Genomic DNA, 101771 nt, shown 5'->3' with positions numbered 1-101771 from the left:
GGTGGCCGCCTCCGACCAGGGGGACCGGGGGTGGCACAGCAAGGGCTGCTCCAGCTCAAGGCTGTGGGAGGGCTCCATGGGCCCAAGAAATTCCCCGCAACACGGGTGGGCAGGAAGCAGCAAGTGGGTCCCCCCCCAGCCCTCCCCTTCAGTGGAGGTATTTTAAAAAAACCATCCTGCTTGGGAGGATGTTGAGGCCGGAAAGATTTAGCATCTGCTCTCAGCCTGGGGTCTAACTTGAGAAGTGTAAGCAACATCAGTTTCCTGGGAGTAAAATTTAGCCCAGCAGTAACAACTGTTATGAGGCGCTCTGTTCTCTACGGAAATCAGCTTAGAATTGGGCTGTTTAATTTTTTTTCTTTTTTGCCTCTGCTGTTGATGTTTAATATCAGGAATCGTATTTACAGTTTGTGCTCCGTATGACATGTCAGCCAATTGTGTTTTACACAAATTGGCATCTCTTTCCATCAGAGTTAATTCTGCACTAATAGTAGCTCTATCATCCCGAATCTGCCAAGAACCTTTTCTTCATTTTGCAGGCGCTTCCTCTGTTTTCAGCGGCTTTATTTTCTCATCTGTTTTGCCACAGAATGTTTTATGTAGGATTACTTAAAAGAAACAAAAGGAATATTTTCACTCTTTTCCCCCATTTTAAAAAAGCCTCTTTTAATTTTCTCACTTGGAGATGGATCTCCTTCCAAAGAAGGGGAGATTTTGCCTCACGTTATTGCAGGGCCCGGAGCCGAGGCGTATTTCTTGCTCATTTGTTTATTTTCCCCAGGAAGTGGGACCCTTCCCATCTCTCAGACCGAGGGGGCACCCCAGAAACCAGGTGGGGCAGCAGGAACCGCCCCACAGCCACCCAAGGCGGGAAGAGCAGGAGAGCAGGTGGAGGGGGGAATCCAGGAGAGGCGGCCAGAGCCTGCCCTGACGGGGCCCTTCACCTACCCGTTCTTCCAACAGCCAGGCCAGGGCTGGAAAGCAGGGACTCCCAATCTCTGGTCCCTCTCTCTGGGCAGCCCAGCCGTGGGCAAGAGGGCTGAGGCCAGTAGGATCCCAGATGCTGCCCCCACCCATCGCTGGGCTCTCGCGGGAAGGAGGACTCCCAAACCCAAAAACCGGTCCTGCAGTCGGCAGAGTCAATCCTTTTCCTCTGGACTGGCCTGGCTGTCAGCGGCCGGCAGAGAGAAGAGAACGCCTGGGAATCCCTTGCAAACTGGCATGTAAGGAAAAAGAAAGAAAGAAAGAATGAATGAATGGGAGGAAAGGAAAGGAAAGGTAAAGTAAGGTACAGGGCAAGAGGGGTTTTCTTCTGGGTTTGGCAGGAGATGCTGCTGGAGAGGGAGGAAATCAGGTGGGATGTGGAGCACTGGTGGGTTTCAAACATTTTTACTACTGGGTCTCTGGGTGTGGCTTAGTGGGCATGGCAGAGGAAGGATACTGTAAAATCTCCAATCCCTCCCCACTCCAGGGGAAAGTTACTGTAAAATCCCCATTTCCTCCCGATCAGCTGGGACTCGGGAGGCAGAGAATAAATGGTGGCGGGACCAGTCAGAGGTGGTATTTACTGGTTCGCCAAACTACTCAAAATTTCCGCTACCGGTTCTCCAGAACTGGTCAGAACCTGCTGAAACCCACCTCTGATGTGGAGCTAGAGCCAGAAGGAAGGAGGAAGGACCGCAGGAGAGACCCACAAGGAAGGAAGGAAAGGGCAGCGTGGACCAGGTGCCACAGCACAGTCCTAGCGGTTCGGTCCAGGTGGCTGGACCAGAGGGTGCCAGTGGGGGGCGGCTGCTCACCTGCCTCAGGAGTGCTGAAGACAAGCCAGCGTGGGAGCAGCCAGGCACTTCGCTCTCAGAAGTAAAATCTAAGTCATTGAGTTAAATTTTGTTACTATACGGAGTAGTTATGCTTAGTCACTATAGATACACGCACAACTTACTCAGCATCATTCCTGGAAAGGCTCTTTGCATCGAGCTTGCACCATTCCATTAGGGAGCACTCCCCCCACCCCTTTGAGAGCCTAGGAACCCATGGTCAGCTCCCTCTTGCGTCCCTGGAACAGGGAATCCCAGCCAGACTGCATTTTCATGATTTCATCCGCAAGACACTCTGCCAATCATCGGAAGAATCCAGGTGAGGTAGCCACAGTGGCTGAGCTTGCCAGGCTGATGGACACAAAATCCACCTCCAGATCCTCAATGGACATCACTAGCAGGGCAATCGGGATTAGATCCAGGGCATTCCATGATCCCTAGGAAGGGCGGAATCCTCTCCCCCCACCCCCACAAGCCAGGATGGTCTCCTGTCATTCTCAGGCCGCCATTAATCAAACTCCAGCCCCCTGCGGGGGGGGGGACAGTCGCCCTGCTGCCTCTCGATCTCTGGGGACCCCATCTGCTTCCTCATTACGTTTCTCCAGGCCTCCCTCACCTCAGGGGCTCTGTCCCGATCAGCTGGTCTCCAGAGAAGGAACCGCCTTTGGGGCTGGAGCCCTGTGGAGAGCTAGGGCCAGGGGAAAGCAATTGCGCCATTGAGAGGGGCTGCCCCAGCGAGGCTTCTCATTTGACTTGGCTTTTGGGCTGGTCCCTCCAAATTGTGCTGTTGCCAGAGGGCAACATCGGTAAAGCTGAGAGTGATGGGCAGACTCCTTCCCAAGCCAAGAAGGGGACCAGGCCCCACAGCAGCCAGGGAGCCGCTCTGCTCTTATTTGGGAGATTTGCTGCGGAAGGGCTGCCTTGCAGGTGGGACTGGCAGGCATAACATAGTAACAGAGTTGGAAGGGACCTTGGAGGTCTTCTAGTCCAACCCCCTGCCCAGGCATTTCAGACAAATGGCTATCCAACACTTTCTTAAAAATTTCCAGTGTTGGAGCATTCACAACTTCTGCAGGCAAGTTGCTCCACTTATTGTTTCTATTACAAAGGGTTTCTATTACAAAGGAATGGACTTTTGTTCCAGATCAGGAAAACCTGGCCGATGGAATCAAATGGAGGACATGCAACAAGGTTAGAAAATATTGGGCTCCAGTGTAGATTTTGATGGAGAGTTTAAAAGTGATTGTACACATGAAACACCAGGCCTTTCTGGACCTTAATGACAAACCAATGTTTATGGAATTTTATGATAATGGCAGCGAAAATTTTATATATTCAAAGATGGAAGAGGCTCCAGTGACGTCACCGCTCCTGCTGGGTGCTCTAACAGGGCACTCCGCGTTAGAAGATTGTAAAAGTCAGTGAAACAGTATAAATCACTGTTCACTGACCTTAGCATACCCTTTGGGTAAAAGAGGGTTATGCAGAGCTGTGGAAAAGTGGTAGATATAGACAGGGGGTTTGCTCTTAAGAGCGAATTTTCCTGGATTTATAATCCCACCGAATTCCACTACCTCCAACTTCAAACGCGCTCCTGGTTTTTTTCAGGAAAAAGGAGTAGGAGAGTCGCTTCTGCTCAAAAGGACTTATTAAATTGATTGATTTTCTAAGCAGACGGAATTTCTGGCGTTCGATCTTTGATGTAGAATCAACACGGCAAGTACCGACTCCCTTTTTGAAACCTGAAACCTTTCTTTGTCTCTGATTAATTGACTTTTAAAATGGCGTCTGAAAGTGAAAGTAAATTTTTTTAGTACAACAAAGTAGCGTTATTTGTGGATTGTTACAAACGGAGTTCTCTTATACTGAATGGAGTAAAGGGAAGTTGTTAAGTTTAAATTCCTGATCTTTTTGAAGACAGAATGGCAGCTAAACCTTTAAAGCCTTCTGGAAGAAGGGGATCTGAACCAAGTCTTGAGGATATATTGAAAGAACAATTAAAACTTTCTGAAGATAGGCAAAAAGAGATGATGGAGAATTTTAATGCAAAAATAAGAGAAGATATTCTCATGGCAGTTCAAGGACTGAGTAAAAAAATTGAGGGATTGGAAGGAGAAATGCAACAGATCTCTCAGTCAAATAAGCATTTAGAAGATAAAATGCAAGGTGTTCAGAAAAAAGTGGATCAAAATGAAGATCAGGTTGTGATATTACAATATAAACTTATGGAAGGAGCTCTTAGAATTCGTGGTATGCAAGAACAGCGAGGAGAAGACTTAAGAAAAATTATATCAGAAGCATTGGCTGAATTTATTGAAGTGGAACCCCAAGAGGTAGCTTACCAAATTGATAAAATATATAGAGTTAATTCCTGGATCGCAAGACAGAGAAAGCTTCCTCGGGACATTGTGGTTTATTTTGTGAAAAGGACTATGAGAAATCAGATTTTGCAAGTTTCATATCAGACAACTTTAAAACTTGGAGAACAGGAGCTGAAGGTGTTGAAAGAGATTCCTTCCAAGATGTTAAGAGATAGGAAGGAATTTGTTTTTTTTACACAAGAACTACCCTTTTACCCCCACCCTCGGTCCTCCTCCCTGGACTGCTGGAACATCTCTCCCGCAGACGGCACTCTCTGGCCCAGCGGAACATCTATCTGGTGGCCGTTGGACAAGGTTAGGCCTTTTGATAACCACGGCCGCCATGCACGGTGCTGGAGGAGGGGTGAGCGACGTGAAGGAGGCGACGGTAGCACCATCTACTTCCCTGAGGGGATTCGGACTATGGAACAGAGCAGTCATGCTTTGGTCCGGGTTGGGTTAAGACGGTTTACGATCTTTTGTCTGTTAATCCACCAGGATAGCAATGGATTTTACATCTATCTAATGGATTTTACATCTATCCAGGACAGACTGCCTGTTTTCTTTTTCCATCTGATACCGGACCCCGGAAAAACATCTCAGTATAACATCTCAGCTGCTAAAGGGGACATAGTCAGCTGTCGACTGATTCCATGCGTTATTCGCCACATGAACTCTTGCGCCTGCAAGGTGCCCCCGCCTCGCAGGAATGGCCTGCCACACTACCTAGGGCCGGCCTCAATGACGGGTCTTGGGACCCACAGAGGTGGCATGCGTCAAGGAAGAGTCTTTGGGGATTTTTAAATAGGGAATTTTTAAAGGGGGGGAGGGTAAAGTCGGGTGTTGGGGGAAACCCGTCGGGGAGGGTATGTCCAGTCCCAGTGCACGCTCACGACATTATTACAGCCGGTCCGAAGACAGGGGGGGAGGGGTATGTGCAGAGCAGAGAGTATTATTCCATCTGTACGGTAAGTGGGAGAGGCAGATATGGCGGAGGCGGGGGGTCGTATCGTTCTTCGGGAGCACGTGTTCGATGTTTAAAAGCGATCATGTGCTCCGGCCCCTCAGTCCTCACTCGTTCCCTGGAAGGTCAAGACCCTCAGAGCTTGGGTCTTCGGCTGATGCTTTGCAATGCCCGGTCCGTGGTCAATAAGGCTCCCCTGATTTGTGATCTGATTCAGAGGGAGTCCGCGGACTTCATGGGCATTACGGAGACCTGGTTGGGCACAGAAGGGGGTGTACCCCTGGTTGAACTGTGCCCTCCGGGTTTCCGTGCATTCCATCAGCCGAGGGCCCAAGGTAGGGGTGGGGGGGTGGCGGTTGTGATTAAAGAAAGTCTAGGGCCGAGGGAGTCCACTGTTCCTCAGATAGCTGGCTGTGAATCCCTCCTTGTGAAGTGGGGCCACCGGAATCAGATGGGGCTGTTGATCACGTACCTGGCTCCTTGCTGCGTGACTACAGCCCTACCTGAGCTACTAGAGGTGCTTGCTGGCGTGGCGGTGGAGATTCCCAGACTTTTGGTCTTGGGGGATTTCAACCTGCCATCAGCCGGCTTGTCATCAACGGTGGTTCAGGAGTTCCAGGCCTCCATGATGGCCTTGGACCTGATTCAAGTAATTGATGGCCCTACACACATTGGGGAGGCGCTAGACCTGATTTTTATCTCTGGTCAGTGGGTTAATGATCTGGATTTAGGAGATATAGTTAAAGAGCCAGTGTCATGGTCAGATCATTTTCTTCTTCGCCTAGACTTTCGGACCGCCACCACCGCAGGGAGACGGAGCCAATGCGTTGGTTCCGTCCCAGGCGCCTGATGGACCCGGAGAGGTTCCGGACGGAGCTTGGGCGTTCCTGAGGATCTTACCCACGGCACGACTGAAGAACTGGTTGCGGCCTGGGAACGGGCGCGGCTGGGGCTTTGGACCGTGTCGTGCCTTTGCGACCTCTGACACGGCGTAGATCTCAATTGGCTCCTGGTTTTCCGAGGAGCGGAGAGAGATGAAACGCCGGAGAAGACGCCTAGAGAGTACTTGGAGGTCTAGCTGTTCCGAGGCTGATCGGACACTAGTGAGGTCCTTTTCTAGGACCTACCTAGTGGCAATGAGGGAGGCGAACGTTCCTACGTTTCCACCCTCATTGCATCGGCAGATAACCGCCCGGCCGCCCTGTTTCGGGTGACCCGTTCCCTCCTCCATCAAGAGGGACGGGATGACCCCTTACAGGGACGAGCTGAGGAGTTTAACGGTTATCTATACGATAAAATCGTTCAGCTTCGGGATAGTTTGGACCAAGATTGCGATGATCCAGCTGAGATGACAGAGACACGTCTTGTTGAGGTTATTTGGGATGAGTTTGAGTCTGTGGCTCCCGAGGACATGGACAGGTTGCTGGGGAGGTTACATGCAACTACATGTTTACTGGACCCGTGCCCTTCCTGGTTAGTGCTGGCTGCTCAGGAAGTGACACGAGGCTGGCTCCAGGGGATTATAAATGCTTCTTTGATGGAAGGGGTTTTCCCCGCCGCCTTGAAAGAGGCGGTGGTGAGACCTCTCCTCAAGAAGCCTTCCCTGGACCCAGCTATTTTGGGTAATTACCGTCCAGTCTCCAACCTTCGCTTTGTGGCGAAGGTTGTAGAGAGTGTGGTTGCATGGCAGCTCCCTCGGCACCTGGAGGAAACTGTCTATTTAGACCCGTTCCAGTCTGGCTTCCGACCCGGTTATAGCACGGAGACGGCTTTGGTCGCGTTTATTGCTGCCAGCATTAGAGGAACCACAAGAGCAAAGGGTGACAAGAGGAGCTCTTAAGCGTAAAGAAGAGCAACAGTCTCAAAGTAGAAGTCAGGACCCCAGTATGGAATTTGGCTGAGATGGCTAAAATCTCAGCTTTCTTAAAAGACAATACGCAGGAAAGATATTTAATTGAATGGAAAAAATGGATTGATTATATACAAAACAGATATCAGATTAAGAAATATCAGATTGCCTTTGAATAATTAGAAAGTTATTTTATTTAATGGGGAGGGGGTTGGGAGATGAAAAGCTTTGGATGAGGTTAATTGGATTGGAAGGGAAAATTTTATTCTATGTTTGGTTTATGTATAACAATACCTTGTGATTGACCCGGGAAGCCGGGGGGGGGGGGAAGGGAGGGGGGAAGGGGGGTTTTTTTGGGAGGGAGGGGGGAAAAAAGGGGGGGAAATGTCTTTGTTTTTTTAAAAACTTTTTCAATTAAAAAAAAAAAAAGATGGAAGGATTTACAAATAGCTACAATGGAAGAATGGAGGACTTGGAAGATCCTGGAATCTGGGGTGATCGGTGGATCTGGCGACATTCGCAGCACTGTGAACGGAAAGACTTTGACAAATTTTATTTCCGCCCGGAAACCATTTTGTTTCCTTTGCGAGAAACTGAAACTGAAAAGTTGATTTTGGGATTTGAGGATTAGAATAAAATGGAATTATGAAAATAAAGTAGACAAATGTTAATCTTAAAGAGTAAGAATTTGTTATATTTGTTTACTCATATCTGTACCAAAGAAATTCAGAAAAATTCATTCTTTTTCCATTCTTTTTTCTTTTTCTCTCTCTTTCTTTTGCTTTTACTTTTTCTTTCCCGAGCTTTTTCTTTTTTCATTTTTTTTATCTTTTAACATTAACATTTAGAATTTTTGTAAAAAACCAATAAACATATTTTAAATGTATGAATACAAAATCTATATATAAATATATATATAAAAATCTCTCTTTATAGAATAAATATAGATATAGATTAAAAAAACAAAAACCTGAAAGGAGAAAGCGGGGAGGCTCTCCTGCCCTGGTTGTGCTGAAGGAGAATTCGCATTGCCAAGAGCCGCTGGGCTCCAGGATGGCCGCCATCCATTCAACCCTAGTGGTTTTATTCTTTTTTTTGGTGACGTCATCCTCTTCTTCCGTTACTACAATTTACTAGAGTGTACCATGCAATCATAATCACCGTCTGGATTCTACTTTCACAAGCATTCAGAACAAAAGAACACCAGTTCATACATTCTGACATACGGTTTAGCCTTTCCTTTTAATAATTAAACCTCCACTTGAATGACTTCAGCGACTCCACAAAAACTCGGGCCACATTTCTTCCCACCTGTTCTGCCTGAGCCCTTTCTCTCACTTTTACACAGTCTTGCCGTTTTTTCTTTCCCTTAATTCATGCCCCTGACCACGGATTGCATTCCACATTGCACATCTGCTGGGCTGGTAGACAGATGCACTCGGGAACTCCGAGCTCTGTCTCCCATGAGAACAGGACTGGCCCTTTTGACAGCAGGGCTATCACTGACCCTTTAAACTGCCTTCAGAGGGCAGGGAGGGGCTGTGCCAGACCAAAGCTCAGGGGAGTCTGGCCTGGTAGGTCAAGGGGAATAAGAGGCAGTTGGGGAGCTCCAAAATCGGAGGCCAGGACGTTTCCCGAGCAGAGGAAGGGGGTCTGCCCACTTTTCATCTGACCCTCAGAGGAGAGAGGGAAAGGCCCAATGGGACTGAGGAAAGGCAGGGTGGAGGCCTTTCAGATGGGTCAAGGCACAGCAAGAGGGACTTGTGAAACCAGAAGAGTCCCATCCTGGAGAACCCAGAAAATGGTCCATAACAGCTTGTCAAGCAGAGCGATGATGGATGCCTAGACAAGAAGTCGACCAGGGCAGGACCTAGCAGCAAGGAGGGAGGGCGAGTCAGGAACAAGTTGCATCACTATGTTCTCCTCCATGGCCAAGATTCAGCCCCACTAGATGGACCAGACCAGGAAACTAACGCCAAAGGGAGGCTACAAGTGCTTGGGCTGAGATTAACTATAATAAGAGACACTCGAAGTCTGATTGTGCTGGACTCCTCCTCCTCCTCCTCCTCCTCGTAGTTCAATGAATTAGGGAGGTGTCTGCCTGAGCCATGTCTGCAGAGTATCACATTGTGAACTTGCAAAGGCTCCGGCCCCTTTTGCCTAGGCTTTGAAAAGACCCCCAGGATGGATTGGAAAAAACACTGATCATCAGAGGAGGGAGGTTGGCCAATTCTTGGCTTGGGAGACAATTTAAGATAAGTGAAGGACTTGCCTCTGGAAAGACCAAGAAACCAACTGGTCTGGCCAGGATTGGGTCTGGGCTTTGTGGCAGTGCATGTGAGAAGGATGCCAATGGACCATCACCAGCCAAGCCTGAGCCAACCAGATGCTGCAGCTCAAAAGGCCAATGCAATCTGGGGCTGCGCGGGGGATTGTGCTTCCTACATGCTGGTTGGGCTTGATGAGCCCCGAATCCGGTTCTGGGCACCCTTCTTTCAGGGGGCACAGAGAGGCTGGAGGGGTTCCCAGGAGAGCTGCCTGCAGGGTGAGGGAAAGCTGCTCTTGGAAAGAAACTCTGAGCCTCTGTGGCTCAGACTGGTAAGACAGTCTGTTATTAACACAGCTGCTTGCAATTACTGCAGGTTCTAGTCCCACCAGGCCCAAGGTTGACTCAGCCTTCCATCCTTTATAAGATAGGTAAAATGAGGACCCAGATTGTTGGGGGCAATAAGTTGACTTTGTATATAAATATACAAATAGAATGAAGACTATTGCTAACATAGTGTAAGCCGCCCTGAGTCTTCGGAGAAGGGCGGGATATAAATGCAAATTAAAAAAAACCTCAAGGAGCCGGGCAGGGTCAGTTTGTCAATGGGAAGAGTCTGGGGAGACCTTGCCACATTCTGTAGGTAACTCGGCTGCCAGGAGGAAGAGAAGGTGGCTCTCCTCTCTGCTGAAACTGGTCTGAAATTAAAATAAGGAGGTTCATGTGGAACCTTCGGAGGAGGAGGGCAGTGGAAGGGGTCAGGCCTGAAGCAGTTCTTCTTGTTGTTTCCTGCTCAGGGAGTTGCGCCAAACCTGACTCCATTTCTGTTCCCCTAAAGATGTGGCTGGTGTCTGTTTCAAGAACCCACAAGGGCTGCAGCCAGCCCCTCCCACAGGTCACAGCTGGCTCTGAGCTGTGGCAAGGCCTGGCAAGCCTTGCACAGCCAGGTGCTGGGTGGTTTCCACCTCTTGGAGACACACCAGTCAAGCCTGCTTTGCAGCACTTTCTCCATTCAGGGGTTTCCAGAGGCACATGGAAGCCTTGGCCCACCATAGCCTGCGACCCAAACCCTGGGGCACCTAGGTACTCTCCATGCTTTGGACAGGACAGCGGAGAGCAGCTGCTGCTGCTCCAGAGACCTCCTGGGTGTCTCCTGCCCACCTGCCCGTCCGTTTCTTCGGCCTAAACTCGCTCCTGGGCTGCTCTCTATTCCGCATTTCAGGTTCCACTTTGTGCCGGCTCCTAATCAGCGGGAAGAGGTGAGTCATGTCCCGTCCAGGCGTGCGGAGCGTTTGGTGGGGGGGATCGACCCGGCCATGGCCAGCCTGCCTTTGGAAGCCATGGGCCTGGGCTGAGCCATGTAGAAGTCCTCCACCGCCCGGCCAGACCAGTGCATAGGAGCCAAGCCGGGGAGGAAAGGTACTGCTACTGCCTGCCGCCGGAACAGCAGTATAGCCCACCCAGCTCAGTTCGAGGCTGTGCCACACGCCTCCTCCCCGCCGTCTGCCGCTCCAGTGCCTGGGGGGGAGGCTCCCGGTGGGTTGGAGGTTCTGCGGCAGAGGCCCTTCAACCCCCCCCCACTTGGCGTTGCCTTGCAACCTCCAAGCTGTGGCAGAGGCACCGGCCACAGTTGGCATTGGCACCGTAAGGGAGTGGTCGTGGGCAAGGCTCCCCAGGCACTATGTGCCCTCAATACCTCACTGGGCTGCAGAAACGGGGTGCCCAGAATATGAAACTATATTTCATAAAAATAAAACAAAGGATTTGGAGGGCATTATCCTACCTTCATATTTGCCCCCCCCCCCTTTGCCAAATCTGAGAATTTCAAGAAACCCAAAACTCAATTCTTAAAATTGGCTTAATGTGTTTTATTTTTAAAGCACCAGGGAAAAGCACCCTGGAAGTTCCAGCAGTGCCATTCTTGCTGTATCCTCACAGCTGGTAATTTCCTAAACATGTCCCCCCAAGACCCCCACCACAGAATCAGATAGGCTGGGCTTCAGGCAGATAAAGGCCCAGCAGAGGAAGGAAGGGAGGGAGGAATTTCTTATAGGTCCACAAAGGCATTGAAGTCCCTGGGGTTGGAGTAGATAACAGGATAACAGAAGGGACCTTGTAGGACATCTAGTCCAACCCCCCACCCAAGCAGGAGACTCTACACCATTTTTGACAGATGGCAGTCCAGCCTCCAGGGATGAAACTCCCACAATTTCTGAAGGCAACTTCTGTTTCATCGGTTGATTGCTCTCGCTGTCAGAAAATTTCTCCTTATTTCTAGGTTGAATCAATTGATCAGTTTCCATCCATTATTCCTTGTCTGGCCTTCAGGTGTTTTAGAAAATAGCTTGACCCCCTCCTCTCTCTGGCAGCCCCTCAAATATCGTAAGACTGCTATCATGTTTCCCCTGGTCCTTCTCTTCTCCTATCCTGTTTAGATGAAACCCTCTCCAAACCTTCCCCTAGCCTGAATGTGCCCTCCCCAGAGGTCTCTGCTGGGACCCCAGGCAGACAGCTTAAACAGCCCCACTACCCCGAAGAGCTGCCTCTCTGGGTCCCGAATTGGCCAGGTGTGCTTGAAGCTGTGAGCACAGGCCCAGGAGGGGCTCCCTGCCAGGTGCTGAAAGCCACCAGAGAACCACTAATTCTTCTGATGTAAGCAGAGGCCATAGATCAAGAGATGACAGCATTACAGGTTTGGAGAGGAAAAGCTGCTGGGGTGAGGGTGGGGGCTGCCTCTGGCAGAGGTGGCTGCTGCACAGACCAGCTCAGAAGGGTGGCAGGTGGAGAGAATGCAGGAATCCTCTGGGCTGTGTGGGACCCCTGCAGCATGCCAGGACATCTTGGGGTGGGCCAAGCCCTCCCCTTTGGCCGGCTGAGCCCCTTTAGGAAGGGACAAGCTGAAGAAGGGACTTCTGAGGGCGCCTCTCTTGCTGCAGCCTCTTTGCGGCTCCTGGAGCAAAGCCTTGGAGCCAGACACGTCTGGGTGATCTCACAGATACGCTCCACGAAACCTTCCTCCAGCTGCCTTTCAGGCCACAGGAACCCATCCTGCCCCCAGGTCCATCTCCCAGGAGCAGAAGCAGAGGCAAGCTGGGGTGCTGGCAGGTGCCTGGCACGTCTCCCTTTCTGAAGCTGCAAGACTGCAGCAGTAGCAGCACATTTTGCATAAAGTTCAATTAAATATTTGCTTTATAACTGCGCAACAAATTATTCATAAAGGCAGCAGAATCTAAGCACACATCTGCTCCACGGAGGCAGGAAATAGCTCGGTGCTCCCAGGGAATCGAAGGGCGCAGGGGAGTCCTTTGTGCAGGGTCCTTGGGGACCTGCTGCGGCCGGGCGTGGCCAGTGCCCACCAGGAATACCGCAACTCTTGCTGCTGCAACTGTTCTAAGCAATGCCAACCCTGGTTTGATGAGGATTACCACGCTTCTGCTGTGCCAGCCCCTGCCCATGGACAGAGTACTTTGTGGCCTAAGCCAAGCTTCCAGCCATCCCAGGGACCATCCAACCAAATCGTAGAGCAAGCCACCCTCAAAACACGCTTCTGGATGTGCACCTGTAGCTGCCCTCACTACCCCCTCCCCGCAAGCCTGTCAGCCTTCTGCTTTATGTCGAATGGGACCTTTTATCCACCCAGTGACCTCTCCTCTCCTCTGCCCTCTCTTTGTGGCCTTCTCCATCTGGGAGCCGTGGGCCTCCCCAGCAGGAAGGGAGAGAGGGGCAGAGGAGGAAATGGTTCGTGTCAGGCCTGCAGGCAAGAGGAAAGCAGCCTGAGAAAAGTTGGGGGAGGCTTCTGGCTGGGGAGGACAAAAGGCCAAAGAAACAGAAAGGGGGCAGAAAGAGGCCAGTAAGGGTCCCCCAGGAGACTGGGTAGCTGTTGCCAGGATGTGGCAGGGGGTGGGGGGCAAGAGCAAAGGGAACCTTCAGTGGAGGAAGAAAGGCAGGAAGAGACCCCCGGGAGAGAGACAACCCCTCAGGAATGGGGGTCGAATAAGGAAGAGCACACACCCACCCCCCCCCGCTCCCCAGCAGCAGCCGCAGGGCGACCCGAGAGCCGGGCTGCCCGTGGAAGCGACCCGGCCCGCGGACCGCCGTCCTCGCGAGGCCCGCAGGGGGCGCTGCGACACTGGAAGTGAGTTGACCTCTCGCCGATTTCCAACATCGCGCTACCCCTGCCGGGAGTGGAGCGAGCCGGGCCGCTCACACGTTACGCAGCTTAACTCCGCCGCCCGAGCCCCGCGTGGCTCGCCTGCCCGGCACCGCCCGCCTTCCACGCTGCCCGCCGCGCTCTCCCGACACGTGCCCTGCCCGAGACCCGGCGGCTAGCCCTGTCCTGGCAGAGAGCTACGGGCGAGCCTCCTCGGCGGCGCTCCCGAGCGTAAGGGGCGATTTGAGGTGTGGCCCTCCGGCGAAGCAGCCCCGCTCCCCGCCATCTGCACGGGAGCCGCGGCGGGCCGGCGCCGGGCGCTCGCCTTAGCTTCAGACGGGCGCACCCGAAGGGAACTCCGCCGGCGCCGGCCACCGCCCGAGGGAGACAAAGCGCCGCGGCTGGAAGGTCGCCGCGGCCGCCAGAGGGGGGTAGCGAGCGCCGGGAGTCCTCGGGGTGGGGGCCCTCCGCCAGCGGCGGCGGCGGCGGCGGCGGGGAAAGCCCGGTCTGGGCTCGCGCACGTGAGCAGGCGAGGAGGACCCTAGCCGCGCCGGCCCATCCCCGCAGCTGTCCGCTCGGGCTACGGAGCGCGCCCGCCGCCCGCCAGACTTCCCTCGCCAGGGCCGTGGGCGAAGCTGGGCTCCGCCGGCTGCTCACCGCTTCGGCCCGGTGCCCGGCGCGCTCTAGCCACGGCTCTCCTCGCGCCGGCTAGGGAGGGCGCGCCCGCTCGCCCAGGCGCCGCCGCTTCGCTCCCGGGGCTCGGTGGGAAGCTCTGAACCGCCGGGAGATGCGCCTTTCGGCTGCGGGAGCACCGCCGCCGCCGCCACCTCCGATCCAGGTAAGAAGCTTTGCAACGCGCCGGCCGGGAGAGGCGCACCCGCCCTGTCGGCCAGCCGAGGAGCCGCTCAACTTCGCAAACTTTGTCGCCGGCTTCCTCGCCGGGGCCGCCGCGGGCCGGTGGCTGCCCTGGGAGCGCCGGGTCGCCGCTGCGCTGCGCCGCGCCGGGAAGAGACGTCTCACCCGCCCAGGCGGAGTGCCAGCGAATTTCTGCTGGCCTCGCCTTGCACCCTCGTTTCGCCGGACGCCGCTAGGTCAGCCTTCGGCTTCGGGCGCTGGGAATTCGGGGCGGGTCCGAGTCTTGCCGGGGATGCTGGGCTCAAGCCGGCCCCCGCGCTGAAGCGCTTGGCGTGGGCGCCCAGGGCTGCGGAGCCCGGAACCTCGTGTAAAGGAAGTTCCTCTTTGGTCGAGGGGCGTCTCTTCTCAGCCTCCTCGCGGGAAAGCGAGCCCGGCTCCTGGACACGGCCAGTCCATGGGCGAAGTAGGTGTTAATTCTGCTGCGTGCCCAGGAGGCATCACTGCCAAGGTTCAAGAGGGCAGCGGGTGGCACCTCTGTTCTAGAGGGTCCCTTTGTTCCCTCCTTGCTGCCAACTGACCTCCAATCAGCTCAGCCTGTAGAGGCCAGCAGTGGTGGGGGGAACCCCTTTATCTTCTGGCCGTTCTTTGGGTCCTTAGCCCCCTCCAAATGCCTTTCTGGGGCATCTGAGCTGCACCTCTGTTGCCCTTGGTTGATGCTCCCAACACCTGGGGAAGGGGCTTGCGAGGTTCAATCCATGTATGCAGCTATGCAGTGCCCTCCTTTGCAGCTACTGGCTGGCGGGGGGGGGGGGGTGTCTGCTTGGCTCAAGGGAAAGGCAGTCTGAGTGGGGCAGGCTTCCTGGCTGAAGACTCTGCACCTGCCTACTCTGGCTGCAAGTGCCCCCTCCCCAGTCCTTTCTGTTCTTTGTGGAAAAATGGGGCGGGGGTGGGGTTTGTGTCTTTTTCTTCATTCTGCTGGCTGCAGTGGCCCAAAGAGCCCTCCTTGGGTCACAAAAGTCACAGTGGCTTCTCTTTTTTTAGCTGGTAGCAATGGTGGGGCAGGGCTTTAGCAGACAAGTTGTTGAGGGGGGCTTTCACATGGCAGATTTAGAGGCCCCAAAGGAAGAGGCTGACCAAGATTGCCCCAGAGAGAATCCATGTGAGCAAGTCTCCTGGCCTGCATTGCAGGGTTGGCATTGGCCCTGGGACTTCCGTCTCTGCCCTCTTGGTGATGGATAGCCAAAATTCACAAGGGGAGACCAGGAGTTCCCTTTACAAGCCCCCTTTCAGCCCTAGGATTTACAGGCCTTGGGGTGGGCTGAGGGTCCCTGAGCTGTGTAAGGACCTCAGAGCAGTAGGAGGCCTGTGAGCCAGCAGGGGATGGGAGGATGGCTGTGTGGACCAGGCTGCTCCTCCAGAAATGCCTCTTGGCTATTGGGAAGGCCAGGCCAGGGCGGCCCAGGAACCGGAAGCTCCTCTGGCTGCCGCTTGTCCCAGAGCATTGGTGCCTCTGGGAGTGTTTGGGCTCCCACCCCACCCCCGCCCCCGCGGAGTTTGTGCTGCAGCCCTGGAAGCTGAATGCATAGCTCATCTGCTGAGAAGCAGCAGTGCTGCCTTGGCTCATCTGGGCAGCAAGAGAGCTGCTGCCCCTCCTTTGGGGTGAGCAGGAGGACCAGGGAAGGGGTGGTGGGCTTCTCTGTGGTGGGCTTCTTTTGGTGGTGGGTAACGTTGATCACTGGAGTGTCTCAGTTTGGGCTCCTCTCTTTCTCACTGTGGATGTCTGGACTAGGGCTCTGGCTGCCCAGGATTAATTTTGGGGGAGCTCAGCTCTTGCCCTGTTTGAGGCAGCTGTTGGTGCCCTCCCACCTGGATAGAATCTGCCTGGGACTGTGTGTGCAGGTGTGTAAGCCGATCCTGTTTGCCAGGGAGATTTGCTGGGAAGCAGTGGCAAGGGGGAGTCTGTCTGAAGCAGCCAACCTTTGGGGGGGGGAGGGAGGAAGAGGGAGGAGGCCAGGCCAGGCTTGGGAGGGGGAAAATGAAGTCGTCTTCCCATCAAACCACCTGGCACCTTGAGGACCGAGACCGTGCAGGTGGAGCAGGCATGGTGCTGAACACTGGCACCATCTTGGCCTGCCACTTCTACCTGGGGCAAATCAGAGACACCATTCCTAGGCCTGGCAAGAGTCTGGCCTGCCTGCTGGCTGCAGGGTTTGCTCATGGCTCTGCCTTCCTTGCAAGGGGGGCTTAAGTGTCTCCCTGGCTGTTGACACTGCAGAGCCTTCTGGGAGCAGCACAGCTGACAAACAGAGTGGGGGCCCAAGATGGGCAGGGGGGCTCTGAGAAAACCTTGACGCCCAGACACAGGACTGGATTTCCAGTTCTGGGTGGCCAGGTGGAAGCGGGGTGCCAGTGTCAGGAATTGGGGAGGGGGTCCTTCTTATTCTCCACTGAGACAGGCATCTTCTCTCTGGGGCTTTGGTCTTCTGGCTTGCAGGAGACGGGGAGCCGCTCTGCTTTGTCTGCTCTGGGGGTCTCTTGACCTCTCATGCAACAGAGTTGCTGGCCTCTGAATGAACTTTTGAGAAGAGAAAAAGGCAGCGGAGCCAAAGACTCCCAGGCCTTCACTTCATGCTGCCAGTTTCACTCCCCCCACTCCCAAAGCAACGGGTTTGAGTGCCCAAGAACTGCTGTAAGAAGCACTCTCATTGGTGAAGAGGTGGTGTTGCTGTTGTTGTTGTGTATCACTTGAGGCATGGCTAGAGGGCTGTTCTGGTGCCCCTTCCTCACTTTAGACTTCTTTTTGGTGTCCTTTTGCCACCTTTATTTTTTTAAAAACCCACACACTTAATAAGGTGGTGTCCTTGGCAAACCTGGCCATAGCCATAAGTTCACTGATGATGATAGCAAGGAATGCTTTCACTTCTAACCGTTTGTGGAGGATTTATACATTCCTCAGTGAGGTGGATTTTTTTATATCATTTGACCTTTACTTAGTAACTGAACTTAGATAGTAAAGTTTGCTAGAAGTTTGAGAAAAGAATTTTCAAAAGTCTTCGGAAACAATTCTGTTCCAATAGTTAACAATCTCAAAAGCTCTAAAATGTGAAGGGGCAAGGATTATTATTTCTTTTTTTGAAATCCCTCTGATTATCCTTTGACATAGGTAAGCAAAGCCCACTAACTAACCTCTTTCTGGCCAGGGCGAATGGGAATAGACCAGCAAGGAACTCCCGTTCTAAAGCCTTTGCTCTTACGCTTCTCTCCACCAGTTGAACGAGAACCATTTGGCCAGTTTGTTAGGGAACTGACCCTAACCCTAATGCGTCAGGCTAGAACCAGGAGATGGTGAGTTCTAGTCCCACCTAGGCCAGAAAGCCAGCTGGATGACTTGGGGCCAGTCCCTCTCTCAGCTCTAGGAAGGAAGCAGTGGCAAACCACTCTGGAAATCTTGCCAAGAAAACAGCAGGGACTGAATGGAGCCTTTCTATAAATTGGCATTTTATTGGCTAATTTCATGTTTTCTGGAAGGGAAGATGATTTTAAGGCCACAGCAACCTCTGAATTCTTTCTGAACCTCTGGAAGCACCCGATCAGTTTTTGGGTTGGCTGGGTTTTTATGTCTGAAGTGCTGGATTAGATTGCGGTGGGTGGGTTATGAAATGAAACCCCTCCTTTCAAGCACCAGTTGGGTCCTTCACACAAACATTTCTCGTTGCTGGGACTTGAGCCTTCCTGGAGGGTGCAGGTAGAATGGGGGGGGGGCTGGCCAAAGAAAAAGTTCTGCAGATCTTTCCAGCTGGGTTCTGGCCCCCCTAGGACTGGCTGCTGAGCCTCCAACTATGGGGCTCTTTTAATCATGCTACACCGTTGTTCCAGGAACTCTATAGAAACTTTTGCTGCATCCAGTAATTAGGAGGCGTGGGTCATCAGAGCTTTTTCTATGGGCACCGATCCCCGGCCTTTCAGGCCATGGCATTTGCGTCCATGTGCCCCACTGGGTAGGGCTTTCCCTGTTTCTTTTGAGTCAAAGCAGCACTGCTGATTCCAGCCCAGATTCCAGGATACCCGGTGGGAATGTCTGCAGAGGTGTCCAGGAAGCCAAGCCCACCACCTGTGCAGAGCGCCTGGGCTGCTGCCTCCCGGCCTCCTCCTATGGAGAAGTCAACAAAAGGGGTCCAAAATGCCATTTCTGGAGGCACTCAGCTGGGCGGCTCCCAGGGGCCACAGAACCCAATGCCTGCTCTGCACAGGCATCCAAACTGAAGTCTCTTGGGGGATGGGCAACCACCCAGAATGGGTTTGCCTTTGCCCAGTTCCCCCTAACTGGGTCCCTCAAAGAGCTGCCTTACCTGGAACTGGACTGTGGACAGTCTTTGTCAAAGCGGAATAAGCTTCCTGAAATTTGAGAACTGAACAACTCGGGGAATCCACCTCCTATTTGTCCCTGGGCAGGAGCCATCACAGAGAGCAGAGGACTGAATAAGGAGTGTGGCTTAAGGCCCCCCCCCCATTGAATATAGGCTGCTCCAGAGACCTCTGGCCCTCCTGGGATTCAGAGATCAGAAGGGGCTGAAGGTTAATTGGGGGGGGAGAAATGGGCTTCCTTTGAGGCTATGGTGGATCCTGCCAGATGGGGGGGTGGGGTCAGACACCAGCTGTTAAGTCCCCCCCCTTCACTGAGCTGTGACCGGAGTTGGCTCCGTGCCCTCCCAGGTCTGCTGGGGACAGGCTGGGCCAGGGCGGAGGCCGGCAGCACCGGGAGTTGCCCCTCGGGGCTGGCCCTTTCGCGGCTGGACGGAGCGGGAGGGAAGAGGCAACCAGACGGCTTGCAGAGTAAAGACGAGCGGGGCTGATCCGGCGCCAGGGCCGAAGGGGAACGCGGAGCGGGAGGCCGTCCCGGACTCTTCGGGTAGGGCGGCGACGACCCGCCCCCCCCCCCCGCCTTTTGCCCCGGCCGGAATCCGGGGGCTCGTGGCCAGTTTGAGCCGGGCAGCTCTGCCGGGGAGGGCGACGTCTCCTCCCGCTGCGACCCCAAGTCCCCACACCCACGCCAGTGGGAGGCCCCGCGCCTCTTCCCCGAGATCGGGTCTCAGCCAAACCGCTCCCTCTCTGCAGCTGGCTGGCGCCGCTCCTTCGCCGCGGTGTGCGTGCCTGCTTTGAAGCCGCTCCGGAGCTTCTCCTGCCCCAGGGACTCCGCCGTGGCTCTCGAGGGCCCCCGGTAGGAAGGAAGCCCTTCTGGAGGCCAAGGGGCTGCTCGGTCTCCTCTCCTCCCCCCCTTTTTCTGCGTGCAGCCCCTCCCCCGGGCGCTCGGTCTTGGGGGAGCCTGCTCCAGATCAAGTGGGGCTGGAGAAATACCTGCTAATCCTGGGGCTGGAATCCTCCTTTGGTCCTGTCCTGTCCAATAATAACAACTAAATAAATAGGGCTTGGTCAGGAAACTCCTCCCCTGCCTCCCCCACAGGAAAGGCTGCTCCAGGGCTCTCTCCAGCATGCGCTCCCTTTGGGGGCCCGATCCCCTACCCCCTTCCCAGCAGTGCCTGGCTGCTGCCTTTCTCCTCTGGCTGGTTGTTGTAGGGCTTCAGTCTGTGGAACTGGCTGTACAATTAATGGGAGGCGACCGTCATTCATTCCGACTGCAGCACTCGGGGGAGCTGCCATTCTGGGGGGAGGAAGCGGAGGTTTTCTGCTGGGAACGAGTGTCACAGCACAGTGGACACAGAAATGAAAAGCTATTAATAATGATCCTGGAACTTCACTTCCATCAGCTGTTTATTTAAAGGTGCTCCGTATTCAAAGCCACCTGATTTATGTGGGCAATAACAGGCGTAGGCCTGGGATCACTTTTTTAAGCAAGGCTAATGGGGTGAAACCATCACACTGCGACAGCAGAGATCAAGCTGGGAAAATGATACTGGAGAGAGAAATAAGCGATTGCTCGCATTATCCGGGATCTGTGCTGGAGAAGGAGCTGCGTGCGCACGGGCAGGCGAGTGTACGGGCACCTCCGCTTGGCTGCTGGCAGCGTTTACGAGGGCTTTTATGCCCCTTCTGCCTCTTCTCTCCCAGCTGGATTTATTGGCTGTGAAAGGATATAAAAATTTGATTCTACTAGACAGCACGCTAAAAGCCTGTACTTCGCATCACGGGCGAGCAGGACTTTTCTATTGAGTGGGGAGGGGGAGGCTGTGGCTGCTCTGCACCAGAGGAAGGGGAGATCCTGGCTTGCTTGCCCGGTTGGTCGCATCATCAGCTTGCAGAGTCTATAAATGAGGCTTGACACCCAACCGGGGACTTGCCTGTTCAGCTCAATTTCTCTGCTCTGATTGAGCTGCACCCAAGAGGACCTCCATCTCCCTGGAGGGCCCACGGAGCCAGCCCTCCCTCCCGCCCCTACTTGCAAGGGCCTGGCTGGTTTTTCTGCTGCCCCAGCATTTCCTCTAGGGAGATCCACAGTGTCCCTTCCAGGGCACTGCTTGGCCTCAGGGCAGTGACCAGAATCCTAAAGGGCAAGGGCTGGATCCGGCTTGCGATCACTTCAGTGCTCTTATTGTACACTGTGTCACGTTAAGGATGTTGCGCGCTGCCCTGGTATCTGTGAGGACAAGGCGTGATTAACCATGCTTTAATGAAGGAGGAGGAAGGGAAAACCATGCAGCTGTCCTAATTTCTCGGGCTGACACCGCTCCCCCTCCCGCAATTTGCAATTGGGCCTTTTGTGTTTGACTTCCAAAGGCGCCTCTCTCCCTTGAATGGATGGCACGAGCCACGGCTGGAGGTCAGCATCCAGTTGTGGGTGACACGTTTCAGGAACCATCACCGAGTGCCTGTGCGTGAAGAGCAACCAGGTGCTGAGAGCACCGCAGAAGGTCCCTGGTGGGAAGGATGAAAAGGCAGTGGGTATTTTGCCCACAGAAGGAGGGGCCCAGGAGTCCTTTGGCTAAAAGGAAGGAGCCGCCAAAGGCTTCTCTGCTGTGGATGTAGGATTGGAGGTCCCCCCACCTCCAGTGGAAACTACATTGGAGTAGATTCCAGCCTGTCCTGGGGAAGGGGGCCCGAGGCCAAGGGCTGCCTGCCAGAGGACTGGCTGCCCGCAGGGAGCATGGCTGTGGCCTGAGGGCTTTGCAACAGCCAGAGCCTCACCTTGCCTGCAGGTCTCGTTCTTGAGCAGGGAGAGTCAAAGAAGCTTATGGAATTACTCTAAGCCACTTTGAAGCTCTGGAAGTGGGTGGCATTTAACTCTTCCCTAAGACAGTTTATATAAATAAGAAAATGGCTCACAATGCAGGAAAAACACACCTTCTCCCCCTCCTGCTCCTCTTGGAGGAAGGGAGAAGAACCAGAAGGAAGTCCCAAGGTGCCAGGATGGTGCAGAATTTGTAAGAGAGTCACTGGTGTCGGAGCCCCTTTGAATTCTGTGCAAATGCTGGAAAGCAGGCAGCCACGGTAGTCGGGCTCCTTCTGTAACTGCGCCAGTCAGCCTGACTTAATTGCACCACAGACTGAAACGGGGGGGGGGGGCAGAGGGGCTCTTCTTTATGACAGAATTGGGAAATGGGTGGTGACTCTGAAGTGGCCAAAGGGGCAGCAGGAAGCTCCAAGAGGCCTGAAAATGACAGCAGTTGAGTGAGCACCGGGAGGGCTCCAGGTATCCCAGTGGGGCTGAACCTGTTCACCTCCTTGCTGGCCAGGAAGGCAGATATAGGAAGGCCAGCAGGCTCTCATGGACTGACCAAGCTGCCTCAGCATCTGGCAGGCACTGCAGGGGGACAGGCCAAGAGAGCTGCAGGGAGTTTGGGTCCCTCAGTCCAATGGAGATTTCTCTCCTGAAGTGCAGGCAGGGGTCAAGGGGGTGGGGGCAGAAGCTCTGCATAGAGGCCCTGTCCTCTGGAAGCCTGAGGACAAGAGACCCGGGCAAGAGCACTCCGTGCATGCTCAGAAGTGGTATGCTTTGGAGGGGCTGCCCACAGCTCCCCCTTCCCTTTGCTGCCAGTCAGCTTCCCACCATTGGCCAGTCCCAGGATGGCAGAGGAAAGAGCAGCCAGCACTTGGGCAAAGCCAGGACTTGCCCAGCTGCCAAAATGTGTGGGTGGGAGGGGTCTGGTGGCTGAATTGGTCCCCTTATCTCTTGTTCTACCTGGTTTTTAATTCTTATTTAACAAAGTTTCCCTAAAAATAAAATCATTAAGAACGATTTCCTTAAGTATGAAAGCTCAGTCTGCAATTGGCAGTGCTCATGGCCTCCATTCTTCCAGAACCCTGCCAGGCAGGCAGAGGGGATCCCGGGCAGATGGGAGGGCAGTTGGTCTGGCCAAGTACCGGACGAAGCTCCCTGTCTGGGAGGGCTCCCTTGCCTGCCCAGCTCACCCAGAAGGGTCAAAGCTGAGGGCTGGCTCCTGAGGAGCCCAGAAGGTGAGGCGGGGTCAGCCCTGGCCCAATGGGGTTGATGGGGAAGCATCAGGTGCCCCCCCCCAGTGACCCATCTGAAACTCAGGGGTGAGGCCTCGTCTCCCGCCCACAGCTCTGCCCTGCTGGGAAAGGGTCCGGGAAGTTCCCAGGAGGTGAAATCCTGCAGAAGACCCTCTGCGGGCTACCTGAGGAGACCAGCCTCTGTATGATGGTGGAGGGGCCTGGTCCCTGCTGCATGGCTGCCTTTGTGGTGCTGGCGGGTGGGGGGTGGTCACATCTTGAGGCAGTGGGGAGCCAAAAGGGGGGAGGTTCTTGGAAGGGTTCATATGGGAAAGGCAGAGAGGCCTTTCAGGGTGTCCAGATGACCATCCTTCAAAGCAATCGTGCTAATGGCAGATTTCAAGTACCTGGACTTCAGCTGGGGCTCTGCCTGCCAAGAGACTGAAGACCGGCCAATTCTGGGCTTCCTTCACTGACAGCAGTTGGAGAAGAGGGTGTGGGGGGGCTGCTGCCCTGGACCTCACCTCACTAGCAAGAATGAGCCAGCCCAAGAGGCGAAGAGAGTTGCCACTTTGGGGGAAAGAGATTGGGTCATCTCTGAATCTGTGGGATCAGATTCAAACGGCAGAGAGATTTTGGTGGGAGGGGGAGACCAAGTGTGGCTGTGGTGCCCATCAACACCTTTATCGACCTTGTGAGCCTGGAGGGAGAGGCGGTTCCTAAACGGACAAAGGCCATTATCCTGAGTCCACTTTGCAGTTCTCCTCGACTCTGCTTTGGGTCATGCCCCATTGAGAATCCTGTAATCACCATAGTGGGCACCATAATTTAAAGAGGACAGTGACCCATTGGGGAAGGTCAAGGAGCTGAGCTGTTGGAACCCTCACTCCCCGCCTTGCTGGCAGGTCCAGGGAAGGAGAACCCATTCCCCCCCCCAAGGCCCCCTGTCCGGGGCTTCACCTTTTTCTAGCCATTTCATTTCCCATTTGGTACTGGAGGGGAGGGACTGGGGGCGTCTTCATAACCCACAGAGGGTCTCCAAACTCCTTCCTTTCTCAGCTCCTTTGTGGAGCTGACAGTGGGCTCTCTGTCCGTCTCTCTCTTCACGCCTGGTGCCCAGAACTGGTGGCAACCATTGAGGCCTGCGCCAACCATGGCAAATTAAACTGGGCTTCCTGTGGTGGCCACTTTCCTGGTGCAGTCTAAGCGACCCGCATCCGGCTGCCGGCTCTGTTGGCTCTCTAGCTTCAGCTTTGGGTCTCATCCTGGACTGGCGATGTTGGTTTGCTTTCCTACATGAGGAGCTTTGTGTCCCTTAATTTTATGATTCATTAGATGCTGCATGTTTTCTGAAATCCCGAGGAAGAAAGTTGGGCTTTCAGTAACTTTTCGGTCTCCCTCCTTCCTTGGCCCAGAGGTTAGGTCTATGCTGGACTCCAAGGCCAGCCCTTCCTTCCCAGGGTGGCTTTTCTTGGGGTGCAGCGGATTGTGGCTTGTTTGGCTCATGGAGGCTGGAAGGCTGTAGCCGGCTATGGGCCGAAGCTGTGGTTCCTCTGCCTTCTGGTCCTTCCTTGCTTCGGATTGCAGTCGGGGTGGGGGAGGCTGTGGGAAAGCAGAGCATGCAGGTGGGTGGGGGGAGGGAACTGTGCTCATGGTCCATCTTCCATTTAACCAGCCATATTGAGTGATAAATAATTCATATTTCTGCCAAACATTTGATTAAAAGAAGCCAATTCCTTCTATGTTTGTCAGGGGGCAGAAAATCCATTTGATGTTTTCATTTTAATCGCCCCTTTTTGCCTCTGAATGCTTAGCATCCTCGTGGTCAGCTTGCTTTCCCAGTGCCCCTGCAGCAGGTGCCACAACCTAGCCCTTGCCCTAGGGAGGGGGCAGAGGGTGGCATGTGGGCAGAAGGAAGTCTGGCAGGTAGGACAATGCAAGGGGTTGGCCGGCAGCCCCCAACCTTCAGCTTTGGGACCAGAAGGACTGTGAGGAGATCAGGTGCTTTGAGCAACACCCACCAGCTCCTCCAAGCTGGCTGTCCCCACGATCGGCGGAGGGGACCTGGTGTTGTGGTGGTGCGTCAGCAGCCTACGGAGCTGGCAATGGAGCTGGACAGATGTGTGGGTGCGCACGGCTGACTGTGTTCCCCAGGGCTGAACTGCCTGGCCTGGAGATGAACTTCCCTCCACCCAAACTGGGCAGTCTTTGTGCTTCCCACCCCTCCCCCCAGGAACATGGGGATTCTCGCCCCCTTCCTGGGAGGCTCTCCGGGTTGTGCCCAGGTGACATTTCCAGCATCTCCTCTTTCTTCTTCCATCCGTCTTGAAAGACCAATTAATGCCCTGCATCTGTGGAGCTGAAGCATGAAACTTCCCTGTTTGGCGAAGAATTATTGCGGAGCGAGACGGTTCTGGCTGTAAAAGCCCTCTTCCCCGAGGGAGACACCGAGATGTTCTTTGCAATTAAAATTTCTTTCAAACTCGGACCAAAGAAGATTGGAAAAAGAAATATTTTTAGTTGCAAAGACCTTTCCCAAACAGGGATGGTGTGAGAGTTTTAACAAACACCTTTGCCAGCCCTGAACAATCGGCCAAAGGTTGGTGGAAACCATAAACTGGATGGTCATTAAAATTTTGGGTTGGGGGAAGGGAACCCCTGCCCCTTGCAGGTGGGGCCGCTAGTATTGTGTGTGTGTGTGCAGGAGGTATCCTTTTCTGCTGTCCCCCCACCCCCTCAGCTTGGGTATCTTTCCAGCCCAACTGAGAAGAAAAGCTATGAAGATGCTCCCCCACCAGGAAAGTAATTCCGAAAAGCCAGAAAGGAAGATGGCGATTTACTTCAAGGGCAGAAAAGATTACACTTTTAATAAGTATAATGGCTTTCTGGTCCCTTTATCATTAAAGCTGGAGTGTGGCTGGGATTATCCGGGGGGGGACTTTTGCTTTTGGTGTTGCCTGTGAATCTGGGCTGAGGGGGTAGGCAGGGCAGGAGGGCAGAGCTGGCTTCCTAGAAACCCTCCCTCCATCTCCTGCCCTTCTGAGGCAAGGCGGCTGCCTGGCTGAGGGCAGGGTGTATCCCGAAGGGTTGCAAATGGCCAGCCTGGAGAGGAGCAGGCTGGATTTACCTGGGAGTCCCTTCTGGAGTGGGGGCTGCACCCATCTTCTCCTGGAGAGTCATCTGGAGGGAGTAGTGGGCTGCCTGTCAGACACAGCCACTTCAGCAAGGAGCAGACAGTGATCAGACGGGGGGAGGGGGGGGGCTGAAGCCACTTGTGGGAGCAGGAGCCCACCACCCCAGGCCCATGAATCAATCAGGATAGGGACAACTCAGGGGAGTGAGGGATTTGCCCGTCTTCCTGCAAGAGAGAGGAGGGGAACTGAGTGGGCAGCAGACATCCAACTGGCCAGGGGCTTGGAGGGCCCATGGATCCTCCGTTTCCCCAGGGGCTGCTCTGTTTGCAGGCTGCCCCCTTTGTAGCAGGGGAAACTGTATAGACACTGTCTCTCTCTGCCTCCCCCCTCCCCCCACCCCACCCCCCTGGAAAAGGAGAGTTAAGTGGAATTGGATCTGATTTAAAACTAGAAAAAAGCCAATTTTCTGCACTGGCAGAACCCAGAAGAGATGTTTGTTGGGGAATCCCACAGGCTGCTTGGCCTACCACAGGAAGAACTGCCCCGGACTGGCCCCCCCATGCCAGGTCCCAGTTAGATGCCTGGCAGGTTGCCTGATCCTGCGCCAAGGCCCTCCAAGACGTGCCCTGTCTGTGGGAGGATAGGGAGCTGCGAGCCCGTCAAGGAAGGGATCTCTCTCTAGGGAATTCTTCCGGAGGTGGGTGCCAGGGCCATGTGCTACTTGTAGCTTTTCCCAGCCCAGCTGAGTGGCATCCTGCGAGGGTGGTGTGTGTGTGTGCGCCCTTCTCAGGTAGGGACGACCTATGTTGCTCCTGCAGGGAGAGGGTTCTTCACTGCCAGTGTAGCTTTGGTCTCTGGCCTCCCGTTCCCCTCCTGCTGAACAGCCCCCCCCCATAGAGCCATACATGGCCAGGGAGGCATGTGCTGTACTGCGAAAGCTGCTGGCAGCCCCCCCCCCAATTGGTAAAATGAAATAAATATCGACACGGACGGGATGCTCTTCAATTTGTCCTGATCACTGGGCTGCGGTGAGTTCTGACAGGGCAGAATGTAAAACATAAGCTCAGGATGTAATTTCTACTGTCAACATGATGTACAGTACGGTTCTGCCAAACACACACTGACAAAGCGGGGCGGGGGGAGGCACGTGCCGTTGCCACCAAGCCCGGGGAAAAGTGGGGGCGTAAGGGGGTGGGCACTGGGTCCAGTCCTCCCAGCCCGGCCAAAGGAGACATGTGAGGCTGGGGGTGGGTGGAGGGCCCTTTCCCTCTTCAGGGAGGGAGGCGGCAGCAGCAGCACAAACAAAAGGCCATGCTGGTGGTGGGGGGAGATCCCCCAGGCAAGTTCTGGTTCCCACAGCAACCGTTGCCCAGGCCTGGCACGTGTAGGTGGGACATATTTGCTGTTGCTGTCTCTGGATGTGTGGTACGCGTGCATTTCTTGCATCCAGATGGGTCTTCCTGGACCCATCCCCGAATAAAGTGGCCCCACGGAGAGGCACTGGAGGTGATCTGCTGACTGCTGAGGAGTCCCCAACCTTCAGATAGGGCCCCCAGCTGTGGCTTTGTCCCTAGAAGGCAAATGCCTGCAAGCAGCCTCCGGCCCATCTGAGCCCCCTGAATTATGGTGAAATGGCACTACTGTCCACAACCTGCCCCCCAACCCAATCCCCGTCTCTGCCAGCCCTGGCCCCAAAGAGGCAAAAGTGCAGGCGGGCACCTTCTGGCCCCCAAAGAGCTACCTTCCAGAAAAGCCACCTTTCCTGCCAGGTAGCAGTCTGGGCAGCTGAACAGCCAGCCAGGCAACTCTCTCCCCACCCATGTAGAATGAGGTACCGCTTGCCTCAGCCTCAAGTGAATTCACCCCGCCCTGCCCAGCCCTATAATTGAGACCACATCTGAAGGCTTACACCTGATGCCTTCTGTGAAGGTGGCACGAAAAGCCACCTTGAAGCAGGGCCCAGTGGCCCTCCAGGACGCTTTTGAAGGGGGGGGAGATGCCTCCCCAGGTCAGAGGAGTGACCCTGGTGGCAGCCCTGCCCCTTATGTATTGAGATGTCTGTCCACTGTCTGGACTTCCATCCTGCCCACCAGGCACTAGTCCAGAGTCTCAGGCAGCTGCTTTCACATTTGGCTCCATGTGACTGGCCTAAAACGGGCCAAGGGGGGCGAGGGTGTAGTGGCTCAGCTTGTGTAGCATTGCCATTATCTTAAAGTGTGGCGTTTACTAAGCGGGGGTCAGGCCAGGCAGCGCAGCTCTGGTGTTCTCTGAGCCCAGGTCGAGGGCTTCGCACATCGTCGGAACGAGCCTCTCTCCCGCAGATGGAGAAGCCGCCCTGGGCAGAGAGCGGAGCTCCGAATTGGGGGCGGGGAAGGATCGCTCCTGGTTGGTTCTGGACCACAAACTAACTGCCAAGTTGGCTCTGGCTGAAGCTCTGCGTGCCTCAACTCGGGGAATTGGGGATCCCTGCTGTGAGTCTTCTTACACCTTGAGATGGGGGTCCCTTCGGTGGGTTCTGGGCGGAGAGCACAGGCGGGGGAGCAGTTTGGCTGTGGAAGTCTCCGGGTGCAGAATCAGTGCGGAGGTTGGGCTCAGGGGCGTAGAAGGGGAGAGAAAGAAAAAAGAGAGGGGAAAAGAGGTTTTTAAAAGCCGCGCTGTTTCTCGGAGGGAACCGACCTCCCGCCCAAGGAGCGAACCAGCCCTTTACCGGCTTCTTGAACGCTGCCGGGGAGCAGAGCAAGGGAAGAAATCTTCAAGGCCGGGCTGGGTCAGCCCTCTCGCCGTCTCTCCGGCTTTGAGAAGCAGCTGCTGCCAGCCCGGCCTTTCATCCCGGGAAGCGCCGACCGGGGCGACCCCGGCTTTCTTTGCCTACCCCGGTCCCCCTTGTAAGGTTCGCCCGACGGATTGGCGGCCTCGGCGCTCCTGCCCCGCCCCGCCCCGCCCCGCCCGTGGCTGCGCTGCTGCCGGGGTTGGCGGAGGGGATGCGGCTGGGCTGGAATGAGCCCGGGAAAGTGGGCTAAGACAGGCAGAAACCACGAAGAAGCGGTCAGAAACACTCCTGTTCTTGGGAGCCCCGGCGGCGCCCACCACGCACCGCGGAGGAACGGCAGGCTGGCGGCTCAGTGAGCTCATCGGGGCCCGTTGCTGAGGCTGAAGCGGCGGGAGGAGGGGGGGGGTTCGTAGGAGAGGAGACTGAAGACAGCGGAGGGTCCCAGGCTACTGTCCCGGTTCTGGGGCTTAGGTTGCCTGGAAAGCCCCGCCTGGACCTTGAGTGGGAATGGAAGCCCCTCCGAAGCCGCAGCTGGGAAGAGGCCCCCAACCCGCCTGCCTTATCCAGAAAAGAGGCGGAGAGGTGGGCCCAAAGTAGGCCGCTAGAGAAAGAACTGGCTGACCGCCGGCGGAGATGCAACAGTTGCACCAGAGTGCGGGGACTGGGTAGGGGGAGTGAGCCCCTCCCCAGGCAGGCAACCTGTGCAAAGGGGAGGGCGGAGCACCCTCGCGGGTGCCACCCACTTCCTGACCATCTCGGTGGGATCCGAGGGGCCTGAATTTGCCAGGCTGCCTTTCCAGAGGGTGAGGAACCATTTTTTTCCTTCCATAGTTCTCACGAAGCTTGGAAATTATCTTTAAGTATATACCAGAAAATGAAATAAATTTCTTTTATTGTATTTTTGTTTTAAGAAGGATTATTTTAAACTGCATAGAAACCTCCCTCTTGCATCCCTGGGCAACAACAGAACAGCTTCACTCTCTGGCACACAGGAGAGAAAGCTTTTCTCCTGGGCAAGGACACGGAAGGCCCCTCCCTTTGGAGGCTGCCACGGAACCTCTGACCTTGCAGGGTGGATGGGGGTGGCTCTCATGGTCCGCCCCTTCAGGAACAAGGCAACCGCTGCTGCTGCTGAACTCTGAAGCAGCCAGTGACCCTTTGCCGGGCACAGAAGCCAGGCTGGTCAGTTACTACCCCCCCCCGCACCCTCCACTTCTGGGTCTCTGGCAGAGCTCATCTAATTGCTGAGCCACCATGGTGCCCTGCCATCTCCCTCCCCACCACTCTCGGCCAGCTCTTAACTAGTGACAGAAGTTTATGGGCTATGACCCTATGAATGGTGGTGAGGGAGGAGGAGGAGGAGGAAGGCCGGGATGGCCCTAGGGAGGATCACTCCAGCCTTCTGCCTGGGTTAGAAAGCAGCATCTCCACAGCCTGCCTGGGGTGGGCAATGGAGCTCTAGCTGGGCATTTGGTGAGCAGCCGGCCAGAGCAGCTCCCAGCCCAGGAGCCCATGGGGAAACAGGGTGCCCTAAAAGACTCTTGGCTTGGCTAGCTCCCCAGCGATGGTTTGCTCTGTCTCTTCCAGGTGCCAGGAGGATGCTGTTGCCCACTGCCCTCTTGACCTGAGGAGGACGACGGCAGCTACTGCTGGGTGCGTAGGAGCCACCCAGCCAGTGGAAGCCATGGAGCCTCGGTGCCATCCCTGCCAGGAGCAGCTGTAGCCGGGCTGAGTCTGCTGGGTGTGCCAGGCCATTGCTCTGATGGGGCTTTGTGCCCACCAGCTGCCCGCAAGGAGCCAGCTGTGGCCGGAGCCAAGAGACTGGTGCGCACCTCCGCAGTCCCTTCAAGGCCACGCTGGGCCAGTTTGGGAGTAGCCGCCCGGGGGCCTGTTCCAGAGATCTTCTGACCCAGAGAAAGAAGGGGCTCCTCCTCTGCATCGGTCTGCCCCACTCGATGCCCACCTGCCTGCCCAGAAGAAGGAGGAGTGCCGGGCCTCGATGTGATTCTCCTGCTCATCACCCTGAGAAGTGAAGCTGCTCCAGACCATTGCTGGCCCTGCCTCCCATGGATGACTGACCCACCGCCCTGGCCGGTGGCTCCCCTTTGCCCTCCAAGGATGCCTGCAGGTTCCCTCCCTGCTGCCAGGACTCTGCAGTGATGATGCCCCATCGCCCCCCCGGAAGTGGGCTCCTGCTGCTGCTGCTGTGCCTTCTCATTGGCCCAGACCGTCCACCAGGGGCATCTGGGGGGCCCGGCCAGGGGGCACCTGGGGATGGCAGTCTGCCCAGCGCTGGGCGGGTGAAGCGTGGCTGGGTCTGGAACCAGTTCTTTGTGGTGGAGGAGTACACGGGCACAGAGCCACTGTACGTGGGGAAGGTAAAGGCCGCGGGGGAGAGGGAGAAAGCCTCTATCCTGGACTCAGATCCTCTGCAGTGGGGAGTGGAGAGGGGCCGGGGGGAAGGGGGCCCTGCAGCAGGGTAAGGCAGTTCTGCTCAAGGAAAGCTTCCCTGGGGGAGGATCTGGTCTTGGCAGCTTCCGGAGGTAGCTTAGCAACCACCTCATTTCCTACAGAACCCCAAAGTTGTCCATCCAGCAGTCTGGCCCTGCAGCCCCCAGAAACTGCCCATCTGCACAGAAAATGGGGGGCAGACAGCAGACCACAGGCCCCCCCTTCTGGCTGGACAGGAGTAGCCTTTCTCCTGATCAGAATGCCACCTGCTGGAGGGGGTCTCCTCCTCTGCCTCTCCCACAAACCGGCTCACCAAAAAGGCCCGATAACATTTTCATAAAATCTGGATATTCACGCTAATCCTTTTTCTGAGACGGAATTTCCCTGGAGGGCCCTGGAGGGTGAATGTGGATTTTTGTGTTTTTAAAATAGAATTATGGGGTCAGCGTGAGTTACAAAGTTGTGCTTGTTGGACAGATCTATTTTAGATAAAGAAGGGGATTAAAGGGGAAAAACAGATTTAATTAAGTTGCTACCATTTAAAAGGAATTGATGAACTTGGGTTTTATGAGTGGGAGCAAACACCAAAGTGCCTTTCATTAAGGGCAGCTTTTACATCTTTTCTTTTCTCTCTTCATCCCTGGATCGTTCTGTATTTGTGAATCTGTTTAATCATCTCTCCGAAAGCGCTCCTCTACTCAAATTTAATTTTGATTCAATTAGCAAGAGATAATTAATGGCCTGGCAGAATCCCAGGTAGCTAGCCCTTCCAGGGAGCAGCTCCTTTGCTTGGCTGGAGGGATCGGGCCCCGAGGGCAGCCCAGAGCAGAGGCGGCCTCTCTTCTCCAGCGGCTGCTGTGCCAATCTTTTCAAATTGTGGAGGGGGCCATGGGAGGTTGTTGGACGGTCAGAGCTGGCACGACCAGAGCCAGACCAGTTGGTGAAGGGCAGGTGAGCAGGGCCCTCCTTGGGGCAGCTGGTGGCAATGCCCAACTCTGCCATCCTGTCTAGTGAGGCCAGAACGAGGAGGGGGAGGAGGATACCCTTCCCCATTCACGTGGGGAAGGGAGGATGGAGGGGGGAGGGATTTCTAGCATTTGGGAGGAGCAGCATCCTGAAGAGCGCCTGCCACCACCAGAAATTCTGCCCAGAAGCAGCCTCCTAATAGCAGTGCAGATCGCGTGGGTTCAAACTGTTGCCATATTGAGCCCATCATAATAGTATTGGGACCAGCCACTATTGGTGGTTCCCGTGGAGGTTCCCTCAGGTGGTCTTCGTGTTCATGTAGGGGAAGGAGAAGCAGGTCCTCAACTTATGGCCACAATTAGGGCCAGAATTTTGGCCGCTAAACTACATGTTTGTTAAGCAAGACTTCACATAACCTAATCGCTTGGCAATTGCAATCCCAGCACTCTCCATTGGGGTCACTCTCTGAACATCGCAGGTTGTTAAATTAGTATTCCCACTCCCTCCAAGCCAAGTCATCGTGAGTTTGGTCCCTCCCAACCTGGAGCCTCAGGAAGATACGGGATTGGCTCCCCCCACTTTCCTGCCTCCCTCCACTTCAGCCCTTGCAGGACAGTGAACTGTACAGGGTGACCAAGAGGGCACATGTGGAGGGGGGGAGGGATCCAGAATTGAAATGGCATGGTGTGATTGCTAAGCACCCAAATTTTAATCACCTGACCCTGGAAGTGCTGCAGTGGCCATAACTTTGGTCATCCATCATAAGTCCATTTTTTAAACCACCATTGTAATTTCAAACTGTTGTTGAAAAAAATGGCCATCAGTCAAGGACCCCGTGTATTCAGGAAGGAGGACAACGAAGACCTTGGTTTGGTTTTTCAGGGCTTTCTATGTCAATAATGAAACCTGGAACCTGGCTGTGAAGAGAAGGGGCCAGATCAAGACAAGGCCCAGATCAAGACAAGGCCCAGCAAGAGGGTGCATTTCAGGACTAGAGCAGAACAGAATAGAATAACAGAGTTGGAAGAGCCCTTGGAGGTCTTCTAGTCCAACCCCCCTGCTCAGGCAGGAGACCCTCTACCACAAATAATAAAAGAGGCAATGAGCGCCCGTAAGTCTCTGTCTTGCCCTCCTTCAGTCTTGGCCCTTTTCCAACCCAGGGTTACATTTAGGCTCCAACTTAGGACATGCCCAGCCTTCCTGGAGAAGCCCTACTCCTCGTCATGTTGGGGCACATTATTGCCAAGGTCGATTTCCAGTGGATTCATGAAGAGTGTCGGGGAGAAGGAAGCTGGCAGATCTTGGGGAGGCCGTTGTGACATTTTGTGCTTCCCGGAAGTGTTTTGCCAAGCAGCCCAGCCCCATCTCTTGCAAGATCAGATGCTTCCCCTGGCCTGCTTTGCAGGGCCTCCAGTGATCTCTTGCACCAGCAGACCTGGGGGGTGGAAATTCTGTGCTGCCCAGCAGTTGCACCCAGGTCTCCCCCCCCCTGCAACTTCTGTGTGTGGAAGCAGCTGAGAGAGAAGGAAAGAGAGCTGCTTGCTATTTCTGCAGTGAGAAGTCTGTCCGTTAGGGCAGCTCTGCATTTCTTTGTAGAGGGCTACAGTCATTCCTTATGGCATCCCATAATATCACTGCCAGGTTGAAGCGGCTCAGTCATCCCGTGCTTCTCTCTGACTCTGATGTGACAGTGGCAGGTGCTGAACGTCCCTCCCCCAAGGCATCTCAGAAGGGTGCCTTCTCCAGTAATTGCTCCCCTGCAGGAGGGGCTCCATCAGGACCCCAAGGTGGCTCAGTTCCCTAAACTGGGCTTCAGCCTTGATGGACATCAGTTCTTTCCAAAGACTCCTGCAGCTGTGCCCTAACATCTGGCTCCCCAAAAGGCTACTTTGGCTGGATGGCCGTGAGGCCCTGGGTACAACGGGGCTTCTTGGGACTGGACATGTCACTGCTGGGATGGCTTTCCTCATTCCTGCATCCATCAGCCTTGGCCTGAATAGGCCAGAACTGGCAAAGGGTCAAGAGAACGTGTGGTAGTCCAGGTAGCTGTCAGAATCCTGTTCACATCGCTAGGCCTCAAAAATGGAAAATGAGATCCCACATAAGTGGACAAGTTAACATGCTGGACATGTTACGTGATTCTGTGTCAAAAGTGTGCAAGTCAGGCTGAATCCACATTATCTTTTGCCCGGAAGGGCTTTGTATATTTTTAGCATGATGTCACTTATCCTCAGAGATTTCCGGGAGAAAGGTTCCTGCTGGAGTGACATCCCTCTTCTCAGAAGTCCAACTGGCCGAGTGGATGGGTGGGTAAGGTATCTTCCGCAAAGAGTTAGTGGTAGCCTTGTAGCGTTGTTCTGCTCTGTTTTCCCTCCAAAGCTAACTGGGCTGCCAGGAGACGACACAAGCGTGGGCATTTGGACAAAGAGAAGTGCAGTGGGTACGTCTTTCCATGGCGCTAATCCTGCTGCTTCCACCTGAATTGTTGGGGCCAAAAATAGCCCTCTTGGAGCCCTCAGAATCCAGGATCGGGGCATCCTTGGTGGACATCATACTGCATGGTTCCAGAAAGTTGGAGTTAGAGCATTCCCAGTTGAGTGGCTTTCTGCCTACATTTGAAGGCCACCAGGGAGGAAGAGGGAAGACCCCCACTTGTCCTATCATCCTGAAATCAGTCTTCTTGTCTCCTTGATTTGAGTTCTACCTCTGTGGAAGCCCACCCAGAGAATTGCCCAATTCTGTGGAAGTTCCTTCCAGGGGCTGAAGAAAGCTCTCGGGCTTCATCCCTGTGCTAAAAGCATTCCCCATTCTTTCAACCTTTCTCTGCCAGGTTCTCTGCATCTTCACTGCCGGTGGATTCTGGGACCCTCCTTAAGGTGCAAATCCAGAACTGGACTTAAGAGCTCCAAATGAAGTCTAGGAGGAAGAAAGTGGAGCGTTTGTTTCTTATGACTCAGAGAGCTTACATGATGCCACCTCTCAAAATAGCCCCGCTAATCCCCTTCCCCTCCATCTTTCATTTTTTGTGGTTGAAACAGAAGATTCAGGATGGAGCTTGGTCCCTTCCCTTCGGAGGAAGTGCAGTCAATGAGGTCAGGTGATGGAACTGTGGGAGGCCCCTTGATTCCCCTCTGGACTCTCATTCCCCCCAGCCACCCTGGAGACATCTGACCAGTGAGCTGATCCAATATCTGCTCTAGCCAGAACCCCCACCTTTTCCCCAGGGCAAAAATCTTCCTGCTGTTCCGGGCAAACTTTTCTTGAAAGGCTCCAGGGTGGAAGACACGCGCGCACACCCACCATTCCAAAGGCTGGCTGCTCCACTCACACAGCCAGGACATTCATCCTGATTTGGAGTTTGGATCTCCTGCTGTAAGCGGCCTTTGGGCATTGCAGATAATAAATCCATCGCCCCTTCCTGGGACGGACTGTCACGTACTGGAAGACTGCTGGCTGCCATGTCTTCCCTCAGCTTTCTCTTCGTTAGGCCAAACTGCTCTTCCTAGGATTTAAACTCCAGGCTCCTGCCCCCCACCATCTTTGGCACTCTTCTCTGCACTCTCCCCAGTTCCTCAGCATCCATTTGTATTGCGGTGAACACAACTGGCCACAGTATTCCAGGTGTGGACTCATCAGTGCAGTAGATAGTAATACTATCGCCTCTCATATTGTTGTCACCATGCTGTTGTTGGCCCAGCCCAAGAGTGCATTAGCTCTTCTGCTCACATTTAATCTGCGTCGCCCAAATTCTTCTCACAAGGACTATTGCTGGGCCAAGTCGTCTGTCCTGGGCCTTTTGCATTGGTTTTTTTTCTAAGTGCAGATATTTCTCACCAATGAACATGTTGCTGCCTAAGGGTCAGGGTTAAAAGCCCCTCCAGGTCTTTTTGAACCTCCAGCACATCTTCTGGAATGCTAGCAAACACACACACACACAACCCGGCTTTGTGTGGTCCACAATTTTTCTTCAGTTCCCTCATCTCAGTCTTTGATGACGGCTACTGGGTCCAAGAAAGGAACCCCGAGGTGCCCTGCTACGTATCCCTCCTTCCATGTAGACCACTAAGGTCTGAATGTTGTCCCCAATCATTCAGTCAACTGCAAATCCATCTGGAAATGAGGCTATCCATCTGTCACTGTTCCGGTTTATCAGGAAGTCTCTAGTCTACTTTATCAAATGAAGTCTAAGCATGGGGCTTCGTTCCCTTAGTCCACCAATCAAGTCACATTGTCAAACAAGTTAATTTCATTTAAATTAATTTAAAGAAAACAGTAAGATTTGTCGGCACGACCTGTGCTGGTGGATCTGGAAATCACCTCGTCCCTTTCTAAATGCCTACAAACCAACTGCTTCATTATATTTTCTAGGATTTTCCTGGGTGTTGATGTCAAGCTGATTGGCCTTCTTTTGCTGTGTCTGCTTCCTCCCCCCGCCCTTCTTGGAATATGGGAGCAAGACTGTCTCTTTCTTCTCCCATCTTCTGTGCTTCTCTATGCAGAGTTCAGTCCCTTGCTCAGCAGTGATATCCAACTGTGTGTGTGTGTGTGTGCGATCCATCTAGTGCAGGAGAACGGAATCCATTCAAAGCCTCAATCGGCTTCATTCCTCATTCTGCAGGAAGAAGCTGCCGTCCACCTCACTGAGAAGCCAAGGGGCTACTTGGTGCAGGGGGTCTCGAGCAGTGGTGAAATCTATTTTTTTTTACTACCGATTCTGTGGGCGTGGCTTGGTGAGCGTGGTGTATCTTTATGGGTGTGGCTTGGTGGGAATGGCATGGGAAGGATACTGCAAAATCTCCATTCCCTCCCCACTCTGGGGCCAGCCAGAGGTAGGATTTGCCGGTTCTCTGAACTGTTTAAAATTTCTGCTACTGGTTCTCCAGAACCTGTCAGAACCTGCTGGATTTCACCCTGGTCTTGAGGGAATCCCACCTTGGGGACAAGGCAGCAGCGGCAATTCACTGCAATGGGTCAAAAGGGAAGAGGGGAACGGCTGTTTCGTGTGGGGCCCTGGTTGAAAGTCATTATATGCTTTCTGCTGCCAGGGGTGCTGGTCTCTGTGTGTGTTGGGCTGACCTTCCTCTTCAGATTCTAGCAGCGTGAAGTCCTATTTGACCAGCTGGGCAGCAGCGGACTTGGACTTTGGCTTTTTGGGCGACTGGTGGGTGGGTATTTGGGCTAAGGCAGCACTCACCCAGCTTAGGGGGCTTCTTTCCCCTCTCCACCAAGGTAGATAGAAACGTAAACTGTCCCTAACGAGACAGATAGAACAAGGGGCTCATGAAAGTGGCCGCTGGGCATAAATCCTGGCTTGCTGCAGCCGCTTCAGACTCCAGAATGGCTCTTGGGAGGAAGACGGAGTGCCCATAAACAGCCTCATATTTCATTAGCCAATTAATGGGAGACTCACAGTTTTGGCAACTTTGCTGATTCTCAGCAAAAATGGTGGGCAGAAAATGAGGGTGAAGCCTTTCCAGAAGCAAGTCCCACTAGTGACCCTCCCAATTAAGACCTCCCAGTTGGTTCAGGAGTTCAAAGGGAGTTAAGCTTTGCCTTTCTTTTCTTTCTGGCACACATACACACACAGAGACACAATGTGTGTTTGTCTGTGAGAGAGGGTGGGCAAGGAGACTATAGGAGTTGCAATCTGGGGCAGGAGGATGCTTGGGGTAGCCCTTGGGCAACAGTCCCTGGTGCTGGGGGCCAACATCAACAGAGCTCTGCCCTCTGAACCCCCCCGCCCCTTGCTTCCCCAGTGCAGAAACCCCAGGCCTGGAGGAAGCCCAGAGTTCAGGGTCTCTCTGCTCACCCTGAGAGGCACAGCCTGGGAGAAATTTTCTGGCCACCGAGGGAGGAGAAGCATCCACCCAGTACTGACTGGGTGGCATTGGGATGGGAAGACCCTAAGGATGGGCCTGGTTAGGATTAGGAGAGGATCTCATTTCCCGAACGATATTAGTGGGTTATACCACATTCAGAAGAGCATAATGGAGGGGTCTTGAGGACACATCCTGCCAGAAGAAACAGTAGCCAGGTTCAGGTCAGGGATAGCGACCAGGAGCTGCTCTCCATGGCCACAAAAACGAGGACTGGGAATAATTGAGACAAGTTGCTGCAGCCATTTGGAGTTAGCTTAACTGTCCTAATGGTGAGATACAGAAGGGTCTCCCTGGGGAAGTTGTGGGCTCTCTTGAAGAAGAGGCTGGACAGCCACCCGTCGCGCATGGCATGGCCGAGTTGAGTCTAGCACTTGATAAGTGCACTTACTTATATGCCGCTTCATAGTGGTTTACAGTCCTCTCTGAGCAGTTACCTAGGGATGCCTGTAGCCTTTTCCACCTCCACTTTCTGTGGCTCCAGGTGGAGAAGGCTTGAGGAAGGACCTTTCTTGGCCCTTTGAACTTTCTTGGCTGCCCTGGGAAGAAAAAGAGCTCTTTGGGGGTCGATGCCTACAAAGGTGCCCCCCCAGGGCAGAGGCAGAATGTCACCAAGCAGGATGTCCCCGCTCCTCACATGTGGTTCCTGAGGAGGGGGCAGCACTGAACCTGCAGTGAATAAACGTGAGCAACTGCAGCCCCCTCGGGATGGGCCTTGGGCTTGGCGAGAGTCCTCTGGGAATAAAAAAGAGGACCGCTGAAATGCTCGTCTGGCTGGGAGAAGCCGGGGGAGGCTCTACAGGCAGAAGGACGGGGGCAGCAGCCTGGAACACGGGAGGGAAGGGGGTCACAGCAAGCCAAAGCCGATTGAAAGACAGCCAGAGGAGAGAAGAGACAAGGAAGCAGCGTTGCAGAGAGGACAGGACGTGTTTCACCCGTAGAGGGGAGCGTGAAGGGCAGGATCCAAGCCCAGGATTGATAGAAAGAGGATCAGGGAATCCCTCCTTTACTCCAGCTTACATGTCCAGGGCCAGAGCAGAGGCCTCCTACAGCCCTGAAGGAACCAGCTGGCCCTTCTGCCTGACCTCTGACCAACAAGACTTCAGCTTGTTCCTTCAGGGCATAGGAGGCCTCTGAAGTGATAAAATGGCAGGAGAAGGGAGTAGGGATCTAGGCTGCTTCAGTCTGTCAGTGCCTTGAAAGCCACATGCCCATCATCTTCGTCTGAAGTCAGCAGGACAAATCTTGGCAGGTTAAACTTTTATTGTTTTTTAGGCAAACATCCTCCTTAGCAGATGGTGGAAAGGTTGTGAGTGCAGAATGTCTTGATTTCTGCAGCTTCAATCTAAATAGAGCTGGAAGGGACCTTGGAGGTCTTCTACTCCAACTCCCTGCTCAAGACTCTATGGCTGTCCAGTCTCTTCTTGAAAACCTTCAGTACTGGAACACTCACAACTTCTGGAGGCAAGCTGTTCCGCCGGTTACTTGTTCTTGCTGTCAGGAAATTTCTCCTTAATTCCAGGTTGCTTCTCTCCTTGATTAGTTTCCATCCGTTGCTTGTTGTCCTGCCTTCTGGTGCTTTGGAGAACAATTGGGCCCCCTAATCTTTGTGACAGTTGCTCAGATACTGAAAGACTGCTATCATGTCACCCATAGATCTTCTTTTCTCTAACTATACCCCTATCCTGCAACCGTCTTCCTATGTTTTTGTCTCCAGGCCTTTAATCATCTTAGTTGCTCTTCTCTGCACTTTTTCCAAAGTCTCAACATCTTTTTTTGTAATGTGGTGACGAAAACTGGATGCAGTATTCCAGGTGTGGCCTTACTGAGGTTTTATAGAACAGTACTTTACCTGATTTTAATCCTATACCTCTGTTTATACAACAAAGGATTGTATTAGCTTTTTTGGCTACTGCGGAATACTGCTGACTCATATTTAAGTGATTGTCCACTAGGACTTAAAGGTCCCTCTCACAGTTACTGCTTTTGAGCCAGATTTCATGTAATCTGTACTGGTAGATTTGGTTTTCCCTGCCTAAGTGTAAAACCTTACATTTCATTTTGTTGGATAAGGCCCATTGTTCAAGTCTTGGATGCTGAGTTAGTCTTCTGGGGTGTTGGCTATTCCTGCCAGCTTAATGTCATCTGCAAATTTGATGAGTTCCCCTTCTATCCCTCATCTGAGTATTAATGAAGATATAGAAGAGTCCTGGTCCTAAGAGGGAACTTTGTGATATCTCATTGCTTACTCTGCTCCGTGTAGATGTTGGTCCATTAACATTAACAGTTAGCAAACTATTTCGTGGCATTCAGATTACCAAGATAATAGTGTGGGCTGGATGTCATGAAAAGTAGAAACCCAGCAGCTGGCTCACAAACATCTGTCTTTACACAAAAGGAAAAAACAATCCAACCTATCAAAAACAGCACTACAAAAAACAGATTAGAAACACAAGTTAAAATAGGGAAGAAAATGGTAAGTGAACACCTGTCTACCCTAGACGAGTTCAAATCACCAGGACCGGATGGATTACACCCCAAGGTTCTGAAGGAACTGGCAGACATGATCTCAGAACCACTGAACTATATCTTTCAAAGATCCTGGAGCACAGGGGAGCTGCCAGAGGACTGGAAAAGAGCTGATGTAGTTCCCATCTTCAAAAAAGGAAAAAAAACAGACCCAGGAAACTACAGACCTATCAGCCTGACCTCAATACCAGGGAAGATTCTGGAAAAGATAATCAAGCAATGAATCACCAAACACCTAGAAGCAAACAAAGTAATAACCAAAAGCCAACATGGGTTTGTCAAAAACAGATCATGCCAGACTAATCTTATCGCATTCTTTGACAAAATGACAAAATTAGTAGACCAGAGGAATGCTGTCGATATAATTTACTTGGACTTCAGTAAAGCATTTGATAAAGTAGACCATAACCTACTACTAGATAAAGTAGAAAAATGTGGGTTAGACAGCACCACCACCAGATGGATTCGTAACTGGCTGACCAACCGCACTCAACGTGTAGTCCTCAACGGAACTACATCCACATGGAGGGAAGTATGCAGTGGAGTACCCCAAGGCTCTGTTTTAGGCCCAGTACTCTTCAACATCTTCATCAATGACTTGGACGAGGGGATAGATGGGGAACTCATCAAATTTGCAGGTGACACCAAGCTGGCAGGAATAGCCAACACTCCAGAAGATAGGCTCAAATTACAGAAAGATCTTGACAAACTTGAACATTGGGCGCTATCTAACAAAATGAAATTCAACAGTGAAAAAAGTAAGATTCTACATTTAGGCAAAAAAACCAAAATGCACCAGTACCGTATATGTGGTACCTTGCTCAATAGTAGTACCTGTGAGAGGGATCTTGGAGTCCTAGTGGATAACCATTTAGATATGAGCCAGCAGTGTGCAGCAGCTGCTAAAACAGAGGGATAAAATCAAGATCACATGAAGTGTTAGTGCCACTTTATAATGCCTTGGTAAGGCCACACTTGGAATATTGCATCCAGTTTTGGTCTCCACGATGTAAAAAAGATGTTGAGACTCTAGAAAGAGTGCAGAGAAGAGCAACAAAGATGATTAGAGGACTGGAGGCTAAAACATATGAAGAACGGTTGCAGGAACTGGGTATGTCTAGTTTAATAAAAAGAAGGACTAGGGGAGACATGATAGCTGTGTTCCAATATCTCAGGGGTTGCCACAAAGAAGAGGGAGTCGGGCTGTTCTCCAAAGCACCTGAGGGTAGAACAAGAAGCAATGGGTGGAAACTGATCAAAGAAAGAAGCAACTTAGAACTAAGGAGAAATTTCCTGACAGTTAGAACAATTAATAAGTGGAACGACTTGCCTGCAGAAGTTGTGAATGCTCCAACACTGGAAATTTTTAAGAAAATGTTGGATAACCATCTGACTGAGATGGTGTAGGGTTCCTGCCTAGGCAGGGGGTTGGACTAGAAGGCCTCCAAGGTCCCTTCCAACTCTGTTGTTATGTAATGTTAAAAAGTCCCTCCGATTTTGAGTGGGGCATACAAGAGTTCTTCCTGGCCCCCTGTTCTTCAGCATTTCATGAAGGACTTGGGTGCAGTGAAGCCAGCCCATACCGCATCTGTAGACGTTTGGGTGAGAGGACAGTAGTAAGATTCAAACCCTCCCAAGGTTTTATTTCCCTAAATAGGTTTGGGTTTAGGTAAAGAAATAGGTACAGATTAGATATAAATGGTTAGAGAAATGGACTCAACCAGTGGTGAAATCGGAACTGGTTTACTACCGGTTCGCTGGCTGTGCATGTGCGCTGCGTGCCAAACGTGTGCTGCGCACTCGCAGTACACAGCACACACCAAATGCGAGGTGTGCGTGCGCAGTGCACACCAAAAAGAGGCATGGGTTAATTAGAACACTGTGCGGGGGGGGGGTGATCAGCTGTGGCGCGCAATCTTTTTTTTTACTTTTAAAAGCATTTTTTTACAACCTATTATGCTGAATAGCTTGTAAAAATGCTTTTAAAAGTTAAAAAAGGCTCTGACAATTGCGCAGCTCAGCTGTGATGGTCAGAGCCTTTTTTTTACCTTTTAAAAGCATTTTTTACAACCTATTCCTACCATTTGGGTGGGGAAAGTGAGCGGGCCAGAAAGAAGCAGCAAGCGGGCAACCGGGTGATTGGGTGGGCATGGACGGGAGGGGGCAGGGATTTTTGCTACCGGTTCTCCAAACCATCCGCTGCCATCGCTACTGAATCGGCCGATCCGGTCTGAACGGGAGCATTTCACCCCTGGGCTGAACATTGCAAGAGGACATTTTACAGAGACAAATGCAATGCTTTTCCTTCAGGAATCAAATGCAGCTGTGGTTGGAGGTTGAAAAAATAATTGATCATATATTGAGTGTGAGTGAGAAGTGCTTTGTGGGGCAGAAATGATAAATCCTCTTTTAGGCTGAAATCCCAGAAGTTGAGTGGCCAAATCACAGGACATGATCTGCTCTGCATTGGCCAGAACGTCCCTCAGGTGTCGGCTCCTGTTCTGGATGCCATGAAAGCCACTCATAGAAATTGGAGCTGGGTCAGAGAAGGGCAGCCGGGGTGATCAGGGACCAGAAAATGCATCTCAACAAGCTCCAGAGTGCAAGACCCCAATCACAGGGTTCAGTTACAAAGCCCGGCTCCGGTTGGATTAGAGGGGAGGCTGGGCTGGCCTCTGGGACCCCTTCCAGCTCTAGGGCCTTAGGAACTTCCCACCCTTCTCGGGTCGTCTCTTGCCCCTGGCTGAGGTTTATAAACCACGCCATGGCCTGGTTTAGGGGCTTCCTCAGAGGCCACCCAGGGACCTGGGACCGGCAGTCTGATGCCTGGGGATTGCTTTGCAGGGTTAAGGTGGGCTGATGGTCCCCCTTGTCTAAAGGGAAAACCTAAATCCCATTTCTGCCAAAGGGGGTGATCTGGGATGGTTCCCCAGAGGTAGCCATCTGTTTATGCTTTGCTGCTGGGCCACGGGGACGGCCGCGTACTGAGCATCTCTAAGACAGCTCAGATGTCCCCTGGGAGCCTCTGGCAGCAAAGGCCTCCCTTTTCGATGAGGTGCCCTTCATGCAGAGCAGCCCTGCAGAGGCCTGGGGCCTCTTTCCTCCGTGTGGCCCCTCAGACATGTTTGGCAGGAGGGGAGCCCCAGGCAGGCCCCTTCCCACTGAATTAATGAACAGCAGCCCCTGGCAGGAGAAGGCTGGTGGGCCAGTGTGGAGCCTCCCAAATGGCTTGTTCTCTCAGCATAAATGCAATCAGGCACTGGGAAGCTTAGATTGGCCCTTGGAGGCCAGGAAGGAAGTGGCCTCTCAGGTGCCCCAGCAGGCCTCCCTAAGAAAGGGTGGACAGAGCGAGGGGCTTGCTCTCCGCCTTCAAGAGAAGGGAAGCCCCAAGAAGAAGCCCAGTTCTGCCTGAGCAAGAGACCAGAAGAGGGGGGTCCCCAGGGTCCTCAAGGTTTCCACTCCTGCCCTCTTTTAAGCATTAGGTGGCCCTTCCAACCAGGAAGCCCTGATGGCTGGGCCAATGATGCTAGGCGAGGTCTGAGATGGGTTGTGTGCCCCATCTTCTCCCAGGCTGTAAAGGGGGCAGGCACTGTGGTCAGTAGCCCCCACGGCCGGGCCCCAATCGTAACTGCACGCCCTGCACCTGACCTGCGCCTTTCTCCCCCAGATTCACTCTGATTCCGATGAGGGTGACGGCTCCATCAAGTACACCATCTCCGGGGAGGGTGCCGGCACTATCTTCCTGATCGATGAGCTGACGGGGGACATTCATGCCACGGAACGCCTCGATCGCGAGCGGAAAACTTTCTACACACTGCGGGCTCAGGCGCGGGACCGCCAGACTGACCAGCTGCTGGAGCCCGAGTCAGAATTTGTCATCAAGGTGCAGGACATCAACGACAGCGAGCCCCGGTTCCTGGGGGGGCCCTACATTGGGAGCGTGGCTGAGCTCTCCCCCATCGGTGAGTCCCAGAGGTGCCGGGCTGGCTCTGCAGCCTCCCCTCAAGTGCCAGAGCCACAGAAGACCCTGCCTGCCTGCCAGTCGGTCTCCCAGCGCTTGTCCTACCCTGTATGCTCTTTCATCTCTTCCTGCGAGGAGAGGGTCTCTGCATGAAGCTGGCTTCCTTGGGGGCCTCCCTAACCCAGCTGTAGTTCCTCCTCCAGCCTCTGCTGCTGCAGGCATGGCTGCCCCAGGCACAATTCCGGTCACTTCCTTTGCTTAGGAGATGGGACTAACCGGTGAGCCACCCCCCCCCCCGCCTGCCCACCCGATCCTGTGCTCTGCCCCCCCCCGGCTTGGATCTGGCATAGCCTTTGGCATCACCACTGCTCATCCTGACCCTACCACTGGGGGGTAGCCGGGCTGAACCTGGGTGTCTGGCGAGCATTAAAGCAGACCACTGACCAGCCTTGCAGTGTCCCCTCACTAGAAGCGGGAAGGTTTTGAAGCGGCCAAGGGGTTGGTCAGCTGGTCAGGCCCTCTGATCAGCTTGGGCAGCAGCCTTGTCTGGAGCATCAGCTGAGCCTCTTTCCAACTGGGCCCCAAACCTGAGGGGGAAGCTGAGCTCTCTAACAGCCGGTCCACGAGGGAGCTAAACCCTTGGGAGAGAGAGAGAGAGACACCCTCTCCCACCTGCACCCCAAACGAGGAGGACAGGTTGCTTGGGAGCCACAGGGAGGGGAGGGGGAGTGGCTGTGCAGGTCTGGAATGCCCAGTGGGCACCAGGCTCTCTTCAGCCCCTTTGCTTCCAGCTCAGCTGGCAAAGCACGTTGGGTTTCTAAGGCCTTGTGGCTACCTCAGATTAGTGCCCGCTTGAAGAGGAAACATTTTTTTAGAGCTGGAAGTGCAAAGAAGGGTTTAAGCCTGAACCCCCGAAGGGTAGGAAACGAAATGAGGCTCCAGGAAACAGCTCAATCGGGAAGTTTTTTTCTCCAGCCCCACAGCCCCCACCTACAGTTGCGTCTGTCTTGCAGGGGAAGGGTCTGAGTCCTCTGCAGCATCCGGGTGCAAAGGAAGGCAGGGGAGGGGGCTTGCAAAGGGGCGCAAGAGAAGAGGCCCTGGTCCTGCTCCCTCCCCCTCCCCCCAAATCCTCTCGGTTTCTTCAAAAGCACCCACCCGGTGCCCAGAGAAGCAGCCAGGGCCTCCTGTCTGACCGTCCGTAATTGCTGACAATTAGTCAATCAATCCATCTTACATGCCAGGGCTGCGCCAGGCTGACAGGTTCGATCTGCTCTGTGTCTTCCTGGGACTATTTATCCAGTGGCTCATATTGTTTTCTATAAAGAAACATTTAGTATCTTCTTCTTGTTGTTGTTCTGCTGCTGCCTCCTTGAGAAGGGACTGCTGGGCATCACTGGGTCCGAGGCTCCTGCCCCAGATGCAGATTCTTTCAGCACAGCCCCAGAGTTCCCCTGCCCCTTCTGGATGGGCACGCAGGCGGCGAAAGGCAGCCGTGGGCCCCTCTGGGACTCTGAGGGATGTGGGGGGGATTCAGGTGGTGTTGTTGGAGACTTTTGTCTTTGAAAAGGGCCCTGGGGGTTCCAGGAAGCAGCGGCTGTGCCAGCTGGGAGACGGTGGGCAGGGCAGGAGCGAGCACGCTTTGCCCAACAAAGGGGCTCCTGCGAAGGGAGCGGCTGCTATGCCCAGCGGCCTCTGAGCGACTCAGAAGCACCAAGCTGAGCTTGCAAGATTGGAGCTGGGTGGGTGGGTGGGCGGCTCTGGTCTTCCTGCTGGTTTCGTGCCTTTCTTTGTCTTGCTGACTGCAGCAGCAAAGTCTGTCCTTGTGAAGCCTCTTCCTTCAGCACCAGCAACCTGTTTTGAGAAAGTTACAGCCACAAGAGATGCCGCCACGTCTACGGATGGAAGGGCTTAGCAGCAGCACCCCTCACCCAGCAGGCAGCTAGATCCCCCCACCCCAGCATCTTCCTCTGCTTCCCATGTGTGCATCAGGCTGGGGAGGAGGGTCACCGGCCGGGTTAGGGCTGCTGCCGCTCCCCTTTGGAAAAACATCCCCAAGGTTTCCAGGGAGCAGAATCCGGTGTGCACAGAAGGAGCCCCGAATGGAGCAGAAGGTGGGGGGCCTTCTGCCTCACACAGTTGAACCCCCACTCAGGACAGGAATTCACTCAACCGTCCAACCACACTTGGATTAACTGTTCTTGCCAGCAGCTTCTCGGGCAGGGCGGGGGGAACAAGGGGCCAAATAACAGAGCAGTTGGCATAGATGAGACCCACGTTTCACCCCTGTTGCAGGTTTACCTCATGTTATGCACAGGTTTGAACAGTACAGAAGTTGTGTCTCCCCAGATTCTTCCCATTGGCAAGCTGACCCTGCCCGGTTCCTTGAGCCCCTCCCCAGGTGCGGCTTTTCCTTGCCCTCCTGGGAACCCGCTCCAGCTTCTCTTTGCCCCCTGAAAGTGGGATGCCCAGAACTGGACTCGGGGCTCTTATCCAGCACAATGGAAGCATGATCCCCTGTGCAGCCCCAGATTTCATTGGCCTTTTGAGCCGCAGCATCTCCTGGTTGGCTCAGGCTTGGCTGGTGGTCCATTGGAATCCCTTGATTGGAACCCTGGATACTTCTTACAAACATGCCATGAAGCCCGGGCCCAATCCTGGACAGACTAGTTGGTTTCTCGTACCCAGAGGCAAGAACTTCCCAAGGGATCCTGCCCTCTTTTAAGGGGATTTGGGGCTTCTGCTCTTGGTGGGCAGTTTGTCCTGTTCTTTTAATCCTGCCCTACTTTCCTTACTACAAATGCTCTCCCGGGGGCCAGGTCAGCCTCCTCTGCAGCCCCTTGTCTTGAGGCCCCTTCCCACTCCTCAACTTCCCTGCTCCCCATTTGTCAAAAGGGCAGGAGGTCAGATCACAGGGACAGCCTGCCCCACCAGCTGCTTTAAGATCAACAGCTTAATGGAGGTGGCCTGACGGGCCTTCATCCCTTCGCCCCCATTTCAAGGGGAACCTTCGCTGGAGGAGGCAGTGGGTTTGCATGTGGGGTGAGGGCCACAGCCAGGCCTTTCACCCGGCCTTCTTTGGCTTCCTGCAGGAACTTCGGTGCTGCAGGTCTTGGCCTCCGATGCAGATGACCCCACCTACGGGAGCAGTGCCCGGGTGGCCTACAGTGTCCTGGAGGGGGAACAGCACTTCACCGTGGACAGCAAGACTGGTAAGGGCCAGAGGGCCCCCTGGAGGAAAGGCAGGGAGGGCTTCGGACACCTGGCCAGAGCAGTCGGGACCCAGGCAGTGTGTGTGTGTGTGTGGTTCTGATCCCTGGCCAGCTGTGCAGCTAGGCCCCCTTAGGAGCAGACAGGCCGGTTCTGGTTCTGAGAATCCTCTGGAGCAGTTCCCCCCCACAACCTCTCTCATGGGGGGCTATGTGTGAGAGGAAGCGGGGCAGCCTCCCCCCTCCTCAGTTTTTCAGAGTTGGCTGCTTAGCATCAGGCCTTTGATTAAAGGTAACACTTTAAATTAAGGATTGCTTTATAAATGCTCTATTAATATTTAATGAATGAACAGTGGAAGCCGCTCCATCCTTTAATAACTCCTAATAAAGCTGCTGTAAAATCTGTCTGGGATGAATCCGAGCGGAGGAGGTCACCGCAAGCGGCTGGGATTCAAGGCCAGAGGGCTGCCCGGGCGGCAGAGGGGGGGAAGGTGAGAAGGGAAGTCCCCCCCCTCGGTCCCAACCCCATCAGCCCTCAGGGGAGCATCAGGCACCACCCCCACCAGGCCCCCCTCCCCCTAGTTCTGAAGGTGGAGGGTGGCGCCCCAGGCCAGAGAGGAGGCAGGGTCAGCTGAGGTGTGGGATGGGGGAGCTGGGGGGCGTTTTCTGTCTCCTAAGGAGAACAACCCAGGTGGGGACCAAGAACCAGATCACCCCTGGGTCACGTGGTGGCAGCTGTGGCCAGCAGGCATCTGTAAGCGGGACATGGGGCAGGCAGTGGGCTCTGGCCTTTGCCCTGCCCCAAAGGGCTGCAAGGGAGGAAGTGGGACTGGGGAAGACAGAGGAGCACATCCGCTGCCTGCTCCCCTTTGCCCCGGGGCTGTTCTCCTCTCCATCTGTGGCATTTCTTCTTCTGAGGGGCAAACACCCTGTGTAGCCCGGGGGGGGGGCTCTCAGCTGCCACTGCCCCACTGAAGGGGCTGGATGTAAAGAGTAAAGATGCCCACTGGATTTCCGCCAGTCTTCGGCAGGCCAGATATTCTGCCTTAACAACCTGTTGCCTTAACAACCTGTTGCCGTCTTTTGGGGAAGCATTTTTGCTTTCCCTTGAGAAACATTTGTTGGGAGCCGTTCTAAGGAGACCCAGGCCCCTCCAACCAGGCCCAGGTGGGAAATGCCGCTTTGGATGCAGAGCCAGAGAAGAGGGGAGGGGGCTGCCTTCACAGTGGGGTGAAATGCTCCCGGTTGAACCATCCAGGAGTGACCATGGGCGGAAGTTTGGCGATCTGGTAGCGATGGCAGAGCAAAGCTCCTCCCGCCCCCCCCCACCCGGGGGTCATTACTTCCTGGTTTTAACCGGGAAGTGATGTGTTTTTTAACCTTCTGCGCATGTGGCGTGTGCCCTTTTGAACCGGTTAAGGAAGGTAAGTAGATTTCACCCCTGGGCAGGGGCGGTTGAGAGAGCAGCCAGTGGTTCTTCTCCAGCAGAAAAGACTGGAGGGCAGGAGGCAGACAAACAGCTGAATGTGGCCGCTTGGCCAGCTTTATTTATTTATTTTTATTTATTTTATTTGTCACAACATTATATATAAGCATCATGAAATAACTATACATTATATAAGCATATATATAACCATAAGTATGTAATAACTATATGAAACTGTATACAATCAAAGGGAACATTACGACAGGAACGGTAGGCACGTTGGTGCTCTTATGCACGCCCCTTACAGACCTCTTTGGAATGGGGTGAGGCCAATAGTAGACAGTTTTTGGTTAAAGCTTTGGGGATTTTGGGAAGAGACCACAGAGTGAGGTAGTGCATTCCAGGCATTAACAACTCTGTTTCTGAAGCATATTTTCTGCAGTCAAGATTGGAGCGGTTCACATTAAGCTTAAATCTGTTGTGTGCTCGTGTATTGTTGTGATTGAAGCTGAAGTAGTCTTCAACAGGAAGGACATTGTAACAGATGATTCTATGAGTTAAGCTCAGGTCATGTCGAAGGCGGCAGAGTTCTAAATTTTATAAACCCAGGATTTCAAGTCTGGTGGCATAAGGTATTTTGTTGTAATCAGAGGAGTGGAGAACTCTTCTTGTAAAATATTTCTGGACACGCTCAATTGTATTAATGTCCGAAATGAGGTATGAGTTCCAGACAGGCGAGCTGTATTCAAGAATTGGTCTAGCAAATGTTTTATATGCTCTAGTTAGTAGTGTAGTGTTTCTGGAGAAGAAACTACGCAAGATTAGGTTTACAACTCTTAAAGCCTTTTTTGTGATGTAGTTGCAATGGGCTATGGCACTTAGATCATTTGATATGAAAACTCCAAGGTCTTTAACGGGGTGGGGGTCATCTATAAGGTAGTGTTCATCGAGCTTGTATTTAGTGTTCAGATTCTTTTTTCCAATGTGTAAGACAGAGCATTTGTTGGTTGAGATTTGGAATTGCCAAGATTTTGTCCATTCCGACACAAAGTCAAGGTCTTTTTGAACGGTAGCTGTATTGTTGGTAGTGTTAAATAGTTTAACATCGTCAGCGAAGAGAATACAATTGCTCATAATATGGTCACAGAGATCATTAATGTATAATATGAAAAGTGTTGGTCCAAGAACGCTGCCTTGGGGAACGCCACTATTGACAGGAACAGGATTTGATAGGGCGCTGCCTATTTTGACCACTTGTTGTCTGTTTGACAGGAACGCTGTTATCCAATTGTGGAGGGGTCTGGAGATGCCGTAGGATTTTAGTTTTAGGAGAAGTTTGTCGGCGTAGATCTCAACCGGCTCCTTGGTTCTCCGAGGAGCTGAGGGAGATGAAACGCCGGAGAAGACGCCTAGAGAGTTCTTGGAGATCCAGTCGTTCAGAGGCTGATCGGACACTAGTTAGGTCCTATAGTAGGACCTACCTAGTGGCTCTGAGGGAAGCGAGACGTTGCTACGTCTCCTCCCTCATAGCGTCGGCAGATAACCACCCGGCCGCCCTGTTTCGGGTGACCCGCTCTCTCCTTCAACAGGGAGAGCGGGATGACCCGTTGCAGGGACGTGCCGAGGAGTTTAATGGTTATCTATACGATAAAATCGTTCAGCTTCGGGATGGTCTGGATCAAAATTGGGTGGATCCAGGTGGGATGTCGGAGGGCTGTCTTGTTGAGACTGTTTGGGATGAGTTTGACCCTGTGGCTCCCGAGGATATGGACAGGTTGCTGGGGAGGTTGAACGCCACCACATGTTTACTGGACCCGTGCCCCTCCTGGTTGGTGCTGGCCACGCGGGAGGTGACACGAAGCTGGCTCCAGGGGATTACGAATGCTTCCTTGTTGGAGGGGATCTTTCCGGCCGCCTTGAAAGAGGTGGTGGTGAGACCTCTCCTCAAGAAGCCTTCCCTGGACCCAGCTGTATTAGGTAATTATCGTCCGGTCTCCAACCTTCGCTTCGCGGCGAAGGTTGTAGAGAGTGTGGTGGCATGTCAATTACCTCGGTACCTGGATGAAACTTATCTATCTGGACCCGTTCCAGTCCTGCTTCCGGCCTGGTTACAGCACTGAGACGGCTTTGGTCGCGTTGGTTGATGATCTCTGGAGGGCCAGGGACAGGGGTTATTCCTCTGCCTTAGTCTTATTAGACCTCTCAGCGGCTTTTGATACCATCGACCATGGTATCCTGCTGCACCGGTTGGAGGGATTGGGAGTGGGAGGCACCGTTTATCGGTGGTTCTCCTCCTATCTCTCCGATCGGTCGCAGACGGTGTTGACGGGAGGGCAGAGGTCGACCCCGAGGCGCCTCACTTGTGGGGTGCCGCAGGGGTCGATTCTCTCACCCCTCCTGTTCAACATCTATATGAAGCCTCTGGGTGAGATCATCAGTGGTTTCGGTGTGAGGTATCAACTCTACGCTGATGATACTCAGCTGTACTTTTCCACACCGGGCCACCCCAACGAAGCTATCGAAGTGCTGTCCCGGTGTTTGGAAGCCGTACGGGTCTGGATGGGGAGAAACAGGCTGAAGCTCAATCCCTCCAAGTCAGAGTGGCTGTGGATGCCGGCACCCCGGTACAGTCAGCTGCAGCCGCGGCTGACTGTTGGGGGCGAGTCATTGGCCCCAATGGAGAGGGTGCGCAACTTGGGCATGCTCCTGGATGGACGGCTGTCTTTCGAAGACCACTTGACGGCCGTCTCCAGGAGAGCTTTTTACCAGGTTCGCCTGGTTCGCCAGTTGCGCCCCTTTCTAGACCGGGATGCCCTATGCAAGGTCACTCATGCCCTTGTGACATCTCGCCTGTACTACTGCAATGCTCTCTACATGGGGCTCCCCTTGAAGAGCACCCGGAGGCTCCAGTTAGTCCAGAATGCGGCTGCGTGGGTGATAGAGGGAGCCCCTCGTGGCTCCCACGTGACACCTCTCCTGTGCAGACTGCACTGGCTACCTGTGGCCTTCCGGGTGCGCTTCAAGGTTTTGGTAATTATCTTTAAAGTGCTCCATGGCATTGGGCCGGGTTACTTACGGGACCGTCTGCTGCTACCGAATACCTCTCACCGACCCGTACGCTCTCACAGGGAGGGACTCCTCAGGGTGCCATCAGCCAGGCAGTGCCGGCTGGCGGCGCCCAGGGGAAGGGCCTTTTCTGTGGGGGCTCCCACCCTCTGGAACGAACTTCCCCCAGGACTTCGCCAACTTCCTGACCTTCGAACCTTTCGCCGCAAGCTTAAGACACATCTGTTCATTTGCGCAGGACTGGACTAAAATTTTTAAATTTTAAATTTGGTTTTAATCAGGTTTTATTATTTTATTGGGGTTTTAATATTCGGCCGTATTTAATAAGTATTTTAAATGGTGGTTTTAACTTGTATTTATTTATGTGTATATTTTACTTGGCTGTAAACCGCCCTGAGTCCCTTGGGAGATAGGGCAGTATAAAAATATGATAAATAAATAAATAAATAAATGTACCACAGAGTCAAAAGCTTTACAGAAGTCTCTGTAAATTGCATCTATTGCTTTGCCCTGATCAGTATTTGTAGTCCATATGTTTTTGCAGTGTAGAAGTTGTAAATTACAGGATAAATTTTTTCTGAAACCAAATTGTTTATTAGAGAGTAAGTTGTTTGTGTCTAGGTGGAGGGCAATGGATTGGTTGATTATTGATTCCATTACTTTGCAGGTGACGCAGCATAAAGAGATTGGTCTGTAATTTTCAACTAGGCTGGGGTCTCCTTTTTTGAAGACAGGGATGACCGTGGCTAGTGACCAAAGTTTGGGAAGGGAGCTGGTCGTGAAACTTCCCCCCAACCTGTCCCAGCCAGTCCTGAGAGCAGGACTCTGCCACCCCCAAATGGGCTAAGGCTCTGGGCTGGCTCTGGCTCTTCCCCTCCCAAGGCCTTCCCCAGACGTTGGACTTCCACGCCTGGATGGGAGGAAGCCTTTGGGTACAGCTGTGGAGAGCACTGGCCACTGGGAAAGGCCCCTGGGATCAGGAATTGCCAGGCTGGGAGTTTCTGCTGACTACTCCATGGATGGGAGACCAAGGGGAGTGTGCGGGGGCTGCTAGCTTGTTGGAGACCACTCTCTTCCTCCCCCGCTTTCTCAAGGGGAGGAGGGATAGCTGCTTCTCCTGGCTGGGTGGTCCTACCTGCAGGCTCCCCCTCTGTGTTTGTATGTGTGGGGAAACCTCTCCTTTCCTGGCCCAGCAGCCAAGCAGTGGGCTGTACCTGAGTGAGCAGGAGCCCCCCTGGGGCCCCCGAGGCCCCCCGTTCTGGTGCTGACAGCATCTCCCGCCATGCACCAGGCAGAGCCGTCCTGGCCCTGGAGCTCACGGTTTAATTGCCCGGATCGGCAGCTTAACTCGCAGAGCCATCGTGATCATTAATGCTGTAAAAGGAGCCATAAAATCTGGCACATTCATTTTTTGTAATATATGATAATGAGAGCTGTTTGCGTTTCCTTTTTGACTTTGACCTGGTTTCTCTGCTCCTGCACATCCAAGGAGGCCCAAGACAACCTCGGCTGCAGCCTTGGCTGCACGGTGCGCCTGTGGCCAGCAAAGGGGCAGCAACACCCTCGCACAAGTGCAGGAGGGGGAGGGGTGTCGGCTTGGGAGGGCAAAGGCAACAATCTGGGCAGTGCCCCTCCATCACCTGCCCTGCTTCCAGGGAAGTTCCTGTGATGGCCTGTGGGAAGAACCTGGGAAAAGAGAAGCTGTAAGGGAGGGTCGGAGAAGAGGCAGAGTAGCCCTCAGCTGCATAGTGAGAGGGACCACAGGCTCAGAAGAGAACCTCCCAAGGGCCTCTTGTGGCTCAACAGGCTAATGCAGCCTGTTATTAACACACAGCTGCCTGCAATTACAATTACTGCAGGTTCGAGTCCCACAAGGCCCAAGATTGACTCAGCCTTCCATCCTTTATAAGGTAGGTAAAATGAGGACCCAGATTGTTGGGGGGGGGCAATACAAGTTGACTTTGTATATAATATATAAATGGATGAGACTATTGCCTTAGACAATGTAAGCCGCCCTGAGTCTTCGGAGAAGGGTGGGATATAAATTCAAATTAAAAAAAAAAAGTTTCTTGGGCTGTAAAGGAGACGGGAGGATAATAATACTTTTAAATTGGCAAGATTCTGTTAACATAAAATAAGGTAGAATTCCCTCATCTGAAATCAGTCTTGGAAGTCTGAAAGTATGGCTCCCTCCCTATCTCCTTCACCACTCCAGAATTTAGGGAGGGACCCTCCCACCGTCCAGCTGCAGGCTATGCAGTCTCTTCCTTGGCTGCCTTTCTTGGCCCAGGCTCCCGGCCTTTCCCACATATCAATATCCTTCCTGACCAGGCCAAGTGGGGCGGAAAGCAGCACACCACACCCACCAGGGCGGGGGAGAAGAGCTGGTGGCGGAGGGCCAGCCAGCATGAACACCCGCGGTGGGTCAACTATGGCAGGGGCACCGGGGTGAAGTTGTTGTGGCCAGGCGGCCATGGCCAATTGTGCTAGACACTTTCTGAAGGGCCCCTGTAAGGAGCCACGCAAGCCCACGCAAGCCCATGCAAGTGGTGGGGGGCACTAGTGGCTCCTGTCCTCTTGAAAGGGAGGGAGGACCCTCTCTAGACAGCCTCCAACCCCCATCCCCCACCCTACACATTTGCAAGTTCCCAATTCACTATCATAAGTTGGAGGCAATTATCTAATGAGCAGACCAGGGGTGAAATGCTACCGGATCGGACCGGATCAGGCGAGTAGGTAGCGAAGACTGGGGCAGGTTCACTGAACTGGGAGCAATGGCTGGTTGGCCACGCCCCTGAACCAATCCGTGGCCCGCAGTCCTGCCATGCTTGCCTGCCTTCCACGCTGCCTTCCCAGCCTCCTGGTGGCCAGCTTGCGAAGGCAGGCAAGTGGAAGCCCCCGTGGAAGGCAGTCAAGAATGGCAGGGCTTCGGGGAAGGGAGTCAGCTGCCTCGCTCGTAAGCTGCCCCGCTTCCGCTTTACCACTCCATCTCTTCCTCCTCACCAGCAGCATCCACTCAGCCAATCTCCCTGCAAACTCGCCAGGCGCTTCCACACCTCCGCTTGCTTCCTTTTCTTCCCCCCCCACGACATTCCCACACCTGCGCAGCACCTGTTTTTGGAGTAAGGCAGCCGCGGGAATTGCCAACCCTTCGGCGGGCACTGGGAGCCCAGGAGGGGAAAGCCACACTTACGAGAAGGGGGACGGTCCTCTCTTCTTTATGGAGCTTTTGCCGGACTCTTCTCTTCTCTGCCCACTCTTAACGCTGTCAACGCTCTCTTTTCTCATCTCCCCAAGAACTGAACCTTTTTTCAGCTGACTTGGAGCTCCCAGGCAGCCCAGAGGTCTTCCAATGAGGTGGATCCGGGCTAATGCCATTGCGATCCTGACTGTAGCCTGGATCTTAGGCACTTTCTAGTAAGTGTGGCAGAACAGCAAGCCTCATTCGGCCGCATCCAGCCGGTTTCCCAGCAGAATCGGCGTCAGCGGCATTAAGAGTGGGCAGAGAAGAGAAGAGTCCGGCAAAGTCGAGCTCCATAAAGAAGAGAGGACCGTCCCCCTTCTCATAAGTGCGGCTTTCCCTTCCTGGGCTCCCGGTGCCCGCCAATGGGTTGGTGATTCCTGCGGCTGCCTTACTCCAAAAACAGATGCTGCGCAGGCGTGGGAAGGTCATGGGGGGGGGGAAGGAAAGGAACCATATGGAGGTGTGGAAGCGTCCGCCGAGTTTGTAGGAAGATTGGCCGAGTGGATGCTGCTGGTGAGAAGGAAGAGATGGAGTGGTAAAGCGGGGGGGGGGGGGCGGCAGTTTACTTCTTTCCCCGAAGCCCTGCCTTGCTTGACTGCCTTCCATGCTGACTTCCCAGTGGTCCTCCAGGCCCTTTGCACAGGTGGCAAAAAAAATTAGATTTCACCCCTGGTTCAGAGCACTTTGGTTTAAGTGTCAGGCCAGCCCAGATGCAAAGAGGGGTGGGGGTGCCCCCACCTCTGTCTGGCCCTGGAACACCCATGGGCCAGGTTGCTTCTGCTAGGTGTCTCCACATGGGAGAGGACACACCGGCTGCTCATCTCCGGCAGTCTCTTGTGTGGGTCACGTAACTTAAAAGTGGGGAAGCAGCTGCCTTCACCCGCTCGGTCCCTGGCTCACACAGCTCCGGGCAACACTCTTAGCTGCAGATGGAGGAGACCCCATGGCTGCTTCTGGGCCTTCCTCAGCCCAGGGACACTGCTGGGAATGGTCTGTGCTTGGGTCATCCCTCCCTCCCTTTCCTTTCTCCCTCCCTCCTTTGCTTCCTTCCCTTCCTCTTGCAAAACTCCAAGCAGTACCAGTTCTAGCAGAGGCTGCTCTCTCCCTTTTCCTCCTCCACATCTTACTTAATTTAAACTCTTCCGCCCACCGCCCACCCAGGAAGCAGGGGGCCTTGAGGCGGCTGAGATTCTTCTCAGCTGTGGCTGATGGGAAGGCGACCAGGCAAGCCCAGTTTCTGCAGGGCCTTGCTGGAAGTGCCTGTGGCCCACAGAATGGCTAGGGGTCCCGTTCTGCATTCCCCCCTCCGCCTCCAGGCCTCCCTTCTCCTTTAGAGGGAGCAGCCAGGACTGTCTGGCTCAGCGGCAGCTGCAGAAGACCGAGGGAGTGTCAAATGTGGCCATCTTTACTTCTGTGTATTTTATTTGTGCTTTATGTTGTGTGCGTTGTACAATTTTTATTTTTATTGTATTTAGAGTTGTTTTATTCCTGTCATGGATATTTTAGCCCATGTCTGCTCTATGCAAGGCACCAGGAGTATTCTTGCATTGCAATGGTGGGGAAATAAGTTTAATAAATAAGTGAACCAAGGAAAGGAAGGCACATCTGATGGTGCCCTGTGGCCAGGACAGGAGGAAACGCCAGGTGGGAGCGGGAGGCAGCCAAGCATCCTTAGCTGCAGGGCCTGCTGGGGTCCAGGTTGGGGGGCTTCCTGTGCCCTGGAGATCATCCTACCCACTTTGCCTGTCCTTCTCCTGGTCTGGGCCGGGGATGGGATTCTACTGGTTCGGACCGGTTCACAGGAACCGGTAGCTCCAATAATCAGCTGGGAGCGAACCGCTTTGCTCTGACAATCAGCTGAGCTCGCCCGCCCGCCCGCCCCTGCGCTTTACTTACCTTTATTTCCTTTGTTTGAAGCCCAGCTGATTGGCTCAGCAAGCGGATTGCCGCACCTCAGCTGTTTTATTCCTCGGGGCTACAATAGAACGTAAATTTTAAAGCTGAATTCAAACGCACCACGCCCGGAATTCCCATGTGGTGCCTGTGCACTCAGTGAACTGATTGTTACACTGGCTGAACCCTACCACTGGTTTGGGCCCCGTGGTCTCCCGGCCAGGCTCAGACAGAGGTGGCAAGGGTACCTTTTGGCCCCCTTGGGCAGAGCGTGGAAGCCCCGCTGGGCCTCTCTGGCCATGGCATCCATGCTGATGGCCCTTCCTGTGGCCTGAGGAAAAGGCAGCCCTTGGCCAGCTTCCCGTCCCCAGGCAGAGGCAGAGACCCCTCCAGCCTGGCCCTCTTTGGAAGGGGTGGGCTACAGCAAGGGAGGTTGGGGCCTTTGGAACCCTCTGGCTAGGTGGGCTGGCCGGCTGGCCAGTTGAGGCCTCCTTCCTCCCTGAGCCTTAGCAAAGTGACCCCAAAGCGAGCCCCTTCCCTGCTGGCTCGGTTCAAAGGGGTTCAGCATATCATGAGGAGCCAGGTCACCCTGTTAGATCTCACCAGGGTTTTTGGGATCCAGCATGTGGCAGGAACCTCATGATTCTGTCTCGACTTCAGGGAGGAGGCCTAGGGAAGTTTCTGCTGGGTATTTGGAGGAAAGTCTTGGATTATTCTTAACAAATCGCAAAGTCTTTGCAAATGTAAAGTACCAGACAACAAAAGATCTTGATCTTTTGTTGTCTGGTACTTCAGGATCCTCCCTGCCAAAGAGGTGGAAGGAGACACATCGGAGGGTGCCGGGAGCTTGGAAAACAAGAGCTGCACGTCAGCAACCAGCCAAAAGGATGGAGTGCAGGCGATAAATACTTCCCCAGTTCGATGGCATTATCCCCCATCTATGCCAGGTCTCTTCTCTTGGCACACTTGCTGGGCACCCCTAGAGGTCGTGCAGCAGCCAATGCCAGAGCCTGGCGGAGGCAAATCTCTTCGATCCATCTGGAATTTCCCAGCACTTGGGTTAAAAGAATCCTTGCATGGAGATTGTCAGTGGGCTAATTTTTTTCCCCCTGAGTTTGTCAGAAGAACTTATCTGTCGTCACCATCTGTCACATCTCTGAGTCTCCTTTCTTGGGGAAAAGGAGTTTTGGCACAGAAATTTTCTCTACATCTTCCGCCATTGGCTTGCTATGGAGCCTCGCCTTTCTCTCTTAGCACATCATTAACCCTTTCTGATCCAGTGTCCTGACCACCATTGAGTTCCAGTTTCCACATATTGGTCAGATACTTCTCAAAATCGCTTTATTTATTCCTTTTCTTTAAGTCTGTTCTTTGCTGGGATCTCTGAGCTTCACAAATCTGGTGACCTGCATCTGTGCAGAAGACCTTGGAACCCTCTAGTCTGTGGCCTGATTGGGCAACAGCCCCCTCCCCTAATTTCAGCCAAACTGGCTGTGGCCAAAGCTATCTCTCCTTTAGCTGGGGACCTCCTTACTTTATCAGCCTGCTTTATTTTGTCTGGCCATTCCAACTCTTCCACAGAGAGTGGCCCATCTGGACACCTCCATCCACCTATGAATCCACCTATCCTACTTGGTATCGGGTGTGGTTCCTTTGCCCTGTGGATGGATGGATCACCTGGATGGATGGATGGATGGGTGGGTGGGTGGGTGGGTGGTGGATGGATGATGTGCCTTTAGGTCATTCTTGAGTCCTGGTGACCATATGGATTGGCCTTCTCCAGGACGGTGTGTTGCTAACCTGTTCTTCAAGGGTCCCTGTGGCTGCCCTGCTGGGTCTGGCTGAGGGCCGAAGGGTCTGACCGAAGCCGTGGCTGGTGGAATGCTTTGCCCATGTGTGTCGCAGGGAGGGTGAGGGGGACCCAAAAGGGGAGGAGGGTGGTCTGAGTAGCCCCCAGTTCTCCCTGGCTGCTCTTCTCCCGAATGGCCTCCTTTCGCCAGCAGCTTCCTCAGAAAGGGATTTCTGCCAGCTGCCTTTTGCCAGCGCCTGTCCCACTGCTCTTAAGCGCAGCCATTTGGAGGATCTGAAAAATGTTCCCTGTTTGTTGTGACCAGAAATCCCATTTCTCTGGTCCGTGTGGAAGTTGCCTACGAGGAGAGCATTTTCGTGCCTTGATTTGGTTGCCGTTGCAAGATCAAAGCGAACATTTGGCTGCAGCCGGTGAGAGCCTCCCTCCTGGACAGACGGATGTGGCAATTTCCCCGCTCTGGGCTCCCTTAAAGGGGTCCCTCCGGTGGGTGGGCTGCAAGATCACAGACTTGCCTCCTCAAGACTCCATGCTCAGCACCCCCTCCCCTTATTCTCACCCTGTTTGTGCAGGGCAGCAGCCCACAAACCACCCAAGGAGGGCGCAGGGACCCGCAGCTGCCACACCTGCCATGGCTAAGCCCAGTTGGGGGCGCAGGGCTCTAGTGGCTGCCACCCCTGCAGTGGATTCCCAGACGCCCCCCTTTTCCTGCTTTTTCTTTCCTCACTAATTCCTGCTGTGGCCGTTCAGAAGAGAGGAGTGGGCTGGGAGGCTCCCCTGGCCTTCCTTCTGGCTCCAGCCTCCCTCCAAAGGAGCCAGGAAGACTGTTTGCTGCTGCCGGGTTGGGCATTCCTCAAAGGCAGAGCTCTGGGCAGCTGAGGAGCCCCTGCAGGGACCCTGAGCAGAAGATGCCCAGGGAAGGGGCCTCCAGCAAGCCCACCCCTTCGGCCTCCTGCCCTGCTCTGGGCTCCTTCCCCCACCTCCACTGGAGATCCTTCTGTCTTCCGAGGGAGCCCCCCTCCCAGGTGGCTGTACGGAGCTCTGTGGGCATGGTGGGGTTTCTTGGAATGGAGGGGGCAGCCAGAAAGGGGGGCAGCAGCTGGGGGGAGCCTTCACCTCATGGACCCCTTGGCCTCTTGCAGGTGTGATCCGGACGGCCGTGGCCAACCTGGACCGGGAGACCCAGGACCGCTATGAGGTGGTGGTGCGGGCCACGGATATGGCAGGGCAGCTGGGGGGCCTCTCAGGCTCCACAACCGTCACCATTGTCATCACTGACGTCAATGACAACCCCCCTCGCTTCCCCCAGAGTAAGGCTCCGGCCTGGGGGGAGGGGCAGGGAGGATGACCACAGCTGGGCTCCGGGTTGGGGGGGGAGTGGGCCACTGCTGCCTAGGACCCCGAGGGCCACAGCTCCTGGCCGCCCTCACCCATACGCAGCGCGAGTTGGGATCCTGGAGAATGGTGGCGGGGGTGTCACTGCAGGCCCTGATCGCCTCCTGAGAAGGGCAAGACAGGCAAGAACCCCCCCTCCCCTTTCTCCATCAGAATTCAGCTCTTCTGTCCTCTTGCCCCCCCCCCCCAGAGATGTACCAGTTCAGGATGGTGGAAACAGCCCCGGTGGGCACGCTGGTCGGGCGAGTGAGGGCGGAGGATGCCGACGTTGGAGAGAACACAGACATGGCCTACCAGATCAAAGAGGAGGGGACCCCGGGGCCCTTCCGGGTGGCCACAGACAGCAACACACAGGAAGCCCTGATCTCCTTGCAGCAGGTGAGCCCTGAACTCGGGACCGGAAGCCTCCCCTCCCCCGGGGTGGCAGGAGCACATGCCCCCCCACACACACCCCTTTGGGGAGGGGCTGATTCCTCCTGCCCTGCATTGGCCTCCTTCCCAATGCAAGGAGTCAGTCATGGGGGGGAGGTGGGGAATAAGAGGGCAGAGTGACCCCCTCCCCCTCCTTCCTCCTTTCAGCCTCTGAACTTCGAGGCCCAGGCGGTGCACACCGTGGTCTTGGAGGCGCTGAATAAGTTTGTGGAGCCCCGCTTTATGGGCCTGGACACCTTCCGGGACCAGACCATCGTGCTGGTCTCTGTGCTGGACGCGGACGAGCCCCCTGAGTTCCGGCTTCCCAGCGGCCCCCTGGAGGTGCAGGAAGACGCCCTGGTGGGCTCCCTGGTGGGGATGGTCACTGCAGTGGACCCCGATGCGGCCAGCAGACCCGTTCGGTAAGTCGGGTCATTTTCTCCCTCTGAGAGGAGGGCTGGTGGGGGGACGGGGAAGCAGGAGGGCCAGGACCTGTGCCAGCTGAGCTTGGACAGCTGGAGCAAAGTTGGCAAAATGGCTGGAGCTCACCCACTCCAGAGAACTCGGAGGGAGGGGGCTGGGGAACCCCTTCCCTCTGGTCTTTGGTTTATGTTTATTCATTTATTTAGACAATTTATACTATCTCCTACCGGCACATGGTGACTCAAGGCGGCTTACAAGGACATAAAAGTACAATATCAAAGAAATAAAAATAATAAAAAGAAAGCTAATAGAATACTAACTCCCAACCCTAACGGCAACACACATTCATACCAGCCATTTAATGGGCTCCATCCCGTTCTGGGTTCCCCAGGCAGAACCGCTGGCAGAACTATGTCTTCGGGGCCTTCCGAAAGAGTGTCGGGGGGGGAGGAGTCTAACCTCCGAGGGGTGGGGGTGGTGTTCGAGGGGGAGGGGGCCACCACTGAGAAGGCCTCCCCTGCTTGGTTCAGGGACTGGGCACACCAGCCCAGTTGCCAGACCCCCAAAGGGCCAAAGAGCGAAATGAGCATTTGGTCACAGTCAGTGGTAGGATCCAACTAATTTAACAACCGGTTTGTCCTAAAGACATGGGGGTGGGTGGGGGCATGGCTGGGGGGGACATGTGACTGACTGGGCGTGGCCAACTTGATGTCACTCATGGCAAGGTGGGGCTGCGCAGGCAGGCCGAAGTGGTGGTGGCCAGAGCCTTAGACTTATCTTTGTACAGCAAATGTGATTCTCTGATGCCCCATCTCTTGCTGGGTTTTGCTGCCCGACAGTCACGGTTTTTAAAAAGTTTTTTGCAGCAGGAAACGGCAGGCGGATGCTTCTGGCCTTTGTTAGTGCAGCTGGGCACATGACCCTGCCCGAGACACTGGCTGCAACCGTCGCCTCTTTTTCGGCACAAGAAGCCTGAAGCCTCTGGTCTTTGCTCATACAAAGGACGTGCAGCAGCTGCCCCTTTGCCAGCCAGAACTGAGCCAACAGCAGGGCTGGAGGCTTCTCGCGCCAGCAAAGACCGGCAGCTGCAAACTTCTGATGCTGGCAAAGAGGTGGCGGCTGCAGGCTTCTCGGTGGGGCAAGGAAAAACAGAGTGAGGCGAGGCTGCCTTTTGGGCCCTGCTCTGGGCTGCCGCCTTGTTGTGGCTCCAGCCCCCCCCCCCCGGACCTGGCCTCCTGCCAGAGAGTGACTCAGAGAGTGAGGGGGAAGGGCCATCAGGGCTCCCTTCTGCAGGGCCGGCTTCCCTGGCTCAGCTCCAGGAGCCAGAGGCAGGCCAGGTGGAAGAGGTAATGAGGCCTCCGTCTCCTGTATCTCCCCCCGCCCAGGAAACTGTTCCAGACCCAGCTGAGGACAATCAGTCCTGGTTAGATCCCAGGTTTCGTAGACGAGAGGCGGGAACAACCCTGGGGCAGGCCTAGAAAGTGCTGAGTCACGGAGCCACACCCCACAGGGTATAAAAGCAGGAGGGGCTGCTATACTGCTTCGTGACGAACAAATCCAATTGCCTAGAGAGAACTTTAGCTGAAGTGCTGTTTATTCCTGACTTCCTGGTTGACACGCTGGCATCAAGAAAGATAACAGAAAAACCTTGGCAGACGCTCACTGGGTTGCTGCCAGAGCTGATAGCTGCCGTGGACTCAATTGCCAGCTAATTGAGTCATTTCTCGTGCCTCCCGAACTGCGGTGGGGGGACAGAACACGCCTGCTCGACCTCCGGTCCACCTTGGGCCCCACATCCAGCCTGCGACAAAGGGACATGCTGCTTCCAGGGCAGCCTGCTGGTGGACGGGCAAGAAGGCATTTTCTTTCAGGCCGCCCACCCGGAAGGCCCCATGGAAGCAGAAGCTGGGCCCAAAAGGCAGCCGAGTCTTGCCATGTTTCTACCCCTCACCACCACTGAGGCTGTCCTTCGGCTGAGCGCAGCAAGTCCAGAGCGGATCTCCCTTCCCTGCCGTCAGCCTTACCTTCTAGCCCATGGAGCTCGCACAGTTCCCACAGCGGCAACCTGGCATGCAGGCAGAGGCTCCAGGGAAGGCCAGAGCCAGGGATTGGTGCATCCCTGACCCGAGGCGAAAGGTGAGCAGGCGGCATGCGGGCAGAAGGATGGCAAAAGCCAGGCCCGAAAGCCAACCGAGCCTTGCTGTGTCCACCGCAAGGTGGCCCTTCAACCGAGCACCTTACCTTCGCGGGCAGCTGTGGTGAGCAGAGCGGGCGAGGCGCGGAGATCAGCTAGGTCACATGGTCTGGACAACCGAGCGTGACTCTAGTCAGAGAGTAGCTGGGTCACAGGCATGACTCTAGCCACCAACCAAGGCAGGGGAGGCAAGATAGGGCGGGGCAGGGTGGGCGGAGCCAACCAGTAATGGGATTTGCCAATTCGGCGAACTGGGCAGAATCTTAACAACTGGTTCATCTGAACTGGCTGAAACCCACCTCTGGTCACAGTCCAGGATGGACACCGGAAGGGTGGGGAGGGGGGATTCAGGGTCCCTGCAAAGGGTGTGACCTTGTGGGTGTGACCTTGTGCGTTAGGGACAAAGCGAGACAGGACAAAAGTGGAAGGTGTCTGGGGCCTTCCAATGGGCTCAGCAAACAGCCTTCCTTGGAGCCCCAAATCCCAGGAAGCCCCACATCAGAGAAGCCTCTTGGTATCTTGAGTGGGACAACAGAACCCAGGAAGCCCCCCTCCCCTATTGAAAAAGTGGGAAGTATAAAAGGGAGGGGGGCTCCTCTCCACAATGTGTGCAGCAGGTGCAAGAGACCACACCTGGTGTGGGGTGGCACCTGTGGCCATCAGGATCCTCGGGACTGGGGCTCCTAAAAGGATGGGACCTGTGGAGGGACACTGTTATGTGAATAGGCTGAAAAGAGGCACCTCCTGGCACCTGCCTTGCGCAGCAGGCCAGCCAGAGGAGCCAAGTCTCCTCTAGTATAAGGTTCCATATTATTTGAATCTTGCACATCTGAAAATCTCTTCCCAGCCTGATACAGCAAGAGGGTCTCTTCTGCCCCCTCACAGGTTAGGGGGCCTCCGACTCCCATGGTCAGTTCCACTGACAGCCACACCTGGCCACAAAGAGAGGCCAGCCAGCATCTCTTAGCCCAGGAACAGGTGTGTGTGTGTGTGTGTGTGTGTTGGGGGTGGGTCTGAGCTCAGTAAAATCAAAGAGCACAGCCCCTTCCCGTCCCACAAAGATGGTCGAGGGTTCTCATATTCATTCATTCATTCATTCATTCATTCGATTTATGGGCCATCTCTGGGTGGCTTACAAATGTTTCCTTCCTTGTCTGGAGATAAGGGGATGAGATGAAAAGACTCTCAAAGTGGGGGGGCTCTTGGCGCTTATTCAGGCTCCAAATGACAAAAGGGCGGCTGAAATATTTACAGCAGGTCAGGTAGGGTCTGGCGGAGTGGAAAGTCAGCAGGCTGGTTAAAAAACCATTTCAGGAAGCGATTAGAAAGGGGGGCCTTTGCTTTTGAGAACAAAACAGACCGTCCAGGAAAGGAATGCCAGACAGCATTTTCAGAGTTGAGGGGGCACAGGAAGGCATAACCCCAGTCAAGGGGGCAGAGCTGGAATGAGTTCAGTATTTGCTTCTGGAAAGTCCGGTGGGGATTATCCAGACTGGTGACATCCTGTATTAATATACTCATTTATCTGATGTTGCGATGGGCAAGGCCACCCATCCCCCAGGTGTGGCTCTGGGCAGTTCATGTAATTAAGCAACCAAGCAAGTAACAAGACCAATAAAACTGTACAAATATCAATAAAAAGCAACACCCCCTTTAAAACCAGATTAAAACCATGGGAGCATGGCATGGGAGCCTTTCGGAGGCAAACGGGTCCAGGACAACCGAACCTCTGGGGCCATGATGTTCCCAAGGGTGGGCAGGAAAGGCCCCCTTCTTCCCCTTCCCCCCAGGCTGGCAGAGGAAGCTCCTTAATAGACAGTGCCCGTCACCCGCCTCTTCTGCTGGATCTCATGGCATGGAAGAGGGGGGCCCAGGAAACTGGATGAATTGGTGGGGCTTCTGCAGAGAGTGAGGTCTTGCCTTCTCTAAATACGACGACAAGCAGCAGGCCTGTGAATATGGTGGCCCTTTGACCAGATTTCGCAGCACAAAAGCCCTGGGCCCATGGCTGTCAGAGCTCTGCATCTGCCCTCTCCGGCAGCCCCCTCACGCGCCCACCCTCCGCTCACCCACCTGCCCTGCACCTCTCCATCAGCTGCCCAAGGAGGCTGGGACTTAGGCTTCTCTGGGGTGATGGGGGGCTCGGAAAGGCCTTTGCTGCATCCCCTTTGGAAAGGGGGGAGGGGCAGGAGGTGGATTTCTACCTCAGGGATTCATGACTTCTGTTGGTTGGTCGCAGGAGCCCTCATGCTATGGACATGGAGAGGCTGCGGTTCCGAGCTGGTCTGTGGTTGTTGCTGCTCTCTGTGTGAGCTGGTGTGGCTCCCTCTCGCCAGGCCCCGGGGCTGTGGGCAGAGTGAGCCTCTGGCACTGGCCCTCCAGCCGCCTGCACCCCCATCCCTCCTGCCTCCTTTCCTCTGGCCTTTCTCCCGCTCAAGGTCTCCCTCATGCCCCCTCTGGTTTGTCAGGTCTGCAGATTTGACGAGTGCCCTGCCACTCTTTCCTCCGAGCCATTAACTTTATGGCAGTGGCACTTTGGCAAAGAGCCTCACAGACGCAGCCTCCCTGCCCGCCAGGTGCCACCAGGCTGGGGTGGGCATGCAAAAAGCTGGCATTGCCAGCTGGAGCTCCATGGGGGAGGGGGCACAGCTCTTCCCGCCGTGCTGACCTTCATCTGATGGTAAGTCTTGGCAGCCCAGCCGTTGGTTCTTGATCAGCAGAAGCAATGAAGCCAAGAAGAGCCCCCAGCCCCAATTTGCAGGCTGCCTGCCTATCATGCCTCCCCTGCTACCGCCTGGGCTGACCCTCCCGCTACCTTTCTCTGGGATGGCAGCAGCTGCTGCTGTTTGGAACCCCTTCTATGCACGTGGGTTGGGGGGGTTGGGAAGAGAGACCTGTGGCTGTGGGGAGGGGGAAGTTGGAAACTGCCTTTTTCTCTTCCCTGCTTCTGCCTGGCCAGGCTGCAGGAGGGCACTCCTGGAAAGGAGAGCTTGCTGGGCAGGGCCCTGGCAGTCCCACTTGTGCCTTCCCGAGGGGAGGAAGGGCAGAACTGCTGGGCAGGGCTCCTGGAAGGACCCAGGCACACCCTGTGCCAGTGCCAGGCCACTCGAGGGGAGCACAGGTCTCTCTGCCCAGCCTTGCGCTGCCCAACCTCCCTGCCTGCCTGGCTAGTTCTGCCCACTCCGGCCAGCTGCAGCTCACGGCTGTTGTCTTCTGGGCCCCCAGGTACGTCCTCGAGCCTCCCGAGGACATGGAGCAGATTTTTGATATCGATGCCCAGACTGGAGCCATCCTGACCAGGCAGGCCTTGGATCGAGAGACGGCCGGCTGGCACAACATCACCGTCTTGGCCATGGAAGCTGGTGAGCTAGCTAGGGAGGGCTGGCTGGCTGGGGGGGGGGGTTGCACGGAAGGCCTTTGCTGGGGGGGGGAGGTCTGCTAAAGCCTCACCAAGTGCCTGAGGACTCAGCATTGCCCCCCAACCCCAGGGGGGAGGTGAGCACAGCTGGCCCAGCAGAAGCCCCCCCCCAGTGGTTTATGAGCCCAGGAACAAAAAGGGGTCCTCAGGACGAGCAGCACCATCTTGATTTGGGGGAGGAGCAAGAAAGGGCCACCTTTGGAAGGACTGGTCCCAAGGGTGCCAGTGGCATCCAGCCAGCCCTGCTTGCCCAATTACACTCCCTCTTCTCACAGCTCTACGTGGGACGTGTCTGCTTTGCCCCTTCCTCCCCATCTCTCCCCCTCTGTTTCTGTGGGGAGAGATGCTGTGGGGGAAAGGAGCGGGAGAAGGGGGATGCTGTGGGCAGCAGAGAAAGGGCTGGAGGAAGGGGCTGAGCCCTGGCCCCCGCCACGCAGTCCCAAGGGGCTGTTCCTGTCTCCGGGGTGGGTACAGATTGCCTTGCGGAGGTCCAGGGACTGCCCAGAGGGGCTCGGGGGTGGGGTGGGGGGCATCTAGGAAGCACTCCGTTCACACGGAAGGTTTAACTGGCTTGTGAGGCAAAGATGGATTAGTTTGTTGTTAAGCAGCTTGTTGTGCAAGGCAGTTACGGTTCAGTGTGTTAGAGAGCCTGTTGTGTGAATGTGATTGTCGTGGTTGACTCCAAGTCCTGTAGATCCCTGCAGCTAAACTCAGAGCATAGAGACATTGAGGCCTCCTCCTCTTTGGCTGAAGACACACACACCCCTCCCCCAGTCAACCATCCTTGCTGTGCTTGACACACTGGAACAGACGGCTGTCACTCAAGAGTTTTTGTCTTGTTTTCATCGTTAAGGAAGCGTTGATGGGAGCTGCTTGACTAGGATTTTTCAGCCGACTATGCATCCACTCAACCACTAGGCCATCTAGCCTTCACTTAACTAGGTTTAGTATAATCAGTATATCATGGGATACTCTTTCGGATGGTTGCTGTTGAAATAAAGATATATTAGACCCGCCTCAGGCTCAGGGCGCAGTGGAGGACGGTGGGGCACCCACCCTGGTGTGTTGGGGTCCATGGCATCGCAAAGAGTCAGGCACAACTTAGCAACCAAACAACAAAAAACACTGGTTGCATTCCAGCAATCTGATGCAGACAGTTACACATTAAAGAAATCAGGGAAGGACCCCTTTTGGCAAGGGAGTTTCTGACACAGCTCCGCCGGCTTTGGTGATTCTCGTATTGTTCTCAGGGTACTTAACGTTGATTGGTAGTCTAATTTTTTTATGAATGTTGTGGCCTGAAGCTCCTTGCAAAGCTCTCCCCCACTTTTCTACCACTTTGTGGGTCCCCCCCGCGAAGCAAAACCTTCAGCTGCTTCCTTCAGTCTCATTGGAGGCTGCTTATCCGGTCCAGGCGATTTGGACTTATTCTCAGTAAATGGCGATTTCCTAGACCGTCTCTGTCCGTCTCCCCTCTCCCCACTTTGCTTTCTTTCTTCCTGAAAAGCTCATCCTTGTGTCAGGAGATTGAGGCAGAAGAGAAGCTGAGCAGGTCAGCATTTCCTTTATTACCTGTTAGCACGTTGCCACCTTTGTAAAGCGGCCGATACACTGACTTCCCTTTCTTTGACTTGCATTTCGAAAAATCCTTTTCTGTTATTCTTAGCATCCTTTGCTAACCTTGGCTCATTACAAGCCTTCCTTGCCTCCGCAGTTCCGGACTCCCCCCCCCCCTCGTACTTCTTGTTGTGATCTGTCCCGGTCTCCGTTGCCTGCCTACATCCTTTTCGGTCTGCAGATCCTCTAAGCTTTTTGTGCAGACACAATGCCTTTTTCTACTCCATTTTTTAATTTCTCGTTGCAATTATTTGCTATTGTCCTTTTAGTATCTCCTTATTTAAGAACCCCCCACCAATCTTGTGAGCTGTTTTCCCTTTAGTTCTCCTGCCATAGAGCTCCATTTATTAAAAAATGATATTCTGAAATCTGAGACACATATTAAAATTCCCTTCAAATTAAGGACTCTGGTATTTATTACATCATCAGTTTCCCCCAGGGCTGCTTCCCCTTCCTTAATTAAATCTTCCTGTTGGACGTTGGCCTTATGGGGGCTTCTCCCACCTTCTCAAAGAAAAAGGGGTAGAGCAGACCTCAGGCATTTCCTGAAAGGGATCCTTGGAAGATTTAGCTTCCCAACAGTGATTGAGAAAATTAAGCAGTTAAAATCGAATCATGCTTCTTTGAGAGCATCATTCACATCTGCTCTTTTGTCAGATGTCAGTAGTAGATACTAACAAAAATATTGTTTGTTGTTCCTCATTTACTAGATGATAAAGCTTTGAACCTTTCTTTAAATGTGTCCTTGGGTAGACAATAGGCCCCTTTTCGGCCACACCAGACTCCTTCTGCACCTTATCTGAACTCCTTTCTGAAAGGTTTGCATCTCAAAGCTTCAGAGAACTCAGTTTCATGTTCCCCTGATCCGGTTTACCTCGCTTTGGTCAAATACATTTTTACCAGATCTTGTAATCAACAGTCCATCATCCAAATAACTCAATCCCTGGTCTCTGTGACCCCATTTGCCCAGTGGACATATATCTACGGAGATTCTCCATCATCCAAGTCATGGTTGTCCCAAAGGTGCTTTTTAGAAGGCAACTGGACTTTTTTTCCCCTTAAAAACATTTCACTTCTCATCCAAGAAACTTCTCCAGAACCTTCCTCATCATTTAGTCAGGAGTGAATAAACTTTTCAAGGAAAAAAGAAACAAAAACCAAAAAGTCCAGTTGCCTTTTGGAAAGCACCTTTAGGTTGCCCCGTGCCCATGCTCTCATAGAAGGCTTTCTCTTGCCCCGTGGACATGTTCTCATAGAAGGCTTTCTCTTGCCCCGTGGCCATGCTCTCATAGAAGGCTTTCTCTTGCCCCGTGGACATGCTCTCATAGAAGGCTTTCTCTTGCCCCGTGGACATGCTCTCATAGAAGGCTTTCTCTTGCCCCGTGGACATGTTCTCATAGAAGGCTTTCTCTTGCCCCGTGGACATGTTCTCATAGAAGGCTTTCTCTTGCCCCGTGCCCATGCTCTCATAGAAGGCTTTCTCTTGCCCCGTGGACATGCTCTCATAGAAGGCTTTCTCTTGCCCCGTGGACATGCTCTCATAGAAGGCTTTCTCTTGCCCCGTGGACATGCTCTCATAGAAGGCTTTCTCTTGCCCCGTGGACATGTTCTCATAGAAGGCTTTCTCTTGCCCCGTGGACATGCTCTCATAGAAGGCTTTCTCTTGCCCCATGGACATGCTCTCATAGAAGGCTTTCTCTTGCCCCGTGCCCATGCTCTCATAGAAGGCTTTCTCTTGCCCCGTGGACATGCTCTCATAGAAGGCTTTCTCTTGCCCCGTGGACATGCTCTCATAGAAGGCTTTCTCTTGCCCCGTGGACATGCTCTCATAGAAGGATTTCTCTTGCCCCGTGGACATGCTCTCATAGAAGGCTTTCTCTTGCCCCGTGGACATGCTCTCATAGAAGGCTTTCTCTTGCCCCGTGGACATGTTCTCATAGAAGGCTTTCTCTTGCCCCGTGGACATGTTCTCATAGAAGGCTTTCTCTTGCCCCGTGCCCATGCTCTCATAGAAGGCTTTCTCTTGCCCCGTGGCCATGCTCTCATAGAAGGCTTTCTCTTGCCCCGTGGACATGCTCTCATAGAAGGCTTTCTCTTGCCCCGTGGACATGCTCTCATAGAAGGCTTTCTCTTGCCCAGTGGAAATGCTCTTACAGAAAGCCTTCTCTTCCACGGATTGGAGGGTGGGTGAGAACTCCCTGGGAGCTTGACTTCCATTACTCTGTCACTAAAGTTTTGTGGTAGCTCTTCTTGGCTGTCTCATTTGTCCCCACATGAACCAGTCAGGAAGTATTGTAATGAGTCCCCCCTCCTGGCTGCCGGCACCCTGCACACACTGATGGGTCTGATGGCCAGCCACTGGCCTCTTTGGTCTATCCCCTGCAAGGAGCCATGGCTTGGGATCCTGTTCTATAGGGTCTCCTTTCCTTCTGTGGAAAGCTCTGAGACTGTTTCCTTTGAGACCGAAGGATGCAAAACGACTTGGAGGTCATTCTTGCATGGGGCTGCTCCTCCTTTGACCTCTGTCCTCCAGTCATCCAGTCTCTTCTGGCTGCTGCTTCTTTCAGCCGCTGTTGTGATGCTTCTCCCTCCCACTTTGATCTGATAAATCTTCACGTTCTTGTACCGCCTGGTGCCTGGCCCCTGCTTGCCAGTCCCTTGGCTTTATTCTCAAGGACTGCTACAAATTAAATTTGACATTGGTGTGTATCAGGCCAATCTGAGGCATGACACAACAAGGCCGCAAAGATTGTGAGTCAGAACTGCAAGCCCTGTCTATATGTAGAATCATGAGGATACCTTAGAGGTCATCCAGTCAGGCCCTGTAGAGAGTCACAGAGATGAACTTAAAGAAACTAGACGGAGAGGAAGGTTGAGAAAAGAGGAGTTAATCCCAGGAATCAGAGAAAATAACTTGGGTTAATATCTCCCTAATTTATTTAAGTTTATTTGTGGAGGGGAGGTACTTAATCAGATTTCAAGATTCTGTAACTTTTGCCTATATCAATAAAATATAGTTCTACTTTTTTTTCTGGCTGGCGTACCTCCAAGCCCTCCAAGCCACCTGCTAAATGTGGATCTGCTGAAGCCTTTCAGACCAATGGCTGACCAGCTTCTCTTTGACGATAGCTAGTGAAGAGGAACTTAAACATTTATTAGATTTATTTGCCACTCATCTCATTTTGAGATGCTTGTTCAATTAACTGGCAGCTAATGTCCTTAAGAAACTCCTGCTAATATCTAACTCTTGTGCATGGTGAGGAGAGGACACTCTTTGGAAAGCTGCAGGAACGGAGCTGGCATCTTGAAGATTTCAGCTCTGTTCCTGCAGCCCCATGAAGGATTTTCTTTCCATGCGTGGAGGGTAGTTTAATTCCTTTGACCAGCTGTAGGAATGTTTGTGAGCGAAAGGGCTGCCTGCCAGGAGGATTTCAGCCCCATGTCTTCGGCAGGCAGCTCCTTCATCCCATCCTCTTTATGACCCAGAAGATCATTTTATGGCTGCAACTGGAAGGGCTGGGATTGTGGTCATTGAGCACAGCAGTTACATGGGTGCCAAGCTTAATTACTGCTCTTCTCAGTGACTGCGATTCCAGTCCCAATTGTGGTTGCTAAGCAAGGACTAACTATATTCTGCTCCATTTAGTTCAAGGGTGTCAAACTCGCGGCATCATGTTGGTGTCACGTGATGTATCATGACTTTTTTCCTGTTCGCTAAACCAAAGGTGGGTGTGGCCAGTGTGTGACACATCTAGCCCGTGGGCCACAAGTTTGACACCCCTGATCTAGTTGGTAGCTCTTCTCCAAAAAAGAATAACAGAATAACAGAGTTGGAAGGAACCTTGCAGGTCTTCTAGTCCAACCCCCTGCTCAAGCAGGAAACCCGATATCATTTCAGACCAATGGTTGTCCAATTTCTTCTTTAAAACCTCCAGTGTTGGAGCATTTACAACTTCTGGAAAGAGGTTTTTTTCCACTGGTTAATTGTTCTGACTGTCAGGAAGTTCCTTTTTAGTTCTAAGCTGTTTCTCTTCTTGTTTTAGTTTCCATCCGTTGCTTCTTGTCCTGCCTTCTGCTGCTTTGGAGAACAGGTTGACCCCCTCTTTCTTGTGACAACCCATTGGACGCTGAAACACTGCTCTGCTGTCACCCCTGGTCCTTCTCTTCATTAGACTAGACAACCCCAATTCCTGCAGCCATTCTTCATACGTTTTAGCTTTCAGCCCCCTAATCATCCTTGTTGCTCTTCTCTGCGCTCTTCCTAGAGCCTCAACATCTTTTATAGGCAAGAATACCTTGGTAAGACCACACTTAGAACACACTTAGAACAATTTGTTTGGGAGGGACTGGAACTCTTGGCGACTCTGGCTAATTGTTCCACTCCCCACCAAGCGCCCCTAAAGATGCTTTCATAATCTTCTCCTGGATGCCTGATGTTAATGCTCACACTCGTTTCTTAAGATGTCGGCCACGGAAGGCACCGACTGCTTTGCATTTCAAGCTCTCAGGCCACTGTTTATTCAGGGAGGGAGGGAGAAGGGATGCCCTGGAAGCTCCGCTGCAGACCCATTTCCCAGCTGTGGGAAGCTGCTCCTTGGAACCAAGGCCTCCGTGGGACCCTCTGAGTTGGTTTGCAGACGTCTCCTTACCCGCCGTCGTGGCTGCCCTGGCATGGCAGTGAAACCTGTGCAAGGAAACCAGAACTCGCCCTCTCTTAACCCTGAGCTGCAGAGATGTCGGAGCCTCCCTCTAATCCCTGCTTTGTCAGCAGGAAGCACAGGGGGAGGGGACTTCAGCGGCTCTCAGGAAACGCCCCGTCCCCCAGTCAGCAATTACTCAAGAGGCGACCTTCTCACCCCCTCAGCTGAGTCTGCAATTCTTCTCCCCTTCCTGCCTCTTCCACCGCTTGAAGCGCACCTGCTGTGGCCCCTGCTCTGTTCTGGGTTTAAGGCTGAGAGCAAAGACATCTTCTGCCCAAATGGGGTTTCCGAAGGGGCTGCTCTCAGCCAGGGGTCGCAAGACAGGAGTCAGCAGCGCCTGGTCTGACCCTCCCAAGCCAAACCAGGTTTAGCCAGGCATCAGGAAGGTTCAGGAGGAAAGGCTCCTCCAGGTGCACTCCAGGAAGGCTGATGTCTTTCTGGTGGCAAGCTGGTGCCAACTGATGGGCATCCCTGCACTGCTTCAGCCGGGGCCCACGGCCTCCCCTTTGCCCCCACGCCAGCCTCCTGCGAAGCAAAAGCTTGCTGCCTTTCCCCCACCCCATGTCCAATCCAGAGCTGCCCAGGAAGAGTTGGTGTCAGGGTGGGACTCGCAGCAGAGCGCCAGGACCACTTCGGCTCCTCTGGCTGCAGGGGGAGAGCCGACTCGAGATCACCTATTCTGCACAGCCAGTGCACCCTCCTCACAGCCCATGGCCGTGGCTGCCTCGTGGTGGGCTCCCTTGCCTCGCACCTGCATTCCTTGGGCCCAGGGCAGCCACGGAAGCATTTGCCTTGTCTCTGCACCCCTCACATGCAGCCATGCACACAGAACGCATCCCATGCTTCTGAGCACCATGTGGAGGCGAGGGACCCAGCCTGGCTTCCTGGTTGCTTCTGGGGCAGCGGGGGGGGGGCTCTTCCCCCTCCCCTCCCTCCCCCTTCTCTGGCTTCCTCCCCAAAGAGGAAGCCCCCCTGGCGTGAAAGCTGCTCTTCCCCACTTCAAACAAAGGCAGAGGAAGCCAAGGCCACCAGTGGAGGCTCCTCTGCTTTGCTTTGAAGCTGCCGCCGCTGCCTCTCCTTCAGCTGGCTGGCAAGGGGCTTCCTGGCAGGCGCTTCCTCTCCTCCGGGGCTCAGCTGCGCCGGTGGAAGACACGCTTGCTCGCTCACTCACTTCGGAAGGGGCAGGTGCAGCGATGGCTCCGGATTTTGGATTTCGCTGAGCACATCAAGTGAGCAGCCAAAGCGAGCGAAGGGGGGGGGCATGCTTGTCTGGATGGGAGGTGGGAAAAGTTGGAGGGAAGGAGGAATCCCACACTGACAGGATGGGAGGGGATCGGAACTCTGCCCCTTTCCTGGCCTTGATCCGGGTGCCCTCCGAGCAGCAGGGGCTCCCCGGTCTGGGCCATGGATGGAATGCCCAGATTCCCAGACAAAGTCTCCCCATACTGGACATCTTTGGGGGCGGGAGGGCTGGGGCTGGGGCTGGGGCTGGGGCTGGGAGAAGGCATTGTGTTGTGGAGCAGTCAGCCTTGCCGCCCCACCCCCCATACTATGCACCCTCCAGAAGCAGTTGGGAATTTGGAGTCCCTGCAGAGACGCCCCAAGAACTCCGTGGCTGCTGCTCCTGGGCGAGGTTGGAGCTGCCCGTTGATGCAAAATCTTTGCATGTTACACAGATTTACTCCTTGTACCCTTCTCTGTCCCAGCCCCAGGACAGCTCCAGGTGGCCAACCCCCTCCCCGGCCTGCCTGCCTGCCTGCCAAAGGCTCTCCTGGTCAGGTTGCCCCCAGTTGCCCTCAATGTTGCCCTCCAAGCAAAGGGTGTGGAGGCATTTTCTCACCTAGAGGCTGCCCACATCCCTCCTGGCTGCGACTGTACAGGACGGTAGCATCAGCAGGTCTCCTTGAGGCCATTCGATCTACCCTTGCCCCCAGAAAGCAGCACTGTCAGGGGAGGGGAAGCCCCAGCTCTCTGGTTGTGGGCTCTGTTCTTGGACTGAGATCCAGTTGTGCTCGGGAATCACTCTTTGCTTCTTGCAAAGCTCTTTCAGGCAGCCTCTGTTTTTGGGGAACACTGGTTGCTCCAGGGAGAGCCCCACTTTTGCGCTCTCTGCCTTTCTCTGTCCCACTTTCTCCTCCATCGTGTGGTCTGACTGGTGCAGAAGAGAGTCAGGATGTTGCCTGTCACTTGAAGTGAGGCACCAGATGGAATCACCTTGGCCTTTCGGGAAGAAGCACTGCGCCGCTGGCCTGCATTCGCTCTGCTTTGTGCCCCGATTTATCCCAGTAGCTTCTCCTTTGCATCCCAAGCGGAGAACTCCTCCTTCTGTGTCTCTGAAGCTCCCCAGGAATAATTTCCACCCGGACTTCAGGGGACTCTAGCCCAGACAGCCAGACAGACCCTGGCTGCTCAGCTGAGGTGCCAGTGGGAGGGAGCTTCAATTCTGCCGGAAGCGTTTTTGTTCTGGCTGCTCCGAGGGAGGTCCCTTCCTCATTAAGAAGGAAAAAGGAATCGTGTCGTTTTGGTCCAGGGTGGGATGAGAGGAGGCTCCGGGACTGCTTGGCAGAGGCAGAAAAGGTGCCCCCTCCCCCTCCTGGACCTTTTCAGTCTTGCCCTGCTCCGAGGGCGGAACATTTTCCTCTGCCCGAGCTCAGAAAGAAGCGAAGGCAGAAGTGGGGGTCGCTTGGAGGAGCAGCTCTTGCCCCCCAGCCCCACCACTGTCCGGCAGGTTGTGCACTGGGTGCCAAGGACCGAAATGCAGGCAGGAAAATCAAGGGGGGTTAAAGCCGTTGGGGAGGCTCTGGCAGGCGTGGGGGGGGGGGCGCGTGGCACTGTGAGTCTGGTGGGTGATGGCCTTGGTCCCAGGCTCGGCTGCAGGCAGGCCCTCTGCTGGGTGTGGGGCCAGTGGGTTGGGCAGCTGCTGAGCAGCCTGTCAACCGGCATTAGTGCCCGAGCAGGCGGCTGGCGGCTCTCCTGTCAGGAAGATCTGACTCATCCATTTTAGCTGTCCAGACGCTCCTGCTACTGACATTATCCTTAACGTTTTGTAATCATGAAATATTAATGGCGGATATTGAATTTAAAGTGCAATTTATGTCTGAATCCCTGGCTGGAAAGGGCAGCTGCAAAGGTAAGCCTGCTGAGTGCCTTGTGAGGGTGGGGGCATTTGGCCCCCAGAGCTGGCAGGGAAGGCAGAGCGGGGCAGGGGAGAGGAGCCCACTCCCCCGTCCAGGCCGTGCCTCGGCCCCTTTGAGGGCAGGAGCAGCAGGGGCCCCTCTGGCATGGCACAGCTGATGGCAGGAAGGAACCAGGAGCCCCACAACTGACAGCCGTAGGGAGCCCCATCTTCCCCATTTCTGATTGTGCAAATGCCGTGGTTTATCTTTGGGGTGGGGGATGTGCCCAATTTTGGAGGGGAGGGCTGAACTTGCCCAGGGATTGTGGGCCTCCAACATGAAGGCTGAGGGAGTGGGTCCTGCCCACTCAGCTGTGGCAATCTTTAGGCACTGGGCTGTGGTCGTGGCTGGCCAGGAGGCCAGGGGGCGGCTTGGCAGATTGGGCTAAGTTCCCAGCTGAGGTTTGTGCAAAGGAGCCTCCCGCACAGCTGTTCGCCCTCCTTGGCTCTAGCAGGAGCGGAGAGGATGAAGCCCCTGCCAGGGCCGGCTTTAACCAGAGCTGCAATTTGGGCCTCTGTCTCATTGCCCTCTGCCCCCCACCCAAAAGGGCTGAGAGGGAAGGGGGGAGCAGAAGTGCCCATGGGTCGTGCACCCCTGAGAAGAGAAAGTCACGGGGCTCCTGGGCAGGGGCTCTCTCCCTCAGCTCTTCCCATGCCCAATCCAGCTGGAAAAAGGGGAAGGGTCTCATCCTTCGTGGCCAGCTTTCTTTTCCAGTCGGCTGCTTTCATTGGCTCTTGCCATCTGCGGCAGAGGTTTTCTTGCATTGGGTGCTTGGCACAGGGGTGCGACATTCTCTCCCCCACCCGCCTTACCTTGTTGGGCAGGCTTTAGCCCCCCCAATGGCTGCCCCTTGGTGGGACCTCCCCCAGTTCAGGTGCACTTCCCAGCTTCAAATAGATTCCTCCTCCCCCTCCCCCCATTTGTATGAGCAGCTCAGCTTGTGGGAGAGTCTGCTCCCCTGGTTCAGGCCAAAGCCCTTCTCCCTGCTGCCCTCGGGCCCTGCCCAAAGAGGGGAGCCCTCCAGCTGGGGCCCTGGACCCAAACGGGACTCCTTCCTCTCCTCCCCCCCCACTCCCATCCATTTGTTCACCACTACCCCCAGTCCAGCCTCCCAGTTTCAAAATACCAGTCCGTGTCTCACCCACACACCGCCTGCCAGACTGGCTGCTAAGGAGTAACACTCCAGATTTCTGGGGGTGGCTGATCAGGGCCGGGGTGTACCTGCTTTGCCAAGCACCCCCCTGGTGTGTGTGTGCAGGCAGGGTCCCCCTTGGAGCCCCTCTTTTCCAGCCCATCACGCCCTGCTGGATCTGTCCTCCCTGCCCCATGAACTCTGCAAAAGAGCCCCCCTCCCTCCCCCCCCCGCTCCTGTATGGGGCAGCTTCCTGGCTCCACCTGCAGCATCTCCTGCCTAGCATCCATCTCTCGGGGATCTTCCTGGTGGGACCGGCAGGTGCCAAGCCCTCCCCCCCACTCCCGAATGGCGTCCTCAGATTAATGGATTCCAACTCCAGGAGGAAATGCAGAAAAACGGCGTGTTTAATTTTAATTTAGGAAACTATTTAGGTAGCAGCCTTGTTTCCTTGCTACTGTCAATCACATTTTCTCAAGGCTGACATCAATTAGTTTAAAAATATTGAATGTAATTTCGCTTGACACAACATATTGCAGCCTCTGCAAAATATAATTTATTTTAGAAGAAGAAATAATTAAACTAATTTGCATGTCAGTCAGCCAAGCTGGGACGCTGGGGAGGGAGCTGCTGGTGGAGGCAATGGATCCCCCCCATGCTACTCTGGGGCACAGCCCTCCCATGGCATCATACCCCTGTGCCCCACCCAGCAGGTTTTCCAGGGTCGAAAGCCCCTGTGGGACTTTGGGCACTGCTCTGGAAGCTGAGAAGTGGGGCAGAGGGGCCAGAGAGCATTTGGGGGCAGAGGGGGCTGAAAATGGAGGTGCAAATCTCCACACACTGTGTACAGCATAGTATTTAAGTCAGCAATCCAAGCATTTTAAAACCATTTCATTTCTATCATCTATATTGATCTATCTATCAAATTCATACGGCCGCCTATTTCACACAAGGTGACTCTGGGTGGCTTACAATAAAACCACTTACCTGATGACAAGGTGAATTCTGCCCTCCCTCCTTAACTAAGGCAGTTTAAATTCAAGTGCTTAAAGTCCATTCATCAAACGAAGCGCTTGGGGTGGGGGTAGGAGGTGGTCTCCCACTCCCTCACAAAGGCCTGGGCAAAGCACAGTCTTTATGGCTCTTCTATACCACAGCTGAGGGGGCCCCCTCTGTATCCGAGGACCGGCCGTGCCACAGAGAAGGTCACTTCTGGGGTCTCAGTAGAGGACATTGCTTAATCAAAGGTGTGCCCACCCTGCAAGACTGAGTCAGCTGGGCGCTCCTTTGGGTACCCAGGCCCTGTGCCAGGCAGCACTTCATGCACGGGGATCGGCACACTCCGAAGCCAGTGAAGGCCAGTGCAGCTCGGGTGGCAGAGCCCTTCCGTGGGCAGAGTGTTCCTGCCTGCACCTCTGCCTTCTGGTCCCACAGACTCCCCCCTCCCCTCTGTCTTGTGAACTAGAGACGACCTTCCCCATCCAAACCCACACGGCCTCCAGGCCCTGGGACCGAGCCTTGACAGCCTCACCTGGCTGGCCCAGGATTCAAAGACGCCACTGCATGGAGCTCGCAAGCAGCTTCAGGTAGATGCCCCACAGGAGAGGAGAAAGCCCTGCAGCGCCCCACACAGTAAACCTCTCCCCCTCCCCCTCAAGATCAGCAGGAACTGACCCCTGAGAAGAGAGGAGGAGAATCTGTGCCACCCCATGCCACCCTGCCGAGTTCCCGGAGTTGGTTGGAAAGGATACCATGGTCAATGGTATCAAGGGCAATAAAGGAGACTATTTGTAGCTCAGGCTTGGCACAAGGGTTTCCTGGGGCTCTCTGAGCTTGGCAGTTTTCTTGCAGGCGTTTCATGACCCAACTAGGTAACATCATCAGTTCACCCATCTAGTTTGGGTCATGAAATGTCTGCAAGAAAACTCCCAAGCTCCCTGGTATCAAAAGTCACTGAGAGGCCCCGCTGCTGTCCTGGTTCTGCCATTAGTCACCTACAAGGTGCTAAATCCCGACCTGACAGCCAACTCAAATGGGTCCAGATCCCCCATTTCCTCCGGGGGTTTCCCCAGTGGCAGACCAACCTCGTCCACCATCTTCTCCAGAAAGGGAAGGTCCGAGACTGACCAACTGAAAATCATTGGTGTGCAGCACCTCCTCTTTTTTTTTTTTTTAAATTTGCATTTATATCCCGCCCTTCTCCGAAGACTCAGGGCGGCTTACACTATGTCAAACAATAGTCTTCATCCTATTTGTATATTATATACAAAGTCAACTTTTATTGCCCCCCCAACAATCTGGGTCCTCATTTTACCTACCTTATAAAGGATGGAAGGCTGAGTCAACCTTGGGCCTGGTGGGACTTGAACCTGCAGTAATTGCAAGCAGCTGTGTTAATAACAGACTGTCTTAGCAGTCTGAGCCACCAGAGGCTGCCCCCCACCCTTCCAGGAAGACCGACAACCCGGCCTGCACACAACCGCAGAACCCACCCACCCTCGGCTGCTTCAGTTTTTGGCAATTTTCTTTAGCTGCCGAGTTCAACTTTGCTTTAAAGTTGCTTTGCTTTTGGTTTTACTTAAGAAAACCCCTGGGGAGGTTTCTTTCTTTGCTAAGCGGCTTCTCGGTAGACATTGAGAAGTAGACCAGCTCAATCCCATTATCTGCTAAGGGCTGGTTGGGCTGCCTCAGTTACACAGGGACAACGATGGCTCGAAGCGAGCCTCCCTACAGCTGGGGAGGATGGAGAAATGCCACCCAGCACGGTCCCCCGAGTGCCTGGGGCTGCCACGCTCCTGGGGGCGCCATGGGCCTCCTGAGCACCACCTGCCCTTTGGAGAACCACCACGGATGGGCCTACGCTGACCCTCTTCGGTTCTCCTTACCCAGATAAAACAGCAGGTGGGATGCCAAAGGGCCCCACTGTGAGCTTTGTCTTCTCCAGTTCTGGCTTTCAGAGAGCCCAGGTTGCTCAGCTAAGACCCTCCATGTTAGATAGGTGGAAGGGGAGCATGTTTTCCAAGGGGTGTGGGCCGCAGCCAGTCAGGGCCGTCAGAAGGAAGAGGGGGGTTGGTCTCTCTTGAAAAGGCCATTGGAGCGGAGGGTGTGTGGATCCTTTCAGCTTCCATTATTCCTGTCTTTAAAAAGCCTTCAGATCAGATGTAGGAAGATAGCACTAAATAGTCAGATTTTGGCAGCCTCGTTTTGGCCTGTTCTAGGGAGAGGTTTTAGGGCTGGGGGAAGAAGCAGCTCCCCACTCCCTCTTTTCTCCCCTTCCCTCTCTTCCTTCCAAAATTCCAACCATTTTGCCTGCAAAACAGGCCCTTCCCAGTGCAGTCTGGGGGGCCAGAGGTAAGATGTGGGCCCTGAGCCTCCTTCCTCAGGGGAGCTCCCTGACCTGGCCAGGCCGACTGCTGCAGAGACACAGACCTTTGAACCAGCTGCAGGCCTGGAGGAGGGGAGGGGGCAGGGGGGTCCTGTTGGAAGCCACCTTTTGCTCATTAGCTCCCGAGTTGGATGACCCAGATATGAAGCCAATTAAGTGAACATCAGCCGAAAACAGGAGGAGAGGTTAACACTGAAGGCACCTTTAGAAAGTCAACCCCTTCCCACTTGGGGAGTTTGTGAAATCTCAGCCATCGGCAAAAAATCTTTATAATTGGAGGCAAAGGAGAGCTTTTCCTTGGGGAGGCCAGGCGGGGGGCAGGAAGAGTGGGCAGGGGGATGCCCCGGCTGGCATTTCCAGAGACTTTGGAGAAGCTGAAGGTGCCCTGACACAGACCGGGCTGCAGGGAGGGGTCCTCACACCCACCGAGACCCTCACTGTGCCCAAAGACATGAAGCCGCTTTGAGCTGGAATAGGAGGGAGAGCTTGGCAGGGACCCCGGAAAAAGATGAACCTCAAACTGCTCTATTATTGCAGCACAGAGTTAATCTGTGGAATTTATTCTCCCGTCCTTGGCAATGGAGGCTGACTTGGCCAGCTCTGAAGTGGAGGAGAGATTGTCAAAGGGGGTTAGTCTTGGAGCCCCTGGGCCCCCATCCGGCTGGGTTCAGTCTCCTCCTCCTCCTCTGGGGGAGCCACGGTAGCAGAGGAGGGCGGGGTTTCTGTCCCCCGCTTGCAGCCCTGAGAAGTCTGCTTAGGGGGCAGTTGGGACCTTCCCGGGTGCATCTGGGAGCACCTCCCCTTCCTGGCACAAGGTCTTTGCGTTGGACCAGGCCCTTCACCAATGTGCCCCCAACCTGGCTAGCAGGTTGACTGACAGCCTGATTCATCATCCTGGAATGGAGTGGGGAAACAGCTCCTTCTCTTAACCTGGGAGGGGGTTTCCGTGAATTGCAGACCCCTTAAAGGCAGGTTGTGATTCACAAAAGGAAATCCATCGTCGGTGGGTTTCTTTTGCTCGCTCTTCTATTTTTATGGGACTTTAATATTCTTAATGATTCACCTGGGGCAGGTAAGAGGTCCTGTGATCTGAAAAACAGGATGCAAATAAATTCAGGAATCAGAATAAGTGTGAATAACTGTCGCCAGGCAGCAGATGAGAGTCCACCAATGGGAGGAGTCTGCAGGTACCATCCCTGGGAAGCACAGCTGGTGGGCAAGCACAAGGGCCCTCCCCAGGCCAATAGGGCACATGGCCAGGCACCCCCCCCCACACACACATATATACACTGCAGGGATTGGCAGGAGGGGGCTCCGAAAGGCTCAGACCCAAGGATAACCATGGCCAGGTCAGACGCAGGAGAGGAATTCCTCACACGCACCTTGTGCAAAAGTGGGGTGGAAGAACCTTTCCTCAGGGACCCATAAGAAGGGAGTTACCCCCACCCCCTGAGGAACATGGGAACCTGCTGAGTATTCAAACATCGGCCTGTAGGGTCTGTAGGCAGCCGAGATCTCTCTTTACCGTTTACCATGTTGGAGCAGGGCTGCCAGAATTGTCTTCTGCACACACAAAGGACAGCATATGTGCACACACAGGTCCTCTGACTCACAACTACAGGCACAACCACTCCCGGCAGCAAAGCTGACTTATAAGACCTCTGTTGTAATGGGGGGGGGGCTTCCTGCACACCTGCTGTCAGGGGTTGTCTTGGCAGGCCCTTGGCCTCCTTCCCTCGTGCTTGGGGGCTCCTGCAGGCTCCATTGTTGGGGGTTGCAACCCCAGCTCACCTGGGGCCCACTTTCTGAGACCCAGCAGAGGGGCCGCTTGGAGGCATGGGGAGAGGGGTAAATGAAGTCCTGGGAAGGAAAAGGTGCATAGTGAGGGGGGGGGCTTCATTCAGAGGCAGCTGCTGATGGGCTGGGGGATGCAGCACCTAGCTAGGGGGCTCTGGGAGGGTGGGCAGCTATTTATTTATTAAATTTGTATGTCCCCCATTTCACTGATGAGGCAACTCTGGGGGGCTTACGTTTGTTGGCAATGCTGTAAAACTCAACAATTTTGGAAACAATGTATCACAGAATACTGATATTGATCCTCAATGATCTGCTAAGTATAGATCGATCTTTCCCTGCCTGTTGGGGAATTTGTGCACTTTCTGCGTTGCTTGTACCGCTGATCTTGCCTTTCTAGTGGCTAGCTCCCTCCGTGGCCCTGCTGAGCTTCTGGCAGCTTCGCTCAAACCCGCTGGCGGGGTGGGGGCTCAAACTCTTCTTTGGCTTGGGGCTAATTGAGCAGTGCCCCATGCCAGCTAGGCTGTTGTGCCTCGCTCGCCCCCCTCTCCACAGCCGGGACCCTCTCGTCTCCTGCCGGACGCTGATAGTGCAGAAGAATGTCCTGGCATGCCTCCAGCCCCCAGTCCTGGCACCATGCCCGGACAGACCGAGCAAGACGAATGGCCTGACAGGCCTCCAGCCCCCAGTCCTGGCACCATGCCCGGACAAACGGAGCAGCTCGGCCCCTCCCCCACAGCATGTGAGCCTGGGGAGTGTGAAGCCAGTCATGAGCTGGAATTACCAGCAGCTGGAGGCTGGAGGGACCCACGCTTCCGGAGAGTGGAGAGGAAGCAAAAGGAAGGGAGGGGCAGGCCTGGATAAGTGCTGAGTCATGGAGCCACACCCCATGGCCTATATAAAGGACCTGCTTTCTGGGATTCTTTGAGTCAGGCAAAATCTAACTTGGATTGCTGAAGTCACATCCTGGTCTCCTGCCTGCCCTGAGAACTCTGACAGAACTTTGGCAAAGCTGCAGAGGCTTTGCAGCCACGCTTGATACGGATTTCCCTGACCTGGCAGTCAGAGGAGGAGTGGGACACGACATAGGCTGAGAGTTGGGTTCAGGCAGGAAGGGCTGGTAGCAGACGCAAAATGCCAGTCGGTCTTCTTGCCAGCCAGTCCAAGAAAAGAACACAGAATAACACGGTTGGGAGGAACCTTGGAGCTTCTCTTGTGGCTGAACTTGTGGTGCCAGCCTGGCATCTAGGATGGGATGGGGGCTGCTGCTGCTGCGGTCCAGCGCTCATCCACCATCTCAGAGGTGTGTGTGTGTGTGTGTGTGTGTGTGTGTGTGTGTGTATGTATGTTCCAGACAATCCTGCTCAAGTGTCCAGGACGGTGCTCAGAATTCGCATCCTGGATGTCAACGATAATCCACCCGAACTGGCCATGCCCTACGAAGCCGCCGTCTGCGAGGATGCCAAGCCAGGCGAGGTGCGGAGGATCGGGGCCCACACCTGGGGGGTGGCTGAACCTGGGGCTGGTCTGGCCCTGCTTGCCGTCTACGTGCAGGTGGAGAGGGTGGGCTGGCCAAGTGCCCTGTGCTGCTTCCCCCAACGGCCATCTCGGCCTTCTCCCACAGCTGATCCAAACCATCAGCGTCATGGACAGGGACGAACCGCCCAGCGGCCATCGCTTCTTCTTCACTCTGGGCCCTGAGGCCGCCGGCAGCCGTCACTTCTCCTTGCTGGGCATCACAGGTAAGCCTCACCTGAGGAATCTGGAGTCAGGCCTAGGAAACTGTCCCGCCCGCAGGCCCACACATCTGCCCCAGAGGGCTCCGTCCCCCACGACCCTTCTGCGCTCCTGGCTCCCCTCCTCCCTCGCTGTCGCAGGCACTGCACAAATACCACCAGTGACAAACTGCCGCCAACAGCCCATCTGTTTCTTTGTACAAATTTGTAGCTAGTTTTGAGATGTGATTTATAAATATTGCTGTAGGAGCCAAGATGAGACAGTGATGGATGCCAGCCCAGATGGAGGCTCTTCCTTAAATCTGCACAGCAGCCGAAAGGGGCCACCGGAATGCCACCTGGCACCTGGCCTTGCTCTGTCCGGCGCACGCCTGGCACATGAGGGCCTGTTGGCCAAGCCTCACAGAAAGCCAACGTGGCCCTGCACGCCTCCTTCCCTTACAGGGCCTGGACAGGCAGGCAGAACCAGAGGTTGTCGGCTGATCTAGAATTGGCAGGAGAGATACCAAAGTAGGAGGGCGTTATAAGAGATGCCAGGGCCAAAAGCAGCAGCACAATATTTATTTCAATTGTTTCCACTTTACACTCAAAGGGCCCAAGTGGCAGGGAGGGTCTCCGGAAGTTAGCTCCCAAAGGGGATGGGCAAGCCTTGCTGCCCTGCACACACACACACACACACACACACACACACACACCCATTTTCACCACCCTCTCAAGAGTTGCTCAGTTTAGGCATCAGCAAGGGAAGGTTAGTGAGGATTAAAGTTCTGGGCTCCTGCCGCCCCAAAACAGGAAAGCAATTGTCTGATGGGGGTTAGGAAAAAAACCTTTCTGTCTCACAACGTGCCAGAGTAAATGGGAAGCCGTGGCAGCAGGGCGGGGGGGGGGCGACTCCATCCTCCTTACTGTTCTGGAGGTTCCTCTGCCAGGCCTGGGCAAAAATCAGAGCCATCAATATACAAAAGCAATTGACTGATCAGGGGCCAGCCAGTTTGTGTCGACATTTAGCAGCCACATAGATGGATCTTCTCTGGGAGGGTCTGTCCCCTGCCCGGCCCTTTAGTCTTCCCAAGGTGCCCCCATCACTGCTGCAGCTGCCTCTACCTTCGGCCACCTTTTTCCTTCCGCCTTTCCAGCCGCGGAGCTGGAGAGCTGGGCCTGATGGGTCCAAAATAAGAGCATTTGAGCCTGGTTGTCAGTGACTTGAGAGGAAGGGCTGGGGCGCTGCTTCCTTCATCTGTTTTCATTGAGTTCTCAGATCTTCTCCAACACCATCACTCATTCAAAAATGTCAATATTCTTTCTAATCCTTCAACATGTGCTTCTATGGAGTGTTGCAGGGAAACTGTTCCTTGCATCTGGATGTTTTTCCAAGGCCTTCCACGCAGGGGCCTCGGGGTATCTTTTGGGGCTGATTCCTTTCCTGCTAATAGGCCACTCTGAAAATCAGAAGATTCGAAGGCTGGAGCCACACCGCTTGTCCTCCTGCTTGCTGCTCCTCACCTCCAGTCGTGGTCCTTGTTTTGCACTCTGCTCCTTGACTCTCCTGGCCTGAGTTGGCAGCCCAGGTGCATTTTCAAAACCGGGTCCCCGTTTCTTCCACCCATATTAAAACCTCACTCGTCTTCTTTCAATCCGGACGCTCTCAGTATAGATTAAAGTCTCCTGGTGGGATAAATTAGAGGGTGGGAGTACGTGGCCTTGTTGTACTCCTTTGCCAGCCTGGAGCCACTCTCCTCTGCCATGCTTCCTCTGGGTTAGGGTCCTGTGACTACATGAGGTTGCGGGGGATCCCAGATTTCCACAGCTTGACTCAATCGACACAATAGGTTTAGGTTTATTTAATTTCTATACTGCCCTTCTCCCAAAGGACTCAGGGTGGTTTACAGCCAGGATAAAACAACGGAATACAAAAATTAAGAACAAATTTAAAAGACAAATATTCAAATTTGGCTAGAAACTATAAAATCCAATAGAAACCCCATTTAAAAAAACCATTAGGCCAGTCCTGCACGATGGAATAGAAACGTTTTCAGCTCACGTCGAAAGGTCCGGAGATCAGGAAGTTGGCGGATCCCTGGTGGTAGCTCGTTCCAGAGGGTTGGAGCCCCCACAGAGAAGGCCCTCCCCTTGGGGGTCGCCAGCCGACATTGTCTGGCCGACGGCACCCTGAGGAAACCCTCCCTATGGGAGCGCACTGGTCGATGGGAGGCTATCGGTGGCAGCAGGCGGTCCCATAAATAACCCGGTCCTATGCCATGGAGCGCTTTAAAGGTGGTGACCAACACCTTGAATTGCACCTGGAAGACCACTGGAAGCCAGTGCAGCCTACGCAGGAGAGGTGTTATATGGGAGCCACGTGTCGCTCCCTCTATCACCTTCGCGGCCGCATTCTGAACCAGTTGGAGCCTCCGGGTGCTCTTCAAGGGGAGCCCCATGTAGAGAGCGTTGCAGTAGTCCAGGCGGGAAGTGACGAGGGCATGAGTGACTGTGCACAGGGCATCCCGGTCTAAGTAGGGACGCAACTGGCACACCAGGCGAATCTGATAAAAAGCTCCTCTGGCAATGGCCGTCGTATGCTCTTCAAACGACAGCCGTGCATCCAGAAGGACGCCTGGATTGCGGACCCTCTCTGTGGGGGCCAATCACAGTCAGCGATGGAGTCAGCTGATTATACCAGGATGCCAGCATCCACAGCCACTCGGTCTTGGACGGGTTGAGTCGGAGCCTGTTTTTCCCCAGGCCAACCTTTCCATAATCGATGAAGCGGCTTCTTTCGGGTGTTCTTCGGCTTTCTCAATTATCTGGCGGCCTCAGCTGCGCTGCCTCTTGCTCCGCGGTGTTTTCTAAAATCGGCTTCCACACCTGGCATATCCCGCTCCATGCAGGGTGCTAATTGGTGTAGAATGATTCCAAGCATCATTTTTACCAGCGTGTGAAATTAAGGATAATGTAGAATAGATTGCATCCTCTACAAAGTCTCCTTTGGAGTCCTTGGTGCTCTCTAAGATTGTTTCTTGCAGACATTTCATTGCCCAAGTAGGGAACATCATCAGTGCGAGTGAGTGAGGGTGGGTGGGTGGGTGGGGGTGTTTGTCTACAGCAGTTCAGCTGGCCACTTTGGGTGGGGCCTCTTGCTCTGCACTTCTTGGCTAAGCTCCTTCACGAGATCTTTCCGTTGGCTTCTCTTCTTGGCAAGGCCCACCGTCCCTCCTGACGTCTCATTGCCTCCTTCTGTCGCTTGGTCTTTGGCCATCTCTTCTCACCTGCGTCCTTAAAGATTTGGCTCCCGCCCACCATTCCTTTGGCTCCCTCTCAACGAGGTTCAGGACCCCAAAACATTTCCATGAGTCACAGTGGGTGTGCGCTGAGGAAACTGCTTGCGGGTTCTTCTGCTTTCGCTCGACTTGGAAGCTGCCCGCGAGCAGCTTGTGCATCGTCCCAGCGTCATCCCCTCGCTGCATTAGAACCGAGATCCATCTCCTCGGAGCAGCAATGCAGTCAATTTGATTCCCGCTTCCTCCGTCTGGTGGTGTCCATGTACAGAGAGAGCTTTCTGGTGGTTGGGAGGCTGCATCAGCAGTGAGGAAATAATTAGATGGGCAGAAACCGATAACTCGTCCTCCGGCTTCATTTAAGTTTCCTGCTTCGGGTTCCATCTGTGTTTTTCTCCCAACTATTTCCAGCATTGGCATTTTGTTCCCAACCAGGAACAGCCCCTCCCCCTTGCATGGTCTGTCAGTTTCAGATGCAGCTTGACCATAAAATCCATCCTCCTCCTCCTCCTCCTCCTCCTGCATTAGAGGTTGGAGTACAAACACATATGAGTGTTGAATTAAAGGGTTGTCCACGGTCTAATTGACATTATTTGGTCCCTGATTGCATTGTGGCCCAGATCTTCTCTCATTACACCCTTCCTAAGGATAAAAGCAGCCCCAGCCCTGCTTTGTTCTCCATGTCCTGAGCAAGAAAGGCTGCGATCGTCTGGCCCAAAGTGCTGGGTGTGAGTCCGTCTGCATTTGCTGATGCCTGAGGTGTCATTTGTAGTCGTTTCCTTTCATCTGGCTCTCTCTGTTCACACTTCTTGCATCTCACATTTGCACTGTAATTCTGTCTTTGGATTTGCTCCTTCCTCCGTCCAGAAGGCTTGAAGGCAGCTGTGTCGTTTGGACTCTGCAAGATGCTCAGCTGCTCCTCAGTGGCGGGGGGGAGGGACTCTCATCAAATGTACTTACTTTCCTGCTCAAGTCCAGGGGTGCTTCACCATGTCCTCCTGCCAGGAAGGATGACCTGAGTCTGTCACGGAAGCCATGCCCTCCTCCGGCATCTCCCTGGATCACTGCTGCCGCTGGAGGGACCATCATCCCTTGGGTGACCCTGCAGAGAATAATATCTACTCGTGCCCTCCTCTCCCAACAGGCTTCACACCTCCCAGGGGTTAAGGGGGTGATATACAAAAGGCAACCAGAAAAAGCTGAAAGCAGCATAAAAGCCTCGGGGGCTCCTGAGGCCATCTAGTTCAACCCTCTCAGATCAGCAAAGCCAAATGGCTTTGTCTGGGTCCTCTTCTAATCCAAGCAGTGGAGAGGACCCCTCCCCCACCTCTTTGGTTCTGTGATTCCACTGTCAAATTCTCTCTTGGCCATCAGCCTCTGTCCCAGGCTCTCCTTGGCTGAGGTTCCCAGCCCAAGGGGGCACCCCCCCTCCACAGTTTACTGCAGGATGGGCAAGGTGCATCCAGGGGCCTCTGCCCCCCTTCCACCACTTCCTCCTGCAAAGGATTATTGTGGGGGGAATGATTCTGCGGGGGCTCCCTAATGGGTTGTCTCACCTATTTCCACCCAGCCAGCTCTGGCCACTTTGCAGAGGGACAGACATGGTAAAGCATGTGGGTGGCAGGGCCAGAGGGGTGCCATCTCCCTTCTGGGGGGCTGCAAGGGATGCCCCTCGCTGGCATTCTCCCATTTCTCCTGGTCTCGCTCCCTCCCCAGATGACACGGCTGGGCTGCACACGCAGCACCTGGGCTTCAACCGGCAGGAGCAGGACCTGTTCCTGCTGCCCATCCTGGTGGTGGACAGTGGCCCCCCTGCCCTCAGCAGCACGGGCACCCTCACTGTCCGCATCTGCGGCTGCGACAACACCGGCACCATCCAGTCGTGCAACACCACCGCCTTTGTGGTGTCTCCTTCTCTCAGCCCTGGTGCCCTCATCGCCCTGCTGGTCTGCCTCCTCATCCTCGTAGGTGAGTGTGTCGTCCCCCCCCTCCCCCCGCCTGGGCACCACTTGATCTTCTGGTGCTCCGCCCCTTTCAACACAACGTCCCAGGAGGCTACCTGGCTGAGGAGGTGCTGCCAGGAGGGCTTGCAGCTGGCATGGCAATGTCCTGCCCATAGCCCTTGGCATACCGGTGGGAATTTTTTTGGGGGGTGAGGGGTGGGGGGAAGACGGTCCCATGGATCAGGGCCAGAAGCAGCCGTCCAAGCCTGCCTCTGCTGGGGGCTGCTCAGGTCGTTTTTGCTGCACCTGGTGTAGCCCCCAGTCAGACCAGCCCCACCCAATTGACAGCAGGTGGGCAGCCTCCTCTCAGATGGTTGGGGGGGGGTTCCAGCCGTAGCGAGGGGACTTCTTCCACTGCCTGCCTCTCTCCCCCCACATGCCTCCCCCCCTCTGGCTGCAGTGCTGGTCCTCCTGATCCTGGCCCTGAAGCGCCACCAGAAGGGGCACCTGCCCTCCGAGGAGGACGAGGACATGCGGGACAACGTCATCAAGTACAATGATGAGGGGGGCGGCGAGCAGGATACTCAGGCCTACGACATGTCGGCGCTGCGCAGCCTCTATGAGTTTGGCGAGACCAAGGGGGGGGACGAGAAGGGAGCGCCCCCGCCGCCTTCAGAGCTGCACTCCCTGCCCCAATGGCGCCAGGCGCCGGACCTTGACTTCTCCCTCTTCAGAGACTATATCCGCCGTAAAGTGGGGCAGGCGGATGGTGACCCCTCCGTGCCCCCCTATGACTCCTTCCAGACCTATGCCTTCGAGGGGGCCGACTCCCCGCTGGCCTCCCTCAGCTCTATCGCTTCCCGCTCGACGGGCTCCGAGCAGGACTTCTCCTATCTCAGCGGCTGGGGGCCGCGTTTCCGGCAGCTGGCCACCCTCTACGCTGGGCCCCGGGCCGAGGAGGGCAGCCGGGAGACCTAGGCCCGGCCCAGTCGGGGGCCAGAATGCTGCTGGAGCAGGGCTCCTCGGGGTCTCAGGGGCCCGCCCAGGGACTTTGGGGGCTTGGTGCAAGGAGAGTGGCCTGACCACCAACACAGCCCCTTGGAGCTCCCCCCCCATTAAGGCTTTCCCCCTCCCTGGAGGAAGGACTGGTGCCAGGCAGCTCCTCTGGCAAATTATCATTTAAATAGATCTGTGTCAGAAGAGAGTTGCCAGGGAGTAGGGAGGGGGGGCACCTTCTGTTGCCAAATTGATTTTGTCCCTTGATTTTCAGCCTTTGACAAGCTTTGATCTGTTAAGCAGCACCTCTGCCAAGAGCCCAGGCGCTCCTCCTTGCTGGGGGGCTCCCAGTCCCCCTCTTGCTGTGCGGGGGCACCCAGCCCTGGCTCCTAGCCAAATGCTCAGGCCAGTCCACAGCTCTGAGGTCCAGGTGCAGATGCTCCCCCAGCCACCCTTCCCTATACCCCCTGCTGGGGCCGCAGTCCAGAGGCCCCAGGACCCTGCGCCCCCCCCTCTGCACGCTGGGGTGTGGGGGAGCAGAGGCCAGCAACCAGCCCCCTTTGTGCCTGCAGCCTGCCTGGGAGACCCTTGGGCCCCAACTCCATTTGGAAGAAGCCCTGGCGCAGCTGGTCCAGGGTTCCGGTACCAGCTGAATCCCTCAGCCCTGCCCTCGGGGCATTTTCTAGGTGGCTGCCTCCCCCCCCCTTGACTGAGAGGCCTCGTCTCAGGATATCTGCCCACCCCTTTCCCTCCCCCAGCCCCTCTGACCACTGTGACTCCCCTCAGGCCCTTCTGCCAGGGGCGGAGTGGAGGCTGTTCGCCCTCCAGCTCAGGAACTTCCATGGTTCTTTTCTGGCCCCGGGTGGGGAGCCAGCCCCCTCCCCCTGGGTAACAGGAGCAGCCAAGCTCCAGGGTGGGCAAGGGGCCCAACAGGGTATCTGACATTTTCCATCCAGCTTCCTTCCACGACTGCTGCACGCAGAACAGCCATTGGGGGAGGGGGTCACACAGACACCCCCCAACACTGCAGGCACTGAGCCCTCCCTTCCCCTGCCCCAAGTGGGGAGGAGCTGGCAGCTCCCCTAGAAGGCCCGGGCCTTGTCAGCCTCCAAAGTCCTTCTGGGATGTGAAATAAACGATTTCCTTCTCATCCTTGGGGCCTCCGTTCTGATTATTAGGGTGGGAGTGGCCCAGAGGTCAGGTTGGCACCTGGACAATTACAGGTTCTTGGAGGGGGGGAGGGGGGAAAGGCCCCTTTGTGAGCTGAGCCTCAGGGAGGGCCTGGGCGGAGGGTGGGTGGGGGGCTCTGTTTGCAGCTGGAGCCTTCTTGCTCTCTGCCACAAAAGTGAACCCTGCTAGAGGCCCCCCTTGCCCCACAGACAGACCTGGGGCCCTTTGAATATGCTCAAAGCACCCACATTCCCCTCTCCCCGCCTTAGTTCCATTCCCAAAGAGAGGGACCCCTACCCAAAGTCTCTGCTGCTGTGAAGCCAGCAGGCCTTCAGACAGCTTCCTCAGCTGGGGTGTGGAGTCCCACCCCATCAAGCAGGGGTCAGGCTTTGGGCAGAAGGCCCCCCCTCTTTAGCACCAGCCGCAGTTCAGCATTTGCTTTTCCTGCTTTTATTTGGGCTGTCAGTGTGTGTGTGTGTGTGTGTGTGTGTGTGTGTGCCCACGCAGGTGTTTGAGTATGTGACTTCTAGGCCAGAAGCCGAGGGGTCTCTTCAGTTGCGGAGGAGTGAGCAATGTGGAGCCCTGCCAAGGCCGGAGGGTCCCAGTGACCTCTGCCAGCCATCAGTCTGGCATTTCTTCGTTTGACAATTCTGTCTTCTAAGGGGGGGGGGAGATCAGAGGGGTCTGAAAGCAAGGAAAGTGGAAAAAACTCCTTCTGCCCACTTTATTGTCCTGCCAACCTCAGACTCCCACGGACTGGCCAGGAACAGTGTTGCCCCTGGGAGAACTTGGCTCCCTGGCCAAGAGATGCTGGCCGGGTGTGTGTGTGTGTGTGTGTAAGGCAGCTTCCTCCAGGGCCTGTTAGGGGGCAGCAGGGTGGTCCCTGCAGGGAGGGGGATGGAGGAGGGGGCTTCTCTGGCAGAAGGCATGGCTTGGATGAGGGAGGTGTGTGCTTGTGTGTGGAGGTGAGGGAGACCCGTCCCAGCCCTATGAGTCTATAACCAAAAGAAGTACATAAGTTTCCCTCGTGAAACAAAAGTCACTTGTAGGATCCATTGATTTATGATTTCAATTTATGGGGTCACCCGATTCACAGTGACACTGGGCAGCTTGTGGATTAAAAATGGGGCCTCGGTATGTTGAACCTAAATAAATAAATGTCATATATCCAGAGGAAACAGACATAAGAGAGAGAGGAGCTTGGTGCTTTCTGAGCTCAGTTGCCGTCTTGCAGACAGTTCATTCAGATGTGAAGTGAGAGTCACATAACAAACTTGGTCCAGTCCGAATGGGCCCCCAGACTGAACCCGTAGCCTCTGGGAAAAGCCAGGTCCTCAGGTCCCTATAGGAAGGAAAGCTGGGCTGGGACTGTTCCAATGGGGAGTGGGCAGTGGCAGCCCCTAGTCTCGGAGGGCAAGAGCTGTGATGGAAAAGGATGGGGGATCCGGGGCGGGAAAGGCCTTGTCTGCAGGCTGAATAGGAGCCAGCTGTGTGATCCATCAGCAAAGGAGGCAAGGCAGTTGCCCGCTCCATAGCACCATTGCCTAATTGGGAAATATTCAATCCACTCTAGGCTGCACTGATCAGATCACAGAATGCCACGTTTTGATGAATGTATCTTTTCTTTTATGCACACTGAGAGCATATGCACCAAAGACAAATTCCTTGTGTGTCCAATCACACTTGGCCAATAAAAAATTCTATTCTATTCTATTTAAGGAGGATTCAGAGCAAGGAATGGAATGGAATGGAATGGAATGGAATGGAATGGAATAGAATAGAATAGAATAGATTAGAATAAGTTGGAAGGGACCTTGGAGGTTTTCTAATCCAACTCCCTGCTCAGGCAGGAAACCCTATACTATTTCAGACAAATGGTTGTCCAATCTCTTCTGAAAAACTTCGTGTTGGAGACTTCACAACTTCTGGAGGCAAGTTGTTCCACTGGTGAATTATTCTGTCAAGAAATTTCTCCTTAGAACTAAGTTGCTTCTCTCTTTGATTAGTTTCCACCCATTGCTTCTTGTCTTGCCTTCAGGTGCTTTGGAAAATAGCTTGACTCCCTCTTTGTGGCAACTCCTCAAATACTGAAACACTGCTATCATGTCACCCCTAGTCCTTCTTTTCATCAAACTGGACATACCCAATTCCAACAACCGGTCTTTATATATTTTAGCCTCCAATTATATTGGTTGCTCTTCTCTGCACTTTCTAGTCTCACCATCTTTTTTATATCATGGCAACCAAAACTGGATGCCGTATTGCAAGTATAGCCTTACCAAGGCCTTATGAAGAAGTATTCACACTTCACATGAACTTGATTCTATCCCTCTGTTGATGCAGCCTAGAACTCATGTTGGCTTTTTTGGCAGCTGCTGCACACATCTGGCTCATATTTAAAATGATTGTCCACTAGGACTCCAAGATCTCTCTCACTGTTACTTCTATTGAGCGATGTACCATCTATTGCAACAGAGAAGGTCAGGAGAAATAGTGGGGGAAGGTTTTTTTACAAATCAAGCCCTCCAGGAAGGAACTCTGCACATTTAACCTTGAGCAGTCCTAATTCAAACTCTTGGAAAGTCAGGATTGGGGGCTCTTATTCCAGAGGGGAAGATAGGGAGGACGAGCATGTGGAGGGTCCCCTCCCCTCCCCCTCATGGTAAACACCTGAGAGTGTTCAGTGCCATCACCTACAATATCTGCCTGGGCTGCGTGTTGGAGGGACCATTTATGGCTGACTCCCTTCTCTCTAAGTGGGGCAGTAGTTACGGGGGGAAGAAGGACTCAGCCCAGAGCTGTTCCTTTCTGGGTGCCACAGGGCTCAGTCCTTTGCCCCACATCCCTAGGAGATTTCTGGGCGAGGTTACCCCTAGATTGGGTGGGGTTCATCAGTAAACTGATCGCCTCCAAGCCAGGCGTCTTCATCCTGATCCAGGCCAGGGACTCTGTGGACATCTTGCGTTGGCATCGAAGTGGCTGTGAGGAAGAGCAGCCTTTCAGGAGGACACTGAAAGCAGAGTGCCAGGGTTCATGAAGGTCCCTGTAGCTGTGTAATGCCAGCTTGGCAGCGGTTGGCAGCCCAACAGGATTCCAGACCCGAGTTGAGTTGTTTTCCATCTAAGAGTTTACCTGAGAAATCATCCGATTCAGACGGATTCCGCCAGATCATCTAGAGAGCCCCATTTCTACTGGGGTCGGGTGGGGTCTGGAGTTTGCAGGTTCTCCATCCATCCATCAAAGAAGTTTGACCTGGCTGTTCCAGAGCTGCTCCTGACATTCCATGAAGCCCAGAAGACCCTTCTGTTTTGGGCAGGCACATAAGGGGGAGGGGGCTCCTCAGCTGCAGCTCCTTTGCTGTGGCTTTGATGCTGGTGTTGTGTTGGTGGGGCTGAAATGTTGTGGAAAACCAGGGTCCGCCCCTATTGTGGCTGAAGCAAGATTGAGGGGTGCACTGCACAAGATTTCGGGTAGGAATCATGCTGTGATTCTAGAGCTTGTTCATCCCAGGTGCCGTTGCCCCTCCCCCTCCTCTTCTGTTCCGCTTGGCCAGGCATGATCAGATCAGAGGCAGCCCCAACGCCGGGGGTGGGGTGGGGCTTCAACCAGTCCACTTGAAAGGAGCCTAGAGGGAGGGGATTCTGGGCTCTCCGCTGCTGCCCCGCCCCTAACCCAGCATGTCCTGTTCCCCCCCACCCCTTGGCCGGAGTTATCTGCGCGGATTTCAGGCTGCTCGTTCAGGATCTTTGCTGACCCGCGTTTCCCGCTCCCCACCCCCGGACAGGCACAATTGTGTTCCGGCGCTACGGCCGGAGGCAGGAGGGAGGATTTGCTGAAACGAAGGGATTAATGTGGCTAACGCCGGCCCTTCCCCCACTCCACCCCTAATCTGCTCTAAACGGCTGTTCCCGGGTCCAATCAATAGGCAGCTGCTCGCGGCGGCTCCGGTGTAATTCACGGTAATTGCAGCGGCAGTTTTGGGGAAATGACTCCGGAGCTGCAGGAGGCTCCGCCGAGGGCCGGGTCCCGGGAGGGGCTTGAGGACACGACCCTGGGGCCAGGTCTCTGCTGGCTGCTCTTCCTACCCAGCCCCCCTCCAAAAAGGAAGGCCGGGGCGGGGGGGGGAAGCTGCCTCCCCGGCCTTTGGGGGGGAGCAGGTTAGGCGTGCGCGGGTAAGGGGGCAGCGGAACTGGAGGACACCCCCCCCATGCAGCTGGCCTTCTATCTTGGCCTTGAACCGTTACCCCAAAAGGTGGTTGGGTGTGTAAAAGAGCAGCGAATGCTAGGAACTTGGAGTGGGGGTCAGGTAGCTGTCCGGGTCCGCTGGGCAGCGACGCCAAGACTTCTCTGCGGGACAAGGGAAGCAGATCCGGGGAAGCGGCCTCTTCCTCTTTCCGATCCTGAGGCTTCGGACCCGCTTCCCGCCTTCTCCACCCTCGAACCAGTTGCGGGAGGGAAGGTGGGCATTCTCGAGGTCGAGCGGCTCCTGCGGTGCAGCCGTCCCGTCCGTGGAAGGCCCATCTCCAGGTGGGCCAGATGAAGCTGCTCCTGGACACCAATGCCTTCTGAACACCAGGGGGAGGGGCTGGGTTCGTGGGGGGAAGGGACTTCTGGAGAAAGAAGCGGGAGGGGAGAAGGCGGCAATTACTTTGGGGACATGCAGGGAGCAGGCTGGGCTTCCCCTCCAGTCTTCCTAAAGGGGCCAAGAGGTGGTGAGAGCCTCCCCATGAACCCTTTACCCCCTGGGCTGAGAGAAAAGCCCCTCCCCATCAGTCACTTGCAAAGGCAGCTTGCCTTGGAACAGCTGACCTCCCGGGAGGAGACCTTCAAGGCCATCCATCCACATCTGGGCCTTGGGAAAGACTCCATAGGCAGACAAAATGGCCAAATCCAGTCTGAACATCTGGCTGACTGCCACAAACCACAATAGATGAGAGACAGATAAAATTAAAGGAACAGGCTTTGAGGAAGAAGACAAAACACCCCTACTCCCCATCCCCCAAAAGAACAAAGGGTAGATGAACATGAAGGCAGTAGGAGCCCAAGCAGGAGATGGTGCCTGGCTCTTCCCGCAGAGGGTGGCCGGAGCGCCTTGTGCACTGCCAGACCGGCCTTGATCACCAGAGGTGCTCCTCTGGAGTGGGAAGTCTGGCTGGCTGTGACTCAGAATCTTCCAACAGACCTTCTCTCACCTCCTGCTGGTTTGCAGGGGGGGGGGAGAGAAGGTGAAGAAATCACTGCTGGAGGGGTTTCCGAAGGGGGTGAGGCTCACAGTGGGGAAATGAAGGCGGAGTCCAGTGCGTTTGTGTGTGTGTGTGTTGCTTCAGCCTTCAGGAGGAACAGAAGCTCACCCAAGATGTTAGAAACAATAAAGATGATGCCTTTTGCTCTGGAGGAACAAGAGAGGAAGTTGGGCACCTGGGGACTAGAAAGAAACAGCCAGATCTGCCTCCGTATTTTGCCCCAGTCTCTTCTCATCTGAGGAGCCCGAATTTTCAGAGGACAGCGGGGCAGAGAATGGTGAGAGAGATCACAAACGGATCCTTTGAGTTCCTGGAATTGGGAACCGCAGCCGTTCTCCCTGAATCTCTGCTGTTTCGGAGAACTGTCAGGACGAGGAGAGCAGTAGATGCTGGAGCAGCCCGTGGGAAGGGAGGCGGGGGGGGGCTCTCGGTCCAGCTGTGCCTTATTTGGGGTAGGAGGAGCTGAACACGGGCCGAGGCCCTCGTCCCCCGCTCACCCAGGCACCTGCCACACGCTCTGACTGGGGCTGCCTTAAAGATGCCAGGAAGCTTCAGAGGGTGCAAGATGCTGCTCCCAGTTACCTCCCAGCGGGCACACATGACACCCGTTTTGCGGGCGGGTTGTCATTGGCTTCTTCCAGGTGCGGTTTAAAGTGCTGGTTTGAAAGCCCTTTGTTGCTTGGTGCCCACCTGCCTGCCAGGCTGCACCTCTGCTGGGTTCACTCTGAGGGCTTGGGTGGACCTTCTCCCCTTGGGGGAAGCAGCTGGCTCTCTCCCATTTGGGGGAGATTTTTTTGGGGGGGGGTCTTTCCTCAGACCAACCCACTGGAGTAGCCTCTTGCAAGAAGTGCCGTTGCTCCCCCTTCATCAGCCCTGGAAGCCTTAAAGGGAATGGTTCTGGGGGTGGGGGGAGCGCTTGGGGTCTTGTGCAGATGCTGCATTTCTATTGTAAGTTTCTGTATCTTTGATTTTTACTGTTATTTATTGTTTTTCATATGTTGTGGGCCACCGAGAGCCTGCTTGGCCATATAAAAATGATAAACAATAATAAAGTAAATGCCCAACATTTTAGAAGGAGCGGAGATAGTGTAGAAAACTGCAGACTATGGGTCTGTGGGGATGATGAAAATAATGCGCTGACTACTTGGAGCCAACATGGGTTGCTAATTGACCAAACATGGCTAGCTCTCTATTTGCATCTCTCTCTTCTCACAAGGAGCCCCAGCTAGATAGGATTCTGCTACTGGAGGAAGGAGGAAGCTGGGACGCAGTGCAGAGAACTAGGCAAGCTAGGAGAGATCTTGGGGGATTCTGGGGGCCAAAGGAATTCTCTGGGGAAACCTCTGGAGCACCAGTGAGGTCTTGGAAAGCTTCACTAAGACAGCAATTGTTGGCCCCATCTTTAAAAAGGGAAAGCCCCCCCCCCAATACTCCACCACAGATTAATGTCTGTACTTGGCAAGGCCTCCAAACAGGATGTTTATGAGTGCCTGCTTTGGTAGGTGAACAATTGAGAGGACTCAGCAAGGGGTCACCCCAAAGGTTAGTGCCAGACTAACCGCATCTCCTCTTTGATCCATACCAGCTTAGACCACGGGAGGGTTGTAAACATATTTCTCCCCTGGACCTTGTAAAGCCTTTAACAGAATAGAACAGAATAAGGACGGGGCCTTGGAGGTCTTCTAGTCCAGGGGTCCCCAACCTTTTGGACCTCAGGGACCACTAAATTCATAATTTTAAATCCCGTGGACCACTAATATGATCTGCTTAATGACCGGCTGGGTGGGTGTAGCTAGGTAGCCATGTGACTAGGTGGCCATGACCAACTTGATGTCACTCATGTCGAGGGGCACCTCACCAGCCTCTACTCACCCCTCCCCGCCTACCCACTCCTCCCCTGCCTGCCCGGGCTCCTTAGGGCCCCAACAGGAAGCAGTTGTTGGAGCTAAGCAGCCACCACGAGAAAGAGTTGGCAAAACAGCTGGCTCAGTTCAAATTGGATCTGACCGAGAAAGAGGCTCAGCAGAAGCACCTCACTGAGAACTAGGAGCATAGGCTTTCCAAGCAGAGAGAAGACCTGCACAAGTGCAAGGCCAGGTACCGGTGCCTGGAGGCTCAGCGGGCTGAGATGGTCAGCCAGTTCCAGGCCATGATGCAGTTCCACTAGAACAAGGCCCTCCGGCTCTTTGCCACCGGCAGCACTTCCCTCCAGCCTTCGCCCAAAGCCCCACACCAGGAGGCTGAAGCAGACCCCAACCTACACAAAAAGACCCTGAAGGGGGAGACTCTCTGCAGCAACACAAGCGTTCATTGCATGTATCCAGTCCAGGGGCCATAATTTGAGGACCCTGATTTAGTGCAATATAAAAAATAATTTTTCTGGGGACCATCAAAATTTTCTCGCAGACCACCAGTTGGTGACCACTGTTCTAGTCCAACCCCCACCTCTAGCAGGAAACTATAACATTTCAGACAAATAGACAGACAATCTCTTCTTGAAAGCCTCCAGTGATGAAGAACCCACAACTAAAGGCAAATGGTTCCACTAATTAATTGTCTCTAGGCTGAATCTCTCCTTGATTACTTTCCATCAGTTGCGTCTTTGTCCGTCCTTCTGGTGTGTTGGAGAATAGGTGGTTCCCCCCCCCCCTTCTTTGGGGCAGCCCCCCAAATATTGGAAGACTGCTATCATGTTACACCCCTAATCCTCCTTTTCTCTAGACCAGCCAGACCCAATTCCTGCAAGCGTTCTTCCTATGTTTTAGCCTCCAGCCCCCTAATCATCTTTCTTGCTCTTCTCTGCACTTTTTCCAGAGTCTCAACAACTTTTTTAATATCATGGCATCTCAAACTGAATGCAGTATTCCAAGTGTGATCTTACCAAGGAACTTCACCAGGGTGGCTCACAATATTCAGCTTCCAATGAGTTAGAAGATGCCACTTTTGGACAGACCCACAAGTGGCCGGAGGACCAAACCCAGGGACAGCTCCTTAATCTTCCAGAAAATGTGGAGTGGGGTCTCAGCGGTGTCCGGCCTGGGCCGGGGCTGTTTTTATGAATAACTTGGGAGAAGGGAATGGAACAGGCTCTTAGTCTGCAGATGAAACAAAACCCATCCCTTTAGCAGAGGAGATTAAAACTGGCTTGAGCAGGGGAGGAAAAAAGGAAATAAGGACAACAGTGGACAGGGAGAAATGTGAAGCAGGAAGAATAAAAGGCAAACATGTAAAATGGTAGAAACCTGGGCTGGCAGCAGATCTGGGTGTTGGCTGAAATCTCAGGGGGAGCCAGCGATGGGATTCTGCTGATAACAAGGCGGGGCTGGCATGACAGACATTAGCGGGCAGAGCCCAGGCCACAGGAAGTCAAAGAAGAAGTGGTTGTTCCAGAGAGCAGGTCAGGTCCTGTGGGTTAGGCCTGCCAGGAAGGGCATCCCAGTTAGTGGCTAGGGAGAACTTTATGACAATTTGAGGTACAACCCGCCCGCCCCGGTGGAACAGGCTTCTGTATGAAGTGGTAAATTCTCCTTCCTAGAAGTCTCCAAAGAGAGTGAGATGGTCACACATCAGAAAGCCTTTGGCAGATTCTGCACCACATAGGAGTGGACAGTGGTGAAATCTGAACTGGTTTACTACTGGTTCACTGGCTGCACATGTGCACTGTGCACGCACATGCGCACCACGCACCAAATGCAAGGCGCACGCCAAAAGGAGGCATGGGGTAAGTAAAATAGCATGCGGGGTGTGTGTGATAAGCTGTGATTTGCGACCTTTTTTTTTTTTACTTTTAAAAGCATTTTTTTTACAACCTATTTGGCTGAAGTAAAAAAAAAGGCTCTGACGATTGCGTGGCTCAACTGTGATCGTCAAGAGTGTTGTTTTTTTTACCTTTTAAAAGCATTTTTTAAGAGGCAAGTGGGGAAGCAGGCAACCAGGCATTGGGTGGGCATGGTGGGGGGGAGGGATTTTTGCTACTGGTTCTCTGAACCACCCACCGCCATCGCTACCGGATCGGCCAATCCAGTCTGAACTGGGAGCATTTCACCCTGGGGGTGGACTAGCGGCTCTTGAGTGTCCTTTCTGATTCTCTGACTCCAGGCTCCTTTGAGTCTAACAAGGCTGGGACTATAACAGGCCCAGGGGAGTCTGCTTATGGCAAAGGGCTTGACAAAATTGTTAGTGAAACCCTTCTGGGTAATACTCCCACCTGCAGGGAGGTGAAGACCAGGGATTAAATGCTCCCAGTTCAGACTGGATCGCCCAATCTGGTAGCAATGGCAGCTGGTGGTTCGGAGAACCGGTAGCAAAAATCCCTGCCCCCCCCCCGCCCCCCGTGCCCAGCTGATCCGCGCAATCATCAGAGGTTTTTTTTTTAAACTTTTAAAAGCATTTTTTCTTTGGCTAAAAATGCTTTTAAAAGGAAAAAAAACCCTCTGATGATTGCGCGGCTCAGCTGGGATCATCGGAGCCTTTTAAAAGCATTTTTTCTACAACCTTGTTGTCATTTTAGGATTTCATAGAATCCTAAGATAAAAGGGATCCATGAGGATCTTTCAGGATCCTCTCTTCCATGAGCAGAAAAGCCACCGCTAGCCTGAGAAAAGTCTGATGCCAACTTGTGTCCAAGGGCTGGGCCTGACTGGGGCAAATCAGATCTGCAGATGAGAGTACAGTTCTCTAGAAGACGGAATCCAGATGCAGGTGGCTCCTGAAGGCTGGCACAGTCCAGGGGGCACTGAATGGCAGGGAGGCCCCCCATGAGGAAGA

General features: G+C 54.3%; 1 protein-coding gene across 5 annotated transcripts; it reads left to right on the top strand.

The window, feature by feature from the left end:
* The first annotated feature begins 10403 nt into the window (after positions 1–10403).
* Positions 10404–91722, top strand: CDH22 (cadherin 22). 5 transcript variants are annotated; one of them, XM_058177053.1, is made up of 12 exons: positions 10404–10515; positions 30159–30949; positions 44061–44355; positions 47444–47563; positions 60139–60306; positions 60582–60769; positions 60971–61224; positions 66645–66781; positions 83996–84117; positions 84266–84383; positions 89369–89620; positions 90056–91722. In XM_058177053.1, exons 2-12 carry the CDS (start codon positions 30731–30733, stop codon positions 90571–90573), a joined length of 2391 nt encoding a protein of 796 aa, XP_058033036.1. In that variant the 5' UTR covers positions 10404–10515; positions 30159–30730; the 3' UTR covers positions 90574–91722. The 5 variants fall into 5 exon arrangements, with proteins under 5 accessions (XP_058033036.1, XP_058033037.1, XP_058033033.1 ...); XM_058177050.1 differs by lacking the exon at positions 10404–10515 and adding an exon at positions 13845–14244; XM_058177052.1 differs by lacking the exon at positions 10404–10515 and adding an exon at positions 19138–19170.
* Positions 91723–101771: the final 10049 nt, after the last annotated feature.

This window comes from Ahaetulla prasina, chromosome 3, assembly GCF_028640845.1.
Source record: "Ahaetulla prasina isolate Xishuangbanna chromosome 3, ASM2864084v1, whole genome shotgun sequence".
Lineage (NCBI taxonomy): Eukaryota > Metazoa > Chordata > Lepidosauria > Squamata > Colubridae > Ahaetulla > Ahaetulla prasina.
The sequence above is the reverse complement of the archived record's forward strand: the minus strand, read 5'-3'. Positions and strand labels throughout refer to the sequence as shown.

Bases quoted from the DNA above. Each gene is read 5' to 3' on its own strand.
- CDH22 (XM_058177053.1), top strand. From the start codon at position 30,731: ATGATGCCCCATCGCCCCCCCGGAAGTGGGCTCCTGCTGCTGCTGCTG. The intron at 47,564-60,138 runs GTAAGGGCCAGA...GGCCTCTTGCAG, and splicing joins CACCGTGGACAGCAAGACTG to GTGTGATCCGGACGGCCGTG. The intron at 60,307-60,581 runs GTAAGGCTCCGG...CCCCCCCCCCAG, and splicing joins CCCCCCTCGCTTCCCCCAGA to AGATGTACCAGTTCAGGATG.